Below are 140957 nucleotides of genomic sequence, written 5' to 3'. Positions count from 1 at the left end.
TTGGAGGAATTTTATAAGAATTTCATAGGATAGGATTTCTGTAGGAAAAATTCCTTTAGTGCCTTTTGGTTTGTAGGAATAGAATCCTATTTCTATGGAGGAATTCTTCGACATCCATCCACCATTGTAGCGTCTATATCTCGCATTAAGAGAGACATGTGTTTTCTAGGAGAGGAAATGGGAGAAGTAGGGATCGATATCTCGTCTCCAGGCAGATCACGGGAGATGCTAGCCACTCTGCCCAGGTCCCTCTCATGGTAAGTTGTAGGGGCGCGTCGTACTTGAGGCTATTCGAGCCGGTTTTTTCTTCTTCCTTCTTATTTTCTTTTGTTTCTATTTTTTTCTTCTCCATTTTTTCATTCTTTCTTGCATTTTGTTTCTTTTTCTTCATTTTCATGTTTCTTTTGTTTATTTTACTTCTTTTTTTGGTTCTCTTTGTTCTTTTGGATATTATTTTACCTTTTTGTGCATGCCAACAATATTTTTCTAATACACATCTAACATTCTTTCAATACAAATTAAACATTTTTATAATACATGGTCAACATTTTTCTATACATATTTTTAACATTTTTCAAATACAAGATTAACATTTTTCTAATACATAGTCAATATTTTTCTATATATTTTAAACATTTTCTAAATGCTTGATTAATAGTTTTCAAATAAAAAGATTAAAAAAATTGAATACCTGGTCAACATTTTTTCTTTACACATTCAACATTTTCCAAGCGCTTGATTAACATTTTTCAAACACGTGTTCAACATTTTTTAAATGCTTGGCTAAATTTTTTATATACATGATAAAAAAATTCATCATTTTTTAATACATGGTCAACATTTTTTCTATACACATTTAACATTTTTCAAATGCTTGTTCAATATTTTTTCAAATGCTTGATTAACATTTTATATACATGATAAAAAAATTCATCATTTTTAAAACATGGTTAACATTTTTTCTATACACATTTAACAGTCCCCAAATGCTTGATTAACATTTTTTAAACACTTGTTCAACATTTTTTGAAAATGTTTGATTAACAATTTTATATACATGATCAAAAAAATTCATCATTTTTTAAATACTTATTCAATATTTTTAAATAGTTGTTCAACATTTTTCAAATGTGTTTTGTAGAGTGTTTTTTGTAATATATAGAATATTTTAAAGTATAAAGAAAAGTACAAAAATAAAGCAAAACACGAGAACAGAAAACTGAAAAAAAAACAAGTAAAGAAGTAGTGGCCTGCCGCGTGTGTGGGCTGGACCATCTTGCTCCCCCTTCAGCGAGTCGGAAGCTGGACTCGCTGAAGGCGAGATATAGGGGTGCCCATCCACCATGCCGCCACTGCTAGCGTAATCACGCTGCACGCGCGCATGACGCATCCATCCACCGCGCCGCTGGACGTCGTCACCCTGCCACATTATCGTCGTCCTCTTCCAGACAACGTCGTCCTCGCATTGCCATGCATCGTCGGAGAACACCTGAGTCCCGTTGACGATGTGGCGACACCGACCATGCCAAGCACTGAAGCACACACGCACACCACCGTGCGCACTCTCCGAAGCCACCTATGTCGATCTCCCATGCTGCTTGTCCTCAGGGTGTGTGTCTGCGCCAGCGACTAGGACCACCCGGGTAGTGCTTTTCCTCCTCCACAAGCTCGACCACATCCAAGAGCTTTCTCCCAAACATCCCGACGCTCCGGTGCTCCAACTCCTTGACCATGTTCCCGATGCCTCCTGGCACTGACCAGCGCCGCCGGGGCCGGCGAGCCAGCCGACCGGCCCGGGCCAAAGGGCTTCAATCCTTCTTTTGCCATTTATCTGTTGGGGAACGTTGCATGAGAAACAAAAAATTTCCTACGCTGACCAAGATTCAATCTAGGAGATGACCATCTTTGAGAGGAGAGATTGGATCTACATACCCTTGTAGATCGCTAAGCGGAAGCGTTAAGAAACGCGGTTGATGTAGTCGAACGTCTTCGCGATCCAATCACGATCCGTCCCGCGAACTCTGACCCAAGTGCCGAACGGATGACACCTCCGCGTTCAACACACGTATGGCTTGATGACACCTTCACCTCCTCGATCCAGCGAGCGATGGTGAAGTAGTAGCTCGAGTCCTCCGGCAGCACGACGGCGTGGTGGCGGTGGTGGTGGAGAAATCTCAGCAGAGCTTCGCTAAGCACTACGGAGAGAAGATGGGCTACGAGGGAGAGGAAGGGCAGGGCCGTCGCATAGATTGGGTGCGGCTGCCCTCCCTCTCCTCATCCATATATAGGGGGAAGGGGAGAGGGGGGCGCCCCTAGGGGATCCCATCTAGGGCCGGCGGCCACTAGAGGGAAACCCTAGATGGGTTTTCCCCCTTAGGAGACTTGGCCCCCAAGCCAAAGGGGTGGGAACCCTAGGGTGGCGCCCCCACCTCCTCTGGCAACGTGGGAAGGGGTGAGGGAGCCGCACAACCCCTTAGTGGGCTGGTTTGCCCCCTCCCCTTGGCCCATGAGGTGCCCCAACACTTGCCGGGCCCCCCGAAACCCCTTTCGGTCATGCTGGTCATCACCCGGTACCCCCGGAACAATTCCGGACTCCAATACCCTTCGTCCAATATATCAATCTTCACCTCCGGACCATTCCAGAGTTCCTCGTCACGTCCGGGATCTCATCCGAGACTCCGAACAACCTTCGGTAACCACCATAATGACTCAACTATACTTATATCGTCACCAAACGTTAAGTGTGTAGACCCTGCGGGTTCGAGAACTATGCAGACATGACCGAGACACCTCTACGTTCAATAACCAATAGCGGGACCTGGATGCCCTTATTGGTTCCTACATATTCTACGAAGATCTTATCGGTCGAACCTCAATGTCAAGGATTCTGCTAATCCCATATGCAGTTCCCTTTGTCCATCGGTATGTTACTTGCCCGAGATTCGATCGTCGGTATCTCCATACCTAGTTCAATCTCGTTACCGGCAAGTCTCTTTACTCGTTCCGTAATACAAGATCCCGTGGCTAACTCATTAGTCACATTGCTTGCAAGCTTACTGTGATATTGTATTACTGAGTGGGCCCTGAGATACCTCTCCGTCATACGGAGTGACAAATCCCAGTCTTGATCCATGCCAACTCAACGGACACCCTCGGAGATACCTGTAGAGCACCTTTATAGTCACCCAGTTACGTTGCGACGTTTGGTACACACAAGGTATTCCTCCGGTGTCAGTGAGTTGCATGATGTCATGGTCATAGGAACATATACTTGACATGCAAAAAATGATAGCAGTAAACTTGATATGATCATATGCTACGTTTATAGTTTGGGTCTTGTCCATCACATCATTCTCCTAATGATGTGATCCCATTATCAAATGACAACTCATGTCTATGGCTAGGAAACCATAGCCATCTTTGATCAACAAGCTAGTCTAGTAGAGGCTCACTAGGGACACGTTGTTGTCTATGTATCCACACATGTACCTGAGTTTCCGATCAATATAATTCTAACATGGATAATAAACGATTATCATGAACAAGGAAATATGATAATAACTAATTTATTATTGCCTCTAGGGCATATTTCCAACAGTCTCCCACTTGCACCAGAGTCAATAATCTAGTTCACATCGCCATATGATTAACACTCATAGTTCACATCGCCATGTGACTAACACCCAAAGAGTTTACTAGAGTCAATAATCTAGTTCACATCACCATGTGATTAACACTCAATGAGTTCTGGGGTTTGATCATGTTATGCTTGTGAGAGATGTTTTAGTCAACGGGTCTGGAACATTCAGATCTGCATGTACTTCGCAAATCTCTATGTCATATTGTAGATGCTGCTACCACGCTCCACTTGGAGCTATTCCAAATGGTTGCTCCACTATACGTGTCCGGTTTGCTACTCAGAGTCATCCGGATAGGTGTTAAAGCTTGCATCGACGTAACCCTTTATGTCGAACTCTTTATCACCTCCATAACCGAGAAACATTTCCTTATTCCTCTAAGGATAATTTTGACCGTTGTCCAGTGATCCACTCTTGAATCACTCTTGTACCCCCTTGCCAGACATGTGGCGAGGCACACATCAGGTGCGGTACACAACATGGCATATCATATAGAGCCTATGGCTAAGGCATAGGGGACGACCTTCGTCCTTTCTCTTTCTTCTGTCGTGGTCGAGCTTTGAGTCTTACTCAACTTCACACCTTACAACTCAGGCAAGAACCCCTTCTTGGACTGATCCATTTTGAACTCCTTCAAAATCATGTCAAGGTATGTGCTCTGTGAAAGTCTTATCAGGCGTCTTGATCTATCTCAATAGATCTTGATGCCCAATATGTAAGCAGCTTTATCCAGGTCTTCCTTTGAAAAACTCCTTTCAAACAACCCTTTATGCTTTCCAGAAATTCTACATCATTTCTGATCAACAATATGTCAACCACATATACTTATCAGAAATGTTGTAGTGCTCCCACTCACTTTCTTGTAAATACAAGTTTCTTGCAAACTTTGTATAAACCCAAAAGCTTTGATCACCTCATCAAAGCGTATGTTCCAACTCCAAGATGCTTGCTCTAGTCCATAGAAGGATCGCTGGAGCTTGCATACCTTTTAGCATCCTTGGGATCGACAAAACCTTCTGGTTGTATCACATACAACCTTTCTTCACGGAAACCGTCAGGGAAACTTTGTTTCGACATCCATCTGCCAGATTTCATAAATGAAAGCAACTGCTAACATAATTCCAACAGACTTTAGCATCGCTATGAGTGAGTGAACGATTGAGGATGTCGCCTAGAGGCGGGTGAATAGGCGCTTTAAAGTAATTACGATTTAGGCTTGAACAAATGCGGAATAAACCTAGCGGTTAATTTGTCAAGCACAAAACCTACAACAACTAGGCTCACCTATGTGCACCAACAACTTATGCTAAGCAAGATAAACTACTAGGTGATAGCAAGATATATGACAAGAAACAATATGGCTATCACAAAGTAAAGTGCATAAGTAAAGGGCTCGGGTAAGACATAACCGAGGCACACGGAGACGACGATGTATCCCGAAGTTCACACCCTTGCGGATGCTAATCTCCATTTGGAGCGGTGTGGAGGCACAATGCTCCCCAAGAAGCCACTAGGGCCACTGTAATCTCCTCATGCCCTCGCACAATGCAAGATGCCGTGATTCCACTAAGGGACCCTTGAGGGGGGTCACCGAACCCGTACAAATGGCAACCCTTGGGGCCGGTCACTGAACTCGTACACTTTGGCAAACCTTGGGGGCGGTCACCGGTACCCTTCAAATTGCTCGGGGCGATCTCCACAACCTAATTGGAGACCCCGGCGCTTGCCCGGAGCTTTACACCACAATGATTGAGTTCCGAACACCACCAACCGTCTAGGGCGCCCAAGCACCCAAGAGGAACAAGCTCAAGGGTACCAAGCACCCAAGAGTAATAAGCTTCTCAACTTGTAACTTCCACGTATCACCGTGGAGAACTCAAACCGATGAACCAAATGCAATGGCAAGGGCACACGGAGTGCCCAAGTCCTTCTCTCCCAAATCCCACCAAAGCAACTAATGCTAGGGAGGAAAATGGGAGGAAGAACAAGAAGGAGAACACCAAGAACTCCAAGATCTAGATCCAAGGGGTTCCCCTCACATAGAGGAGAAAGTGATTGGTGGAAATGTGGATCTAGATCTCCTATCTCCTTTCCCCCCAAAACTAGCATGAATCCATGGAGGGATTGAGAGACAGCAAGCTCGAAGAAGGTCAACAATGGGGGGAAAACACGAGCTCAAAGGATGGGGAACCATTGGAGAAGAAGACCCCCTTAAATAGGTCCCCACGAATCTGCCCGTTATGTGCAAAAAACTGTAGGACCGGTACAACCGGTGCACGAACCGGTACAACCGGTCAAAGCAGAGGAAAAACCAACCTGTAGGAAAAATCCCTAAGCGGTACAACAGCCCGGGGAACCGGTAGTACCGGTTAAACTGATCTAACCGGTAGAACCGGTCAACAACCGCCCAAGAACCGCTCCAAAACAGAAACTAGTCCGGTGGTAGAGCGGTACATGGCCGGTACAACCTTCGGACCAATTCTGGAGCGATACAACCGCTCCAAACACCGGTTTTACCGGTCAACCGGTACAACCTCTCTATGTAAAACAGGTAAGATCAAAACAGCCACAACTTTCGCATACGAGCTCCGAATTCGACGAAATCAAGTTTGCTGGAAAGCTAAAGACAAGAGCAAACACAATCTTGATAGAAATATCAAGAAATAGAAATTGAGAAAATACCCAAAATAAAATGGTGAGAACCCTTTCTCAAATAAGACCCGTAAAAACTCCAATACTGAAAACACAAAAGAAGATGCATATGAAATCGGTTTTCGATGAACTCGAGCTTGTCATCAAGATAACCATAAGATCCAAATCTCACAAGGCGAAGAACCAAACAATAACCAAGAGAGATGATGCAAGGATGCAATGGTTTGAGCTCTCGACGAGCGATACGATCAAGCTACTCACAAGAGAGCCCCCCTTGATAGTACGACAATCGATCCTACAACCCGGTCTCCCAACTACCACTATGAGACCGGTAAAATAGAAAACCTATCAAGGGCAAACCTTTGCCTTGCACATATTCCACTTGAGCTAGATGATGACGATCTTGACTTCCTCAAGTTGGACCACCTTTCTTGATTGTGTTGGCTCGATGAAGACTAGTTGATTGCTCCCTCATACTCCACTATGGGTGAGCCACTCTTCGGCATGTCTTCACAATTCCATTGACACCACAATGGACGGCAAGCTTCAAGCTTGATTGCTCCCCCATACTCCATTATGGATGAGCCACTCTTCGTGTTGCTCCACTTGAACTTGCACACGACAATCTTGATGACGATCACCACTTGATGTCATCCTCTCCATGGGTTGTATGATATCTTCCTCTTGACGCAAACCCATGGACACATACCTAACCCCACATAGAACTCTCACATAGACCATGGGTTAGTACACAGAGCGTAATGGACAATGCTTACCATACCATGGGATCACTTGATCCCTCTCGGTACATCTTCTACGCTTTGTGAGTTGATCAACTTGATTCACTCTTGACTTAGTCTTGATCAACCTTGGACCTTTCCAACTATCTTCAGTTGGATGATGCCTTGAAGGTAAGCATGAATGATCACACAATCTTCTTCTTCAAGACATGCTTGCAATAAGCTCAACTCTCACATTACCAATATTTGGACAATTCCTTAATAGCACCTTGGTCAACACATAAACTCCTTGAAACCAACACATGGACATCAAGAAAAGCCTATGGATAAATCCTTCAAATATAACTCAATGCAACCATTAGTCCATAGAGAATGTCATCAATTACCAAAACCACACATGGGGGCACCGCATGTCCTTTCAATCTCCCCCATTTTGGTAATTGATGACAAACACTTTCAAGAGAGTTTATATAAGGAATTATGCATCACTATGCAATGCAACAACCAATGATGCATGAGTATGAGATGCAAATGCTTAGGAACAAAACCAAAGCAAGAAGAAACTCTGTAAACTTTGCCACAAAACTCTCTGAAACTTCTCCCCCATTGGCATCGATTGCCAAAATGGGCGAAAAGCTTAAAAGGCCAATATAAAAAGTGTTCCTCCATAAATTGTGTTTTTCTCAACAAGAGAGTGGAAAGCCATACACATACCCAAAGGTAAATACTTGGAGGAACACAAACTATATTGAGGAACAAAGATTGCTAAAGAATGATATGCCACAAAGACATAACAAAGAGAGAAACAAGCAAACAAGCAATCAAAAGATACCAATTGAACCAACTACACCAATGATCCTACGAGCCATATGAATAAAAGATATTATGATGTGAGCAAAGGAGTGTTCTATAAAAACTAGAGAAGCTCCCCATGATTTGTGCACAGATAGAATATTTGTGTTTGAATAGAACGGGCACAAAATAGGATCATCACTCCCCCAAAATCAATAGAAACTCACAACAAGTGCAAAAGAGCAAATAAGAAACTAAGCCTAGCACTTGCAACAAGCACAAGGTTGAGAGAGCAACGGAGTGTTCTAAAGATGCTAGTGAAGCTCCCCATGATTTGTGCACTACTTAGAATATTTGCATTAGGATACCAAGTGCACAAAATAGGATCATTACTCCCCCAAAATCAGTAGAAACTGACAACAAGTGCAAGTGGGCTAAGAAAAGAGACAAGGCATAGCTCTTGCAACAAGCACATGGTTGAGCAACATGTAAAAGAGGCAACTTATGAATGGGCTCAACCAAAAGGATGTGTGTGAGACATGGCAAAGCACTTGATAAGACTAATATATGATGAGCATTAAGCATCAACATAGTCTTAAAGAATGAGAAACAAGGTGCAAGACATGTCCTTCCCACACACACACACCATGCAAATGGGTTCACAAGCTTACTAAAATGCAAATTAAGAACTAATGATTGTGACAACCCATGGTGAAGATAGAAAATGAAAGCCTCATCAAGACGAGGGATACCAATTAATATGGCAAAGGCCTCGTCAAGACAAGCATGAGGAAAAAGATCTTCACCACAAAAGAGTGCATCAAGATGCAATGAGATAAGACCCGCACTCAAGATAAATCCTTTCACGAAACCACCAAGGAAAAAGGTGGACGTGACGGAATATGGATATCAACTAGAGATGTAACTTTACTCAAGTGTATAAGATTCTAGGTAGATCAAAATCATGATGATATCAATCCACAAAGAAGGATGTACACACGAAATAGTTACAAAAAGGAAAGAACAAGATATCCACAAGGAAGTCATAAATATACCAATAAGATATTTGCTTGGATGCATAGCACATGGCTAGATATGGTCTTATTGTATATAAATGAACTCCTACCACACATCCATAAAAGACATCACAACTAGCAACAAGAGATCATCGTTGGAATGCTTTGAGAAAGGAAACAAGTATCACAAGATATGAAATGAATATCATGCCAAGATGCAACCTACACAAGGTTGAATGCACGAGACGAAAGCATGAATAGATACTTGTTACCTAGATAGCATTGTAAGTATGTCAAATATACCAATTGAAGGTATTAGATAGTAGTTCATTGAACATCCTATCTTGACTCCAATAAGCACATGGTGACAACACCTTCCTTGTGAGTGAGCCGAGCATCCAATGCATCTCCATTTGTTCCTAGAACAACATCACAAACAAAATGGTACCCAAACTCATTGGGACCAAAGAGTTAGAAACACCAATACATAGGACAAACTCCACATAAATATGTGCACATAGATATGAAAATAAATATCATGCACATCTCATCCAATTTGAGACTTGGTGGAGTTCCCCCTATATATTGGGTCAAAGAAAGAAAGCATGCCAAATAAAATACATGAAGTAAATATGCATGCTCGAAACTTTCAAGGACCGAAACCAAATGAAAAAGAAATACCACGAGAAAATAGGATACCAGCTGGATAAATCATCATTTGGAAGATATCATTAAAAGATACATCAAGGAATGAGATATCCATTGATACACACAAAAAGAAAGATATCAAACTCCCAAAAGAGAGAATGGTTCCAAACAAACCAAGCCCTCTACAAAGTTTCATGATGGCACAAAGTACCAAAAAGTAGTGGCTTGCCTACCACCAACACACACTTGATAAAGATCATAAGATGAGTGTTCTATAGAAAATAGGATAGCTCCCCCAAGAGTAGTGCATTATAGAGAATTTGCATTTGAATACAAAATGCACAAGGTGGGATCACCACTTTCACTATATCTAGAAAACACTAGACAATATCAAGAAATTAACAAGATCCACAAGTGGTATGGAAGACAACGGGAGTTGACCCAATCCTTGGCAAGAGATAAGGAAAATAAAAGCAAAAGCCAATGTAAAGATGATCAATAATTTCTACCACACATAAGGGAGTACCAATTGTCAAGACAAGAGGTATTTGGAAATAATTCCCGGTGGTAGATAGCAAGGATATCCAACATCATCTTCACGCCAAACACAAACAAATTGCAACTTGTAGAGCTAACATGCCACCTAGGAACAAGATAATTTACAATATCAATTCTAGGTGACAATATCTCAAATGTACACATTTTCTAGACTAGTAATATACATAGCATATTACTCCCCCGTAATGTGATACCAATTAAAGATAAACAAGAGGCAAAGAAAAGGATCCAACAAGAGATAATTAAAGGACTATTTAGAATTTGAATTTCGCATGAGAAGACATACCACATAGCGACTAGATAATCTTGAAATATCAAAACTAGATGGTATTCCTCATGTACACACATTTATAAGATTGTGAGGTGCACAAAGCACATCACTCCCCCAAAATGGGATGTTCCGTTAATCTCTCACAAGAGCCAAAATGATACAAACAAGATGCAAAAGGCTCAACACAACTCTCGCATGTACATGATGTGCAAACCAACATAGACATACTTGATTACTCAAGACAAGCAAATTGGAAGCACAACATATACAAACACATGCAAGGTACAAAACCAAAGCATGCAATAGGGGAAAATAACTTTCAATGTAAACAATTTAAGTACAAGTTACCGCAAGGAGGCACATTGGATATAAGATAGAAACTTGATAACCCAATTGACCTGGCTTGAGACAATATGAATGATGAATATCCCTTAATTCTTCATGATGTAACCAAGTCTCCAATGCCCTCCTACAACACCTATTGATCAAGTTTGAGCTAGTTTGTCCCCAACCAAGTTGGGTCCTAAGAGGTTAGTCACAATAGGCTTGGCTACCCAAATGGTTCTTTTCTTGACACCACTTTGAGTACCAACAAATTTGGCAAACACATTTCCAACCTTATCCTTCCCAAGAGAATATATATCATCAATTAGAATAGGGTTGGATAAGGTAACATTCGTGCATGAAGAAGCGACATGACCTTTCTCACGACATAGGTAGCAACGTCTACTCTTCACTTTCTTCTCACTTGATTTCTCAACTTGAGAAGCATTAGCTTGAGTCTTCTTGGGAAGAGGCATTTCTTCAACCTGAGGTTGAGCATGAGAATGAACTTTTGGCCACTTCCCTTGTTGCTTGTCACTAATGGCCTTCTTCTTCAATGGACAAGATCTAACATGATGCCCTTCAGTTTTGCACTTGAAGCAAATAATCTTGGCCGAATTCTTGACTTGTTTTTGACCCTTCTTGTTGTTCATCCTGGACTTGTTCTTCTTATTGGAGTTGAATCCAAGTCCACCTTTGTCATTGGGGGATTTTTGCACACTCAAGATATTGTTGAGTATGGATTTCCCTTTATGACACTTTTCCAAGTCTTTCTTCAAAGAAGTGACTTGGGCCTTGAGCTCTTTGATTTCCTCTACATAGTTAGTCTCGACACAAGTACTAGAGGAAGTATAAGCTTCATCGTTAGAGCAACAAGGCAAGGAAAGCAATTCATCACAAGATGTACCAACATTGTGAGTAGATGAATTACAAGGACTAGTACATGGCAATATAGCATTTTGACTTGTAGTAGTGCTAGTATCCACATGAGGCTTACTATATGTTACCTTAGTAGTCATAGCCTCATTAGCTAACTTTAGCAAATTATTGGATACTAGAATATCATCATGAGAGCTAGAAAGCTTTTCATGACTTTCTTCCAATTTCTCATAATTGCTAGATAGCAACGCAAGTTGAGCCCTTAGCTCAACATTCTCCTTCAAAATGGATGCTTCACAAGAAATAGAGTTAGTAGCACAAGCATCATCATTAACAACAAGGGGAGAAGGCAACTTGGCAAGCTCTTTTAAATATGAAGCTTCAAGTTGAGCATGAGACTCGGTGAGTTTGATGAGCTCACCCTTGATGACCCTTGAGCCATTTTCGAGGTGCTCAAAATCCTCAAGGAGTTTAGCATGCGCAACTTCAAGCTTATCATTTTTACTTTTGAAATCATTGGCCACCTCAAGGGCTCTATCATGGGATTCCCTTATTCTAGATAATTCTAGTGCAAAGGTCTCCTCAAGAGATTCCTTAGTGGTTTGTTCAAGTTCAAGAGCTTGAGAGAGGTCGGCGATCTCATTAGCGTAATCACGCTGATGACCTTCCATTTTATCAATGGTGACCTCATGCTCATCAAGATGGGATTCCAACTCCTCAATGTATTTCTTGCCCTCAATGGCAATAGACATGATTTCCATGAAGTTGGAACGAGCAATTTTATTTTTATGAAGAGCTTTGAAAATAATTTCCCCCTTAATTTTTAAGGAAGAAACATTATCATTCTCTTCATCATTATCCTCATCATCATCATCATCCTTATCATCATCAACATCATCATCACAAGATATATCGGGATTCGAAGTAGGAGATACCTTCGAAGCCTTAGCCATATGGCAAAAAGCAATAGATGATGTAGGATCCCTTGAAGCATCATACAAGACCACATCTTGTTCCATGGAGTGTTGAGTTTCCTCTACATTGTTAGCACAACAACTCGAGGAAATAGAAGCATTTTTATCATGGCAACAAGACATAGCAAGCATATCATCACACGATTTAGTCAAGCAATTTCTACATGATATGCAAGGACTATCAACACTAGCATATGAACCATCTAGAGTGCTCGAAGTGTTAAGGTCCAAAGAAGGACCATTGCAATATGATAGTGATGAAGGATCATCAAGAACAAGCACACTATCATCATTGCAGTGACCAACACTACTCACCATAGCATTACCTTGTGGCAATCCACATGTAGGTGAAGTAGAAGAGGTTGAGAAGGCAACACGGCCGGAGGTGGAGGGAGAATAATCATCCCCACAAATCTTGGACACACCATATTTACCTTGAAGCTTTGTCCACAACTCATGAGCATCCCGACACAGCATGAGTTGAAATATAACTACATTGCTCAAAGCATCAAAAAGCAATTAGAAGCTTGAGCATCGAGATAAGAGTTTTTCTCATCCTCTAAGGATAATCTTTGGAGATCCTTCGGAGGAGAAAAACCCATATCTACAATTCGCTCTAAATTAGGGTCCATGACCCTAAAGAGATTAAGCATGCGAATACCCCAAACATCAAAATTTGTGCCATCAAAACTAAGAGTGTCATAGAATCCTAATCCCCTAGTCGACATCTTTACTCTCTAGGCGGTTAAGCCTATCAAAGAGAGACGAGGCTCTGATACCAATTGAAAGATCGAGGATGTCGCCTAGAGGGGCGGTGAATAGGCGCTTTAAAGTAATTACGGTTTAGGCTTGAACAAATGCGGAATAAACCTAGCGGTTAATTTGTCAAGTACAAAACCTACAACAACTAGGCTCACCTATGTGCACCAACAACTTATGCTAAGCAAGATAAACTACTAGGTGATAACAAGATATATGACAAGAAACAATATGGCTATCACAAAGTAAAGTGCACAAGTAAAGGGCTCGGGTAAGAGATAACCGAGGCACGCGGAGACGATGATGTATCCCGAAGTTCACACCCTTGCGGATGCTAATCTCCGTTTGGAGCGGTGTGGAGGCACAATGCTCCCCAAGAAGCCACTAGGGCCACCTTAATCTCCTCACGCCCTCGCACAATGCAAGATGTCGTGATTCCACTAAGGGACCCTTGAGGGCGGTCACCGAACCCGTACAAATGGCAACCCTTGGGGGCGGTCACCGAACCCGTACACTTTGGCAACCCTTGGGGGTGGTCACCGGTACCCGTCAAATTGCTCGGGGCGATCTCCACAACCTAATTGGAGACCCCTACGCTTGCCCGGAGCTTTACACCATAATGATTGAGCTCCGAACACCACCAACCGTCTAGGGCGCCCAAGCAGCCAAGAGGAACAAGCTCAAGGGTACCAAGCACCCAAGAGTAATAAGCTTCTCAACTTGTAACTTCCACGTATCACCGCGGAGAACTCAAACCGATGCACCAAATGCAATGGCAAGGGCACACGGAGTGCCCAAGTCCTTCTCTCCCAAATCCCACCAAAGCAACTAATGCTAGGGAGGAAAATGAGAGGAAGAACAAGAAGGAGAACACCAAGAACTCCAAGATCTAGATCCAAGGGGTTCCCCTCACATAGAGGAGAAAGTGATTGGTGGAAATGTGGATCTAGATCTCCTCTCTCCTTTCCCCCAAGAACTAGCAAGAATCCATGGAGGGATTGAGAGATAGCAAGCTCGAAGAAGGTCAACAATGGGGGGAGAACACGAGCTCAAAGGATGGGGAACCATTGGGGAAGAAGACCCCCTTAAATAGGTCCCCACGAATCTGCCTGTTATGTGCAGAAAACTGTAAGACCGGTACAACCGGTGCACGAACCGGTACAAACGGTCAAAGCAGAGAAAAAACCAACCTGTAGGAAAAAGCCCTAAGCGGTACAACAGCCCGGGGAACCGATAGTACCGGTTAAACTGAACTAACCGGTACAACCGGTCAACAACCGCCCAAGAACCGCTCCAAAACAGAAACTAGTCCGGTAGTAGAGCGGTACATGGCCGGTACAACCTTCGGACCAATTCTGGAGCGGTACAAACGCTCCAAACACCAGTGCAACCTCTCTATGGGGCGGTACAACCTCTCTATGTAAAACAGGTAAGATCAAAACAGCCACAACTTTCGCATACGAGCTCCGAATTCGACGAAATCAAGTTTGTTGGAAAGCTAAAGATAAGAGCAAACACAATCTTGATAGAAATATCAAGAAATAGCAATTGAGAAAATACCCAAAATAAAATGGTGAGAACCCTTTCTCAAATAAGACAGGTAAAAACTCCAATACTGATAACACAAAAGAAGATGCATATGAAATCGGTTTTCGATGTACTCGAGCTTGTCATCAAGATAACCATAAGCTCCAAATATCACAAGGAGAAGAACCAAACAAGAACCAAGAGAGATGATGCAAGGATGCAATGGTTTGAGCTCTCGATGAACGATACGATCCAGCTACTCACTAGAGAGCCCCCCTTGATAGTACGGCAATCGATCCTACAACTCGGTCTCCCAACTACCACTATGAGACCGGTAAAATAGAAAACCTATCAAGGGCAAACCTTTGCCTTGCACATAGTCCACTTGAGCTAGATGATGACGATCTTGACTTCCTCAAGTTGGACCACCTTTCTTGATTGTGTTGGCTCGATGAAGACTAGTTGATTTCTCCCCCATACTCCACTATGGGTGAGCCACTCTTCGGCATATCTTCACAATTCCATTGAAACCACAATGGACGACAAGCTTCAAGCTTGATTGCTCCCCCATACCCCATTACGGGTGAGCCACTCTTCGTGTTGCTCCACTTGAACTTGCACACGGCAATCTTGATGATGATCACCACTTGATTTCATCCTCTCCATGGGTTGTATGATATCTTCCTCTTGACGCAAGCCCATGGACACATACCTAACCCCACATAGAACTCTCACATAGACCATGGGTTAGTACACAGAGCGTAATGGACAATGCTTACCATACCATGGGATCACTTGACCCCTCTCGGTACATCTTCTACGCTTTGTGAGTTGATCAACTTGATTCACTCTTGACTTAGTCTTGATCAACCTTGGACCCTTCCAACTATCTTCATTTGGATGATGCCTTGAAGGTAAGCATGAATGATCACACAATCTTCTTCTTCAAGACATGCTTGCAATAAGCTCAACTCTCACATTACCAATCTTTGGATAATTCCTTAATAGCACCTTGGTCAACACATAAACTCCTTGAAACCAACACATGGACATCAAGAAAAGCCTATGGACAAATCCTTCAAATATAACCCAATGCAACCATTAGTCCATAGAGAATGTCATCAATTACCAAAACCACACATGGGGGCACCGCATGTCCTTTCAGTGAGAAAGTCTCATCATAGTCAACTCCTTGAACTTGTCGGAAACTTCTTTGCAACAAGCCGAGCTTCATAAATGGCGACATTACCATCAGTGTCTGTCTTCTTCAATGGCTTGCCGATCATCGGGCAAGTCCACCAAAGTCCATACTTTGTTCTCATACATGGATCCTATCTTGGATTTCATGGCTCCTAGCCATTTGTTGGAATCCGGGTCGACCATCGTTTCTCCATAGCTCGTAGGTTCACCATTGTCCAACAACATGACCTCCAAGACAGGGTTACCGTACCACTCAGAAGCTGTATGTACCCTTGTCGACCTACGAGGTTCGACAGTAACTTGATCCGAAGCTTCATGATCATCATCATTAGCTTCCTCTTCAACTGAAGTAGGTGCCACAGAAACATCTTTCTGTGTTGCGCTACTCTCTGGTTGAAGTAAAGGTTCAACAACCTCATCAAGTTCTATCTTCCTCCCACTCAATTCTTTCGAGAGAAACTCTTTCTCTAGAAAGGACCCATTCTTAGTGACAAACACTTTGTCCTCGGATCTGAGATAGAAGGCATACCCAACCGTCTCTTTTGGGTATCCTATGAAGACGCATTTTTTCGCTTTGGGTTCGAGCTTTTCCGGCTGAAGCCTTTTGACATAAGCATCGCAGCCCCAAACCTTAAGAAACGACAACTTGGGTTTCTTGACAAACCACGGTTCATACGGTGTCGTCTCCACAGACTTAGATGGTGCCCTATTTAAAGTGAATGTAGTTGTCTCTAATGCATAACCCCAAAACAATAGTGGTACATCGGCAAGAGACATCATAGAACGCACCATATCCAATAAGGTACGATTACGACGTTCAGACACATCGTTACGTTGTGGTGTTCCAGGTGGCATCAACTGTGAAACAATTCCACATTGTCTTAAGTGATTGCCAAACTCATAACTCATATATTCTCCCCTTCGATCGGATCGTAGGAATTTAATCTTCTTGTTACGATGATTCTCAACTTCACTCTAAAATTGCTTGAACTTTTCAAACGTTTCAGACCTATGCTTCATTGAGTAAACATACCCATATCTACTCAAATCATCGGTGAAGGTGAGGAAACAACGATATCCACCGCGCGCGTCAACACTCATCGGACCACACACATCAGCATGTATGATTTCCAACAAGTCACTTGCCCATTCCATTGTTCCGGAAAATGGGGTTTTAGTCATCTTACCCATGAGGCATGGTTCGCATGTGTCAAGTGATTCAAATAAAGTGACTCCAAAAGTCCATCAGCATGGAGTTTCTTCATGCGTTTTAGACCAATATGACCTAAGCGGCAGTTCCACAAGAAAGTGGTATCATTATCAACTCTACATCTTTTGACATCAATGTTATGAACAGGTGTATCACTACGATCGAGATTCAATAAACCATTCACATTGGATGCATGACCATAGAAGGTATTATTCATGTAAACAGAATAATCATTATTCTTCGACTTAAATGAACAACTGTATTGCAATAAACACGATCCAATCATGTTCATGCTCAATGCAGACACCAAATAACATTTATCTAGGTTCAACACTAATCTCGAAGGTAGAGGGAGCGTGCGATGGTGATCACATCAAACCTTGGAAACACTTCCAACACACATCGTCACCTCGCCCTTAGCTAGTCTCCGTTTATTCCGCAGCTTTTGTTTCAAGTTACCAACATTATCAAATGAACCGGTATCTAATACCCAGGTGCTACTAGGAGTACTAGTAACGTACACATGAATAACACGTATATCAAATAAACTTTTGTTGAAGTTGCCAACCTTCTTATCTACCAAGTATTGGGGGCAGTTCCGCTACCAGTGACCATTCCCCTTACAATAGAAGCACTTAATCTCGGGTTTGGGTTCAACCTTGGGTTTCTTCACTGGAGCGGCAACTGGCTTACCTTTCATGAAGTTCCCTTATTTCCCTTTACCTTCTTGAAACCAGTGGTCTTGTTAACCATCAACACTTGATGCTCCTTCTTGATTTCTACCTCCACGGCCTACCGTGAACAGCTCTGGGACCATCTCCATCCCTTGCATGTTATAGTTCATCACGAAGTTCTAGTAGCTTGGTGATAGTGTCTGGAGAACTCTGTCAATCACTATCTTATTGATAACCCACAAGTATAGGGGATCACAAAAGTTTTCGAGGGTAGAGTATTCAACCCAAATTTATTGATTCAACACAAGGGGAGCCAAAGAATATTCTCAAGTATTACCAGTTGAGTTGTCAATTCAACCACACCTGAAAGACTTAATATCTGCAGCAAAGTATTTAGTAGCAAAGTAATATGGAAGTAACGGTAACGGTGGCAAAAGTAACAGTAGCAGTTTTGTAGCAATCATAATAGTGGCAACGGAAAAGTAACTAAGCAAAGATCAATATGTGAAAAGCTCGTAGGCAATGGATCAGTGATGGATAATTATGTCGGATGCGATTCCTCATGCAATAGTTATAACATAGGGTGACACAGAACTAGCTCCAGTTCATCAATGTAATGTAGGCATGTATTCCAAATATAGTCATACATGCTTATGGAAAAGAACTTGCATGACATCTTTTGTCCTACCCTCCCGTGGCAGCGGGGTCCTATTGGAAACTAAGGGATATTAAGGCCTCCTTTTAATAGAGTACCGGACCAAAGCATTAACACTTAGTGAATACATGAACTCCTCAAACTACGGTCATCACCGGGAGTGGTCCCGATTGTTGTCACTTCGGGGTTACCGGATCATAACACATAGTAGGTGATTATTGACTTGCAAGATAGGATCAAGAACTCACATATATTCATGAAAACATAATAGGTTCAGATCTGAAATCATGGCACTCGGGCCCTAGTGACAAGCATTAAGCATGGCAAAGTCATAGCAACATCAATCTTAGAACATAATGGATACTAGGGATCAAACCCTAACAAAACTAATTCGATTACATGGTAAATCTCATCCAACCCATCACCGTTCAGCAAGCCTACGATGGGATTACTCACGCACGGCGGTGAGCATCATGAAATTGGTGATGGAGGATGGTTGATGATGACGACGGCGACGGACTCCCCTCTCCGGAGCCCCGAACGGACTCCAGATCAGCCCTCCCAAAAGAGATTAGGGCTTGGCGGCGGCTCCGTATCATAAAACGCGATGAATCTTTCTCTCTGATTTTTTTTCTCCCCAAACGCGAATATATGGAGTTGGAGTTGAGGTCGGTGGAGCACCAGGGGGCCCACGAGGCAGGGGGCGCGCCCAGGGGGCATGCGCGCCCCCACCCTCGTGGACAGGGTGTGGGCCCCCTAGTCTTGATTCTTTTGCCAGTATTTTTTATAAATTCCAAAAATATTCTCCGTGAAGTTTCAGGTCATTCTGAGAACTTTTATTTCTGCACAAAAATAACACCATGGCAATTCTGCTGAAAACAACGTCAGTCCGGGTTAGTTCCATTCAAATCATGCAAGGTTGAGTCCAAAACAAGGGCAAAAGTGTTTGGAAAAGTAGATACGACAGAGACGTATCAACTCCCCCAAGCTTAAACCTTTGCTTGTCCTCAAGCAATTCAGTTGACAAACTGAAAGTGATAAAGAAAAACTTTTACAAACTCTGTTTGCTCTTGTTGGTGTAAATATGTAAAGCCAGCATTCAGGTTTTCAGCAAAGATTATGAACTAACCATATTCACAATAACACTTAGGTCTCATATTTACTCATACCAATGACATAATCAACTAGCGAGCAATAATAATATATCTCGGATGACAACACTTTCTCAAAACAATCATAATATAATATGACAAGATGGTATCTCGCTAGCCCTTTCTGAAACCGCAAAACATAAATGCAGAGCACCTCTGAAGATCAAGGACTAACTAAACATTGTAATTCATGGTAAAAGAGATCCAGTCACAGTCATACCCAATATAAATTAATAGTAATGGATGCAAATGACAGCGGTGCTCTCTAACTGGTGCTTTTTAATAAGAGGGTGATGACTCAACATAAAAGTAAATAGATAGGCCCTTCGCAGAGGGAAGCAGGGATTTGTAGAGGTGCCAGAGCTCGATTTTTGAAATAGAGATAAATAATATTTTGAGCGGCATACTTTCATTGTCAACATAACAACCAAGAGATCTCGACATCTTCCATGCTACACACATTATAGGCGGTTCCCAAACAGAATGGTAAAGTTTATACTCCCCCACCACCAACAAGCACACTCCATGGCTGGTCCGAAACAACGGGTACCGTCCATACCAACAACAGTCCTGGGGGAGTTTTGTTTGCAATTATTTTGATTTAAGCATGGGACTGGGCATCCTGGTTGCCGGCCATTTTCTCGTGAATGATGAGCGGAGTCCACTCATTGTGAGAATAACCCACCTAGCATGGAAGATATAGATAGCCCTAGTTGGTACATGCGTTATTCGAGCATACAAAACAGAATTTCATTTGAAGGTTTAGAGTTTGGCACATACAAATTTACTTGGAACGGTAGGTAAATACCGCATATAGGAAGGTATAGTGGACTCATATGGAATAACTTTGGGGTTTATGGAAGTGGACGCACAAGCAGTATTCCCGCTTAGTACAAGTGAAGGCTAGAAAGAGACTGGGAAGCGACCAACTAGAGAGCGACAACAGTCATGAACATGCATTAAAATTAATCAACACTGAGTGCAAGCATGATTAGGATATAATTCACCATGAACATAAATATCATGGAGGCTATGTTGATTTTGTTTCAACTACATGCGTGAACATGTGCCAAGTCAAGTCACTCGAATCGTTCAAAGGAGGATACCACCCTATCATACCACATCACAACCATTTTAATAGCATGTTGGCACGCAAGGTAAACCATTATAAACTCCTAGCTAATTAAGCATGGCATAAGCAACTATAATCTCTAATTGTCATTGCAAACATGTTTCATTCATAATAGGCTGAATCAGGAATGATGAACTAATCATATTTACAAAAACAAGATAGGTCGAGTTAATACCAGCTTCTCTCATCTCAATCAGTCCATCATATATCGTCATTATTGCCTTTCACTCGCACGACCGAACGGTGTGGATAATAATAGTGCACGTGCATTGGACTAAGCTGGAATATGCAAGCATTTAATACAGAGGAGAAGACAAGGTAATATGGGCTCTTGGTTAAATCAACAATAATGTATATGAGAGCCACTCAACATTTTCATTATGGTCTTCTCCTCTCGACCCCCAAAGAAAAGAAATAAAACTATTTACACGGGAAAGCTCCCAACAAGCAAAAGAAGAACGAGAAATCTTTTTGGGTTTTCTTTTAATTACTACTACTACAAGCATGGAAGGTAAACTAGCTAAAGGCTACAACTATTTTTTTTTGTTTTTCTTAAGGTTTTTCAAACACACAAGAAAAAGACTTAGAAAAGAAAATAAAGTAGCATGGATACAATGAAAAAGTATGAGCACCGACAACTGGCATGAGTGTGTGAACATGAATGTAATGTCGGTGAGAATACGTACTCCCCCAAGCTTAGGCTTTTGGCCTAAGTTGGTCTATGCCCATGGATCAAAGCTACTCTCTCTGGTGCACTGAGGAGGGTCCTCAGGGTGCCACTGGTTAGTGATCTCCTCCGGATCCCACTGATAAACAGACTGCCGATAAGGGCCAAGTGGTGGCTCCGGCTCAGCCTCGGGAGCAGGTGTCGTGCTCAAGTATGCATGAATGGCCTCCGGCAAAATGAGGTACTTGCCTGAAAATATGTTAAACAAAGAGGGCGCAGGCAAAGTAATAACCTCACAATAATTTTTATCGAATATCAAATTATACTTAAGCAGTTTCTTCTTATTTTTAACAATAAAATCATGTGCTACCATACTCTTATAATCTGGAAATACGGGGGCAGCAACTTTTCTTCTTTCTCATAATGCCTAATAGGTATGTTAAAGTGTGCAGCAAGGCGCGAGGCAAAGATGCCACCGAGAATGGGGCCCTTTGTACGGTTCAGACTCAACCGTTTAGCAATAATAGCGCCTAAACTGAAAGTTGTATCACAAAACAAAGCATGGCGCAAAATAACAATGTCAGGAGCACTAAGATTTCCACTGTTTCCGCGACCAATTAAACATCTACTAGCAAATATTGCAAAGTAACGTAGGACAGGAAAATGTATGCTAGTAATTCTTGCATCGGAAACTTTCCTCGTTTCCCCTACAACTATCATATCAATAAACCCTTCCACATCATTACGACGTGGCTCCTCTACGCTGCCTTCAAAAGGCAACTTGCAAACCGCACAAAAATCATAAAGTGACATCTCCTTAAACTCATCATATAAATAAAAATCCACTGAAGGTGGTGATCTCCTAGCATGGAAATGAAAATTTTGCACAAAAATATTAGTGAGTAGGAGATACTGTTCGCGCTGGTCGTGGAGGAAGTCGGTGAGGCCTGCATTCTAAGCCAAATAATAAAAATCATCATGAATCCCGACTGCCTTAACTCCTCACAAGGCCATTCACATGGCCGAACCTCCGCAGTACAAGGAAGATTATATTTGGGCATCTTATTTTCTTCACTTTGCTTATCCTTCGAGCTTCGGCAAGAAGAGCCCCTCAGGAACCTCTTCATCATTTTCTTTCTCTGAAAAATTTCTGAAATTTTTAGTGACTCAAAATAAAGGTGAACCAAACTCAACAAGATTGATAGCAACTACTCCCACAAGTGCCTAGAGACTATATCATGCATTAGAACTACTTGGGACCATATAAATTTGACATGCAAGCTCAAGAACAGGGTCACCTTAGCAGCAAAAATTTGCAATGAATAAAGCACTTGAACAAAAACTAATTGGACCATTGGAGGAGTCACATACCGAAGAACAATCCCCCAAAACAGTTTTGTGAATGAAGCTTTGAGCAAGGAGATCGAAAATCGCAGCAAGACAAGCTAGAACACGAGTTTGAGTTGTGTGGTGATTTTTTCTGAAGGAAGACGAAGTGTGTGGGTGCTGGAATAAGTGGAGGGGGCCACGTGGGGCCCACGAGGTAGGGGGCGCGCCCTGGACCCTCGTGGCCAGGTGGTGGCTCCCTCTGCTATGTTCTCGGTGCCAGATATTCTTAAATATTCCAGAAAAAAATCATATTTCAATTTTGGGACATTTGGAGAACTTTTATTTTCGGGGTATTTTTATTGCAAGGATAATTCAGAAAAGAGACAGAAAATACTATTTTTGCTCTATTTAATCTAAGTAACAGAAAGTAAAAGGAGGGTACAGAGAGTTGTGCTTTCTAACTTCATCCATCTCATGCTCATCAAAAGGAATCCACTAACAAGGTTGATCAAGTCTTGTTAACAAACTCATTCCGAATCGCATGAAACCGGAGAATTTTCGAATAGCACTAAGTTACCTCAACAGGGATATGCATGTCCCCAACAATAATAATATCATATTTCTTCTTGACAGTAGGAAGAGGAAATTCAAAACCTCCAATAGTGATAGTTGGAATTTTTCCAATAGAATTTATACTGTGGACTTGAGGTTGTTTCCTCGGGAAGTGTACCGTATGCTCATTACCATTAACATGAAAAGTGACATTGCCTTTGTTGCAATCAATAACAGCCCCTGCAGTATTCAAAAAGGGTCTACCAAGGATAATTAACATACTATCGTCCTCGGGAATATCAAGAATAACAAAGTCCGCTATGATAGTAACGTTTGCAACCACAACAGGCACATCCTCACAAATACCGACGGGTATAGCAGTTGATTTATCGGCCATTTGCAAAGATATTTCAGTACGTGTCAACTTATTCAAATCAGGTCTACGATATAAAGAGAGAGGCATAACACTAACACCGGCTCCAAGATCACATAAAGCAGTTCTAACATAGTTTCTTTTAATGGAGCATGGTATAGTTGGTACTCCTGGATCTCCTAGTTTCTTAGGTATTCCACCTTTAAAAGTATAATTAGCAAGCATGGTGGAAATTTCAGCTTCCGGTATCTTTCTTTTATTAGTAACAATATCTTTCATATACTTAGCATAAGGATTCATTTTAAGCATATCAGTCAAAGCATATGCAAAAAGATAGGTCTAATCATTTCAGCAAAGCGCTCAAAATCCTCATCATCCTTTTTCTTGGATGGTTTAGGAGGAAAAGGCATGGGTTTCTGAACCCATGGTTCTCTTTCTTTACCGTGCTTCCTAGCAACAAAGTCCTTTGTTATCATAACGTTGATTCTTTGATTGTGGGTTATCAAGATCAACAGCAGGTTCAATCTCTACATCATTATTATCGCTAGGTTGAGCATCAATATGAACATCATCCTTAACATTATCACTAGGTTCATGTTCATTACCAGATTGTGTTTCAGCATCAGAGATAGAAATATCATTGGGATTCTCAGGTGTGTCAACAACAGGTTCACTAGAAGCATGCAAAGTCCTATCATTTTTCTTTTTCTTCCTCTTAGAAGGACTAGGCACATCAACATTAGTTATCTGAGAATCTTGCTGAATTCTCTTAGGGTGGCCCTCAGGATACAAAGGTTCCTGAGTCATTTTACCCCCTCTAGTCATAACTCTAACAGGATTATCATTTTTCTTATTATTTAATTCATTGAGCAAATCATTTTGAGCTTTAAGCACTTGTTCTACTTGAGTGGTAACCATAGAAGCATGTTTACTAATGAGTTTAAGTTCACCTTTAACTCTAGACATATAATCACTCAAGTGTTCAATCATATAAGCATTGCGTTTCAATTGTCTACCAACATAAGCATTGAAGTTTTCTTGTTTAACAATAAAATTATCAAACTCATCCAAGCATTGGCTAGCAGACTTATAACGAGGAATATCACCTTCATCAAATCTATAGAGAGAATTTACCTTTACTACCTGTGTCGGGTTAACAAGACCATGTATTTCTTCAATATGTGGTAAATTCTTAACATCTTCAGCTTTAATACCTTTTTCTTTCATAGATTTCTTTGCCTCTTGCATATCTTCAGGACTGAGAAATAGAATACCCCTTTTCTTCGGGGTTGGCTTAGTAGTTGGTTCAGGAAGTGTCCAATTGTTTTCATTAGTCAACATATTATTCAATAACAATTCAGCTTGATCAACAGTTCTTTCCCTGAAAACACAACCAGCACAACTATCCAGGTGGTCTCTAGAAGCATTGGTTAGTCCATTATAAAAGATATCAAGTATTTCATTTTTCTTAAGAGGATGATCAGGCAAAGCATTGAGTAATTGGAGAAGCCTCCCCCAAGCTTGTGGGAGACTCTCTTCTTCAATTTGCACAAAATTGTATATTTCCCTTAAGGCAGCTTGTTTCTTGTGAGCGGGGAAATATTTAGCAGAGAAGTAATAAATCATATCCTGGGGACTACGCACACAACCAGGATCAAGAGAATTAAACCATGTTTTAGCATCACCCTTTAGTGAGAACGGAAATAGCTTAAGGATATAGTAGTAACAATTTTTTTCCTCATGAGTGAATAGGGTGGCTATATCATTCAGTTTAGTAAGATGTGCCACAACAGTTTTAGATTCATAGCCATAAAAAGGATTAGATTCAACCAAAGTAATTATCTCAGGATCGACAGAGAAATCATAATCCTTATCAGTAATGCAGATAGGTGAAGTAGCAAAAGCAGGGTCATATTTCATTCTAGCATTCAAAGACTTTTCTTTCAGCTTAGCTAATAATTTCTTAGGATCAGATCTATCATTGCAATCAAGAAAATCTCTAGCAGTTTCTTCATCCATAACATAACCCTCAGGCACAACAGGCAATTCATATCTAGGGGGAGAATCTTCATCATCACTTTCATCAATATTATCAGGTTCAATAATTTCATTCTCTCTAACCCTAGCAAGTTGTTCATCAAGAAATTCACCTAGTGGCACAATATTATCAAGCATAGAAGTAGTTTCATCATAAGTATCACGCATAGCAGAAGTGGCATCATCAATAACATGCGACATATCAGAATTAATAGCAGAAGCAGGTTTAGGTGTCGCAAGTTTACTCAAAACAGAAGGAGAATCAAGTGCAGAGCTAGATGGCAGTTCCTTACCTCCCCTCGTAGTTGAGGGATAAATTTTGGTTTTCTCGTCTTTCAAGTTCCTCATAGTGATCAGCAGATATAAATCCCAAGTGACTAAAAGAATAGATCTATGCTCCCCAGCAACGGCGCCAGAAAATAGTCTTGATAACCCACAAGTATAGGGGATCGCAACAGTTTTCGAGGGTAGAGTATTCAACCCAAATTTATTGATTCGACACAAGGGGAGCCTAAGAATATTCTCAAGTATTAGAAGTTGAGTTGTCAATTCAACCACACCTGAAAGACTTAATATCTGCAGCAAAGTATTTAGTAGCAAAGTAATATGGAAGTAACGGTAATGGTGGCAAAAGTAACAGTAGCAGTTTTGTAGCAATCGTAACAGTGGCAATGGAAAAGTAACTAAGCAAAGATCAATATGGGAAAAGCTCGTAAGCAATGGATCAGTGATGGATAATTATGTCGGATGCGATTCCTCATGCAATAGTTATAACATAGGGTGACACAGAACTAGCTCCAATTCATTAATATAATGTATTCTGAATATAGTCATACGTGCTTATGGAAAAGAACTTGCATGACATCTTTTGTCCTACCCTCCCGTGGCAGCGGGGTCCTATTGGAAACTAAGGGATATTAAGGCCTCCTTTTAATGGAGTACCGGACCAAAGCATTAACACTTAGTGAATACATGAAGGGAAACGCTTGCTGCCGGCTGACGGCTAAGGTTTCGGCCGGTCACTTGGACGCGCGACGCACTGACCTGTGGCCCAGGCATTTATTACTCTCCCCTTTTTGGCCCTATCTTCTTCCTCATGCGACCTCGTCCACTCATTTTTCTCTAGCAAGCTGCACAATCACCACTTTTCCTCCTCCTCCTCTCTGTGTAGGGTGCATCTACAGAGCTGCGGCCGGAGCGCGCGGTGCTGCCATCGGCCACGGCCATGCTACAACGGTGGCGAGCTTCGTGGCTAGGGATCACATACTGGGGGACCGGCTAGTGATGCTTGCTGCTAGTCACCAGCGACGCGACGCCCGGTGGTACAACCGTGTACAGCAGGGAGCTGGAACCATGTACACTGGGAGCTGGAACCGGCTATGCGGGGCACTGCATCGGTGCCTACAGGATGAGGCAACACGGTGTTGGCCATGCGACAATCATGTACGCCGAGAGCTGGAACAGGCAAACGTGGGAGCTGCATCGGGCGTACAGGATGCTACCACCGGCGATGAAGACTACTGCAACCATTCATGATGGTGCCCCGACCCATGACGGCGGCGACGTTGTTTTTGCTGCATCCGTCGTTGTTTTTTGTGATGATCGGCGTTGACGTTTGCTGCAACGACGCCCCGACCCACGACGGCGGTGACGACGTTTTGCTGCATCCGTCGTCGTTTTTGCTACCACCGACGTGATGTTTTGCTGCAACCATTCATGACGACGCCCTGAGCCGCGACGGCGGCGAGGCCATTTTTGTTGCATCCATCGTCGTTTTTTTTGCTACAGAATCCACCGATGAATTCAAAAGATGGAACCGATGAATAAAAACAGACAGGCGGCGGAGATGTTAAAACCACCGATACGGGTGTTACAACCATTGACAAAAAAAGCTTCAGGCCTAGATCGAAAAAGCTTCATTCATCGACAGCGGAAGCTTCAACCAGCCACTGCCAAACTGATAAAGCTGCAGCTGTTGCTTAAAAAGCTTCAACCATAGGTGAAAATGCTTCAACCGGAAGATATACAAAGTTTCAATCGGGCATTGCAAAACCAAAGGAGTTGCAACTGTTTACAGAACAAGCTTCAATAGTTAATGAAAAAAGCTTCAATCGGGACGGTGGAAAGCTTCAACTTGTGAAAAATGCTTCAACCGGCATGGAAATAGCTTCATCCGGTGTGAGAAAAAACTTCAACTGAACGCGCCAATGGTCTAAGCGGCGACGTTGAGAGCTACGGCCGGCAGCACGCCGATGTAGTGACGGATGTGCTACGATGGCGGCTGCTAGGTCCTGCAACGACAAGGTGTTGGCCTGCTACAAGACGGCGGCGTTTTTCTACGGGGTGACTAGTTCCTGCTGGACTAGCAAGGGCGGATCTGCGAACGGCGACCACTGGCGACGAGGGTGCCCGACCACTATGACACCATGGGGAATGCTGCAACCTTTCTACGACAAGATGCAACCGTCCCACGATGGAGCTGCAACTGATGACGCGGCGTCCGCGACCAGTGATACGGAAAGCTGCGACCGCGGTGAGGAAAGCTGCAACTGAGGCCAAAGAAAGCTACAACGTGCATCCAAAAAAGCTACAATCGGCGATAGAAAAAGCTTCGACCGGAGATGGCAGGGTTGACCATGGTGCAAGTGGTGACGCCGAAGGAGCTGCGCGGTGGTGCATGGTGCTGCTGGAACGGCCGTGTGGCGTGCTACTACTGCGGCGACTAGGTGCTACAACGAGCGACGACTCCTACGACACGCAATGCTCGAAGTTGTGAGACCATGGGATGGCTGGTTGGACGCCACCGACACCTATGCCGTGACGTACGAGTGACCATGGCTGGAGGCGTTGGACCGGTGACGCACACAAGGGCCGGCGTCCAGCGTTGAGTGCGGGAGGAGTAAACGATCTCCTTATTTTCTGGTGTCAAGTACGGCAACACATGGAGTATGGAGTAATAACGGTTTGTGGATTTATTAATATAGTATAAGCAAGGAAAAAGGACGACCGGCCCACATGACGTACGATCGGACAGATTACATTAGTTTGATCGAACGGTCATTAGCTGACCGGCGCGCGCTTCCGCCGGTCCGCCGGCGCCTAGCATCGGCCACTCCTCAAACTACGGTCATCACCGGGAGTGGTCCCGATTGTTGTCACTTTGGGGTTACCGGATCATAACACATATTAGGTGACTATTGACTTGCAAGATAGGATCAAGAACTCACATATATTCATGAAAACATAATAGGTTTAGATCTGAAATCATGGCACTCGGGCCCTAGTGACAAGCATTAAGCATGGCAAAGTCATAGCAACATCAATCTTAGAACATAATGGATACTAGGGATCAAACCCTAACAAAACTAACTCGATTACATGGTAAATCTCATCCAACCCATCACCGTCCAGCAAGCCTACGATGGGATTACTCACGCACGGCGGTGAGCATCATGAAATTGGTGATGGAGGATGGTTGATGATGACGACGGCGACGAATTCCCCTCTCCGGAGCCCCGAACGGACTCCAGATCAGCCCTCCCAAAAGAGATTAGGGCTTGGTGGCGGCTCCGTATCATAAAACACGATGAATCCTTCTCTCTGATTTTTTTCTCTCCGAACGCAAATATATGGAGTTGGAGTTGAGGTCGGTGGAGCACCAGGGGACCCACGAGGCAGGGGCGCGCCCAGGGGGGCAGGCGCGCCTCCCACCCTCGTGGACAGGGTGTGCGCCCCTGGTCTTGATTCTTTCGCCAGTATTTTTTATAAATTCCAAAAATATTCTCCGTGAAGTTTCAGGTCATTCCGAGAACTTTTATTTCTGCACAAAATTAACACCATGGCAATTCTGCTGAAAACAGCGTCAGTCTGGGTTAGTTCCATTCAAATCATGCAAGTTAGAGTCCAAAACAAGGGCAAAAGTGTTTGGAAAAGTAGATACGATGGAGACGTATCACTTATCTGGAAGATTAACTCCCACTTGATTCAAGCGATTGTAGCACCCAGACATTCTGAGCACATGCTCACTGGCTGAGCTATTCTCCTCCATCTTGTAGGCAAAGAACTTGTCAGGGGTCTCATACCTCTCAACACGGGCTTGAGCCTGAAATACCATTTTCAGCTCTTGGAACATCTCATATGTTCCATGACGTTCAAAAACGTCTTTGGAGCCCTGAATCTAAGCCGTAAAGCATGGCGCACTAAACTATCAAGTAGTCATCTAAACGTGTCTGCCAGATGTTCACAACATCCACAGATGACGCTAGAGGGGTTGGCACACCGAGCGGTGCATCAAGAACATAAGCCTTCTATGCAGCAGTGAGGACAATCCTCAGACTACGGCCCTAGACCGCATAATTGCTTACAATATCTTTCAACTTAGTCTTTCTCTAGGAACGTATTAAAATAGGGAGCTATAGCGCGAGCTATTGATCTACAACATAATTTGCAAAGACAAATTAGACTATGTTCATGATAATGAGTTCAACTAATCATAATACTTAAGAACTCCCACTCAAATCGACATCCCTCTGGTCGTCCTAGTGTAACATGATCCAAATTCACCAACCCAAGTCTGATCATCACGTGAGATGAGGTGGTTTCAATGGTGAACATCTCCATGTTGATCATATCTACTATATGACTCATGTTCGACCTTTCGGTCTCTTGTGTTCCGGGGCCATGTCTGTACATGCTAGGATCGTCAAGTTTAACCCAAGTGTTCCGCATGTGCAAAACTGGCTTGCACCCATTGTATGCGAACGTAGAGTCTATCACACCCGATCATCACGTGGTGCTTCGAAACAACGAACTTTCGCAACGGTGCACACTTGGGGAGAACACAATTTTATCTTGAAATTTTAGTGAGGGATTACCTTATAATGCTATCGTCGTCCTAACCAAAATAAGATGCATAAAAGGATTAATATCACATGCAAATCATAAGTGACATGATATGGCCATCAACTTGTGCTTTTGATCTCCATCTCCAAAGCGCCGGCATGATCTCCATCGTCACCGGCATGACACCATGATCTCCATCATCGTGTCGCCATCGGGGTTGTCACGCCAACCATGCTTCTACTACTATTACTACCGCTTAGCGATAAAGTAAAGCATTACATAGCGCTTAATGATTGACACGCAGGTCATACAATAATTAAAGACAACCCTATGGCTCTTGCCGGTTGCCGTATGCATCGACATGCAAGTCGGTATAAACTATTACAAACATGATCATCTCATACATCAAATATATTTCATCATGTCTTTGGCCATATCATATCACAACATACCCTGCAAAAACAAGTTAGACGTCCTCTAATTGTTGTTGCATGTTTTACGTGGCTGCTATGGATATCTAGCAAGAACGATTCTTACCTACGCAAAGCCACAACGGTGATATGCAAGTTGCTATTTAACCTTCTACAAGGACCGCCTTTGTCGAATCCGATTCAACTAAGGTGGGAGAGACACACACCCGCCAGCCATCTTTATGCAACAAAGTCACATGTCTGTCGATGGAACCGGTCTCATGTACGTGGACATGTAAGGTTGGTCCGGGTCGCTTCATCCCACAATACCGCCGAATCAAGAAAAGACCAAGGAAGGAAGCAATCTGAATATCAACGCCCACAAACTCCTTTGTGTTCTACTCATGATGTCATCTACGCATAGACCTAGCTCATGATGCCACTGTTGGGAACGTTGCATGGGAAACAAAAATTTTCCTACGCTCACCAAGATCCAATCTAGGAGATGACCATCTATGAGAGGAGAGATTGGATCTACATACCCTTGTAGATCGCTAAGCGGAAGCGTTAAGAAACGCGGTTGATGTAGTCAAACGTCTTCGCGATCCAATCACGATCCGTCCCGCGAACTCCGATCCAAGTGCCGAACGGACGACACCTCCGCGTTCAACACACGTACGGCTTGATGACACCTTCACCTCCTCGATCCAGCGAGCGATGGTGAAGTAGTAGCTCGGGTCCTCCGGCAGCACGATGGCGTGGTGGCGGTGGTGGTGGAGAAATCTCAGCAGAGCTTCGCTAAGCACTACGGAGAGAAGATGGGTTACGAGGGAGAGGAAGGGCAGCGCCGTGGCATAGATTGGGTGCGGCTGCCCTCCCTCTCCTCATCTATATATAGGTTGAAGGGAGAGAGGGGGACGCCCCTAGGGGATCCCATCTAGGGCCGGCGGCCACTAGAGGGAAACCCTAGATGGGTTTTCCCCCTTAGGAGACTTGGCCCCCAAGCCAAAGGGGTGGGAACCCTAGGGTGGCGCCCCCACCTCCTCTGGCAATGTGGGAAGGGGTGAGGGGGCGCACAACCCCTTAGTGGGCTGGTTTGCCCCCTCCCCTTGGCCCATGAGGCCCCCCAACACTTACCGCCCCCCCCCCCCCCGAAACCCCTTTCGGTCATGCTGGTCATCACCCGGTACCCCCGGAACAATTCCGGACTCCAATACCCTTCATCCAATATATCAATCTTCACCTCCTGACCATTCCGGAGTTCCTCGTCACGTCCGAAATCTCATCCGGGACTCCGAACAACCTTCAGTAACCACCATAATGACTCAACTATACTTATATCGTCACCAAACATTAAGTGTGTAGACCCTGCGGGTTCGAGAACTATGCAAACATGACCGAGACACCTCTACGGTCAATAACCAATAGCGGGACCTGGATGCCCATATTGGTTCCTACATATTCTACGAAGATCTTATCGGTCGAACCTCAATGTCAAGGATTCTGCTAATCCCGTATGCAGTTCCCTTTGTCCATCGGTATGTTACTTGCCCGAGATTCGATCGTCGGTATCTCCATACCTAGTTCAATCTCGTTACCGGCAAGTCTCTTTACTCGTTCCGTAATACAAGATCCCGTGGCTAACTCATTAGTCACATTGCTTGCAAGGTTACTGTGATGTTGTATTACCAAGTGGGCCCTGGGATACCTCTCCGTCATACGGAGTGACAAATCTCAGTCTTGATCCATGCCAACTCAACGGACACCCTCGGAAATACCTGTAGAGCACCTTTATAGTCACCCAGTTACGTTGCGACGTTTGGTACACACAAGGTATTCCCCCGGTGTCAGTGAGTTGCATGATCTCATGGTCATAGGAACATATACTTGACATGCAGAAAACGATAGTAGTAAACTTGATACGATCATATGCTACGTTTATAGTTTGGGTCTTGTCCATCACATCATTCTACTAATGATGTGATCCCGTTATCAAATGACAACTCATGTCTATGGCTAGGAAACCATAGCCGTCTTTGAACAACAAGCTGGTCTAGTAGAGGCTCACTAGGGACACGTTGTTGTCTATGTATCCACACATATATCTGAGTTTCCGATCAATACAATTCTAGCATGGATAATAAACAATTATCATGAACAAGAAAATATGATAATAATTAATTTATTATTGCCTTTAGGGCATATTTCCAACATTATCATCTGCAGATAAATCTCACCATTGAAAAAGTGAAATGTTAGTGCCCTGTGTTTTCTTCTGATGAAGCAACATCTGCTCTGTAGTAACACCTACAATGATGATTTGTCTCTTCAGATTTCACTGCTTCCTTTGCCACTTATCAATTATCATCTGTATATTCTTGGATCCTACACTGATGAACAAGGACAAATAAATAAAAAGAAGTCTCAGACCTAGCAATCGTAATAACCCCAAACCATCATGGGACCCTATAAGATTTAAATGATGCCTTGGTTTGGAATGTTGCACCTGTTCGGCTCACCAGCTCATTTATTAGCTGAGGCGAAAGGGACTCGTGAGCGTCGTTAACCTATTTGTGAGTATGCAATATGGTTAAGATGAAAGAGCATGTTTCTGTATGAAGTAACGTTACAAGTTTGAAACGTTGAATAGGGTCCGATCAGAGTGGGGCATATATTTGCAACATTAATTCACTCACAAGGAACAAACCATGTGTACCAGCATTCTGATATATATAAGCACAAGATGACCTTCAGCGTGGCAAAACCGCAAAAGTTCAGCAGAATTCTGATGGTCTCTGCTCCTAATTCCTGAGTGAATATGTTCAAAGATTACAGTAGACATCACGCTTTCTAAAAACACCTTGGTAAATAGACAGTGATGCTAACAGTGATCCTTTAGAAGTTCATCCATTTAGGCAGTGATGCTAACAGCCATCCTTTTAAGAAGTCATTCATTTATTTGTGTTATTTTCCATTTGTGTCACTCAGGATGGTGCTTCATCTTGTTTCAACCATTTGTACTTTCTCATGCAAAAAAACAATTTGTAGTTTCTCAGGTACAATGGGAGGCGCAAAACTTTTTGAATCACTGTCCTCCGGTGATTAATTGTTTGCGAGCAGCTTACTAGCCGTGCCAAATATAGGGGCTATATCAACAGGCACCTGAAAATGAACATACATAATAAGTAAAACTCCATTCAGCTAAACATATGAACATAACAGATGAACACCATTCAGCAAGTAGATTATTAAGAATTTGCATTTGCTATTGAAAACATTACAACTTGAGTAGTACCTGCATGTGTTCGATTTTCTCCAATGCCACACGCAACGGCTGCGTCAAGGTTGCACGGGACTGAAGGAGAGACTGCGCGGCAGGCTTGTCGCCCTTTGCCTGTATCGTCATGATCTCTCTGCCAAGGCTTTCAACAGCTTCCTCGACCTTTGAGGACACAGAATATAGTGAGGAGCAATAACAAATGAATAAATGATGATAAGTCCAAATGAGAACTATGAATAAATAATGAATATATATCCTGTTTTAATGAAATTTACCTTTGTAAAGTCAATTGAGAATTTTCCGTCAGAATGCAAGATAAAAGCTCCTTTGTCATACAACCAGTTAAACTGCAATGCCTGTCCCTTCCTACATTCACAGAATAACAGTTAGATTATCATCCGAGCTCAAGGAACCATGAGAACTATGCTTGCTAAGTTTTCTGTAGTTTGCTAGGGCCTCGGAGGGAAGATACACACTTACCCATGAGCTTCTTCCAGTCCAAAGCGAATCGACCGGAAGCATCCAGCCAGGAAAGAAACATACATAGATTTTGATAGACTCTTAGGAAGTAACCCCTGACATAACAGAAGCAAACGAGAAATTATGTGATCCATTTCAAGTATTATATGATTGCATACAAAGGATAGGAAAGGAATATGCATCCCCAATATCCCCTACAGAAATAAGAAGATTTGTCTAGCTTGGGCCCCAGAACACTGGGCTGTAACACAAGTGCCATGATACCCTGATAACTGATGAAGTAACTGACCTTGTTTATAAGAAAATTCAGCGCCCACAGACCAACTATATCAGCTTTTGCCTCCTCCAATGCTGAATGACATTCTTGAAGTTCCTGTACATTTATCAAAAAAGAAAGGAGAGTCAACAAGTGGCATCAGATAGGATATATCACCCTTTTCTTTTTCTGTCATAGCACCTAATCGAGCAAGTCTTTATCTACATTGCTACTTGCACACGTACCATTCTAACTGTGGACTTTTTACCACCAGGAAGGGTTATGGAATGAGGTCCAATTCCATGGCAGCACTCATGGCAAACGATATGTGTATAATAAGGCTCAAAATCAACATATTCTTTCTGCTCCTCTCTGATGCAGGCATTGGCTATAGGCTTCAAGATATTCTTGAACCTGAATGATAAATAAAATTTGAATTGCCAATGTTAGCATGAACTCCCTTTTTGCTTGACACAAGTGTAAACTATATAACATCAGCTAAGATGAATAAAAAAATCAGTGAAGGCATACTTGGCTTCTGAAATGTTCTTAAGCATAACCATTGAAGTTCCTCGCTCATTCACAATCCGCTCATCATTTGGCAAATTGAAAGCTATAGTTTGAGGACCTTTCACATCCTGATACAGAAGCACTTGTTTAGTTCACATGAAACTGTTGGCCAAGTATATGAAAAATGTGGATAAACAATTCATTTGCAATAACATTAACAAGTTCTTGACCTTTTTCAGCCTACCAATTGCCTGAAGTAGCCCGGATGAAAATAAATATACTTCTACCACAAGAGAGAGAAAATACTAAATCTCCCAAGAAATTTCGACACAACAATAACTATCAATCTACCACAAAAAGGACGGAAATACTAAAGATCTCCCTATAACAGTATGGTGCAATGGTTGCTGACATTAACACGTTAAAATACTTGGATGACAACCATGCCACTGAGACAGTAGTCAGAAAAGCATGGAGTCTAAACGAATCCAAAGCAAACAAATGGTATTTTTTCATGAAATCCTAGTGCTTCCTCACTCATTAAATCTTACGGTGTTAAAGAACAAAGAAGAATTGTTTAATTCTCCCAGAGATTTAAGGGCATAAGGTTCTTATCAGCTTTTCATCTATCACCAAGCAGAATGAGAAGACAAGCCTAATTTTACTTGTCTACAAATGTCCGGATGCTTTGGCAATAATGAGTTCACACCAACTGAATTGCAAGGAAAAACTAGGACAGTCATGAGATTTATTTTTTACCAAACATTGATTGAACTAGGCTTTTTGTCTACGAGAAGCAAGAGCATGTGAAAAGTAACATCAACATAGAAACATACCCCAGAGTTGTAAAGAAGATTCATCACGCGAATTGGAGCAGCAGATACATTGTCTGATTTGTAAATATTGTCCAATGGAAGATTTTTCTCCAAATCCTGAACCCAAATCAAAGTTGGTGTAAATGAAAGCTTAATATTTCCATGAAAAATCAATCAGAATTACCTCGAGTTGATCACCAAAGAGTTTAACTTGAGAAGTTGCAACGTCGTCCCGCACCCCAACAAATGCTTCAAAGGTTGCCTTCGAAATAGTAGAATTATTAGTACTAGTATAACAAATGAAATATTTTATTGAACTCTAGGTCTAGGCACAGTATGTAGATGAACAGACCTAATTCAACATTTCCCCTCTTTTGTACATGTGCTTATTTTTTTTGTTATGCAATGAGTCGTTGTATTGGCCACAGTGGGGCAAACATTACATGGAGGGAAATATACAGTAAAATCCCATAGAATAGGAAATGCAATCTACTCTAACTGGACAGCGTGACCACTTTGCCATATAAATTCTAATATTGCCTTGTGGTGATGGCTGGTGCCTAGTTGATTTTGAACTAAAACCACAACAAGAATTATTGAACGGAGGGAGTACTTCTACTAAAATCCAAGTGGTTAGGCCAAATAACATTAGCAGTCTCAGCATGAGTGCATAATTAAATAGAAGAACAGATAATCACAACCCATAGAGAATACACGTAAATTACATTACATTTGAATACATGGCAATTAGTCCATTAGTCAACAATATTGCTGACTTGCTGTACATTAATGAAGAACATGCTTTAGCAAATTTGCCTAGATGGTAGCCTAAATAAGAAAATAAAATTGAGTATGGAGAAAGTTGGCAAGATGTGGTGTCTGAAGCTAATATTAGTGTAGCCAGTGTTAATCTGCTAGCATCAGTTGCACAAACTTGAAGAGTGTCCAAAAGAAGACACATGACAAGAACTTCAAACTTCGAGCTTTAAAAAAAAAACTTCAAACTTGTGTCTGGTGTTTAGTGCACCTTCATTGCTAGACTCACCAATAGACAAAAGTGATGCAAGAACAGGTGGGACAAGGATCCTAAAATACCTTATAACTAAACAGACCATCTTCATATGTCTCATATGGGCCAATGGTGACATCTATGTTGGAGTCCTGGAAACATGACAAGAATGCCAAATATAGAGGTAGCATCAACTAATATTGATATAAATAAAAATAGAAAAGAAATTTTAATGCTAAAAATAACAAGTATATCCCATTTTCTCTAACAAAGTTAACAGCTATAATCACTCAAATAATGTATTTAAAGAGAAATGAATGAACTAATAAAACTGAGAATGAGGATACTAACCAACTCCATCCAAGCTATGTCAGATTCATAATAATCATTTGAAAGGAAAGCATTTGCCTTGGTTCTGAGCAAATTCTTCAGGCTACAACAAGATACAGCGAACACTGCTTCACAGAAATGAACTAAACCTTTCACAAACTGAAAGATGTTAGGTTACTAGCTTACCTTGGACAATCAGAACAATCTGATGCTTTAATAAGAAGCTCGGTAGCTTTCTCAAGGGATGCTTTATACTCCTTGGAATATGGAACAATAAAAAGATCATCTGAAGTATTGGTTTGATTTGGTCCATCTGACTCTACTACTGATGTAGTCAATAAAGCATCAGGCCGTTTTATGACAGTAAAGAATCCAGTTGCATCTTTTTGTTCCTTATCAGTTAGTCCACTTTTCCATAAATCAAACTCCTACAGCCACATTAAGAATGTGGAAACCGGTCCAATATTAGTTAGAAAGAACACATTTGATGTACAATTATCATAAGCAGAAATTGCACTGAAGTTTTATTATACACTCGAAAGATTCTCTACTGGATATTTTAAGCACTGATAAGTGACTAAATATGACGGTACCATTTTGTTCATGTCAGCAGGATAGAAGTTCGCGCCACGAGGCTTATCTAGAGGGAATGCTGCACGATACTCAAGCCCCTTCCATCCTGAAATTGGCTTGGTGGCATCTGTGAGCAATTTCACAGCCGAATCGGCAGTGGATAGAAAAGCCTTATTTTCATCAAGGCAGGACCTGTTTGAGAAATATCAAAACGGTAAACAAATATCAGCATGCTAAGAAATATAAAATAGTTATAAAGAAATCTAATTAGAAAGTTAAAAAGAATGTGAAGGATAAGAAATGCATGAAATTAGATGACTGTTTAATAGCAGAACCTGGTGTCAACAAAAGAAGAAGAAACCGGACGAGACCAACATGAGTAACTAAGATCTCTCTATGCATTTTAGTTTTAGGTTGCACTTTCTCATTTATATCCACAGCTGATAAAATCACAACTCAGGCAAAAAGCATGTGGGCATATGCTGCATTTACTATCACCATTTTTTTTGCAGAAATTTGCTATCTACACTGCAAGACTTTAAGTTGCTGTAGTGCATGTTGACATTGCAAAAAACTTGTGAAAAATTATCTCATGGGTGAAATGCAGTAACACTGACACGCCATGGGAACCTCTCAAAAAGGGGGTGGCACTGGTACTAACATACATTCAGAAATGATTGATGGCAAATAAACCCAAGTCCCCTGCTTTAACTCTCACAATGCATATCTTCCATTCCAGTTATGCACCTATCTCAGAGTCTAACTTATAACAAGAAATTGTTCAATTGTGTATATAGCCACAAGGAAGGAATGAGAAAAGTAAAGACAAAAATATATAGTTGATGATAGCAACTTCCAAAGATGAAATTTTCAGTGAACATGCTAGTAAATTCCAATCAATGAAGAGAAGCTTGATTAGAGAATAACATATTACCATGGACTTTTATTAATAGAGTAATATGCCCACTTCAGACTATCAAGGGAGGAGGAATCAGCGTGTGCTCTTAGCCAGTCTCTTAGCATTGTGTTGCTATTCCATACCTACTCAAGAAGAAAAGTAGCAAGAAGTTGCAGAATTAAATTACGCAAGAACTATACAGTGCAAAACTAGTGAGCATGTTATGAATCATAACTATACATGAGACATCTAACCAATATGAAATAGAACTAATATCTGAACAGTATATTATGCAAGAACTAACCTGCTCATAAAATATTTCATCAATAACCATTGATGCTTTAAGAATATATCCCAAGGCTTCTTTGTCTCCTTCAGATAGAGTAGTCAACTGTCAAAATGAAAGTATCCATAACAAATGTTAATCAAATCAATGGCCAAAAGGTACATGCTGACATATAGACTCACTTACCTCTGGTTCCAAATGGATGGGAGCATAACGACTAATTTGCTTTTGTAAGGTTAAGCTGCGAGACTCCGTGTTATCTTTGTACCTAAAGAAGGCATGAAAGGTTTAAGAAAAAATATTTAAGAGAAATGTAATGCAACAGGGTTCACCAAAGAATTAGGATCTATTGAACTGAATTACTTCAAAGTGGCAATTGGCAATAGATGGAAGACAAAGAAATCATTCTTTCAAGTTCTAAATCCAGCGATTAGTTAGCAAGGAGCACATACTGCTTGAAACATATAGTGCTTTGGGCTTGTCTGACCAAGTGGGGAGATCTTGGTTAGAGTGGTCACATAGGATAGCTCCATTACATGACTTCTTTGGGAAAGGCCTCACTCAGGAGATGTTAGAGTGCCATTTAGGTTCCTCAAATTTCCCTTCAAGTTAGAACAGTAGCTTTCCCTACGATGTAAACAATATTACATCACATTTTTTACTTAAGGCAGACCATAAATTTTAAGAACCTAGGCTTGACGTAACGACAATACCAAGATTCCAAATCCACGATTCCAGCTTCTTGGTGTTAAAAGCTAAACCTGGAAGGCAAATGGGTCCTGGTATGGATTTAAGTGTCATGAACACCAAACTGATTATTGGTTAATCGGATGCTGTTGATAATAGTAAAGTTCATAAGGATTGCACCTACGTTGCATTTTAATTTTTACATAAAAGAATAGGATTATCCCATAGAAGGATGAGGCCCCATATTTGGTCAGAATAATATATACAAAAAAAAGAGCTGACTGCTTTAGTGCTTACCTTTCCTCAATAATACTGAACAGTTGGCCGTATTGCCCATTCACATCATAAGGTACATATTCTCCGCTTTCTGCTGCAAGGCAGCTCTTGTACTCGTCACGGTGCATATACCTAACTGCGGATACTTCACTTTCCTGCATATTAAATATTTAGAGTCAGTTTTGAAAATGAAAACCTGTGCAAGCAGTGAAACAAGGATAAAGAATAACAAATAATTCATCATTGGACATACCTAAAGGTTTTTCCATGAATTTTTTAGAAACCGTTTATTATACTGTAGCGTCATTAGTTGCATTAAACTTTTTTCTTACAAACTAAACAGCAGAGTACATACTTTCTTCTAATGCATAAGTTTTTGATCTTGCCAACAACGAGCATAATAAAACGTAAGTGAAAAGGCCACTACTGAATTCTCACTTGGAGAGTGAAGGCCTCGAGTGGAATTGGAGTTAAAGTCGTCACAAGGTAAACATCATTGTACTCATTGTTGGTGTAAGTCCCATTGTTGATAACGCTGCAGCAAAGAGTCTAAGATTAGCATCTCTTTTCTAAGGTATCTAAGGTGCAGATGATGATGCTGTGAGATTTATGTGAACAAAAATCAATATGAAGAAACACAGGTTAGCATCTCTTAGGTTACTGGTGCTTAAACTGGTAACAGATCCAATACAGTTATTATCACAATATGCCCTACCATCTTAAACTGATGAGCATGCTATCTCACATAGGCAGCAAGAAGGTAACAAACAGCAACGTATATCTACTGACCATTCCTGAAGAAAAACGAAGATGAGCTCAAAAGCATCGACTGGAAGCTTGATGCCTAGTTCTTCTTGGAGCTCCCTCCTGTTGTTAATCCATGGCAGATACTAGAAAAGATTAGAACCCGTGATTTTAATAAAGAAGTTGCCTAGCCTAGTAGCCTAGCATATAACAGCACTGCATATTACTTGACCAGCAAATTTAAGCAACTCAGTGACCGCAACGTGTAATAACAAATATGAAAACTACGAGTAACATCACAAACGCTGTGTAACAACATAGAACATCATTTGATTTGACAACCACTGACCCCATAAGTTATACCTAGCTTCTAAAATAAAGTTGTAACAGCAATATAATCCCTCCTGGTGATTGCTGTCAGTAAGTACAAATTAGAACCCATCATCAGCAACTTAGCGTAGCACAGAGTCACGCTACAGAGTAATCGGCAGGCAATTCAGTGATTGACCTCACGGCGTAATTGACAGGCAATATTGCAAACACTGTGTGACAACAATATGGAAAGCATGCGCAACCACACATCCCATAAGTTTGACTATATCAGCGACAGCAGTAAAGATTCCTCGTGCAGCGGTCATCCGAGTCCGCTCCAGCAAGTAACAGGAGCGCGGGGCCAGCGAGCTCACTCACCGCGCGGAGGAGAGGGAGGAGTCCCCGGCGGAGATGTGGCCGGCGCTGGAGATGTCCCACTGGCCGGGCCACGAGTCCTTGCAGTCGGCGCGGTGCTGCAGCAGCAGCTCCCCGGTGCTCTCGCAGTAGATCCACACGTGCACCGCGCGGTGGTAGTCCCCGTCCCGGTGCACCTCCGACCTGCGGGGAAGAAGACGAGCAACGTCAGGCTCACGGGAGCGGCGATCCGGCGGAGGTGGGGGTAGGGGGGCCTGGGATCGGAGGCGTGCCTGGGCTTGGAGACGCCCGTCTTGTCGCCGGCGGCGGTGAGCACGTCGAGGCACTCCTCCGGCGCCGGGGCGGCCATGGAGGGGCTGAGGCGGCGGCGGTGGCGTGTGGAAGCAGGCTGGGAAGCTTCAGAGGATTCTTTTTTTTTTTGGTGGACTGTACTATCGATGATAGGTCGGGATGTTTGTGCCAGTTTCAAACGCCGGCACGAGTTGAGGACGGATAGCGACGGGAGGAGCAAAGGGCTTCCGAATCGAGCTGTGGGAGATGCTGCTTGGCTGGCTGGTGAGGCTTCTCTGCTTTTCCAAGCAGAGGATACGATGCTCCTCCGGTCGTGTCGGACCAGACGATGATGGCCTCCGTGTACGTGCAACGTGTGCTACACGGTTTTTTCATCGTGTTTGATTTGGTTTGGTATATACATTATCCAAGAAACTAAACTTTCTGAACTTTGATCAACCTTTTCCTTCTTCGTCGACGATCACCTCTCCTCCCGCTCCGGTGATCGTACGGGGTGAGGGCAAGCGGAGATGAAGCTTGATTGGAGGGATTTGGATTTAGATTGGAGAGGAGATGATTTTGACGCTGCTTGAAAGCGAGAGCGGTCTTAATTGTCGCGAGAGAAGGACTTGTGCCTCCCCCGACAGGAAAAGAGTGGCCCGATAGTGGTGCCAGTGCGTTAGGGTGGTGCAGCAAACAAGTAGGATAGAGGGAATAACTATTTGGCCAGTGCCGAAGGAAGGCAAACACAATGAGATCAAATAGAGAAGGTGAGTCAGGCATAAAAGTATAGAGTGAGAAATGATGGAAGGAAGAGAGTAAAAAAAATGATGAAGGTCAAAAACCCCATGATAATGATGCACAAGGTTAAGACAGTGGCACATGGGGTGGCGGTGAGGCTCGGGTGCTAGAAAAAAGAATTATGTGATGCATAACTATCTTTTTGCCCGAAGAAGCACATTTGCTTTAGACCAAAATGGCCAATATCATTGGTAACTATATGCAGCTTTATAAAATTTAGGCTATCTCCTCAGAAGGACTATGTGGTGCATCCTTCGTCCTTTTAATTGATAGTTTCGACCAACATTTGTGGATAAGTATTGTGAGTTTTCTATGGCAAACATGACAACAACCTATCAACGGGGGATAAAAAGTGACAAGGCGTGCAAAGAAACAAGAGTGACATAACACAATGAACGAGGAGTCTCAGGGTAAGTGAGATCCTTGCAAAATGAAGCGAGGTAGATTGCCTCTCACTCTTTGTTCTCGTGGTTCATTCCATCGCTAATTTCGAACACATCGGCATCACTTTTAATGACAGTAACATCGATACATCTATTGTATCAAGTACACGTCATTTTTGTCTCGGTAGTACATAAAACCACGTGTAATGTTGTCCACATATCATATATTCTAAAAAATCATGATGTCCGCTTATCTCGAACGAATAGGTAATATTTGAATGCACCAGCATAGCGCTTTGCCTCGGGTTACACAGAAAATGCCCAAAAAATACATAAAAAAGGATGATTATGGAATGTCGAAACAACCCTGCTGCAGAACCACCATAATCCAACATCGGTTTGCGTCATCTAAGAAAGAAGATACGGCTGGGGATTTTTCATGATCACAGAAGCCACCAAACTTTGTACAGTTTTCAAAAACCGACTCGGTGAAATTCATCAAAAAACGAGAGCTGCAAGTCTGCACGCCAAAAACTGCCCGACCGGTGCCTGGCTCGGACACCCTGGATCGTACAACCACAACCGAGCCGTAGCCACACCCGACGGTGCAAGGTGGAGACGTGCACGGGCTGGTCACGCCTCCGCAACAAGCGAAGTCCATCCTACTCGGTCGCCTGCCACCTCTCCCAAGGCTTTCCCCGTTCCCCTGATCCCCTCTCCCACGCCCCCTCTCGTCCCCATCCTCTCCTCCCGCGCATCGCCGCCGCACCATGGCCTCCCCCGGCCCGAACCACCGCCGCCAGCCAAGGCCACCGTCCCCTGTCCACACCAATTCCCCTCCCCTCCATCCCAGACCTCTTCGCACCGTCTCTCTGTTCTCCCTGTTCACAGGCGGTTCGGCCGTCGCCAGATCTGCGCCCAGGCCGGACGAACGACGGCCGGCCGACGCCCCCCGGCGCAGGATCTTCGTAAAGGTGACGCCTTTATGCACCAAATCGCTCACTTCCTCTAGTTTTCATCGCCATAGATCTCTCCCCAGACGATTTGACTGTGGATCTGCGAATTACTCGGTCGTTTTTGCTTCGATCCGGGGTCTCCATGTCTGATTTGACCTCAAAGATTGGATTTTTATCGGCAGAGGGTTGGGATTTGCCTGATTATCGCTTCCCCCATGGGTAGTTCGTTCTAGGATGCGTTGGATCTAACTGCGGTGCTGCCTCTTTCTGGCCAATTTTCAACTACCTGTGCCTTTTTCTGTCTGATGATGCTACCAATTGGATGACTTTCTTTTCTGTGGATCAAAATCATGTGGTGAGCAGATCTAGCTGATTGTTTTCCGTGTGTTCAATTTGCAGAACCGGGAAGTGGATTTCGTGATGGAGACTGGTGCCAGGAATAGATGCATACATGAAATCTATATATAAATACACGGAGAGTAGTGCCAGGGATCATGAGGAACCAAGATGTTTTTCAGCTGATAATGTATTAAGTGATTTTCTTCAGGTATCGTTAGTATGTCTATGTTGTTGTTTCTTCACCTTCTCTTAACCTGTGCGTGATAACATGCTCAGCAGTTTCAAGATGGTAGATCATATTCTGATCATGATTTCTTCTACCAGTTTATAATTCAATGTTTAGAAAAGCGTGAAGCCTAAGCGAAGCGGAAAGAGCAATGGGCGCTTAAGCGTTCTAAAATAATAGCCGATAGTCTGGCTATTTTTGAATAGCATCCTGCAGGTAAGTAGGACACCATAGCACATAGGGAGCTGAAATATATAGCATATATAAGATGCAGTTGGCGTAGGTTTGCATCATACCAAATAGCATCAGGCTCACACAGCAATCGAAGTGACAGCGAAAATGCAGTCCAGTTGAAATAGACATAGCTTAATAGAGATCATGTGGCCAAAATTTGGCCAGAATTTTGAGGAAATAGTTCCCAAACTGATCCTAATGTTAATTTAATAAGATAAATGGCATATTGCCGTTATTGCACAAGCGGCAAAGCAGAAGTAGTTCAAAAACAGCCACATTCTGGTTTTTCTTTAAAAAACTTCATCTACGCCCTAGTTTCTGCGTGAGGTGTTTTACCATTGCTCAGCACTTAAGACTACAATTAAAAATGATTTCTTGAACACTGTTATAAATAGGCACCAGTAAACCTAAGAGATGCTAGCTCGTGTTTCATGATGATAAATAGGTAACAGTATCATCATCTGCATCTTATATACCCTAGAAAATGATATTGTCTTATCGTTCGACTCTATTTCTGCATCATTATCAACAATGGGACGTGCACCAACAACGAGTATGGTTATGGTTTTTATGCTCGTTGTCGTCTAAATTGAGAACAACCTATGTACTGTGTACTTAGGCGCCACTGATTTTTTACATGCAAGCAAAATTTGTAAGTGGGTGAATATCGAGTTACAATCAGGCAACTATAGAAAGGTCTTATTCAAGGGTGGTAGCTCTTTTGGGAAGCGCTTTCGTTGCCAAATGCTAAGCTTTCTTGGTTTCCTGTCCTTACGAGGTTAGCCACGATATCTCCATGTCCAAGTTAAGAGACTTGGGCGCATAGCAAGCCTAATCATACTAGCTTTGGTTAAAACCCTACAAAAAAATGCAACACCATTTCTATTCCATGGCAAAGTTACAGCAATAGAGAAACTTCAGAAAACATATAAGGGATTGACTTTTCTTAGCTTGTTATATATTCCCTCCGTTTGAAAATAAGCGTCATGGTTTTAGTTCAATTTGAACCATGACACTTTGGAACGGAGGGAGTATGTGGTTTTGCACTGTGCTAATGCTAGCCTCTGCTTGGAACTTTCTGCTAATAAGGGAGTCAGAAAAGTAAATTTGCATAGCAAGCAGACAGAGAACTTAGCTGACTGGTGTTTTATCTTGTTCTGTTACTTATATAGCCTACTAGTGAAGAGGCTTCCCTCTGTAATGTGTACCGCTGATGCTTCATTGTCTTTGTTAATCTGATAAGATGACTTCCATCATGTCGAAGCAGACATAACGGACGTGCTCTCGTGATACAATCTTAATTTATTGTGCTAGGTTATGCATTATCAGCACTGCCTCTAGTATACTTTTGTGCAATTTTGTCCTGTAATAGAATATATATGCCACTATTATATTCACCAATATTTTTTCTCGGTCTTTAATCTCTAAGCGAGATTTCTATTTTGCTGGCTTTATCCTGATTTTTTTCTCACTTATCTGGTAAATGGAGCAGAAGGACTTGTGGTCGGAGTTGTTTCATCATTACAAGAAATTGGAAGTTAAACCACGTTTTTTAAAGAATCTTTTCTAGAAGACAAGTACCCAGCAGAATTCCCTTGCAAATATAGTAAGAAGACAGTGCATTCATTTGAAGTATAAAATCAGTTGCTGTTGATATTTTGCAATTCAAGTGTTATATTTTTGTCAGTTTTTTTAGTTAATCCTATTCTCTATAGTACTAACAATTTTTTTGCAGGCTATGGTCCATTTCAGAAAATAGAAGGTGTTGAAGTATGCCTCTTTGGCATGTATGATTTGGTGCAGAATGTGCAGGACCCAAACCAACTTTAGGGTTATCTGTCATATATTGATTCTGTCAGATTCTCTAGACCTGGCGTAAAAATAGTGTCCAGGGAGGCCTTGCAGACATGTCTCTATCATGAAATTCTGGTAATCCACTATTCTAGTTGGTTCTTTTTTTCCTAATTTCTAGAAAGCTTTGGTATGCCAATCAGAGTGTAATTGGTTTCCTAAGTCCACCATGTATGCAAACTTCAGTTTCATTATTTTGGAATACCTTTTGCTCTTAGTATAACATTACTTTTATATACTCATACAGATCAGTTATCTTCAGTATTGTAAGCAGCGGGTATTCACTAGCTGTTACATTTGGGCTTTCCCACCTTTGAAGGGTGAAAGATTACTGCAGCTCGCTTGCCATATTTGAGGAGATTATTTGCCAGGAGCTGCAGAAGATACGATCAACAAGCTTTTCCTCGAAGATGATAGAAAGTAAAGAAGACCATCACAAAAAGAGCTTTGAGAGCTCAGTGGTAATGCTTCCGAGGACACCTGATGCTAAAGATATACGAGTAGTTTCATGGTACTTCTTTATGCACCAAACATGCCTCAGTTCAGTCGTGCCACATGTTATTCTTAGTAGTCTAGTTGCAGAAGATACTGTTTGTTATATGATTACTATGCCGCCTCTTGGAAACTTGATTTAGTATGCTTTTCAAGTGCTTGTCCATACTTTCAGTACGCAAGTATGATTAAGGAACAATGGGACCTACCATCCTTATACTGCTATATATTTTCTGCAGTAAAAATTCATACTAGTTGATTGAGTTTATTTTCTAAACCATTCAGAATGTCAATGAAGAATGAATATCTGACAAAACACGGATGGTCTGAAGAGGCAAGGACGCTATGAACCATGATCTTGATGGGAGGTTCAAGGAGTCCACAGGTAATATCATTTTCTTATTGCTTTCTGATACTGAACAGTATGCTTAGTTTGGTGTTCTAGTGGATATCATTCAGTGTAACTTAAAGCATCTTTATAGGCATAGCAGCAAATTCTTCGAGAATTGAAAAAAGTCCCAATTGAAATCTTCACATAACAATAAATTCAGTTAGCATATATCAAAACAATTGTCCATGGATAGAATACTGCACCGATGAATAGAATAGCTGAATAGTAGAACAGCTGAGCAGAGTAGTAGAACAGCCAAGTAAAATTGTGCACTGTTCTATGCCGGCACTGATGACTTGTACTTGTCAAATACTGAGAAGAGTAGAATAGCTGAACAGTAGAACAGCTGGATAGCTGTTTATTGAGATTTTCATTACTGTACTAGAATCTACTTGAAGAGTTCAATTGTTTTACTTGCACTGATTACTTTTTTTTTTGCACCAGGGGCGCTCTCTTTCTTGCCTTGGGCGTTCTTCCTGTTGTCTCGGCGCGCCCTCTTTGCAGCTCGATTAGCTTTCATCTGTGCCGCCTCCTGCTGGCGGTTCTTATCCTCAAGAAGCTGCGCTGCCTTCTCGGCGGCATGCACTCGGTCATGGTTTTGAACCACCGAGAGGATAAACAGTCCTTTCAGGTCATGCTTCGAGCAATTTATAGGGTGTACCGCCATCTGAACCTGTCAATTCAATTGTAGTGATTAATATAATATAAAAAATGAACATGACAGTTTATTTGGGTATTGTGGTATGAACATAATTTTTTTTTCTGCCTCAGATCTGTTATGATTCCTAGATTGAACTGGGCAAGAACAAGAAGGTGGTGGTCCATGAAGATTGGACTCAAAGAAATGTTGGTGACCAACATGTAATGGAGAGCCGTGGAGGGAGTTAAAAGTGAAGAATTTGGGAGTTGCCCCAGGTAAAAACATTGAAACTATCCCCAATAAAGTAGAAGCACCTACTATTCTTAATAGTGTGCATGATAAGTTAGTTAACATTGCTGTTGGTTTGGGTTTTAATTTAGGAAAAGACTCTAGAGATTGGAGAAAATGTTCAACATCTAAAATCCTTAGAGGTTGCTAGAGTTGTTATGTTTAATGCCAGTAATGACTAATGATAAAAATAGAACTCCCTCCGTGCGGAGTTACTTGTCGCTCAAATGGATGTATCTAGCGCTATTTTAATGTTTGATGATACATCCATTTGAGTACATGTAATTCCGGACGGAGGGAGTATTATTAAAAAAGAGAACAAAGTATATAATTACATAAAGATACTTTGTGAGGAGATATAGAAGCAAAAGTAAAGATACAATACAAGGCACTTAATTGTTTTAAATGGCTGGACTTTTTTGGAATGCCAGGGGACTAGGTGGCCCGGTGAAATCTAATTTTTATATATAGTGCTATTAATGAACATAAATTGAGGTTTGTTGGTGTACAAGAAACTAATAAACAACATTTTACTTTGTCCTTGTTAGAAAATAATTAGTGGCCATCACTCTTTTAATTTTGACTATGTACCCTCTGTGGGTCAAGCACTTGGTTTATTGCTGGGAGTTGATAATGACCATTATATTATTTGGATACTGAAAAAGGCGCATTTCATATTAGATTTTTTGTTCAGAATAGACGTACTGGGGATAAGATGCATATTGTAAATGTTTATGGAGCCCCTCACAATAATCAGAAAGAACCTTTTCTTGTACAGTTAGTACATATATTTGTTTTAATAATTTTCCTATTATCATTGGTGGGGATTTTAATATCATTAGAAAGAGGAGTGAATCAAATAGGTATAAAGCCTTTGAATAAATGGTCACACTTGTTTAATGCTATTATAGAGCATTGGGAATTGAGAGATTTGAGCTAGCTGGGAGATGTTTTACCTGGTCCAACAATCAGGAGAATCCTGTGTGAGAAATTTCCTATGTCTTTAACTTGAGTTTATGCCCACTCCTGTTTCTTAGTGCTTTGCCTAGAGTGCTGTCAGACCATTTCCCTTTGCTCCTGGACTTGGGTCTAAATCAGCCAAAAATAGTACTCCCTCCGATCCATGAATTATTTATGGATCGGAGGGAGCAAGACCTTTTAAATTTGAGTTGCGTTGGTTTTTAATAGAGGATTTAGATGCTGTAGTTTTGAATGTTTCATGTGACGTCTATTGTGGTAGAAACTTGCAAGACCAGTGGCAATATAGAGCTAGAAGGCCAAGGAAAAAACTTGAAAGGATGTAACTTAAATTAAATGTGGTTTTATGAAAAACAGAAAGTTTGTCTAACTCAATGCATTGATGAGGTTGATAAAGAAAGTGAATTAATAGGGCTGCGTAGAGATAAATATTTAGCTAGAAAAGATCTAGAGGAACAAATACAGAAAATCAACGAAGAAGATGAAACTAAATGGCTGCAGAGGTCCAAAGAAGAGGAGTTGCTAGTGGGAGCTGCTTACCTTATATTTTATGTCTAAAGCTAGTAGTAGAAAAAGTAAGAATAAAATTGTATCCTTTAGGAATAGTAGTAATGAGATGGTTCAGGGGGATAAAGCTTTACTTTTATTTCCTACAGATTTTATAATTGCTTTACTGCAGGGATGCTAAACATCAAGTTGGATATTGACATGCCCAGTGTGTTAGATGATCCTGATAGGAAAATGCTACTCCCTCTGATCCAACAAAAGTGTCATGGTTTTAGTTCAAATTTGAACTAAAACCACGAAATTTGAACTAAACCACGACACTTATTTTGGATAGGATGGAGTGCCAGATATTATTATTTTTAGGGTATTTGTTTTTGACATGAAACACAATAAGGCCCCTGGACCAGACGGTCTGCCAATAGAGTTATGCTAGAAATATAGGCATGAGTTCGAAATGATTTACTAGCTTTATGAACTGATTTCTACAATGGAAAGTTTGATCTGGTCATCGTGGAAAGGCGGGAATTCTGCTCTTAATCGTGTTTACCCGCATGAACCTACTACTTTTTTTTGTTCCAAATTGCTTATTGGATATCCAATTGGTCAGGGATGCAGAAAAACAGAGGATGGCTTCTACTGGCGGCTGCTCATTAAAATTGCCACAAGTTTCTTTGATGAAAGAGGAGGATGGGAACTAATGACATGCAGAATTGGAACTGGAATTGTGAACTAATGCTCGTTGGAGTAACTAATCTGCTGAATGTTGCCAGGCTGCATTATATTTGGATCTACTGTTTTGGTAGATGTGATTTCGTTGTGTGTTGCATGCCACATGTTGCTGGGGACTCATGTTGGATGACCCTGGGGTATAGATTTTTTGGCACAGGTGCCGCTGTTCAGTGTTCTGTTCTCTTTTTTTTTTTTGCTTTCGGAACCTCTTATATGTGTCCTGAGCAATTGTCTTGTCGTTTTTGTTCTTATCAATATGAATAAAATCGTTATTTCCGAAAAGAATTGATTCTAGATCGGATCTGTTTTCTAAACTGAAATCAATTTGCAAACCCTAGACTGGATCTCATGTTCCAAAACCCCAGACCGGATCTCATGTTCCAAACCCTAGACCAGATCCGATCTTCCAAACCCTAGACCGGATCCGATCTTCCAAACCCTAGACCGGATCCGATCTTCCAACTCTAGATCCTATTTGACGCCAGACCGGAATCAAAACCTAGATCGGATTTCTCATTCCAAACCCTAGATCGGATCTCGAACCCTTGGATTGGATTGATACAGCACGAAACATGTATTCCACCCCAAATTGGGGTGACCTGACGAGGGACGAATCGGCGGGAGAGGTGGAGCGGAACCTGCTCGGGTTCTGGCGGGGGATCTCGGGCGCTCCGGTGGCGTCTGGCTCTGAGATCTCGGGCGCTCCGGTGGGGTTGTGCTCCGTGGACGGAGGCGTGTCCTGCTCCGCGAATGTCGGTGAGATCGATCTGACGTGGCTGGTGACGATGGATGACGGGTTATTTATTTATATAGTTGGGATTAGAGTTGGCCCGGTTTCCGGCGGCGAGGGGATAGTTAGGAAGCGCCTAAGGGCTGTTTGGTTTGCTTGCCACGCCTAAGGGTAATTGCAACGCACAGCCCCAAATCGTACGACCGTGTCCGTTTGAGGGTAAACGACAAAACAAGCGGCCCAATGCGCGGGAACAAATAGATTAACGTCCGTTTTCAGTTCGCTTTCAACCCATTTTCGGCTTAACTTTGGGCCGCGGTCAAACGGGCACACGTGGACGGACACGACGTGTGCCCCTGTCCTCTCATGGCCCGCCCATCGGGCCACACGCGCCTCTTTTTCTATTCCCCTTCCCCACTCTAGCTGCACCCTCGCCCCACTCCCGTCTCGTCCCTAGCCGCCATCGCCGTCATTTTTCTCGGTCGTGTCGCCGTCCAGCACGGCCGCTCGCCCCTACCCTTGTCGCAGCCCCGTTTTCTCGACACCCCGAGCTGTCCAACCCGGGCCGCCTGATTTCAGCGCATCCGGCGGCCGGATTTGGAGTGGATCCGGCCGGATTTGAGCCCACCTGGCTGCCGAAGGCCTCGCCATGCCAGGTACCGGACCGCACAGCCCCGTAACGCCCCCAAGCCACATGCAGGTATTGACTCCGCCTTTAGTCGCTCGGATCTACCCCATCGCCAGTTCACCGGCAAACACATCAACGGCCGTTGTCCGGGCTCGGTGCTAGCCCAAAGGCTCATCGGCGCACCGTTGTCGCTCGTAAAGTGCGACGACTGTCCACGGAAGGTCGTGCGCCGCGTGTCTACAACACCGGAACATCCCGGATAGGTGTTCGTCAAGTGCAAAAATGATGGAGTATGTGCTAGTTTAGCTTCGGTTGTGCTCCCGGATTCGGTGCATTTTGCTTATACTCAAATTTATACTGTGTAGGAAGGATGCAACTTTTGGTATGGGAAGAAGAATACATCATCTATTGATAAAACAAAATTTGATAGATGTCCGTGCACTTGTTGCTAGAATAGAGAAGCAACGTCTACTTCTTTAGACTCGAAGAAGAAAGAAGCATGCAAGATCGAGAATCCGCAGATCAACAATGAAGGCATCGAGAAGATACTAATCCAGCTTGCGGGAGCAGCTATGGAACTTGGATATCTTTTAAAATGTCTTCTTGTGGTTCTTGTTTTCTTTTCTTTCTATTCTAGTCAAGATTTGGTGAATGTACTCCAATGTATAAAAAAAATCGCTGATGAAAATAATAAGAAATGCGGCAAAAAAATGTATGCGGTCGAGTGTTGGGCGCACGGCCGGCATATCCAAAAATACGGGTGGACGCCGCCCCATTGCCACTCCAAACATATGAAATCCGGACAGAACGGACGTCCGTTTGGGGTCGTGCGTTGGAGTTGCCCTAAGCTTGGTCGTGCCACAACATTTTAGGGATTGATTGCTCCTCGTCACATTTGCGGTTTGTCACACTTTTTATCATATTTTTTTAGCTACATGGTCCACATGTTATAGGCTCATTTTCTGGTCAAATCTTGTCACATTTGTTATGGTCATTTTGTAGGCCACACTTTTCGTGGCAGCCACACTTTGCCTAAGCTTTATTTGTGGCAGAATTAGTCATGAACCAAACATGTCCCCCCGCAAAAATAAAAATAAAAAAAAATGAACCAAACATGTCCAAAGTTTCATGCTGTGATGGGTGTACGATTTGATGTGGACGAAGCTAACTTTTGATTTTATTAAACTATAAGGGCATCTCTAACATTACCCTCAACACAGATATAAAATTTGTCCGCGGACTAGTTCAGATTCGTCCGTGGACACGAATATGGAAGCTGACCATCCAACCTTGTTCCCTAAACACGCGGCCTATTTTTCTGAAGCAACACCCAAAATAATTATAAAAATATTATAATTCATCCATATATATATATTACATCCGAGACAATGGGATTTTCAACAAGTTTTTTGAATTCGTCGATTCCATATTTAACGATACCCGAGCCAGAATCCGCGCATGTTGTCTCACTCCGTGTGCCCCTTGAACTTCATTTAACAATGTATGAACATAAATGGTCTATCCTCGGTCCTGTGGTACACACCACAATGCATCCGGGCTATCCAACATGATGATTATCAAGTTGCAGTATTGAGTGAATCAACGAATTGACCAACACATAGAGCAATAAGAAGCAAAACACCATCTCAATCGTTGATGAGCTTGATGGCCACCTTCTCTTCACCTGTGCAATCGAATCGGAGAACTTCATGATGAAATTAGAGATGGTGTACCATCAATGGGCTAGCGACTTCATATTACATTCACGGATCACGTGCAAGTCGCAGGGCGCGAAATGCTTTTGCTCATCAAACGAAGCATGCACGTTTTGCCAAAAGGTCGCCCCCTTGCCTCATGACTACAAAGCCTACATATGTCCAAAAGGGGGAGTGGAAGAGAAGTGTCCAAAAGGGGGATTTGAGTGGGTCTTGAGTGTCGGAGTTTTTCGTGGCGGAGGTCCAGATGCTGGGAATTCGAACAAGCGGACACGTCCATGGACAAATAGACATCGGATGACAAATTATGGCCGAACAATTCGGTTTGAACATAGGCACACGTTTCGAGGGATGGCGTTGGAGATTCCCTAAGTGTGTTTATTGGACAACCATCTGGTTTCGTCCTCTCCATCTCAACCGGCGAATTCGAGACAAGTCCCCGGAAGACCATCTCGATGAGGATGCGTTGCCATCAGCCAAGCGCCGCCTCCGTAAGGACCTAATCCTACCCTTATCTACTAGTCGGAGCCTATTGTCACTGGCTGTCGGAGCACCATATTGGCGGAGATCGAAGGGATGAGGAAAAAAAAAATCTGATTACAATTTTCGATGATAATAACAGAAAAAATACCTAGTTCTCTTGCAAACATTGAAGGACATACATCCATCGTGTCTCGGAATTTTGATTCCAAATCTGATATGTATCTCAAGAAACAAATATTAAAATGTGGCACTGGACAATTATGTGTAACAACTGTAAACATACTCATGATCAAGCTAACCACACAATCTTGTTCATCAAAATAATAAGATAACCGCACAATCTTGTTGATCAAAATAATCAAGATAACCACACAATCTTATTCAATTGGTCCCGGATGATGTGCGGAAACCAACCAAAACGGTGGGCGCGATAGCTCCGACGTGGTGCTTTCGCACTCGTGCACTACCTCCTTGTTTGATCCAATGTCATACATGTGTAAACGTTTGTCGAAAGGGCTCAACCAATACAAGGTGTTGGGACGCAATCTGAACTTGTTGGCCGGACACCACGCTGCGCTCGAGCTCATAATACTCGCAAGTATTGCCCGACCGCCGATGTTGCTCACCCTGACACTTCTTGATCTGGCAAAACCCATCTTGTACACGGCAACATCGATGATTGTGTGCATATCGAAGTCCGAAAAGAAGATAGACACCATGTGAAGCTTGCCATCAAGGTCCAAGAGAAAGTAATACGAATGCACAGAGTCTTCATCGCTCGGAGGGAAGGTAAGTTTGATCCCCTTCGTTTTCACAGTGCTCAACGTCGGCTCCGGCGAGAACTCGAGCACACCGTACTTGCTATGGTGGATTGGGTAGTAAAACTTGCCATCGTACGGTGTCAGGCCCAAGATGTGCCCCTTTTGCCAGCACCGGAATTCTTTGATCACCACCAACTTGCCCCCAAGATCATACTCGTGCCGTACCCACGTCGGCGCCGTCGAACCGACGTGGCAGTACCAGAGGACGCTTTCTTCTGGCTCGGTCAGGACCACAGTGCAGCCGTCCGGGCCGGTGGGATCGCCGGACAGCACGCAGTCGGAGCCCATTGCCGGAGCTTGTGCCAGCGACGGCAGCGCGACCCGGCCGTGCTCGGGGTCCCGCGGGTCCCACAGGAAGGTTGCTGAGGTGTCCGGGTCGCGGGCGAGCACCCAGCCATGGGCGCTGACCCAGTTCTGCTTGGTTAGGAGCACGTCGATCTCACACGGGCGTTGTGCGCCGTCGGCGGCGCCGTACAGCATCGTCGGCCGCTTGTCGCCGTACTCGAAGACGAGGCACGGTAGCGACGAGTTCGCCATGAGATTGGCCGATTGCCGCGCGCGCTTCGCAAAGACCTGGCGGCTGATTGATATCTCTCGATCGATGAGCCGTTGCCTTAAATAGGTGCCCGCCGGCCTGAGCCCAGGCGAGTCCGAGTCGGTTTCACGTACTGACGTGGCGTAGCACCTGGGTTCGATTCTAAATCAAAACCAAGAGCAAGCTGTACGTAGTCGTGGTCACCGCGACCGGACCGATGCACGCTTACCTAAACACATATCTTTTCTTTTTTGCTGGAAAAATATACTCGTACAGTATATCATCTTTGGTTACATGCACATATTCTGTTTAGAGTTTCAGATTACGAGCGAACCAGCCTGTGGTTGGATGATTAGATAGACTGTGGTATCCCCAGCTCACCAGGGTTCAAGTCCTGGTGCTCGCATTATTCCTGGATTTATTTCAGGATTTCCGGCGATGCGCTTTCAGTGGGAGGAGACGTTCCCGTCGACGACGAGGCGCCTACGGTGACTTCGTAAATTTCAAAATGACATGCCGGCTCGGTCTCTCAGAGGTGCTCATAGGGGTAGGGTGTGCGTGTGTGCGTTCATAGGGGTGAGCGTATGTGCGTATGTATGAGCGCTTAAGTCTGTACTGATGTTCAAAAAAGTTTCAGATTACGAAAAACCAAATGTATATGTACATATATGTTAAACATACCTGGATCTGCGAACCAACCTGTGGTTGGATGGTTAGGAGGACAATGGTATCCCCAGCCCAGCAGGGTTCAAATCATGGTGTTCACATTTATCCTTGCAGGATTTCTGGCGCAAGTCATGGTGCCTTCATAAAATCTCAAGATATTATGTCGGCCCGGTCTCTCGGAGGTGTGCGTGTGTCCGTTCATTGGGGGTGAGTGTATACGCGCATAGATGAGTGCTTGCGTCTGTACTGTAATCAATTTTTTTGCTGGATTCTAAAAAAAAGACACACGAATTTCTTTGTTAATAATATTTATTTGTGTTGCGCAAAGAAAACAATGTTGGGGCAGCCCAGTCATACCCCTTCGATCGTAGGGGGGCACCCAGTCGCACCTAGGTTTTCTGTGCCTCCCGTTGGTGCCGGCGCGGTCTGCCTTGTCTCCTGTGGCCTTAGGGTCATGCCGTCATGGAGGCGCGGTGGATCCCGGCAGGCGGGAGCGCTCCGTTGTTGATTTTTTTGGTAGTTTTGTTAGGACTTATATTCTGCTCGGAGAGCTGAGGGGGGAACATGTCTTTGGATATGGAACAAGATTCTTCCTACCTAGCCCCCATATTGGTGGTGCTTCTAACATCGTCGGAGGGCATGTAGAGGTTTGTCTCATGATGGATCTTGCAAGATTCGGTTTGTGTTTGTCTTCGGTGGATCCACGTGGATCTAGTCTTCGCTCTTCAGTGTTCGTGTGTGATGTAGGGTGGAACCCTAGATGGCCGATCTTTCATGAAAGGAGCAGATCCTAATGAGGAACACGAAGAACACGAGGGGAAACACGAGGGAAAACATGAGAGAATCACTCAAACCAACAAGAACAATCACACATGTGCTAGATCCTCATAACACAAAGAGAGATACACGATCCGAATCCAACAAAGGACGATACATAGGGTAACCGGTTCTTCTCCGTGAGGAGTTCTTGAAGGGGGGTCTTCTCCGCGAGGAGGTCTTGAATCCAACGTGGATCTTCTCCGAAGAGGGGCCGCGGTCTCTCTCGAGGAGTAGATCCGTATGGATGAGCAAAGCTCTATCTCAAATATGAGCTAAACCAATGCTAACCCTAACTAGGAGGAGGTGGGGGTGTATATATAGTCTAGGGCCACGAAGGGGTAAGTGGGAGAGAGTATACATGGGCTCTCGGCCCGCATCTGCGTAGGGGCGCCGGATGTCCGGGCTGGGGGCCGGATGTCCGGCGGCTCGTGAGGAGCCGGATGTCCGGGCCTCTGGCGGGATGTCCGCGCTAGACTTGCCCGCTCCTGTGCTCTCTGGATAGGCGGGGCCGGATGTCCGGGCGAAGGGGCCGAATGTCCTGGGCTTCAGGGGGAGCCGGATGTCCGGGGTGATGGCCGGATGTCCGGGCTGCGCTGGTCCTTTGCGGTGCTCTCTGGATAGCCGATGCCGGATTTCCAGGGCAGGGGCCGGATGTCCGGCCGGGGCCGGATGTTTTGGGGACATGTCCGGATGTCCGGCTGCTGTAGCAGCTGGCTCTTCTTCCTTCTCCTTCCTTCGCTCCCGTGCACATTTGGCCTTGGTCCTTGGGCTCTCCATGGTGTCCTCGGGTGTATCTGAGTATGCACAAGGTCCGCGCTTGAAGTAGCGTCCATGTCTTACATGCGGAAAGGGAAGATTCGGAAAGGAGCGAGTTCACCTTAGATCCAATGGCGTATGCTCGAGGTCTCAACATGTGGGCACATGGGGCTTGGGGAGTAGTCGTAGTGTACCTGGGGGTGATCATAGGATGCTCCACATCATCTCCCCTCCCTTGGGAAAGACCCGACCTCGGATCGAAAACCTCATCACCATGGAAACGGTTGTCGTGCACGGACTTGTAGTTGGACGAAGTGGAAGACGTGGCGCAATCCAAGTACTCCAAGGTGTCTCCGGAATGATACACATGCAAAAAGAGCAAACACAAACGTCACTTAGAAATACAATGGTTAGCGCACACAAGGTGTCCATGAAATAAGCATGAGTTCATCCGATAAGATTGATCATGGCATGGTGCATGAAGCTTAGCCAAATGATATAGAATGATATGTAAGGCAATCATGGAAGCAAATTCATTTGTCGTGAACACAAAGTTGTTGTGAATGTGATCAATGCAACCATTGTACAAAATGATGTCATAATGGGACGGTGTATCAAAAGCATGAACATGGTAATTGGTGCTCAATGTGAGTGTGTGATCATGCATTTGATGGTGGGCAATGTGATCATTATGTATGAAGATGCCATCAAGAAAGATCACAACAAATTTGCTAAGAAAGTGCACAAGCTCATATATCATGGATGACATCGAAATACAAGATGCTACAAGGCAATCATAATGTGAGTCAATCCATGCATAAGATGCAAATTTGTTATGGGTGGTGTTGTACCATAGCTCAATGTCGTGGTAGAAGTGTTGGTCCGGTGGTGCATCCACTAAGTCCGAGCGCTCCTCAACTTGAATGTCCAAAGGGTCCATCTCCAATGCCGGTGCTCCATCCAATAGATGTATCATGTAGACAAGAAGAAGGAGACAACAATAAAAGAATGACCCATCCGATATGCGTATTTGAGGATGGCTCAAAAGGAATGAGTTCACCTTATGAATGTTCCCGAAGATGTTGGAGTTGCACATCATGTATGCCTTCACATAACCAATATGTCTCATGACGGTAATGCGTTGTGAATCCTTCAAAACGAAAGAACATGACAAACACTCGAAAAAACAAATGAGGTTAGCGGAAATGCAAAACCTATCATTCGTGTGGTGAAATACCCAACAAGTGTCCTCATCATTCTTATCATAAGAAAGGACAAGATGTGGCATGGTATGAAAGCATATGATGCAACTACAACCAAAGACATTAGGCTCAAGTAAACAAGCAAGCTTCACAAGTAATATGTTCAAGTCTCCAAGATCGATAAGCATAGCATGGGTGAACTCATTACAATGGCATATGAGAGGTGCAACTAATGGAGACAAGAGACAATGATCAAGATATATCACGTGAGAGGCATGAATATATATGTCATCAACCCAAGAAAGCGAGTAAGAATGGAAAATGGGTGATGCGACAAAGCAAACAATCATAGTGATCAAGTCAAGCAAGCTAGTAGTGCAAAGATGCAACGTACTAGAAGAAATCATGGCAATCATGTCATGTGTGCAAATAGTGAGCATATATAATGCACATGACATATCACAAGCATGAAAGCAAGATATGAGTAATGTATCATCATTGTATTGGCGAGAGGCCATATGTAAATAGCAATGGGACATCATGACTCTCCCAACACAAGAATCAACAATAGCATGTGGCACATGGTAAACATGGCAATAGCAACAAGTATCTCCACCAAGCATGCAAATACACATAGAAGTAGTATAATGGTGAATCATATGTAAGTGCAAGCAAGGGTCACAATTGCATGTCAAAGGCATAGAAACAAGCATAGCATGCAAAGTGAACACAATATAATGGGCATAAGGTGACAAGTGATATATAGCCCATAGTCGTGTGAGAGCCAAGTAGAAGAGATGCGCGTAGTCGTTGCGCGAAGGGAACGGTGGTAAGGATAGTCCACGGGATCCCAAGTCACCGTTGCTCTCAAGAGCTCGTTTCGTCAACTCTTGGGATTGAGAGGTTGACGAGTATACGTGAGTACCTACACAAAACAAAGGCAAAGGGAAAATTGTGTGTGCATGGTATATGTACACATCATCCATCATCATGCATACGCGCATGTGTTGGTTAGCACAAAATAGCCAATGCTCAAATAAATGAGATGCGTGATATAGAAACATGTCATCCATCATGATAGGTTTCTTTTTATGTATGACATAATGGAGACTCAAATTGTGTAAAGCATCACGAGAAATATGTAGAGCATTATTATTCATGGAATGCATATGGTGCACGCAATTATGGGAATCATGCAAAGTATGGAATGCATCAAAATCTCCTAATATGTATGAGGAAACTATGTGGGTCTCCTCATGAGCATTAGTGGAAACATCACATGGAGAATATTGACAGCATCCAAAACAATGCATATTCGAAGCAATGTGTTCATGGCATGGCATAGTAGATGAATTGCGCAAATCATGTAAAGGAAGCATCGCAATATCATCACATGAAAAACAAAAGCAAATGACCATCATCTCGTCATCTATGCCATAAGTGCAAATGGGATTTATTTTAATGGGGCATGCATAGTTACTATGTTGAGATTGAAATGATGCAATATGGGAGATCTCACTCATAGCATATGACAAGTTTAATGGGTTGTTGAACATGATGTGACCAAAAGAATTTTCACATGATATCCTATGGAGCATAGCATCACAACTAGGCAACTCAACATGTTCATCATCATATTCATAATAAATGGGTAATTCATGACATGAGGATTTCACACTAGCATGAAGCATGGGTGGATCAACATCATGCAAGCAATCATTGTCAATGTAGTTCACTAGTGGGACAAGAGAAATACCATCACCTATGTTACCTTTGGAGCGTCGCTCATGTGTTGTAGGTGAGGTTGCAACTTGATGGTACCATGTGGGGGGTGCATCTTCTTCCACCATGGCCATCGTCGTCTCCATTGGAGGTACGGACTCGTCGAGGATTGGCATGTCGTCATGTAGGAGACCTAGCACCAAAAGGGAAAACACACTCAGAGTAGAGGTAAGTCATTAGAAATCATAGTGGCCTCACATGTTGTGTCAACTACCTCACTCACTAAGTGTTGTGGCTCACTCTCTCTCTCAAGGATGCTCTCACTCATATGGTTGGTGGAGTCACTCAAATGGCTCTCAACCTCACGTAGGATGTGCGGCATGCTCTCATGTGTGGGGCTAGTGGTGGTCACACTCATCCTCTCATGGGAAATGCACTCAATGTCACATATGGTGGAGTCACTCATATCACTCATGGTGGGGTGGCTCTCCTCACATGGGAATTGGGGCATCTCGTCATATGTGGGTGTCGGAGAGATGTCGGTGCAAATGTCTCCATGCTCAACTCCTATCGCCGCCTTGGTTGAAGGGATAGTCCCATGCTCAACCTCCTCGTCCATAACGCCTCCAAAGATGAATGCCGTAGGATGTGGCAAAACATCACTCTCCTCCGAGACCGAAGAAAAAGTCTCATGCGTGCTTACGTAGCTTGACTCGGAGTATGAGTCCAATATGGGCGCCATCTTCATGTTGTTAAAGAGGTTCGTGCTCGTCGCCGTGGTCGAAGGGGATGGCCCTAGCTCGACCTTCTTGTCACCGTCTTGTTGTTGGAGGCCCATATGATGTGGCACCTCGTAGCCCGTCTCCATGACCAAAGGGAATTTCCCTCGACCATCTTTCTTGAGGGGCTTCCGAAGATGGAAGTGTCGCCCTCGCTTGTATGTGGTCGCCTTGTTGTTGAAGATGTTGATGTAGGCGAACTTGTGGGAAGTAGGCGAAGATGCCGTACGTCCAAAGGCGAAGATGCCTTGATAGCACTTGGCGAAGATGCCGAAGTGGTGGTGGTAGTAGCCGTAGCGTCCTCTTGGTGGTGCTTGTTTCGCGGTCTTCTCTTGTGCTCATGAAGTTTGGTCGTAGCTTGATGTAGAGCTTGTTGGGACTTGTAGGTTTGCGCGTGTCGAGCATCTTCATGATGATGGTGTCGTTGTCGTACTTGAGCTCGTAGTAGATGTCGTTCGTCGTCGTCGTGCACATGATGCTTGGAGGTGACTTGCCCTTCATGACGATGTGGATCACGAATTTGATGGTGGTCGCCATGTGTCGGTGTACAAAAGAAGGGGCACACCCTTGTACCCCTTTACCTGTGCACGGGCAGTTGGAGCCGCGCCCACGGCCACACCAAGCAGAGCAGGGGAGGTGAACCAAGGAAAAACCGAAGCCCAAGACAGCCAGAGCAACGCCAAGACCAAGAACGCAAAGAAGCAGAGGGGCGGAGCAGTTTCCCCTGGCAAGACCCTTGCCGGGGACTGCCTCAGCCGCCCCGGCAAGACCCTTGCCGGGGCAGCGCGCCCAAACACCAACAGGGCGAGCCACCCTTGAGCCCACGTCCCCAACACCGTCAGCCACGTGGGGCCAGGGCTCGGGAGGCACCTCTATGGTGGCATGCAGATCTTTGTGAAGACATATTCAAGATCAGATGAGGATTAGAAGACAATGATCCTCGGCAAGATCCTTGCCGAGGAGAGCCACGAGACCCCCGGCAAGATTCTTGCTGGGGACGACAGCGCGCCACGGCAAGACCCTTGCCGGGCCCCCTGGCAAGGCTCTCGCCGAAGACGCCAGCAGGGCCACTGCCAGGCCCGCACCAGCCAAGCCTCCACCGCTGTTCACATGCAGCTGCCAGCCCAAACCAGCTGGGCAGGCACCTGCATGGCAACATGAAGCTTCCAGGCCAACTCAACAGGCGCCTGCATGGCGGCATGCAGATCTTCATGAAGACCCTACCACCGTGCCACCTCAGCTGCCTGCCTGCCTACATGGTGCCGCACGCATCGCTAGCCAGGGCGCGTGTTGAAGCGAGGAGGAGCGGCGACGGACGGGACGGGCCTCGCCTCCGTCCCCGATAAAGCTAGGGGACACCTTAGCGGCGCATTAAATGCGGCTTGTCCTGTAATACGAGCGATAAGCTCGCAATACTGTACGCCTTTCCACCTCCTGTATGCCACTGTGGCAGCCCCTTTCACCTATAAAAGGAGGCCCATGGCGTACTGGAGGAGGACTCGGCTCTTCAAACCACGCACTCACCATAGCTAGTTTGAGAGCTCAAGAACTCTCTGAAATACACCCACCAAAGCAGGACTAGGATTTTACGCATCCTCACGGCCCGAACCTGGGTAAACGATCCTAGTGCTGACTACTGATCCTGCTCTTCTTGCAACCCTACGCCCCGGCAACCGTAGTAGGGATTCTTGTGATCCCATAGGTGTCGTTCCACACCGACATCTTTGGCGCGCCAGGTAGGGGGCGCGATTGTGAGAATCGGGTCTAGTAGCTAGCCTAGCATTTCTTCATCGCCATGGCTCCCAAGAAGAAGACGGCCACGACGATTGGCTCGTCGGGGGCCGAAAGGCCCGTACCACTATGGGCGAGCAGCGGCCCGGTCGCGGACAGGACCCGGGCCGCGGTCCGCGAGCACCAGCATCACCCTGGCGGTCAGAGCCTGGCGAGCGGCGTCGTTCGCACGCCCGACGACCGGCCGCACGTCGCCAGATCCAAAGATGGAGCTGCCCCCCCCGCAGGCGGCGCGGGGCCCTCCAGGGGTGTCGTTGTGCCACCTCCGGGCGGCGCAACGACCTCCAAGACACCCACGCCGGCGACCATTGCGCGCTCTTCCCATGGTGTGCGCGACGAACAGCGTCACCACGCCAGCGACCCTGGGCACCGCCGTGGGAAGAGCCCTGGGCGTTGTTCGCGAGATGAAGGAGTTCAGCATGCCCGCTGAAGTGCTGGCGAAAATGGCGCGCAGCCGCTGGGTCATGGTGGAGCTCCTTCTAACATGATTAGAAGTCGAAGCACGCCACGGTCCACGCAGCTATCGCCGCCACCCACGCCAGCGGAAGATTTGGCGCGCGCGCAGCTGCTCCTCGACTTCCCTCCTGCTGCAGAGAAGCTCGACGAGTGGAGGGCCACCATCCGGAGCCTCATCGCCGTCGCCAATAAAGACGATCCGCGACCGGCGGAGCCCTCGGGTCGGCGCTCCACCGAGCCACCACATGCTGGCGTTGGGAGGACCGGGGGAGCTGCGGCCACGATGCACTCTCCTCCTCCTCGCCAGCCGCCGCAGGCGTCTGCCCGTCGTGACGACGCTTGTGATAACATCTCTATAGCGTCGTCCGACCCGCGGACCCACCGCGACCAGTGCCAAGTTCTTCGAGAACGAGCTCACGAAGATGCTCGGACCACTATTGAGCACCGGCGTGATACACGCCACCAGTCGGACAAGTGGGTGGGACCCGCTATGGACCACCCAGCACTGGGGGGCTCCGGTGGCCTACCTTACGAGGTGGGCTGCCCGGCCTTTACCCGTGAGCTGCGGCAGTTCCAGTGGCCGTCCCACCGCACGTTCAAGCTCGACATCGGCGAGAAGTACACTGGCAAGACCCATCCGTCCGAGTTCCTCAGCATCTACACCATCGCGATGCAGGTAGCCGGAGCTCGCGACGACAAGGTGCTTGCCAATTAATTCCCGCTGGCGCTGAAGCCCAATGTTATGTCTTGGTTGATGCACTTGCCGGCGGATTCAATTTCTTCTTGGTCGGATCTGTGCCATGAGTTCGTTGGCGCCTTCATAGGAGGCCACCAAGCTGATGGCCAGGCCAGTGATTTGCATATCATTCCCCAGAAGGAAGGGGAAACCCTGCGCAAGTACATCCAGAGGTTCAGCCGGGTGCAGTACAACATCCCTGACGTTCATCCCGCCGCTGTGATCAGCGCGTTCCACCAGAACGTGCGCAATCGTAAGATGCGCGAAGAGCTGGCGATGACCAAGGTTAAGGATGTGGCCGAGCTCTACGTTCTGGCCGATAAATGCGCCCGGGCTGAAGAGGGAAGGAAGTACCCCGGCGAAGACGCCGGTGCGGAAACCGACTCTACCGACGAAGACGTCGCCACCTCGACGAAGAAGGGCCGGCGTTGCAACAGAAAACGCAAGGGCAAGGCCGTACTTGCCGTCGAGGGGTCTGACGACACCGGCGCTGCCAAGAAGGTCAAGGCAGACGGCCCCGGCAAGGAGATTGCCGGGTGCGCCGCCTGCCGGGCCTTAGCAGCTGCCGACAAGCCAGGGGCTCCGGCAAGCAGTACTGCAAGATCCACCGCACCAAGGGCCACGACCTCCAGAACTGCCGACAAGTCGAGCTGCTTGCTGAAAAGCAAAAGGCCGAGTATGAAAGGCGGGACAAGGAGAAAGGTCAGGACGGTGCTGAGGGATCCATCAAGAAGCGTGGCGGCCAAGGAAGCCGCCCCGACAAGGATTACAAGAGCCCATTGATGGAGGCCTACGTAGATGAGGTGAGAAAGCTGGAGGAGCCCTTTGACGGCATCCAGGCGGAGCACGTCCCCCGAGCGGAGAAAGACATCGCCGATTACCTGTCAAAGCGTGCTGCATTCAAGCTACCTGTGGAGCCGGGTACCTTTTTGCTCCGTTTGACTCAGCCATCCGTCGAACCATCAACAGAGCAGAACAAGCGGAGGAAATCAGGTCCCGGCAAGTACCTTCCTGCCGAGCCCCCTGGGACGGCCGACAAGGATGTTGCCGTGCACACTGAGCCTGCCCAAGAGCAGTTGGCTCCGGCAGGGCGTCAAGCCCTGGCCGTAGAGACAGCCGCTCCCATGGCGGAAGAGATGCCTTTGGTCCTTGCTGTCGAGCCCCAGGCTCCGGCATGGGCGCAACATACCGTCCAATTCCTCCAAACAGGGGAGCTTCCTGAGGAGCAGGAAGAAGCGGAGAAAGTAGCCCGTCGGTCCGCCCTGTACCAGTTCGTCGATGACGTCCTGTACAGGAGGAGGCCGAACGGTGTGAAATTGAAGTGCATCCCCCGGGAGGAAGGACTGGAGCTGTTGGCGGAGACACATGGAGGCATATGTGGCTCCCACATAGGGTCGAGGGCCCTTGCCGGCAAGGCGTTCCTGCAAGGTTTCTTCTGGCCCACCGCCCTCCAGGATGCGACGGCACTAGTAACCAAGTGTGAAGCGTGCCAGTTCCATTCAAAGAAGCTTCATCAACCAGCTCAAGCCCTTCAAACAATCCATCTCTCCTGGCCATTCTCGGTCTGGGGGCTTGATATACTGGGCCCTTTCCCCCACGCTGCCGGGGCTTTGAGTACTTGTACGTTGCAATCGACAAGTTCACAAAGTGGCCGAAAGTGGAAGCAGTGAGAAAGGTGACTGCTCAGTCAGCCATCAAGTTCTTCAAGGGACTGGTCTGCCGTTTTGGTGTGCCAAACAGAGTCATCACCGACAACGGCACGCAGTTCACAAGCCACACCTTCATGCAATACATTCAAGACCTTGGTAGCAAGGTCTGTTTTGCTTCCGTGGCACACCCACGGAGCAACGGCCAAGCGGAGAGAGCAAATGCTGAAGTGTTGCGAGGCCTGAGAACTAAGACCTTTGACAAGCTGCACAAGAGTGGAAGGCGTTGGATTGATGAGTTGCCAGCGGTTCTTTGGCCGATCAGGACGACGCCAAATCGAGCCACCGGTCAGACACCCTTTGCCCTAGTATATGGGGCGGAGGCAGTTCTCCCCACGGAACTCATATACGGGTCACCTCGAGTGCTCGCTTATGATGAGCTTGAGCAAGAGCAGTTGCGGCAAGATGACGCAATGCTCCTTGAGAAAGATTGTCTTCGGGCGGCTGTGAGAGCAGCATGCTACCAGCAAGCCTTGCGCCGCTACCATAGCTGCAAGGTTCATGCCCGAAGCTTTGAGGAAGGCGACCTTGTTCTTCGGCGCGTTCAGTCGGCCAAGAATTCCAACAAGTTGACGCCAAAGTGGGAAGGCCCTTATCGGGTAATACGAGTCACCAGGCCCGGTGCAGTCCGCCTGGAGACCGAAGATGCTGTCCCAGTGAGCAACTCCTGGAACATCGAGCATCTTCGCAAGTTCTACCCATAAGGCGCGGCTTGCCGGGCCTCCCGGCAAGCCACCTTTTGTACAAGCTTTGCCGGCAAGGCATGTAACCCTTTGTACAAAGCCAGGCGCAGACCCTGAGCATAAATAAATGAAGCGCTGGCGCCCTAAGTTATAGCATGCATGCTAGGTCGAGTATCTTCCTTGGTTAGGGTTGATAGTGCTTAGCGGTGACTAACCCCTAGCCTAGAGGTCGAGTGCGCGTCTATCTGTTTCTTTTCTGTCCTCCTTTGGTTCGCAGGGCACATGAGCACTTCTGCTGAGCTACTTGGAAGAAAGGAAATGGACCGGCGTCCCGACCCCGGCAAACCAGAGTTGCCGGGGGCTGCAAGCACAAGGATCCAACCGCGGCAAGACAAGGTTGCCGGGGGCTGCAGATCCAGATAAGTCTTTCATCCACTATCATGCATTTCAGAACGGAACTGGGATATGTGAAACCTCGTTTTATTTCCAGGCCACCGTGCTCCCCTTTTCTATGCCCAAGGATTATTTCCTGGGCCCGGATTTGGTTGTAGTCACGGTGGCAAGGAAGTAGAACGAGGAGCCTAAGCCCGCTTCATCCCTGCCTCCGCCAAGGGCGCGAGAATGGTCGAGCGAAGTGGGGGGACGGCAAGGCCTGTTGCCGGGCGAAAAACGTTTATCTTAAATTGTAACAAGGATTCGCTCCTTGTCGCGGGGTCTACCCACGAACGAAAAACCCGGCAAAAATCCCTTTTTCATTAAAAACATCCTACACAGGTACAGTCCGTATGGAATGAAAAACATGAACAAGGGGGATTACAAGCTTTAAATTTAACAAGGCCCGAAGGCTTACAAATTAAAAAAGAGATGAGATGCCCGTGATCCCTTTCTTGTCCCTCTCCTCAGGAGGCTGGTCAAGGAGGCGAAAGGGCAAAAGGGGTGCCCAGGCAAGCTACGAGCAGCATAAAGCACCAAGAGAACACCTCGGTGGCCGCCCACGGGTGGGCCGGTGATGACAGTGCCGGGAAAGGAGCTGGAAGACGAGGCGGCAGGACCGGCAATACGCGATGAAGGCGTCGGTGCCCGCGTACTTCGAGTTGACGACCTTGCCGCCCGCCCTCTTCCTCTTCTGTAGCCTCCCGACGCCAGCCGCCCAAGGAGACGACCCCGAGAAGTTCAAGGAGCTGGCCCCACCCCCGGCAAAACTCTCCCGGAGGAGCGGCCAGGTGCAGATGTTGCTGCTGCTGCACCCGCCCAGGCGCGAGGCGTCCGACGCCTAGTCAGACTCGTCCCCGTCATCTGCCCCGCTGTCCTCCTCATCACTTTCGCTCGAGGAAGAGCTTCCATCGTCAGAATCTCCGTCGGAGGAGCTCTCCACGCAGCACTTCAGGCGAGTCCCGAAGTCTCTGAAGACCTTGACGGAGAGCAGGCCGTCCTCCATTAATTTGAAGTAGAGGACGAGCCCCGCCGTCAGGCTGTGGATGCGAGCGAACGTCTTCCATCCACGACAGAGGTACATGACCCGAGGAGCCGGGAAGTCGACGTCGACCCGCGTGCCCCCATTCCCACAGCCCCTCATGTGCAATCTGAGGGATTGGGGCGGGTCACACTCGATCTCCCGAGCAAACGGGGCGGGAAGACGAAGACGGCGATGCGGAGGCCGGCGCAGCCTGATGAAGAACTCGTGGGGCTGGTCTCCAACATGGCCTTCCATCGGAAAAGGCATCGTTGGCGGGGGCGAAGCCGGCGCGCCGCCCCGTCCTCCTCTTCCCTGAGCACTACGACCTCTGCCCCGGCCTCGTCCACGGCCTCGCCCCCTCCCCCTTCCCCTCGCGGCCGGCTCCACCACCGCGGGCTCAAGAGGGGGAGGGACGCGCTGTCGAGCGGCGACCCTCGCCGCCACCGACGAAGGACCAGGATTCCCTTTCTCCATGGCGAGTGAAAGGAAGGAGCGGAAGCAGGAGGAGATAGATGACAGAAGAGTGCGGGATGCCATTCCCCCTTCCCCCTCCTTATAAAGGGGCGGGGTCGGGGCTCGGCCGCCCCGCTCGGCCAATCCAGCCACCAGAGGCGCAGGGAATCGAGACCGACCCGCTGCCCCAACCATCGACGGCCCGGTTTCCCGCCTCCACCGCTTGCCACCCCAAGCGCATGGAGGACGCGTGGCAAACGTGCAGAATCGAGGGGACGGGTGAAGCGACCTCTCCCCACCCCGTGATCGTGGGGTGTGGACGCCTTGAAGACCGCAACCCATCCCCGCGCAGTAAATAAGCCGCACCTCCATGCCTCCCTCTTTTCATGGGGAAGACGCGAGCTGCCCATTTACCGCGACGTGACGCATGCGTGCGGAAACCGCCCCACGCATGCCGCCCACATCACGCGCACCCCTCCACGTCGCGCATTCAACACAGGCCGTGAGAAGCACGGCGCGCGAAAAGTTTTACCGCGGTAAAAACCGCCCCGCCTGCCCGCGCACTGTTTTGGGCCTGGCCCAATAACGTGTCGCGCTTATGTGTGGCCCAGGCCCGGGGGCTCCTGTCGGTGTACAAAAGAAGGGGCGCACCTTTGTACCCCTTTACCTGTGCACGGGCAGTCGGAGCCGCGCCCACGGCCACACCAAGCAGAGCAGGGGAGGTGAACCAAGGCAAAACCGAAGCCCAAGACAGCCAGAGCAACGCCAAGACCAAGAACGCAAAGAAGCAGAGGGGCGGAGCAGTTCCCCCAGTAAGACCCTTGCCGGGGACTGCCTCAGCCGCCCCGGCAAGACCCTTGCCGGGGCAACGCGCCCAAACACCAATAGGGCGAGCCCCCTTGAGCCCACGTCCCCAACACCGTCAGCCACGTGGGGCCAGGGCTTGGGAGGCACCTCTGTGGTGGCATGCAGATCTTTGTGAAGACATATTTAAGATCAGATGAGGATTAGAAGACAACGATCCTCGGCAAGATCCTTGCCGAGGAGAGCCACGAGACCCCCGGCAAGATTCTTGCCGGGGACGACAGCGCGCCACGGCAAGACCCTTGCCGGGCCCCCCGGCAAGGCTCTCGCCGAAGACGCCAGCAGGGCCACTGCCAGGCCCACACCAGCCAAGCCTCCACCGCCGTTCGCGTGCAGCTGCCATCCCAAACCAGCTGGGCAGGCACCTGCGTGGCAACATGCAGCTTCCAGACCAACTCAACAGGCGCCTGCGTGGCGGCATGCAGATCTTCGTGAAGACCCTACCACCGCGCCACCTCAGCTGCCTGCCTGCCTACATGGCGCCGCACGCATCGCTGGCCAGGGCGCGTGTCGAAGCGAGGAGGAGCGGCGACGGACGGGACGGGCCTCGCCCCCTGCTACCTCTTGAGCACTGCGTTGGTTTTCCCTTGAAGAGGAAAGGGTGATGTAGCAAAGTAGCGTAAGTATTTCCCTCAGTTTTTGAGAACCAAGGTATCAATCCAGTAGTAGGCCACGCACGAGTCCCTCGCACCTACACAAACAAATAAATCCTCGCAACCACCCTACACGGTCACTTACGAGAGTGAGATCTGATAGATATGATAAGATAATATTTTTGGTATTTTTATGATAAAGATGCAAAGTAAAGAATGTAAAATAAAAACGGCACTAGAAATAGCTTGTTGTCAGGAGATTAATATGATGGAAAATAGATCCGGGGGCCATAGGTTTCACTAGTGGCTTCTCTCAAGAGCATAAGTATTTACGGTGGGTGAACAAATTACTGTTGAGCAATTGACAGAACTGAGCATAGTTATGAGAATATCTAGGTATGATCACCTATATAGGCATCACGTCCAAGACAAGTAGACCGACTCCTGCCTGCATCTACTACTATTACTCCACACATCGACCGCTATCCAGCATGCATCTAGAGTATTAAGTTCATAAGAACAGAGTAACGCTTTAAGCAAGATGACATGATGTAGAGGGATAAACTCATGCAATATGATATAAACCCCATCTTGTTATCCTCGATGGCAACAATACAATACGTGCCTTGCTGCCCCTACTGTCACTGGGAAAGGACACCGCAAGATTGAACCCAAAGCTAAGCACTTCTCCCATTGCAAGAAAGATCAATCTAGTAGGCCAAACCAAACTGATAATTCGAAGAGACTTGCAAAGATAACCAATCATACATAAAAGAATTCAGAAGATTCAAATATTGTTCATAGATAAACTTGATCATAAACCCACAATTCATCGGTCTCAACAAACATGCCGCAAAAGAAGATTACATCGAATAGATCTCCACGAGAGAGGGGGAGAACATTGCATTGAGATCCAAAAAGAGAGAAGAAGCCATCTAGCTAATAACTATGGACCCGAAGGTCTGAAGTAAACTACTCACACATCATCGGAGAGGCTATGGTGTTGATGTAGAAGCCCTCCGTGATCGATGCCCCCTCCGGCGGAGCTCCGGAACAGGCCCCAAGATGGGATCTCATGGGTACAGAAGGTTGCGGCGGTGGAATTAGGTTTTTGGCTCCGTATCTGGTAGTTTGGGGGTACGTAGGTATATATAGGAGGAAGGAGTACGTCGGTGGAGCAACGTGGGGCCCACGAGGGTGGAGGGCGCGCCCGGGGGGTAGGCGCCCCCCTACCTCGTGGCTTCCTGGTAGCTTTCTTGACGTAGGGTCCAAGTCCTCTGGATCATGTTCGTTCCGAAAATCACGTTCCCGAAGGTTTCATTCCGTTTGGACTCCGTTTGATATTCTTTTTCTGCGAAACTCTGAAATAGGCAAGAACATCAATTCTGGGCTGGGCCTCCGGTTAATAGGTTAGTCCCAAAAATAATATAGAAGTGTATAATAAAGCCCAATAATGTCCAAAACAGAAGATAATATAGCATGGAGCAATCAAAAATTATAGATACGTTGGAGACGTATCACCCCCGTCCCCGATAAAGCTAGGGGACACCTCAGCGGCGCATTAAATGCGGCTTGTCCTGTAATACGAGCGATAAGCTCATAGTACTGTACGCCTTTCCACCTCCTGTATGCCACTGTGGCAGCCCCTTTCACCTATAAAAGGAGGCCCATGGCGTACTGGAGGAGGATTCGGCTCTTTCGAACCACGCACTCACCATAGCTAGTTCGAGAGCTCAAGAACTCTCTGAAATACACCCACCAAAGCAGGACTAGGGTTTTACACATCCTCGTGGCCCGAACCTGGGTAAACGATCCTAGTGCTGACTACTGATCCTGCTCTTCTTGCAACCCTGCGCCCCGGCAACCGTAGTAGGGATTCTTGTGATCCCATAGGTGTCGTTCCACACCGACACCATGGAGATGTGGACGTGGACGAATTGCGCTTGCATTGCTTGGGCGCTCTGAAGATGAACGGCTTGAACGTCGCCGCCTTGAGGATGATGAAGGGGAAGAATGGTTCATCAACAAGGTCCGAATCTCCTTCATCCTTGCATCTTCCTCCTCCTTTTGTGCAGAAAACTTATTGTCGAGGTAGTCTCTAGTACGTAGCTTGGAGTGTCGCATGTCGATGGCGAGGTTGTCAATGCGCTCTCGCAATCTTGATTGAGCGCCTTGCATTTGTCGTTGTAGATCGAAGATTGACGATTTGGTGATGTAGTTGTTCGCGCCATCGTTGTTGTGGAAGACCGGAGATGAAATGCCTTGCCTATCCATCACAAGACTCGAGGAAATATGAGTGGGAGAAAGAGAAGAACTATACCAAATGTACCTTGACCGATGTTGAAAATGGATCAATGATCACCCAATAATGTAACAAGGAAATAGCACAATTGGTACCGATCTTGTCAATTTCTCACACCTACACAAATAAGGCTTATGATGGAGCTCGGTGAGGATAGTGGCACAAAAATTTGATGCAAAATGTTAGCAAGAGTCAATAATGTTGAAAGAGATTCACAAATTCGCAAGTGAAACAAGTAGACCAATAGCAATATGTGGCACACGGAAACACACACACGGATAGATAAATGGGGTCGTGCAACCAAGGAATGAGCTCAGAATGTGGAATCCATGGAAAATGCTCTTGTTGCACAACTCTAGAGAGACTCTAGCACGATTGCTCAATAGGCGGATACGACACTTGTGCACAACCTATAGGAGACAAAAATGTAACAACTTCTATCCCAATTATGCTATGTATATATGGTTCCCGATGTTCCTCTCAAGATGATCCAAGATGATCTTATATGCAATGTGGTATGATGCTATGGCTATTGCTTACAAGCTTCTTTGCTCTCTTTTTCTTTGCTTAAAAGTTTTTTTATATGGCCACTATGCGAAATGCACAAACCAAGATAGCAATTGTATATATGCGGGAACAAACTTGTGGCACAAGGGATGATATATGATACCAATATGAGATGGTATGTATGTAATGGAAGGTGCACCAAGCTGTTGATCAACGTCTCTTCCGCGACAGATGACCAGGTGCCTCCCCCGACTCCTATCCATCAGCTTCAGTTTGTTGGCACTACTCTTTATGGGATTCCACCTGAGGATCTAAGCTCCCAGAAGCTCCTAGAGGGCGATCAAGGGGAGGAAGACCAGCAGCTGCACTAGGTGAGATGTCGCAGAATAAGCAAGGGAACGTTCTTTGCTGGAACATGCGCGGGATCAACTCTGAAACGAAGCAGTTGGCGATTCGTAATGCTATCGATCTTAGTGGGTGTTCAGTGGTTTGTTTACAAGAGACTAAGCGCGCCTCTTTTGATGCTTCGTTTGTTAAGCAGTTCTGTCCAAAAAATTTTGATATGTTCGAATTTGTGCCTTCTGTTGGGAATTCTGATGGTCTTATTACTGTGTGGATGAGCTCGGTTTTCACTGGTGTTCCAATTTTCTCTGAATCCTTTGCGCTCGGCGTCAGGCTCACTTCAACGCAGTCTAACGATTCGTGGACGTTAGTTAATATTTATGGACCATGTGTCGATCCTAATAGGACGATTTTTACCACTTGGTTGTTTGACCTTGATATCCCTAACAGTGAAGATTGGCTCATTCTCGGCGATTTTAATTTTATTCGTGCGCCGGACAACCGTAACAGAGGAGGGGGAGACGCAAACGATATGTTACTCTTTAATGAGTTCATCCACCGGCAATCCCTGGTTGAGTTACCAATCAAGGGGCGTTCGTTCACCTGGAGTAACATGCAATCGGATCCGTTGCTTGAGCAACTCGATTGGCACTTTACCTCCGTTAATTGGGCCGCGAAGTACCCCAACACTGTTGTTATGCCTCTGGGTAAACCCACATCCGATCACGTCCCTTGTTATGTCAGCATACAATCCAAAATACCCAAGTCCAAAATCTTTCATTTTGAAGATTACTGGATCAAACAACCTGGGTTTTTTGATGTGGTTCAACGGTCGTGGGCCAAACGCTGCTATGCCCCAAACGCAGCCGCGGTGCTGTGCAAGAAGCTTAAAACTCTGCGCTATGATCTCAAGCAATGGAGCAGGAAAATCTCCAAGCTTTCGATGCTCATCGATAATTGTAACAAGACCCTCTTAGAGATTGACGGCCTAGAGGAGAGGAGAAGATTGTCTGCCCCTGAGACCAACTTCAGAGTTATCCTGAAACAACATCTTCTTTATCTGTTGGACTGCCAGAAAGCTTATTGGAAGAAGCGCTGCACGGTCAGATACTTCAAATTTGGAGACGGCAACACGAAATTCTTTCACAGAGTGGCCACTGAACGGTACCGTAGAAATAGTATCGCATCTCTCAGACTACCTGACAACTCGATCATTCATGATCACGTGGGCAAGGAGGCTGTGCTCTTTCAGGCGTTTAAGGAAAGACTAGGGTGTTCCAACCAGACCAACATGAAATTTGACTTGCCTCGGATCATCAAAAGGGTAGAAGGACTTCAAGCTCTGTCTGCTCCCTTCACCCACGAGGAAATTGACAAGGTGGTCAAAGAGATGCTGGCCGACCGTGCCCCAGGCCCGGATGGTTTTAGTGGTAGTTTCATCAAGTCGTGCTGGCAGATCATTAAGGATGATTTCTATCGGCTTTGCTCTGAGTTTCATGCAGGTACTTTGGATCTTGAGAGCCTGAACACGGGATTTATCACTCTTATCCCTAAAATCCAATCGCCAAAAACAGCTAATGATTATCGACCAATTACTCTGTTGAACTGTTGCCTCAAGATCCTGACCAAGCTCCTCGCTAACCGTTTACAACGAGTCATGCTCAAGATTATCCATCGAAATCAATATGGGTTTCTGAAAGGCCGATCAATCCAAGACTGTGTTGCTTGGGCGTACGAATTCATTCATCAGTGTCAAGCCTCGGGGCGTGAGATCGCGATCTTGAAGCTGGATTTCGCTAAAGCTTTTGACACGATCGAACATGCCCCGATGATGGAGATTATGAAGTGCATGGGATTTGATGATCGGTGGCTTGGTTGGATCAAATGCTTGTTTTCGACGGCCAAGTCTTCGGTTCTACTCAATGGAACCCCAGGCAGGCAATTCTTCTGTTTGTGTGGCGTGCGGCAAGGAGACCCACTGTCTCCTCTTATTTTTGTGCTCGCAGCCGATCTATTGCAAGCTGCCATCAACGACGCTTACAGAGCAGGGGATCTCCAGCTGCCCATGCCTGCCCGAGAGGGTGATTACCCTGTGATCCAGTGCGCCGACGACACAATCCTTGTGATGCCCGCTGAGGAGACCCAAGCCAAAACCATCAAATCCATCCTACAAGACTACGCGTCGTCAGTGGGGTTGCGAATTAATTTCCAAAAATCAACTCTTATTACAGTCAACACCGCCGCAGACACCACCTCGCGTCTGGCGCAGGTTTTTGGATGCTCCATCGGGGCCATGCCGTTTACATATCTAGGGTTGCCCATGGGAACGGCCAGGCCGACGGTCACAGACCTCATGCCACTGGTATCGTCTGTTGAGCGCAAACTCTCTACGGCAGCCTCTCTGCTTGACCTTGGTTCGAAGCTCACCCTGGTGAACTCGGTGATTACCTCTCTTGCGATCTATGCGATGTGTTCCATCTGACTCCTGCCGAAAATACTGGATCATCTGGATAAACTGCGGCAATATTGTCTCTGGGCAAAGAACACGAATGATGGCTTGAAAGCAGTCTCCATGGCAGCCTGGGATTTAGTTTGCAGGCCCAAGCACAAAGGCGGACTCGGGGTGCTTGATTTGAAGATCCAAAACCAGGGCCTGCTGCTTAAGCAACTGCACAAATTTTATAACCATAGGGACATTCCGCGGGTTGATCTTGTTTGGAACACATACTATGACGGCTTAGTCCCGCATGCCTCGGGTCCCTGTGGGTCGTTCTGGTGGAAGGATGTCATGAACCTGGCGCCTACCTACAGAGCTGTCACTTCGGTCGAGGTGGGAGATGGGGGCTCAACCTTGTTTTGGAAAGATGCCTGGCATGGTGATACATTGGCTGATAGTCACCCCCGTCTCTTCTCCTTCGCTAAACATGAAGACATATCTGTCAAAATGCTCCTGACGTCGCCTACACTCGGACAAAACTTCTACTTGCCACTTTCGGTTCAGGCTAGAGATGAGCTTGATGTTCTGCAAACCTCCTTGGCTTTGTTGGAGCTCACGGAGGTGAATGATGCCTGGCATACGGTTTGGGGATCGGACGAGCTCGCCTCCAGTAAATTCTATCTGCACTGTTTTCGGGACATGGAAGCGGATGATGTGTTTAAATGGATCTGGAAAGCAAAATGCACCAACAAATGGAAGGTCTTTGCGTGGCTGCTTCTTGCGGATAGGCTGAACACCCGGGGGCTGCTCAAGAGGAAACACATGAAGCTGAGAGATGATAACTATGCATGCCTGCTATGCCACCACCCACCCGAGGAAACTGTGGAACATCTGTTCTTCCATTGTGAATTCAGCAAAGCATGTTGGGGGAAGCTGGGGATCGCATGGCCAATACATGGCAACCGGGTACAACTTCTACATGCAGCTAAGAATACGTGGATCGGGCCAATGTTCATGGATGTCTTTATCGTAGCCTCTTGGAGCATATGGAAGGAACGTAACAATATGCTGTTTAGAAGTGTGGCGCCGACCATTGATGGGTGGAGCCAGAGATTCAAAGGGGACTTTGGCATGATGAGACACAGGATCAAAGAGGCCTTAGTGCCCTTTGTTGACCAGATTGTTGCTCTGCTCTAGCTTTACAACCTTATACCTTTGATGTATAGGGATACTCTAACTCCTCCTGTCTCTATGTAATCTATTCCCCATGTAATCTGGTGTCTTGAGATGTAATACCAAGTCAATGGGGGGTTGCCCTCACTGTCCCAAGCTTTCAAAAAAATGATTACTAATGTGCTCCAGTAACGTTGCCGGCAATACTCAAATGGCTAGTCTCGATAGGCAAGTGACGCAAAATGGGCTAGGAGTTATCAATGCAATTGCAAGGGAATATACAATGGTGTCGTCGAGGTTACCGCTTGCTTACGGTTGGGGGGGTCAAAATGATGAAGTGGTCAATGTCGATGACGACCTCGAGGCGATGATGAGTGGCGGTGTTCTTGATGTAGAACCGTTCCTAGTTAGCTGAAACACCTTAGGAAACGGAAAAACCACGAACTCAAAATCTCAAAGGCAAATGTCAAAATGGTGTAACGGGAATGCAGTGGTGGTTGCGGAAGTATTGGTGGAAACCCGGTCAAAATGGGTTAAGGTCGAAGGGTATGATGGGCTATACACAGTGTCGGAGTTGGAAGCACGGTCCCTAAGTAGCCGAAACACCTTAGGAGACACAACTCACAACACAAACAAAATTGGGTTAAGTTGGGGTGGCAGAAGTGTATGGTGGACAAGCCTATGCGAAAGTTATTGTAGTGGTTGATGAAGAAGCAACCATCCTAAGTAGCCTAAACACCTTAGGAGACTTGAATCACAACTCAAACAACCACAAATGGAATGGGGAACAAAATGGGTTAGGTTGCGGAAGTCGGTGGTGGTTATGCGGATGATATGGTGGAAGCCCTAGGCAAAGATGCCAAAGTTCCAAAAATTCGATGGAGTCAAATGGTGATGGTAGTATTTTTGTGGGATGGGGGATGTCAATAGCTTCAAAACGAGCTAAAGAACGTCAAAATCGGACTCCGGATGAATTAGTTATGGTCAAAACGGTGAAATGGGAAAGGCTGAAGTTACAGGGGCCGGACATCCGGGGCTTGGGCCGGATTTCCGGGACCTGATGTCCAGTACCGTGCGCGAAAATGCGCTCCAGGAGCCGGATGTCCGGGCTAATGGCCGGATGTCCGGGTTCACGGGTCGGATGTCCGGGCTCCAAATCTGAGGATGAACTCGAGGAACTCGATTTTGGGGGCGGAAATTGATGATTTCGGGGGGCAAAATTGCGGAGATTTCGTGGATGGAAAGTGGGGAAACTTGGGGGAAAGATAGATCCACTAGTAACACAATGAATCCACGGATCAAAATCAACAAAACATCATCACACCAACAAATCATAAAAAAATTGGGGCTATTTTTGTGGGGAATTTTCGAATTAGGGACAAAATCAACAAAACAAGGCTAGAAAACAAAGAGGGGAGGCTCCGAAATCGTGATCAACGTGGCTCATGATACCAAGATAATGTAGGGTGGAACCCTAGATGGCCGATCTTTCACTAAAGGAGCAGATCCCAACGAGGAACACGAAGAACACGAGGGGAAACACGAGGGAAAACACGAGAGAATCACTCAAACCAACAAGAACAATCACACATGTGCTAGATCCTCATAACACAAAGAGAGATACACGGTCCGAATCCAACAAAGGATGATACATAGGGTAACCGGTTCTTCTCCGTGAGGAGGTCTTGAAGGGGGGTCTTCTACGCGAGGAGGTCTTGAATCCAACGTGGATCTTCTCCGAAGAGGGGCCGCGGTCTCTCTCGAGGAGTAGATCCGTATGGATGAGCAAAGATCTATTTCAAATATGAGCTAAACCAATGCTAACCCTAACTAGGAGGAGGTGGGGGTGTATATATAGTCTAGGGCCACGAAGGGGTAAGTGGGAGAGAGTTTACATGGGCTCTCGGCCCGCATCTGCGTAGGGGCGCCGGATGTCCGGGCTGGGGGCCGGATGTCCGGTGGCTCATGAGGAGCCGGATCTCCGGGCCTCTGGCCGGATGTCCGGGCTAGACTTGCCCGCTTGTGTGCTCTCTGGATAGGCGGAGCCGGATGTCCGGGGCTTCGGGAGGAGCCGGATGTCCGGGGTGATGGCCGGATGTCCGGGCTGCGCTGGTCCTTTGCGGTGCTCTCTGGATAGCCGATGCCGGATTTCCGGTGCAGGGGCCGGATGTCAGTCCGGGGCCGGATGTTCGGGACATGTCCGGATGTCCGGCTGCTGTAGCAGCTGGCTCTTCTTCCTTCTCCTTCCTTCGCTCCCGCGCACACTTGGCCTTGGTCCTTGGGCTCTCCATGGTCTCCTTGGGTGTACCTGAGTATGCACAAGGTCCGCGCTTGAAGTAGTGTCCATGTCTTACATGCGGAAAGGGAAGATTCGGAAAGGAGCGAGTTCACCTTAGGTCCAATGGCGTATGCTCGAGGTCTCAACATGTGGGAACTTGGGGCTTGGGGAGTAGTCGTAGTGTAGAGGGGGATGATCATAGGATGCTCCGCATCAGTGTGTCTATAGGTCGGTGGTCGGATCCTTCGATCTACGATTTTCTTCATCGTCAGTGGTTGTTGTTCTGGTGCGTTGGTCCTGTAGGGCCTTATTGTTGGGAAACGTAGCATGCAATTTCAAAAAAAAATCCTACGCTCATGCAAGATCTATCTAGGAGATGCATAGCAACGAGAGGGGAAGAGTGTGTCTACGTACCCTCGTAGACCGAAAGCGGAAGCGTTTGACAACGCGGTTGATCACTACAAAAAAAATACACTTCCGTGATGATACGTGTTTGTCACAGTAGGTCGCGTTTTTTGTCATGCATGTACATCCATGACAAATTTATGACAGAATCAAGATAGTCATACCTGTGCTGTCGTAGAAGTGTTCCATGAGATTACCAAAATTATCATCATGGAAGTGTCCACTTCCATGACGATAAATCGCGCGTCACAGAAGTGCTTTCGTCAAGGGTGACCGACACGTGGCATCCACCGTAACGGAACGCCGTTAAGCTATCTGGTCGGGTTTTGGATCCGATAACCCATTAACAACCCCGACCAATGGGGATTTTCCACGTGTAAAATCATCATTGGCTAGAGGAAACACGTGTCGGCTCATCGTTGGGACAGATGTCATCCACTCACTTGACAGAAGGCGCCTATGATACGTCGACACGTGGCACGACCCAACAGTGGCCCATTCCTATGAAAAGGCCGGTCCGTTTGACTTGGTCAAAAGATGGCGGGCCGGCCCATGGAAAGCCTGTTAATGGCCTGTTCGCATAGAGCCCATTTATAGCCCGCTAACCCAAGGCCCGTTACGCCCTATCCGAATTAGGCCAAGTAGCGTCATCTGGGCCATCCAATATGATTCCAGCCCATTTTCACTTCTGGCCCATGTATAGCCCATGACGTCTTTCGGCCGATATGACGCCCTTTGTAACTCTTGGCCCATTAGCGGCCCGTGCTGAAACTGTCCCGTAATGACAGTGTATTACTTTACACCCATTAACGGCCCGTGGTGAAACTGGCCCGTAATGAACAGTGTATCACTTTATACCCATTAACGACCCGTTATTCCGTTGGGCCGTTTCCAGCCCAAGTTAACTTTCGGCCTTCTGAGGGCCCATTTATTCTTGGGCTCATTTGCAGCATTCGGTTACTTACAGCCCGTTACTGTCATTTTCTGCTTGTGGGCCAAATTCAGCCCGTCGTTACAGTCGGCCCGTTTGTGGACCGTTAGTCTGTTGGGCCATTTTCATAGCATCACCAAATACGGCCTATTAACAATGGCCCCTTATGGTCGGCCCATGAACGGACGATTCCAACTCTAGCCCGTTTACGGCCATAATGCGGTCTGTTTGGCCCATGTTTGGCCAATCGATCATACGGCCTGTATAAGGCCCATTGATGATACGGCCCGCAGAAGGCCCATTGTTTCTATGGCCCATAGAAGGCCCATTGTTTCTACGGCCCGTAGAAGGCCCACTGTTTCTACGGCCAGTAGGAGGCCCAGTGTCACTATAGTAAATATTAGCCCATGGTTATTGTGGCCTAGTTTTAAAAAACAGGTTATTGCAGCCACTAGCTAACCGCGGAAAAAGAACTGTAATGACTACAAGCAAACAAATAAACAAGACAACAAGGAAATAAATAAGCAAGCAACTAACGCTAGGCTATCACGGCTATTACACATATTACATCCACTGGGCATCAAAGTTCGCCACCAGTGCAAATATAGGGAACAAAGCAGCATATCATATACACTGGTTGTCAAAGTTGGCGACCAGCGCAAATAAACGCCGCAGCAAAACAAATCCAGAACTGAAACCACTTCAGAAGATCTCAAGAAACAATATCCTGTGTACCCATAATGCTGGCAAGATGCTTAGCAAGCTTATTAACTTTCTCTTGTTTGGCGCTTAAATCCTCCAGCGCTTGCTGTTGCACCAGAAAATATGCATCTGAATTATGCAGGGACTTCCTCAGTCCTTCAGCTTCCTGTCGCAGCACATCTGATAGATGTCTTTCAACTTGAAGTTGAGACTCAAGAAGACGAACTGATTCAGGCAGCGAGTTCGAAGAGCTTGTGCCAGCAGTAGTGGCCAGTAACTCGAACACTACATCAAGACAGGACTTTTGGGTTCCATCACTGTCGTCAAGATAGTTTTTATCAGCTTTCTTGGAGACCAACAGGGATGTCTCACTATCTTGAACCTTATCTGCATTACTTCCTTTACCATTGGATAACGCGGTACTGTTCTCCAATATTTTGTCCGCATTCTAAAAGAGAAACAAGCAGACACATCACATGTTTACCATGTTGTATAGGAAACTCATTTTGGTAAATGAGTTCAGTAGTAAAGTGGACAGGATAACAGCATGAAACAAACATATATCTATGTACCATGGTCACTTTATGGTCTATATCATTCTAGTTTTTGTTGCCAAATCAAGATAGAGACACAGTTCAAATAATATTTGTTCAAGACAAAGCAGAATAGACAGAATATAAGTGTGGGTAACTATAGAGCAATAACAACACTTGTAATGTGCATGACATGAGAACATAACTGTTTATTCAATTGAAACTGAAATCAACATAGAGCAGGTTACAACAGAAAACCAGTTAAAGAAACAGGTTTAAAACATACCTGTTGCGCCATTGGAGTTTCAATTCCATCCTTCAAATTTGAAAATAGTTGGCATGAGTAAATACAGTAATGCAAGAGCAAAGGAGTATGAACCATAGCTACAGAACCTGACCTGAGAACAAATCTTCTTCTCCTTTAAGCGTTGAGTTGGGATTCGGAGTGGTGGTCCTCGTGCTTTGGGCACTGTAGTACCCTTACTAACTGCTCGTGTTTGGGTGCTCTGTGGTGCAGACGGTGTTGTGTCAACTGGAACTGGGTTACTATCTGCCGGGGTTGGGGTTAGAAGGGGTGTAGCTGGTTCTCTGTCCAACTGGGCAGGGGTACAATCTGCGAGAGTCTGGGTTATGTGTGGTGGATCTGGTCCTTGGGCAAGTACAATCGTGGTTCTATCTGCATCAACTGGTAGCACTATCTTTTCTGAAGACCGTGTTGTTACTCCCTTAGATACTGCCATCACGCTCTCCAATTCAAATGGCTGATAAACAAGAAAAGTAATTGAAAGTATAGACATTGTATGATAGACAGGTGCAATGGATAGTGGGGAATAAAAGAGGGCATGAAATAATTCATATTTATGTTGTCTAACCAAACAGGATAGCATGACACAATTTCACATATATGATGGCTAACTAAACAGGATAGCATGACACAATTTCACATTATGATGGCTAACTAAAAAAGATGGAAAGACATAGTTCAAAATATGAGACTATGTAAACAGGATGACATGACATAACTATATAATGTGTTTATTAAATAGGTTGGCATGCCATAATTCACATACATTCACGGATAGAATGCCATAATTCAAAATATGATGACTGTAAACACTAAACAGGATGAGATGATATAACTATATGATGTCTTTATTAAATGGGTTGCCATGCCATAATTCAGATAGATGATGTGTATGTACTATGTAAACATGATGGCATGATATAATTCAAATATATGATTTATATAGTAAGCAAGTAAGCAGATGGCAATCCATATATGATGTAAAAACTAAGCAATGCAAGACAACATGCATGACATGGGTAATATAACCCTGCCAAGTTTGAGCATAGACCTCAGGGGGGAAATAGGACTGGTCATCAGTCTCTGAATCCTCCTCTGAGGAGCTCTCTGTAACCAGCAAGATGTCTGCTTCAGCAGGTAGCATTGTCTGCTCTGAATACCTTGTTTTCACTCCAGATACTTCCATCACCGCTTCAAATGGCTGATGCACAGGAAGAGTAGTTGAATATACAAACGTTGTCGGCAAATGGAACACGTAATACAAAAAAAATGATAGCATGATATAATTCACATACATGATGATTGGCTAAACAGCATGGCATTGCATATTCACATATATAATGCCTTTGCAACAAGATAGCATTGTATAATTCACATATATAATGTCTTGCAACAAGATGGCAATGCATAATTCACATATATGGTAATTAGACACTGAACAGGTGGCATTCACACAAAGCATGTCTAAACTAATCAAATGACATAGCAATGCGAGACACCATACGCACGATATGAGCAACATAACCCTGCCAAGTTAGAGCATACACCTCGGGGGGGGGGGATAGGACTGGTCATCTGTCTCTGAATCCTCCTCTGAGGAGCTATCCGTAACCAGCGAGATATGTGCTTCGTCAGATAGCATAGTCTGCTCTGAAGACCTTGTTTTCACTCCAGAATTTGCCATCACCGTGTCAAATGGCTGATGCACACGAAGAGCAGTTGAATGTACTAACATTGTTGACAAATGTAATATGTAACGAAAAAAAGGATGGCCTGATATAATTTACATATAAGATGACTGGCTAAGCAGGATGGCATTGCAAAATTCACATATATGATGCCTGGCTAAACAAGATGGCGTTGCATAATTCACATAAATGATGAATAAACTAAACAGATGGCATTCGCACAAAGGATGTCTAAAATAAGCAGATGACATATTTGATGTATAAAGTAAGCAATGCAAGACACCATATGCATGATATAACCAACATCAGCATGCCAAGTTAGAGCGAAGACCTCAAGGGGTAAATAGGAGTTGTCTTCTCCTTCTGAATTCCCCTCAGAACAGATATCTTCCTCTCGATTACAATCCGAAATGCGTGGAGGGGGGCTGCCTTTGCGCCTACCATGGAGCGACGTCTGCATGAAATTTTATTGCCACGCAAGGCTCGTCTCTTTTGCTCTACATGTTCAGTTCCATTGTTTACAATAACTGTCATACATAGGAATAAAACATAGTGAGATTATGTAAGGAGTGCATGCAGAAATCCAGAGTGATGGTAGCAACCTGTGGATAGACCCAAAACCAATAATAGCAGGCAGATAATGGCTTCAGTTAAAAAATACAGATAATGGCTTCTTTACTGTTTGTTTCCCACCCAACATGAAACTCATAGTAGACACCGGAGATTAACCAGATAGTAGATAGATACTATTCATAGCGGCCCCGATATGTACCCCACAACCATTTTAAAACTCAAGTTTGACCATTAGTTTGGAGCTGACTCAGAGTCTAATCGGTGAACATGACGATAAAGTAGCATGTAATATTAAGCGATGCATAACGTAAGCAGACACGAAAGAGTGCGACCTCTCTTGCGGACCCGTGTAGTCCTCGAGGTCATCTGCTCGGTTGATGATGGTAATGCAGTTTCCATGGCTGCCAGCGGCGGGGAAGAAGATCTGAGGCGGCGAAAGACAGTCTGGAGGCCGAATCCCTGCTGTGCTGGACCCTTCTGTCGTTGGAGCAGCTGAGCTGGGGTGGACGACGGCGCAGCAGGAGCGGGACAAACCACACAAGGTTTTCTTTGACAACTATCTGTAAGAGAAGTAATTCTGTAAGGGCTCATTTGAATTGGAGGATTCCAACAATGCAGGGATAGGAAATAGACATGAATAGGATAGGAATGCACGTGCAAAACAGAGAATTTAAAAACACATGATTTTTGCCAATCTGGGTGTTTGATTCACAACAATTGGAAGATCACAGGATGCAAAGAAGCATGGTGAGATTAAGTCAAACCACAAGAAAATGTACGGTTATAATGCTATTATGCTACTATCTCTTAGTCTTGTGCTTCATGAATAGGAATTTGAAAAGGAGGACAAGTGAAAATTAAAATTACTATGTTTTTTCTTTCAAGGAGACACTAAAGGAACAAATCCGTGTGCTCAGTGGACAATATATATAACATGTAGAGTAAAAAAGAGATGCAACAAGTGTACAACCTCTTTGGCGAAGCCATGTCGATCTCAGCGTGATTGGGTTGGCCGGTGAGGATGCTCCGGCTGACTTTGCTGTCGGAGGAGGGGAAGAAGATCTTAGGCGTCTGGAGATGGAGCCCGAGGTACTGCTCCGCTGTGATGGAGGGTTTCGTCGTTGCAGCAGCTCCGGTGAGTTGTACGACACCGAGGCTGAAGCAGGACAAGAGAGACAACGAACAACGTTAACCTGAGTGGAATTCTAATAGCATATCCAATACATGACGTAAAATACATAACCACAAAGTGCTAGATGTAAAATACATCAGCCGCTCATCTCTGAACTTAACTGTCGAAACTGAACTTAACTGTCGAAACTGAACTTAACTGTCGAAACTGAATTTTGCTGTCGAAACTGAATTTTGCTGTCGAAACTGAACGCACTAGCAAGGTGAGGCTACACGTCGGTCGACTGACTTTTTCATCTCTGGTCAGTTGATTTTGCAGCCGTTGGATACGAAATCAAGGGCCTGCGGTTCATCTTCAACCTCCACCCCCCTGAGCCGCCAGCCATCACCGGCCAAACAGCAGCCCCCCGCCGCCTGCGGCCGGCGGTGCGCCGCCCCGCCCTCCCCGAAAACACTCCCCACCGCCGGTCCGCCGCCGCCTCAGCCATCCCTCTAGGCCCCCCCGTGCCGAGCTTTTTCTCCGGCGATCCCCACGCCACCGCCCCGCCAACGCCCCGCCACCGCCGGCGACCACCGCCCCCATCCTGAACCCTAAGTTAGATAGTCGGGTACCTCTCCGGCGAGCCCCCCTCCCCGCAGCGGCTGGTTCTTCCTTCACCCCGGTGAGCCCCCCCCCCTGAAAATCGACTGACCCAAAAGTCGATTCAGTCGACTGAAGTGTAGCTAAATCAGAGCAACATCGCAAGCAAGAGCAAGAGCGAGAGCAGCAGCGCGAGCAAGAGCAATAGCAAGAGCAGACCAGGCAGGGGACCGAGAGCAAGAGCAGAGCAGCAGTGCGAGCGAGAGCTAAAGCAGCAGCAGCTCCTACTGATGTGGACGTCGCCGCCGAGGGAGCGACGCCGTGGAGGAAGTGGCCGGCGATGCCGCCGTGGATGGAGCCGCGCCATGTCGGCTCGGGACCGAGCGTCGACAGCACCGTGAGATCGAATCAAGAAGAAAATGCGGCAATTAGTGTACAACCTCTTTGGTGGCGCCGATTAGGCCGCAGCTTCATCCGAGGAAACCGTGATGATAATGCTCTTCCGGTGGTGCAGGTAAAGACGGCGGTGTGGGAATGGAGGTGGCGCGAAAGACGAGGGGAACGTCGGGGCAGCTCCTTGGATGTGGAGGACGGGGTGGCTGAACCGGCGGGACGATGAGATCGACGACGGATCCTCATCCGGTACGGTGGATGAGGGACGTCGAGGTGTTGCTGTGGACGACGTCGTCGGGGAAGAGGCTCCGGCTGGGTGGCGGACGGAGCAGGGTGTGGGGTTTCGTCGCGGGTTTTCGTGGCCTCGGTGTACGGATGGGTTGGCGGATGGGATGGCAGTGGGGAACCATGGCTTAGAGACGCGCTTGTCCGAAATGTGGGGTAAGTTACGAAAGTACCCCCACCGATTTGAGGCGGTTCTTTCGGTTCAGGGGTACCACGGGCATTTCGCGTGTCCGGATTTCACAGGAGGTGGGAGTTTTCGCGCGCGTTGTAATTTCAGAATAGCAAGGTGCGGGTTGAGATGAAGGGAGTTGTCGGAGCACAACGAGACAAAGATATATCTTAAATATTTCAGGCTAACAAGGTGCGGGTTGAAATTTCCGGACAAGCCTAACGTGTACTGTACCAAATCAATGCGCACTACAAATGTCATTCAAAACTTTGAATTCATGTTATGTTCAATTAAAATATTTCGCTACGTGTATAATGCATGCAACCTACTACTCAAATGAACGTTTTAGTGCATTCCAAACGTATATACTACCGCTTCAATATGAACTAAATTTGAATTCGTTTCTCTATTTGAATAAGATATACAGTAATGATTGTTGTGAAGTCAAAGCATTTGAATTCGTTTCTCTGTTTTAATAAGATCTACAATCATCATTATTGTCAAGTTAAACCATCGTTTGTGTATTATCTTCACAGCACACCACATGATTAGTCTCGAGTTACATATGAACTATGTGTACTATATGAACTTGAACTAGATTTTTTGAATCCACTTTATTTTGATTTCAAATCACATTACATTTCTAGCTCTAGCTAGATCTTCATAATCTAAACCATGTCTCATATGTATAATGTGTTTATCACATTATGTATGGTGCCCCGCCCCCTACGCCTACAAGTATTTAGATGTGAGTTGCAAACACCACACATTACCACAAATTCAAATAAAATGTGAGAATGTTCGATATATAGTATTGTTTAGATTGTTCGATATTTAGTTGTAAGCTGCAAACGCCACACATTATCACAAATTCAAATAAAATGTGAGATTGTTTGATGTATAGTATGGTTTAGATTGTTCGGCATTTAGCTGTGAGTTGCAAACTCCATGCATTATCACATTATGGTATAACATGTGCACAGCACGTGTATCACCGCTATATTCATGCATGCAATGTTTAAAACACTATGATCTCCTATTCAAATATATGAATCCGCTTTCATATCAAATTATGATCTTTGTTAGTCTCTTACACCCACACAATCCTCTACCCTTTGTAGCTACCACTAACTTTCTCTCGTGCATGCACACGCCCTCCTCGCCCTCCCCCTCCCTCGGCATTCTATCCACCGGGCACATTCATATTTTTCTTTAGGTCGTTCTCCCAGAGTCTCCACAACTCCTTTCCGACACACACCGATCGATAAACCTCTCCAGCGATGCCTGCCTACAACATACACACACACCTTCAATCTCCTCCTTTATGTGTCCTTGCCTCGTGTCACTCATACGGTCAGACACACGTGTAAACTCTCGCCCCTCTTTTCATCGATCTCACAACCGCACACTCCTCCCCCTATCTAGCTAGTAGTTGGGCCTCTCGCACCACCTCCTAGCTCCATTCTCTCTGTTTATCCGTCTCGCTGGGCCTTATTTGCCTCTAACAAATGGACGTACACCGACCGATCTCTCGCTATACATATAGCTAGCTAGGTCCTTATAACTCGTTTTTACCCACACGTCAATTGATCTACCTCATTAGTTGTGTCTCTCCCTTCCTCCGACAAACAACAATTGATCTATCGATCTAGTTAGGTTTGCTTACCAAACACATGGTTCCCCTTCATCATCCACGGATGCGTCCCGACAGATCTATCACGCACAGGCACACACAGAAACACATCCCCACTCTTATTGATAACATTGCAGTTCCACCCTCAGTTTGTCTAGTAGGCCTCTCCCACCATCTTCGAGAAGCAACTCCTCACCCATCCAACACCCTACCCCTCTCCCTCCCTCTCCCTCCCTCTCTCTCTCCTCTCTCTTTCTGTCCCATCATATTTCTCGTCCTTCAGTTATGTATGGATGTCGACCGATCTCCCTCAAGACATAGCTGGGTCTCTCCTTCTCAACACATATACGAGTCATTCTACCTCTATAGTTAGGCCTCTGCCTACCCCTCCCCCCCCACACACACCGATACATCGAGCGCTCTAGTCATGTCTCCCTGCCACACACAAACTTGACATGTGCCCTCTAACGTTCCGGTAGGCCAGTCGCCCTATATCTTTGAATTGCACACACACACACACAATTTCGATGGCTCTCTTCATCGATCTCGCACCCACCCACTTGATCCTCTCTTCGACTCTATCGATAGCTATGACCGCTCCCTCTCTTCTCGTGGATTGCCCGACCCTCTATGTATGATATGGATAGGCCTCCATTTCACACACATTGCATGCAAAATTTTGTTTGAGATGTCATCGACACATATTCCCACAAGTAATTCACGAAATCAACCCCCCACCCCACCCCCACCCCAAAACAAAAAACACTCACGAACGCGGTTTGTATCTCTCACACACACCCACGTAGGTGGGGGACGTGCACGAAGAGAAGAGGTGCATGCACGGCGAACGTACTCCCGTCTCTTTCCCAACCACACCCGCGCGGGTACACGGTGGAGCTCATTTCTGTACGAAAAAGGCAGCCCACGTGGTAATTTGGCATGTGTACTGGTTGTCCACTTGGTGGAGGGAGGATCGTCTACCACGGGTGAACAAACAAATTGCGACTTGACGTGTTATGTTAAAAAAAGAGGCAAACCATGTGGGGCCTACCTTAGAGGCAAGGCTCTATACACTGGAGTACTTTTGATGTGTCCCGTCAACTTGCAGAACAAGGAGAAGCTTGCTTAGTACGCCGTCTCCCCCGCCCACGGGCGTGGTGGCTCGCAGGATGAGGTGAAGCTTGCTCCGCCTTACGCCCGCTCCCTCGCCCATGCGCGCGGTGGCTCGCAGGACGAGGAGAAAAATTTACTACTCCCTCTGTTTACTCCTCGTCCCTACTACCTTGGTTATAGAGATTATATCATATTGTTTGGAATATATATGTCCTTTAGTAGATTTCAATATGAACTACTAGTACATACTCCAAACACTGATGTATATAGACGTATTTTAGAGTGTAGAATCACTCATTTTGCTCCGTATGTAGCACTCTCCCTCGCCCACGTGGTGACGTGCAGCAATTCATTCGGTCTCATATAGCCAGAACGATATATACTGCAGTACCATTATTGCTCGACTTCCCGAAGAGGCGAAGAGCCAATCGTAAGGTTAATATTTTGGAGATGCCAAGCGCAAGGTTATAGGAGAACGAGTAGTAGGTGCCGCGTCATTTATAAATAAAGTTTTTTTTCTTCAGTGGCACGTACGCAATATGATAGGTTCATATGGAGAGAAAAGGAAACCGCTCCACTATATACATAGTCAGGACGGGCTAGCCTACACGGTTGCTTGCTGGGGTTGCTCTCTTCACACTCTCTCGCACAAAACGACTGTGGCCACATCTCTAACATCCCGGCGGATCACGTCCGCTTGGGGAAGGGGTGGATGCTTAGTGTAGATGCGGTGGCCGTCGCCGACGGCGAAAACCCACTGTCGGCACGTCCCGATCAGGGGTCCCCGCCGTTCTCTCTCACAAAGCCGGTGAGGTTGCCTTCGTCCCTTGCTCACTGCCGCGACGTGGGCAGTTGCCGCCTCCCGCCGCCCTCCTCAAGGTTGAGCTACGTCCCTCAGGTACAACTCCCTTTACAGCCGGCTTGCACCACTGCTCCAGCTGCCCACATCACTCCCTGTGGATATTTCTCTACTTCTTTGCCCCGCACATACCTCTACTGGCTTCTACGTACTGTATTTGTGATGAGTTTATGTCTCATCAACTAGTCCCAGTAATCTTATTCTAATCACGCTTCTTCAATTTCTTTGCCACAGGGATGCTCATCTCGATTTTGGTGAAACTGCACAAAATGATCCGATGGTCAAAAGGTTGCAAACTTCATTTATTAGGAAACTCGAACGTTGCCAGCAAATTGAAGCCTGGTCAGGGTTCACGGTTCAAGGGCTAGGGACTGCATGGATCATTTCTTTCTTTAGCTGCCTCTGTTCCAAAATAAGTGTCAACTTTAGTAGTATTACAACTTTGTACTAAAGTTTGCACAAAGTTGAGACACTTATTTTGGAACGGAGGGAGTACATATTTAATATGATCTGTCAATCATTGAGATGCAATAGCATGCATGTTAGTCTCCTTTGTATTTGATGAAATGTTGCAACGGGCAACCTTGGACGCAAGATACATGTAACAGAAGCTGGAAGCTTCATAGCATTGTACAAATTTATCTCGCTGATAAATTACAGTACGTACTATACTAGTACTTCCTCCGTTCCTAAATATAAGTCTTTGTAGAGATTTCACCATGAACCACATGCGGATGTATATAGATGCATTTTAAGTGTAGATTCATTAATTTTGTTCCGTATGTAGTGGAATCTCTACAAAGACTTATCTACTAGTAATAGCTAGCCCCCACTACTAGGAATTCTCTATCCTCTCCTTGAGCCACATCATCAAAATTGATGTAGCCGTTAGAAGAAGTAAATCAGTCCATAATAGCCGTCTGATCTAGACGTTGAGAGGCTCCGCACTAAGCCACATGCAAGCATGCAGAAATACCGTGGCACATGCATGTGAGTGGGTTTTAAATCACATCAACATGTCTGCATGCAAGCATGCACCGGTAGCATGCATGTAAGTGAGCTTTTAAGTCCCATTAACATGTCAAAAAGAAAAATATAATCCCATTATGCAGTAGGAGTTGGCTGATCTTTTTTCCTTACGTGGGATGATCTAAATGATGATGGGAGTTTATTTAGTTTGGCTACCACATTTGTCATGCGGTTATAGAGTTTTTTTAGTTCTATGAAATCGATAATTTGCACAGAGAGATATACCGTTGTTCCGCGGCAACGCGCGGGGACTCATCTTGTAATATTTAGGAACGGAGGGAGTACTATGTAAAGAGTTAGGTGTCGCACGGTGATAGTGTGAGGTGGGCCATGTAATCACTGAGCCTGCGTGTTTTCACTGCTCTTGCACGCCTCCGCTGTAAGAATGGAGAAAATTGTAATCTAGTAGTAGTACCTCCTTTCGCCGAAAGCATGGGACATCCAGCAGTCCTACCACCTCAGTAATAAAGACCAATGAGCCGTCAAATCACATAGACCCAGCAGTAAGTTGGACGGACGAAGCAACCATCACTCTTGCGCCAGTGAGAGGTCGCGTCCGCTCTGCCCGGGCATGAATGCGGCACCGATTCTTTGGAGCGGCGCTGACCGTTTCGGGCGGGAAGTGCGCACGGGCGATGGAGGGGCTTTGGGTAGGCCAGGCTGGTCAGGAGCGGGCGTGGCAGCTGTCCGCATGTCCCTACCGGACACGCCCGGAAATGAGAGGATGCACCGACTCTCGCGGCTAAAATCGTACACTACACAACATCTCTCTGTAGGAGTAGGTCGATCTGTCGCTCTCTCTAACACACACATGCTGTTAAACACACACACACGCACACGCACGCACCTTGGTCCCGTTGCACCTTCTAACGTGACTTATTACACCTAGACGGAGGGAGTAGTAAGTATACGAGATACAGTGGCACACTGACTTAAGTCGAATACAAGTGCCCAAATTTGTGTGCATGTTATAATAAGGATTCACTTAAAATAGTACGTGAGCGAACAGAGGGATCAATTGGACAGTGTTCCCGAGCAGTAGCGAGATGTGTGAGGTAAGATACACCGCTGGCGCTTTTAATTTTTCTTATTAATTTGTTTGTTTCACCCTCTGACTGGTGGGACCCAATGTACTACGTGGAGAGAGGTAAGGTGACTAAGGCTGCATTATTTCTGCACCACTGTGGATAGTCTTACCACCAAAGCCACATGACACGATTATGATTGAAATCCCAATGACTCCCACACACACAAAAAAACATGACATGCTTGTCACATGAATGCAGGAATGTATAAAAGGTTATTTCCCTCTCGTTGAACATAACGGGAGGGTTGTGTAGCTGGTTAGCCTGTTCGCTCATCAAACTTGAGGTCTCGGGTTCGATAACTACACTTGAGCATAATTTGTGCCAGGAGGATTCTTTGACTGGTCAAAATGTTTTCTAGGGTTTGCACGCTTCACACTCTCTCTCCAGTATATATATACACGCTGCAGCCTCAGCGCTTGTAGTTGCTCTCTTCACACTCTCTCGCCCTCTCCCGCTGGAGCCTCAGCGCTTGTAGTTGCTCTCTTCACACTCTCTCGCCCTCTCCAGATCTAAACAAGACTTCGTTGGCCTCTCTCTCCCCTCACTGCTGCTCAAAGAGTCGGCAGGATCCGTCCGCCGGGAAGGGAAGGAGGCTTAACGCTGTCGCCGTCGGCGAGGGACTACCGACGCAGCTGTTCACTTCCCACCCAGCGGCGGCGCGGGAGGGCCTCCGACCCCTTCTTCTTCGCCGCCGTCCCGTCACCCACCGAACCACGCCCCAAGAACCTTAAGGTATAATTTACTTACTCCACATGCATTGCTCTAGCTGCATGTATACCATGAATCTAGGACGTGGTTCAAAGAGGAAAGGAGTGGGGGAAAGTAGTGGGAAAAGTTGTATATAGCATGAATCTAGGACGTGGTTCAAAGAGGAAATGAAGGGGGAAAGTTGTATAGCATGAATCTAGGACGTGGTTCAAAGAGGAGAGGAATGGGGGAAAGTAGTGGGAAAAGTTGTATCGCATAAATCTAGGACGTGGTTCAAAGAGGAAAGGAAGGGGCGAAAGTACTAGTTCAAAAAGGAAAGGAAGGGACAAGGTTGTAGAGTTTGAGCAGGACTAGATTTGCTGCGCTCACATAGGGAAAGGTGTCTAAAGATAACAAAACTGGGACCAACACAAATATGCTCCTTGGTTGTTTGTTCTTTGTTGCAATAGACTGTGCATGACCACAGTACATCGGTAGATGCACATGGTGCTGGTGCGTCAACTGTCCCGTGCAACTCATTAGCTGTTGTTAATCTAAGGCCATGTTTGGTTAAAAACTCCCTAGTCCCTACCTGCTTGGTTCCAGGGACTAAACATGGACTAGAGGTTATTAAATGACATGCTAAAAGACCATGTTACCCCTAGTAATGAACTAACAGAGACAAGGTGCGATGCGTGGCAGGGGCAACTGTTGGAAAAAGTCCCAAAAAGACTCCCTCGGGGTCTTCTTTCTTTAGTCCCAAATGCCCACTTTTAGTCCCTAAAAGTCCCTCCTGTTTGGTTTAGATGGGACTGACACGGAGTTTTTTTAGTCCCTACACCAAAATGTCCCTGTAAACAAACACCCTCTAATAATGCCGCTGGAAAATTGATGCAATGCCACAGTTAAAAGCAAATTACATGTTTAACGAATTTTATTGTTAATATAATCTCTATGTTAATATTAATCAATGGCGCCGTCTGAGAAATGCTACTGTCTTGCTTTCTTTCCCATTTAGATAAGGTAGATGCTTCTTTTTGTTGGCTTCTGTGTCATCCACCGTTATTGACCACTAATTGTTTCCTTTGCACCTCTGTGTAAACAGGGTTATCTACTTCACCTCGTTTCCATTGTGAGCTTTTGTTGCGCTACACAAAACACTTTTGTTTTAAGAGTGTTTTGTGCAGTTCAACCAAAATGTCACACCGACAACGTTGCTTGATTGCTTGATCTTAGTGGAACTGCACAAGAGGAGATCTTACTTCCTATCCGTTAAGGCGAATTTGGTTCAGATCTTCTTCTTGTGAGTTGTTTGAATTCCGCATCATGAGAGGTCAGTACTAGCCTTCTTTCACATGATTCTGCAGTGTGCTTTCATATGTTGTGCAACTTGTACGATAATGTTGCTTGATTTTAGTGAACTGCACAAATGGAGACAAGACTTCCAATCTGTATGTGCACCGTAATATCCCATTGAGGTAAGATAAGGATATTTCACAACTGCTGGCCTGTATTTTGCCACTTTCATCAGAAAATTAAGTTTAGTACTATACTTGTGCTCCCTAATTGACATGCCAAATCTTATATTGAAGGCGAAGCTTGTCTGTTATTGAACCAAGTGATGAAGGGGAAGAACAAGCGGAAGAAAAACAAAAAACAACTCCCGGTGCTGTAATGAAGCACTGGAACTGTGATGACACAAGTAATGATATAGTTTTGCATCTTAATTTATTGCTATGGCTGGAACGAGCAATTGTTTTGCCACTGATTTGATGCCACTCTTAATGTAATATGTAATTATCTCTACTTGTGCAAACAGGGATCTTCTTTGAAGATACCATATATTTTAGTGGAACTGCACAAGAAGATGTTGGAAACATTAAACTAATCGAGGAGTATATAGTAAGCATGGCCACCACCGTAGATAGCAATAGATGGTTCCAGAGAAGTGCTTCATCTGTATGCTCTACACAATAAGCCTCCTGACAAAGGTTGGTACTCGCCCACTGATTTCATCCATATGATTGAGCTTTGTCATCTCTATTGGTGTTGTGCTACTGTTTAGATACTGTCATGAAAAAGTGGTATTGTCCTTGAGAAGTGCTTCATCTGTGTTGTTTTAAATATTTCCTTTCCTTTTTTTCGAGCAAACAGGGTTGCTAGCATTTAGTAGTCCTCTTGTCTTTGCACAACAGGATCATCTTCCTCTGAAGAAGAATATGGAGTACGTGAAGTGACTAGTTCCGATTATGCCAGGATGAAGAAGCCCTGTCTATCTTCTCATCAGAAGGAGCAGTTGAAGGATGGTTACATTACTCCCCACAAGACCAAACTAACTTCAGCTCAGAAGGACTGACAAATCTCCATTTTTTTGCTGTGATGCGCGAGTACATTGTTGTTCTAGGATTCTTTCTGGCGAGTTCCATTTTTCTAAAGGTGTGCTCTACATGGACCATGTATGTGCCTGTTGAAACTGTCAATTCATAGTATGGTTTGCTTTATACTAATCACTTTTTTGTATTTGTGCAAACAGGGGTGCTCAGCTTGATTTCAATGGGAACTGCACAAAATGTTCATGAATACATCGAATCATTCATTTCCACCACAAGAAAGGAGGTGCCGATAAGTTCAAGGCGTTGCAACATATAAGGGCGAAATCATACAAGCTACGCGTGAATTTGGTTGATTTTGGTGGAACTGCAGAAAAAGAACAGCTGGTTTATTTAGCACGAGGTGCCATGTCAATGTCCGAACTGATGGCAAACCTTGCCCATTCCACAATCGTAGGCATTTGATATTTTGGAATGGGACAACCTTGTCAAATTTTGCTCATTGATTTTAGCAAGACATGCGTTTGATATTTTCGAATGGGACGCCCTTTGCTGTCAGCAGCGTCGATCAATTTTTTATTTATTGTTTAGTTGTGAAGTAAATATTGCCTCTGACATGTGAGTCGCTGAGATGCATAATCATCGATTGTTGTGAATGTTCTCTATGAATTGCCAGGCCTGTGTGTTTGATTGCAATGTACAAAAACACTAAAAAGCTGCTCAAACTCTTTGTACTCCTTCTGTTCCTTTTTACTTCGCACATTGTGAAAGTGCATACTTTTTTGTATAAGATTGGTCAAAGTAGAGATACTTTGACTCCAGACAAAACTTGTATGCACGACTAGAAAGGACCGGAGGGAGTACATGTGAAACTGCTGCAAACGAGATGATCACCCTGGGAATAATGCTAGTACATATTGTTTTGCATGTTCATCCAATGCCAGTGATACAGGATATGAACTAATCAAAATAAATTCATTCATACACGGTCGGATTTCATATAAACATGCCGGATTTCATTACATTTCATACATTCTTCAACTAAAAAGGGGTGCGCCGGAGGTATAATTAATTAACCGAAGCTACCCACCTGTGTCCCGCTGAGCCGAACAGAAGCTTCAGTGACTTAACTGCAGGTGCAGTTGCGTAACTGACATGTGGCATGTTGGGCCCACGTGTCAGTCAGCCAACTGCACCAGCAGTTAAGTGGAAGCAGCGTTCTTCTCCAGCGCAGCTCTCCGACTCCACGTCGCCGCCAAGAAGCTAACCGGCTGTCAATGGTCAACCCGCCTAGCTTGGCTTCAACCGGAGGGTAGCAGGGGTGGCCTTACTTGGACCCGAGCGGCGGCGACCTACCGTGTTCTACTCTTCCTCGTTTTCTGTGTGGCGCGGCCTCGTTGGCAGCGGGGCGGGGCCTCGGCGGAGCCGGCGATGTCCTCTGTCTCGTTGCCGGCAGGCGGCGCCTCAGCGGAGCGGTGAAAATCCCCCCCCCCCCCACGTTGCCGGCAGGGTGGGGCCTCGGCTGAGTCGGCGATGTCCTCTGCCTCGTTGTTGGCGGGGCGGGGCCTCGGCGGAGCCAGCGGTGTCCTCTGCCTCGTTGTTGGCGCCGCGGGGCCTCGGCGGAGCAGGGCCTCGTCGACGCCAGTGGAGCGGGGACTCGTCGGAGCCGGCATTGTCCTCTGCCTCGTCCTCGGTCTCGCCAAACAGCGCCTCGCCCGCTTCATCGCCCTCTTTGCTAGCCTCTTTGTAGGCGGACGCAGCCTTCGCCACCCGCATGCGGTACCGCCAGCGCTCGAGGCGGCCCTTGCGGGCGAAGCGGTATGAGTCGAGCAGCGCCTCCTGCTCCGCCCGCTCCGCGGCGATCTGCTCCTCCGCCTGCAGGTGCTCCTGGAGGAGATGGTGGTTGTAGGCGGCGTCGGCCTGCGCCTCCCGAAACTGCTCCTCACGCATCTGCCTCACCCTGTCCATATATTGGGCACGGGCCTCGCCGATGGTCATGGTGCAATGCACCGGCAAGGATGGCGCGGAGGAGGGGATTGGCGCCGGATCGTCGACTACCATGTTCTCCATTGGGACGTTGTCGTCCTCCGGCTGCCTGCCGGCCAGCCGGTCGGCAGCAATGGCTGCCATCTCCTTGTGGTCCATCGTCCGCCCGTCCCAAAGAGCGCTGGAGCGCGAGGAAGCCATGGTGGGCAGTAGTGGTGTGGACAGGAGAAAGGGAACGGATGCGGATGACTGCGGCTATGGCCGACGCAGCAGTTTATATAGCAATGGTGGGCGGGCGGAGGGACGGACGTGTGGCGCCGGAGTAGCCGCCTCGGCAACCGCGTATCATTAATGTGGGCGGCAGATGGACGGACGGATGACACTTGTGTCGTTTGAAGGCGGAGCAATCGCCTGCACCGGGAAGCGGGGCGGGCAGCGTTGACTGTTTCGGGCGGAAAGCGCGCTCGGGCGAGGAGATGACTTTACTTGGAGAGGATGACAATGGGGACCCACCAGGTCCATAGCCTCACGTACGCAAGTGCCTCCTTATTATATATATATATATAACTATAATTTATTTTGCTTCCTCCTGGTTTCCTGACATCACGGTCCCACACCATTGTCAACCTATGTAGTAGTCAATAAACGAGAAAATTGCACAAGAAGCGGCCGACAGCTGGGACCAAGCAACTCGAGCAGTATTTGTGTTTTTGAGGTGTGAGCACTGCAGAGTTTTTCGATGTTTAGCCCAGATATTAATTTTTCTCCTCTGAACAACAACGAAAACATCGCTGCAGGTATTAACTGGGCGGGCTGTGGCCCGTCTAGCCCAGGCGAGATATCCAGCCCAGATATTAATTTTTTTCAAGCTGAAAATGGCTAGCCCAGCTATACTGTTTTAGGAATACCCAGGAAAGGTCAAGTTGTTATTCTCCACCCCGCTGGGCTGCAAATCGTTCCTAGGAGGGATGCATTAGGCTTAACAAGAAAATAGGCTTTAAGAAATAATAAATGGGGTGTAATTATAAAAACTAGGCAGTAACTATAAAAAATGCACCAAACACGTGATTACTTTATAAAATATTATTTTTGGATATTGAAAATTTTAATTTCATTAATTGTTGCGAGTGCAATGTTTCGTTGGATTTTTACGTAATATAAATTTATATTGAAATTGTATTTAATCTGACTAGAAATTTCAGGATAAAAATATTTCGGATCCCATCAAAATGTGGGAAATTTTATTGGATTCTGTTTTGAACGGTTGGTTGAAATGGGCTGTACTTTTAACAAACTGTAAATGGGCTATAGTAAATTCCATTAGAATTCAAAAATGGGCTACACATTCTTACAAATCTCAAATGGGCTATAAGTTCTCTGCCACACACTTCTGGCCTTACTAAGTTGACGCGTCCCCTAAAAAAACAGAGTTGACGCGTATGCAAGGCTTTCTCAACTTATAGTCAACACACGGTTCTAGCAGCAGTGGCCATTGGATGTCCATCCAACGGATGCTGTGCTTCTTCTTCAATCTCGGATATTCTAGCTTCACTAGCCCAAAAAATGATTCCTCCCCCTGACATCTGGGGCGCACCGTTTCGGAAGCTGACCTGTGGGCCTACTAAGTTGACGTACCAAGGGCTTTGTCAACTTAGTCAATATAAACGATTCTAGCTGCAGTGACCGTACGATGTCCATCCAACAGCCGTCGTGCTTCTTCAACCTCTGGTCTTCTTGCTCCAGCCGCCCAAAGCAGCGCCGGTCGTGCCGCCTGCTCCTGCCTCCCGTGGCCGGTTGTGCTGCCGCGGAGGCCTCACCGCCCCCTACTACTCCCACCGCTGGCCAGGTCATCCCTCCACTCACCCACACCCCCTGTTATTCTGCGGCGACGGCAGCGCAGCCGAACCAGTGAACCCTCGTACTCCTCTCCGCGTGTGCATCCACTGCCGCGTCTTCCCCGGCTCCGCATCGTCCCCTTCCTAGGCCTTGTCGTCCACCGCCCTGGTGCTCTCGGCGCGGCGTGGTCAACATGGTCAAGGAACGACTTCCATCGGATGTGGACTGTATGTGGAGAGGCTGACAGTTGGGTCCACGGCAGCCGCAAGGAAGTGCCTCCTTATTATGCGCAAAATAATTATTCCTCCACCTGACAGCGGGGACCCACCGGACGGGCCACCGTATTTCGCGAAAAAAATGATTCGCCCCCTGACTGCTGGGACCCACGAGCTACATCTTCGCACGCAAGGAAGTGCGTCCAGGAAAAAAATGATTCGCCCCCCGGACTGCTGGGACCCACCAGCTACATCTTCGCACACAAGGAAGCGCGTCCGAAAAAAACGATCCGCCCCCCGACTGTTGGGACCCACCAGCTACACCTTCGCACGCAAGGAAGTGCGTCCGGGCAAAAAAAATGATTCGCCCCCCTGACTGCTGGGACCTAGCAGCTACACCTTCGCACGCAAGGAAGTGCGTCCAGGCAAAAAAAACAAAACGATTCGCCCCCTGACTGCTGGGACCCACCAGCTACATCTTCGCAGGCAAGGAAGTGCCTGACAGTCGGGACCCACCTGGTCGAAGCGTACATAGCGTTGTCATTCTGGTCGCGAACGTGTACGTACATACTGGTCAATGTAGAGGCGCGCACGTGTCGTAGTAGAGGCGCGCACGTAGCATGTACACGTACGTACAACGGCCAGGGTGCAAGAAAGAAAATACGGCCACGTATGTGTACATACGGGCAGGGTTTCGAACGCCTACTCGCGCATACGTACGGCCAGGGCTCGTGTACATGGCTGGGTCGGAACGGAGAAACAGCGTCGTCGTCGTGTTCATGGGGAGGCAACGGAATGCGTCGTGTTCATGGGGAGGCAACGGAATGCGTCGAGTTCATGGGGAGGCAACGGAATGCGTCGTGTTCATGGGGAGGCAACGGAGTGCGTCGTGTTCATCGGGAGGCAACGGAACGCGTGGGAGCCAACCGGCTGGGTCGGAACGGAATGCGTGGCCGTGTTCATCGGGAGGGCTTGGACGGAACAGGCGATGGAAACGAGGCCTGGCGTACCGCAGAACGGAGGAAACGGACCTCCTACGTTCGGAACGGGGTCCTGTTGATCGGGAGGGGTGTGGCGTACCGCAAAACGGAGGAAACGGACCTCCTACAGTCGAAACGGGGGTCCTGTTGACCGGGAGGGGTGTGGCGTACCGCAAAACGGACGAAACGGACCTCCTACGGTCGAAACGGGGGTCCTGTTGATTGGGAGGGGTGTGGCGTACCACAAAACGGACGAAACGGACCTCCTACGGTCGAAACGGGGGTCCTGTTGATCGGGAGGGGTGTGGCGTACCGCAAAACGGACGAAATGGACCTCCTACGGTCGAAACGGGGGTCCTGTTCATCGGGAGGGGTGTGGCGTACCGCAAAACGGGATTCCACGGGATACTGTTCATCTCCACCGTCGACCTCCTCCAGCCTCCACGGGCTACCGTCGACCTCCTCCAGCCTCCACGGGCTCCTGTTCATCCAGCCTCCACCGCACGCTACTCCACCGGCTACTGTTCAACCACCCCTCCACGGGCACCCCTCCACCGTCTACTGTTCATCCAGCCCTCCACACCACGGGGTCCTGTTCAACCACCCCTCCACGGGCACCCCTCCACCGTCTACTGTTCATCCAGCCCTCCACCACACCACGGGGTCCTGTTCATCCAGAGGCAACGCCACTGCTCACTGTTCATCCACCCCCCCGGCAACGCTCACTGTTCATCCAATCGATCGGCTTCAGTTAGCAGCAGTAGCGAAGGAATCGCTCGATCGGGTTTAGTTAACAGCCATCGATCGATCGCTCGGGTTCAGTAACGCGTAGCCTGCAGTGCAATCGCTCAGGTTCAGTTAGAGCCCAACGCCTCGCTCGGGTTCAGTTAGAGCCAACGCCTCGCACACACGCGCGTACGTGTACGAGAGAAACGCGCATCGCTCGGCCCCCGACCTCCCACCGTAACCGGGAACTCCCCGAAATTTTCCTCCCCCTCGCTTCTACCATGGTTTTTTCCGTCATGGACGGCCCAAAGAATGTCATGCAGCTGCGTCTCCGGCCCGCCCAGGACGAAAAGCCCATTTTCTGTCATGATTTTTTGTCATAGAAGTAGGAGCCCACCACATCTATGATGATACCGGGTTTTGTCACAATTATCGTCATATAAGTGTCATATGTATGACAGAAAAAATTCGTTCGGCCCAAAATGTCATGGATATGTCTTTTTTTGTAGTGGACGTAGCCGAACTTCTTCTAGATCCGACCGATCAAGCACTGAACGTACGACACCTCCGAGTTCTTCACACGTTCAGCTCGATGACGTCCCTCGTCCTCTTGATCCAGCAAAGGTGTCGAAGAAGAAGATGAGTTCCGTTAGCACGACGGCGTGGCGACGGTGATGGTGACGTGATCCGCACAGGACTTCGCGTAAGCACTACGAAGATATGACCGGAGGCATAAACTGTGAAGGGGGGCGCCGCACACAGCTAACAATTGTTGGTGTGTCTTCTAGGCGCCCCCTCCCACGTATATATAGGTGGGAGGGGAGGGGAGCAGCCATGGGGCACCCCAAGTAGGAGGAATCCTACTTGGGGTCCTATCCCAATTCGCCCCCTCCTTATTTCACCGGAGGGGAAAAGGGAAGAGGGAAGGGAGGAAGGAAAGGGGGGGGCGAACCCCCTCTTCCTTCTCCAATTCGGCCTCCTGCCTAAAGGGGGAGCACACTAGCCCACAAGGGGTGGCGCGCTCCCCTCTTATGGCCCATAAGGCCCATTATTCCCCCCCGGGGGGGGGGTCCGCTAACCCCCTTGTACTCCGATAAATACCCGATACTACCCAGAACACTTTCGGTGTCCGAATACTATCATCCTATATATCAATCTTTACCTCTCGACCATTTCGAGACTCCTCGTCATGTCCGTGATCTCATCCAGGACTCCGGACAATATTCGGTCACCAAATCACATAACTCATATAATACTAAATCGTCATCGAACGTTAAGCGTGCGGACCCTACGGGTTCGAGAACTATGTAGACATGACCGAGACACCTCTTCGGTCAGTAACCAATAGCGGAACCTGGATGCTCATATTGGTTCCGACATATTCTATGAAGATCTTTATCGGTCGAACCGTTATGACAACATACGTTATTCCCTTTGTCACCGGTATGTTTACTTGCCGAAGATTAATCGTCGGTATCTTCATACCTAGTTCAATCTTGCTACCGGTAAGTCTCTTTACTCGTTCCATAAAACATCATCCCGCAACTAACTCATTAGTCACTTTGCTTGCAAGGCTTCTTATGATATGTATTACTGAGAGGGCCCAGAGATACCTCTCCGATACTCGAAGTGACAAATCCTAATCTCGATCTATGCCAACCCAACAAACACCTTCAGAGATACCTGTAGAGCATCTTTATAATCACCCAGTTACGTTGTGATGTTTGATAGCACATAAGGTATTCCTCCGGTGTCCGGGAGTTGCATAATCTCATAGTCGAAGGAATATGTATTTGACATGAAGAAAGCAATAGCAATAAAACTGAACGATCAATATGCTAAGCTAACGGATGGATCATGTCCATCACATCATTCTCCTAATGATGTGCTCCCATTTATCAAATGACAACACATGTCTATGGTTAGGAAACTTAACCATCTTTGATTAACGAGCTAGTCTAGTTGAGGCTTACTAGGGACACGGTGTTTTGTCTATGTATCCACACATGTATCAAGTTTCCAGTTAATACAATTCTAGCCTGAATAATAAACATTTATCATGATATAAGGAAATATAAAATAACAACTTTATTATTGCCTCTAGGGCATATTTCCTTCAGTCTTCCACTTGCACTAGAGTCAATAATCTAGATTACATTGTAATGATTCTAACACCCATGGAGTCTTGGTGATGATCATGTTTTGCTCGTGGAAGAGGCTTAGTCAACGGGTCTACCACATTCAGATCCGTATGTATTTTGCAAATCTCTATGTCTCCCCCTTGACTAGATCACAGATGGAGTTGAAGCGTCTCTTGATGTGTTTGGTTCTTTTGTGAAATCTGAATTTCTTTGCTAAGGCAATTGCTCCAGTATTGTCACAAACGATTTTCATTGGACCCGATGCACTAGGTATTACACCTAGATCGGATATGAACTCCTTCATCCAGACTCCTTCACTTGCTGCTTCCGAAGCAGCTATGTACTCCACTTCACACGTAGATCCCGCCACGACGCTCTGCTTGGAACTGCACCAACTGACAGCTCCACCATTCAAAATAAATACATATCTGGTTTGTGACTTAGAGTCATCCAGATAAATGTCAAATCTAGCATCGACGTAACCATTTACGACGAGGTCTTTGTCACCTCCATAAACGAGAAACATATCCTTAGTCCTTTTCAGGTACTTTAGGATGTTCTTGACCGCTGTCCAGTGATCCACTCCTGGATTACTTTGGTACCTCCCTGCTAAACTTATAGCAAGGCACACATCAGGTCTGGTACACAACATAGCATACATGATAGAACCTATGGCTGAGGCATAGGGAATGACTTTCATTTTCTCTCTATCTTCTGAAGTGGTCGGGCATTGAGTCTGACTCAACTTAACACCTTGTAACACAGGCAAGAACCCTTTCTTTGACTGATCCATTTTGAACTTCTTCAAAAATTTATCAAGGTATGTGCTTTGTGAAAGTCCTATTAAGCGGCTTGATCTATCTTTGTAGATCTTCATGCCCAATATATAAGCAGCTTCGCCGAGGTCTTTCATTGAAAAACTTCTATTAAAGTATCCTTTTATGCTATCCAGAAATTCTATATCATTTCCAATCAACAATATGTCATCCACATATAATATTAGAAATGCTACAGAGCTCCCACTCACTTTCTTGTAAATACACGCTTCTCCAAAAGTTTGTATAAAACCATATGCTTTGATTACCTCATCAAAGCATATATTCCAACTCCGAGATGCTTGCACCAGTCCATAGATGGATCACTGGAGCTTGCACACTTTGCTAGCACCTTTAGGATCGACAAAACCTTCTGGTTGTATCATATACAATTCTTCTTTAAGAAATCCATTAAGGAATGTAGTTTTGACGTCTATTTGACAGATTACATAATCATAAAATGCGGCAATTGCTAACATGATTCGGACAGACTTAAGCATCGCTACGGGTGAGAAAGTATCATCGTAGTCAACTCCTTGAACTTGTCGAAAACCTTTCGCAAAAAGTCGAGCTTTGTAGACAGTAACATTACCATCAGCGTCAGTCTTCTTCTTGAAGATCCATTTGTTCTCTATGGCTCGCCGATCATCGGGCAAGTCCACCAAAGTCCACACTTTGTTCTCATACATGGATCCTATCTCAATTTCATGGCCTCAAGCCATTTATCAAAATCTGGGCTCATCATAGCTTCTTCATAGTTCGTAGGTTCGTCATGGTCTAGTAACATGGCTTCCAGAACAGGATTACCGTACCACTCTGGTGCAGATCGTGCTCTGGTTGACCTACAAGGTTCAGTAGCAACTTGATCTGAAGTTTCATGATCATTATCATTTACTTCCTCTCTAGTTGGTGTAGGCATCACAGGAACGGATTTATCTGATGAGCTACTTTCCAATTCGAGAGAAGGTACAATTACCTCATCAAGTTCTCCTTTCCTCCCACTCACTTCTTTCGAGAGATACTCCTTCTCTAGAAAGGTTCCATTCTTGGCAATAAAAATCTTGCCTTCGTATCTGTGGTAGAAGGCGTACCCAATTGTTTCCTTAGGGTATCCTATGAAGACGCACTTCTCCGATTGGGGTTCAAGCTTAACAGGCTGAAGCCTTTTGACATAAGTGTCACAACCCCAAACTTTAAGAAACGACAGCTTAGGTTTCTTGCCAAACCATAGTTCATACGGTGTTGTCTCGACGGATTTAGACAGTGCCCTATTTAACGTGAATGCAGCTGTCTCTAATGCATAACCCCAAAACGATAGTGGTAAATCGGTAAGAGACATCATAGATCGCACCATATCTAATAAAGTACGGTTACGACGTTCGGACACACCATTACATTGTGGTGTTCCAGGTGGCGTGAGTTGTGAAACTATTTCACATTGTTTTAAATGAAGGCCAAACTCATAACTCAAATATTCGCCTCCGTGATCAGATCGTAGAAACTTTATTTTCTTGTTACGATGATTCTCCACTTCACACTGAAATTCTTTGAACTTTTCAAATGTTTCAGACTTGTGTTTCATCAAGTAGATATACCCATATCTGCTCAAATCGTCTGTGAAGGTCAAAAAATAATGATACCCGCCGCGAGCTTCAACACTCATCGGACCGCATACATTGGTATGTATTATTTCCAATAAGTCACTAGCTCGCTCCATTCTTCCAGAGAACGGAGTTTTAGTCATCTTGCCCTTGAGGCATGGTTCGCAAGTATCAAATGATTCATAATCAAGTGATTACAAAAGTCCATCTGCATGCAGTTTCTTCATGCGTTTTACACCAATATGACCTAAACGGCAGTGCCACAAATATGTTGCACTATTATTGTCAACTTTGCATCTTTTGGCGTCAATATTATGAATGTGTGTATCACCACAATCAAGATTCAACAAAAATAGACCACTCTTCAAGGGTGCATGACCATAAAAGATATTACTCATATAAATAAAACAACAATTATTCTCTGATTTAAATGAATAACCGTCTCGCATTAAACAAGATCCAGATATAATGTTCATGCTCAACGCTGGGACCAAATAACAATTATTCAGGTCTAAAACTAATCTCGAAGGTAATTGTAGAGGTAGCGTGCCGATAGCGATCACATCGACCTTGGAACCATTCCCGACGCGCATCATCACCTCGTCCTTAGCCAATCTTCATTTAATCTGTAGCCCCTGTTTCGAGTTAGAAAATGAGCAACTGAACCAGTATCGAATACCCAGGCGCTACTACAAGCATTAGTAAGGTACACATCAATAACATGTATATCAAATATACCTTTGTTCACTTTGCCATCTTTCTTATCTGCCAAATACTTGGGATAGTTCCGCTTACAATGACCATTCCCTTTGCAGTAGAAGCACTCAGTCTCAGGCTTGGGTCCAGATTTGGGCTTCTTCCCAGGAGTGGCAACTTGCTTGCCATTCTTCTTGAAGTTCCCCTTCTTTCCCTTGCCCTTTTTCTTGAAACTAGTGGTCTTGTTAACCATCTACACTTGATGCTCCTTCTTGATTTCTACCTCCGCAGCTTTGAGCATTGGGAAGAGCTCGGAAATTGTCTTATCCATCCCATGCATATTATAGTTCATCGCGAAGCCTTTATAGCTTGGTGGCAGTGATTGAAGAATTCGGTTAATAACACTATCATCTGGAATATTAACTCCCAGCTGAGTCAAGTGATCATGATATACAGACATTCTGAGTATGTGTTCACTGACAGAACTGTTCTCCTCCATCTTGCTACTATAGAACTTGTTGGAGACTTCATATCTCTCAACTCGGGTATTTGCTTGAAATATTAACTTCAACTCCTGGAACATCTCATATGGTCCATGACATTCAAAACTTCTTTGAAGTCCCGATTCTAAGCCGTAAAGCATGGCACACTGAACTATCGAGTAGTCATCAACACGCGACTGGCAGGCATTCACAATGTCCGCAGTTGTTGGAGGGGGTGGCACACCTAGCGGTGCATCAAGGACATAATTCTTCTGTGCAGCAATGAGGATAATCCTCAAGTTATGGACCCAGTCCGTGTAGTTGCTACCATCACCTTTCAACTTAGCTTTCTCTAGGAACGCATTAAAATTCAAGGGAACGGTGGCACGGGCCATTGATCTACAACATAGATATGCAAAAACTATCAGGACTAAGTTCATGATAAATTAAGTTCAATTAATCAAATTACTTAAGAACTCCCACTTAGATAGACATCCCTCAAGTCATCTAAATGATACGTGATCCAAATCAACTAAACCTTGTCCGATCATCACGTGAGATGGAGTAGTCATCAATGGTGAACATCTCTATGTTGATCATATCTACTATATGGTTCACGTTCGACCTTTCTCTCTCCAGTGTTCCGAGGCCATGTCTGTACATGCCAGGCTCATTAAGTTTAACCTGAGTATCCGCATGTGCAAAACTGTCTTGCACCCATTGTATGTGAACGTAGAGTCTATCGCACCCGATCATCACGTGGTGTCTCAACACGACGAACTGTCGCAACGGTGCATACTCAGGGAGAACACTTATACCTTGAAATTTTTGTTAAGGGATCATCTTAATGCTACCGCCGTACTAAGCAAAATAAGATGCATAAAAGATAAACATCACATGCAATCAAAATATGTGACATGACATGGCCATCATTATCTTGTGCTTTTGATCTCCATCTCCAAAGCATCGCCATGATCTCCATCGTCACCGGCTCGACACTTGATCTCCATCATAGTGTCGTGGTCGTCTCGCCAACTATTGCTTCTACAACTATCGCTAACGCATGGTGATAAAGTAAAGCAATTACATGGCGTTAGCATTTCATACAATAAAGAGACAACCATAAGGCTCCTGCCGGTTGCCGATAACTTTTACAAAACATGATCATCTCATACAATAACGTATATCACATCATGTCTTGACCATATCACAACACAACATGCCCTACCAAAACAAGTTAGACGTCCTCTACTTTGTTGTTGCAGGTTTTACGTGGCTGCTACGGGCTTCTAGCAAGAACCGTTCTTACCTACGCACAAAACCACAACGGTGTTTCATCAAGTTTGCTGTTTTAACCTTCTTCAGGGATTGTCGGTGTCAAAACCGGCGGATCTCGGGTAGGGGGTCCCGAATTGTGAGTCTAAGGTCGATGGTAACAGGAGACAGGGGACACGATGTTTACCCAGGTTCGGGCCCTCTCTATGGAGGTAATACCCTATTTCCTGCTTGATTGATCTTGATGAATATGAGTATTACAAGAGTTGATCTACCACGAGATCGTAATGGCTAAACCCTAGAAGCCTAGCCTGTATGATTATGATTGTCCCTATGGACTAAACCCTCCGGTTTATATAGACACCGGAGGGGACTAGGGTTGTACAAAGTCGGTTACAGAGAAAAGGAATCTTCATATCCGAATGCCAAGGAGAGTCCCATCCGGACACGGGTGAGAGTCTTCGGTGTTGTATCTTCACAGCCCATCAGTCCGCCCATGTCCAACAGGCCGGACGCCCGAGGACCCCTTAGTCCAGGACTCCCTCAGTAGCCCCCGAACCAGGCTTTCAATGACGATGTGTCCGGCACGCAGATTGTCTTCGGCATTGCAAGGCGGGTTCCTCCTACGATGACTTCAAAGAGCTGTATTCGGCCTTCCATTTAATGTCGTACCCATCGGCTTCTGTGCATCCATGGCTTCAGCTCCCACGTGTCGAGTGAATACGAGAGGACAGGGTATTTTTTGCACATAACACCCCGACCATGTTAGGGAAGCGCCTATTTAAAGAGATTGGATCTTCAGATCCGTCCCACACCACGCGGACAATCCTCAGAGCTCGCTGGGAGGAACCACTCCAACATGGCTAGCGCTCCCAGTTCTTCCTCCCGTCCCCACGGCTCCAAAAAAGGCGATTGGGAGAGATGTTTCGTATCCCACGGTCAGCTGGTGAAGCTGCAAACACAGGGATTTCTTCCCCCCACGGATCTAGTCCCCGTTCGAGCAGGATTGACTTCCTTCAACGGCGGGGCTCAGGCTGAGAATTTCCCCAATCCATCCAGGGGGAACGAGTATGCTTTGTCCCCTACTTGCTAAGAGGCGTCGGATTTCCAATCCACCCGTTCCTCCGAGGACTTCTGGAGTATTATGGCCTCCAACTGCACAATTTCACTCCTGCCTCCATCCTGCACATCGCGGGTTATGTTGCTCTTTGTGAGCTATTCCTAGGCTGCGAGGCCCATTTTGAATTATGGAGGAAATTATTATGTCTCGTCCCTCGTAACCAAGAGGGATCAATATTCGAAGTGGGTGGAGCCGAGGTATGGCGCATCGCCGGGGCCGGATACCTGTCCGGCACGCCGAAGAAGGCGTCCGAAGAGTGGCCTTCCGAGTGGTTTTATATTGAGGACGTCGCCCTTCCTGACCCAGTCCAAATGGGTCTTCCTGAATTTTCAAGCGCTCCGTTGAAGAAACGCCACAGCTGGCACCCTCGGAGCCACGAGGAGGAAGATAGCGCGGAAGTCCGTCAATTGATGGGCAAGATAAAGACGCTCGCCCAGTCCGGACTATCAATAGTCGAGGTAATGGCGACTTCCATAGTGCGGGGGGGTTCAACCACTCCAATACAGAGGGCTTCCCATGTGGCACTATAATGGGGAAGATGACGCCTCCTGCTGCGGCCGGAAGGGTCCGGACACCCCCGCCGCTTTGGCCAAAATATTGGCCGAGCTGTACAAAGGAGAGAAAGAGGAATTTACTCGTATAAAACGTCGAGATGGCTTTTCCATGTACAATCCTCCTAGTTGGGTGAGTTCTAATTCCACCATTTCTCCCTGATTCGCTTTTAATGGTCATTAACCCATCCATTTGTAACAGGAATGGCGGAAGATTACCAAGGGGATTTATAGCCCCGCTCCACAGCCAGAGGATCACAACCGGGACCTTGACCCCGGATTCGAAGAGGATCCGGACATATTTGTAGAGCATGAGGATGGAGTATTCTACCAGACAAGCTATGACGGCACAAAAGTGGCCATCATCGCCGACTATCCGGGCCTCCTTCCTGCCTCGCATGTAAGTAATCAAGAGACACCTTCTCCGAAAGAGCTTCCTCAATACGCCTCACCCACCGCACTATTTCGTGCTCCAAAGGGGAGGCGCCCGACGCCTCAACGTGCACCAGAGGCATCTCCTAGGAGAGCGGCACCCGCGCCGAGCAAATCTTCAAAGAGGAAGGCAAACAATAACACGACAGAGCCTTCAACAAAGAGGTATGGTTTTTGATCATGCCTCCTGGCAGTCACATCAAACTGTGACATTATCCGCTGCGTTTTATCAGGAAAAGGGTTCGCCGGACTATGTCCGGGGATCTTACCGGCCGCGCTTCCACAAGTCAGGTTCCCGACCCTGCTTTAGAGGTGAGGGCTGATACGGGAGTGACGCCGGACTGTCCTTCGGCAGAGGAGTCAGATGATGTATCCGTCACTAACTCTGAAGTGGAAAGCGCCATGAATCATCGACGCCAGCGGGCTGCTCTTCGCGACCCCGGCTTTACAAAGGAGGCATTCAACACCTTCAGCTCGGCTGATGCATACATCCGAGCTGCTCGAGACGGGCTTACCAGAGCCACATAACAGCATTTGAAAGATATGCGGGTAAGTATACATTTGTACAATTCTGATAATTATATACCAGTAGCCCCCGAGACTTGAAGCACTTGATACAACCGATTTAAGGATCATTGTATAACCAGGTGCTCACGGAGAAGAATAGCCTGCTGTCTCAAGAGCTGGAAAAGTGCCGGACCCAGCTAGCTGTGGCAACTGCCGAACTGGAGAAATCCAAGGAGGCACCGCCTGGTAATGTTTCCCTCCACCGAGGAAAATATAGTTATATACCAAGAATATTAATGCTTTTTGCATTCCCCATGGCAGGATCGTTGGATCAACTGAATGAGGCCCTGAAAGTCACGCAAGCGGGTGAACAAGAGGCCAAGAGGCAAATGGCCGCGGGCGATCGTGTGCTGACACGGGTCAGGGACGAGAAAAATAAGCTGCGGGATTCCAACACCCTGTTGGGCGAAGAACTAAAAGATGTGCGAGTCCAGCTGGCCGACTCCGTGAAGGAGAATAAGAGACTACGAGGCAGCATATTCAGTATGTTATTCAAACTTGCCTCCCTATAATTCGGTGAGGACAGGAACTGACAGATTTATGTCTGCAGGTATGCTGACTGGCCGTCCCGAAGAGGAAATGTCCGGATCTCAAAGCGACCTGCTACAAGAGCTGTCCCAAATGCACGAGCGAGTTCGGCAAGCAATGCGAAGTGTTGCCAAGGCTTTATGGCCATCCGCCTCCCCTCCAGGAAGTATGGCGGAGCTCGTGGAGCTATTCAAAGGAGCACGGCGGCGTATTCGATTATGGAAGATATCAGCCTGCCGAGAAGGTGCGCGAGAGGCCTGGGCCATGGTGAATACACGGTACACCAAGCTTGATCCGAATCATATGGCCCGGGTCGGGCCTAAAGGGTCAGATGGAAAATAAATTTCAGTTAGTTTGGTATATGACCAAGTAAGGGTAACCGCCAAATATTCCCAACAGGATTGTAAGCTAGACAGCCTGTTAGACGACATAGAGGAAGTAGTTTTTGAGTCTAAGTGACAATGTACTTCCATTGACATAATTTTCCCTAGCCGGATTGTAAAACGATTGTCATGGCAGACCTTTTTGCTTCGACCTCTGGACCCGAAGGTGCGGAGTGTTTCCGAATACCAAAGCGGCAATATAGACCGGGGTATGCGTGGAAACCAGGCGTAGGGGTCATAGTTGCTTAAACAGACAAATTGTATCCGGCTAGCTATGTTATATTACATTGTAATTGTAAGAAACATCTTCCAGAGAGAATAGTTCCGTTAAGGGTTCCTTTCCCTGGGTGAACACGCGTTAAGTGTGCATGGCCGAACTGTGATTGAAAAAATCGCAGTGTACGTGACGTCCTGGGGTTCATAGTGTAATGAGTGTAACACATCTTTAGTCCGCCGACCGAATATTCCCTTAAGAATGCTAGCTTTCGGCTTCACCTAGTCTGAGGTACACGTCCGGATGACCCGGCAGTAACAATCGCAGAGGTGCTCCCTTTATGCCCTAGCTGAACAAACGGGAACGTAGGGCATAAGCACAGGAGCCAGGCAACCCAGCTTGGCCAAAACTTAAGTTATAACGATGCATATAATGGCGAAGAAAAGGTACATATGCGGAAGAGGACACATATGTGTTGAGCTTGATGCTCGTAAAATTATAATAAGCTTCTGTAAAAAAAAGCCCCCAGGTATTATGAGCGTGTACATTTTAAGGATATGCGCATCATAGGTGTGCGGTGTAGCCGTACGATAGCTTAAAGCTAGGAGAAAAGTTAAAGAGAGGAAAGAAAAAAATGGAAACAAAGGGAGAAGACGAACAAAGAGTCCGGCACTAGGCGTAGAATCTTCGGAGTCTGGCGGCGTTCCACGGGTTCGGCTCTAAGCGGTTGTCCGATGCATCACGCAGGCGGTACGCTCCTCCAGTGAGAACTTTGTCTATGATGAAGGGACCCTCCCACTTGGGCTTGAGTTTGTCCTTTTTCTTCTCTGGTAAGCGTAGAACAAGTTCGCCAACGTTATAAGTCTTGGCCCGCACTTCTCTACTTTGATATCTACGAGCCTGTTGTTGATACAATGCGGAACGGGCTTTTGCGACGTCTTGCTCCTCCTCCAGGGCATCTAAGCTGTCCTGCCGATCAAGTTCGGCCTCTCTCTCTCTTAGTACATGCGCACTCTAGGTGAGTCATGAATAATGTCGCAGGGCAACACAGCCTCTGCGCCGTACACCATGAAGAAAGGTGTATATCCGGTAGTGCGATTGGGCGTGGTCCGCAGCCCCCAGAGTACGGAGTCGAGCTCCTCAACCCAGTGCTTGTCTGATTCTTTCAACGACCGCACTAGTCTGGGCTTAATGCCGCTCATAATAAGACCATTCGCTCGTTCGACTTGCCCATTTGTTTGTGGGTGGTAGACCGAGGCGTAATCGAGCTTAATGCCCAATTTAGCACACCAGGATTTCACTTCATCGGCTGTGAAATTGGAGCCGTTATCGGTGATGATACTATGTGGGACACCGTAACGGTGTACGACACCGGATATAAAGTCTATCACTGGTCCGGATTCGGCCATTTTACTGGTTTGGCCTCTATCCACTTAGTGAACTTATCTACCATGACCAGTAGATATTTTTTTCTTATGGCTTCCTCCTTTAAGGGGTCCGGCCATATCAAGCCCCCAGACCGCAAAAGGCCAAGTGATGGGGATTGTTTGTAGAGCGGTGGGTGGCATATGGCTTTGGTTGGTGAAAAGCTGGCATCCGCCGCAACGTTGGACAAGGTCCTGTGCATCTGCTCGGGCCGTCGGCCAATAGAAACCTGTACGGAAGGCCTTACTTACAAGGGCCCGAGCCGCGGCGTGGTGACCTCCGAGACCGGCATGAATTTCAGCCAAGAGCTGCCGTCCCTCTTCTTCGGAGATACATCTTTGAAGTACTCCGGTAGCGCTTTTCTTGTAGAGCTCTCCGCCATGAACCTTGTAGGCTTTCGAGCGTCGGACAATGCAGCGAGCCTCATTCTGATCCTCGAGGAGCTCTCGCCTATTAAGGTAGGCCAAGAAGGGTTCGGTCCATGGGGCAATGACTGCCATGATAAGATGGGCCGATGGTGTTATTTCGGTGGCTAAGCCCCCGATGATATCGGTATTGTGTTCGGAATCTGGGGGTATAATCGGGTCTGGAGTAGTGTTGCCGCTCTCCCCTTGCCACACCACGGATGGCTTGAAGAGCCTTTCCGTAAATATGTTAGGCGGGACGGGGTCGCGCTTGGCGCCGATGCGGGCGAGGACATCCGCCGCTTGATTACTTTCTCAGGCCACATGATGAAACTCGAGCCCCTCGAACCGAGCTGACATTTTGAGAACGGCGTTATGATAGGCCGCCATCTTCGGATCTTTGGCGTCGAAGTATCCATTTATTTGGGATATTGCGAGGTTTGAATCCCCGCGCACCTCCAGGCGTTGTATGCCCATGGAGACCGCCATCCGAAGACCATGCAGTAAGGCCTCGTATTCGGCTGCATTGTTGGAGTCTGTGTATAATATTTGGAGTACGTACTGAACTGTTTCTCCAGTGGGGGACGTTAAGACAATGCCCGGTCCTAAGCCCGCCAGTATTTTGGAACCATCAAAGTGCATGACCCAGTTGGAATATGTGTCGTACTCTTTAGGGAGTTCGGCCTCTGTCCATTCAGCGACGAAGTCGGCCAGTACTTGGGATTTGATGGCCCGGCGCGGTTTATAGGTTATGTCGAATGGAAGGAGCTCAATGGCCCACTTTGCGATCCGGCCCTTGGCATCACGGTTGTTTATTATGTCATTGGGTGGTACTTCGGAAGCCACCGTGATTGAGCACTCTTGAAAGTAGTGTCGTAGCTTCTGGGATGCCATGAAGACCGTGTATGCTATCTTTTGGTAATGAGGGTACCGGGATTTGCATGGTGTGAGGACAGTGGATACGTAGTATACCGGTTTGTGAAGTGGGAATTTGTGTCCGTCCTCTTCTCGCTCGACAACGAGCACCGCGCTCAGCACCTGGTGTGTTGCCGAGATGTATAATAACTTGGGTTCGCCGATGTTCGGCGTGGCCAGGATTGGATTGCTCGCTAAAAGAGCCTTTATCTCTTCAAGTCCGGCCGTTGCCGCATCCGTCCACTCGAAGTGGAAGGTGCATCGGAGAAGGCGATAAAGCGGCAATGCTTTTTCTCCTAGTCTAGAGATAAAGCGGCTTAAAGCTGCCACACATCCGGCTAGTTTTTGGACCTGTTTAAGGTCTGTTGGTGTAGCCAATTGTGACAAAGCTCAGATTTTGGCTGGATTTGCCTCGATTCCTCTATTGGAGACGATGAAGCCCAGCAGTTTTCCGGCGGGAACGCCGAAAACACATTTTTCCGGGTTGAGCTTAATGTCATATGTGCGGAGGTTGTCGAATGTAAGACGCAGATCGTCTATCAATGACTCGACGTGCCTTGTTTTGATGACGACGTCGTCCACGTATGCTTCAACTGTCTTGCCGATCTATTTTTCCAGGCATGTTTGGATCATGCGTTGATAGGTGGCGCTGGCGTTTTTAAGCCCGAAGGGCATAGTGTTGAAGCAAAATGGCCCATATGGGGTAATGAATGCCGTTGCGGCTTGGTCGGACTCCTTCATTTTGATTTGATGGTATCCGGAGTATGCGTCGAGGAAGCACAGCGAGTCGTGTACTGCAGTGGCATCAATAATCTGTTCGATGCGAGGGAGGGGAAGGGATCCTTGGGGCAGGCCTTGTTGAGGTCTTTGAAATCGACGCATAGGCGCCAGGATTTATCCTTCTTTGGTACCATCACCAGGTTTGCTAGCCAGTCCGGGTGTTTTATTTCTCTGATGAATCCGGCCTCGAGTAGCTTGGCTAGCTCCTCCCCCATAGCTTGCCGTTTGGGTTCAGAAAAGTGTCGAAGTGTTTGCTTGACCGGTTTATATCCCTTCAATATGTTGAGGTTGTGTTCGGCCAACCTTCGTGGGATTCCTGGCATGTCAGAAGGGTGCCAGGCGAATATGTCCCAGTTCTCGCGCAGGAACTCTCATAGCGCGGCGTCGACTGTTGGGTCCAGCTATGCCCTGATGGATGCTGTCTTCTTGGGGTCCGTCGGGTGGACTTGAAATTTGACTATTTCATCTGCTGGTTTAAAGGAGGTGGATTTGGGTCGTTTGTCCAGGATTACGTCATCCCTGTCCACAGTGGAGCGCAGCACGGTTAATTCTTCGACCGCGAGGGCCTCAGACAGTGCCTCGAGGGCCAGGGATGCGGTTTTGTTTTTGGCGCGGAGTGCTATGTCCGGATCACTGGCAAGAGTGATGATACCGTTGGGCCTAGACATTTTGAGCTTCATGTACCCGTAATGAGGTATAGCTTGGAAGCGTGTAAATGCATCTCGCCCCAATAGGGCGTGATATCCGCTGTTGACAGGGGCCACTTGGAAGGTTATCTCTTCGGACCGATAATTCTCCGGCGTGCCGAATACCACGTCAAGTGTGATTTTTCCCGCACATTGCGCCTCCCGACTGGGAATGATTCCTCGGAAGGTCATGCTGCTTTGCTCGATGCAGCTCCTGTCTATTTCCATTTTGATGAGTGTATCCTCGTAGATGAGGTTTAGTCCGCTGCCGCCGTCCATGAGTACTTTAGTGGGCCGAAAACCGTCCACAATTGGATTGAGGACTAGGGCGGCTGGTGCCCGGACTGTCCGGAATCTTGGTTCGTCGCTGGCATTGAAAGTTATGGCCGTGTCGTTCCAAGGGTTTATTGCTGCGACTTCGCAGACTTCGGCGAGGTCGTGGAAGGCCCTTTTGCGCTGGTTGTTTTAAGCGAAGGTCTCGAAGACTGTCAATACGCTGAGGCCGTCATCCTTCGGGGGGTGTTGCTCTGGGGTATTTTTGGTGAGGATATCCTCGCCGCTCTTGGCCACTTGCCGGAGTATCCAACATGCTCTAAGGCTATGGGTTGGTATGGTATCCGGCGTTGTGTGTATTTTGCATGGCCTATCGAGCCATCCCTCCAGAACGGTTCCGCGCCCTGCAATGGGCTTAGATTTCTTTACTATTGGGTCGGGCGCCCCGCGAGGGTGCGTCCTTTTTGCCCGGACGAGGGGTTGAGTGGAAGCCGGTGGTTCCCAGCGAGCTGCCTGAGTTTTCCAAGCGCTTTCCATTGCGCAGTACTTTTGTACTATGGTTGCCAAGTCAGCGAAGTGTGATACGCGACGGCGGTTGATGGCGTTGAGAATTCCTTCGTCCGTGCAACTATTGCAGAATGCTGAGATCTCGTCTTCGTCGCAGCAATCTTTAACCTTGTCTTTGATAAGGAGGAATCTTGCCCAAAAGTGATGGACTGTTTCCTGAGACTGCTGTGGTAGGTACATGAGATCGCGTATATCTGGGTGGGTGGGTGGCTTTAAATCCAAACCCTGGCCCGATTTGGTATCCGGAGCTTGAGAGATTTCCGAGCTTAATAGTTCGGGCTCCGAGATATCAACCGATTTTTCAGGTCTACTATCCGATTCTAGGTTCGGAGGGCAGGCCTTGTTGCTCCGCGGACAGGTATCCAGCTCTTCGAGCCCGGAAATCCGAACATAGTTCATCCTCAATATAGAGGAAGAGTCATCATTTTGCTCCTCAACTATCGCTATCTGATGGGTGATCAGTGGAGATTTGATTTCTCTCTGATCGGGTTTAAGCCCAATCCGATCGTAGTCTGTAGCGATCCCCAAGGCGGCGATGCGATCGAGGAGTTCATTCAAAGACGACAACTCCGTCGGATCCATCTGTTTGGAGTATTGGGAGTCAACACGGAGGCGATTTTCGATGACCCGAGAAGTCATCGTCGGCTTAACGGCCGAGCGGGCGGTCATGGTAAAGCCGCCCAGCCGGAGGGTTTGGCCTGAGGCCAGGGCTCCTCCGGAGGTGATACTGTCCTTGATAACCACGCGAGCCATCAATCCTGTCTTCGACGTCACAATGGAACTCTCAATGAAAGCACCAATATCGGTGTCAAAACCGGCGGATCTTGGGTAGGGGGTCCCGAACTATGCGTCTAAGGTCGATGGTAACTAGAGACAGGGGACGCGATGTTTACCCAGGTTCGGGCCCTCTCTATGGAGGTAATACCCTACTTCCTGCTTGATTGATCTTGATGAATATGAGTATTACAAGAGTTGATCTACCACGAGAGCGTAATGGCTAAACCCTAGAAGCCTAGCTTGTATGATTATGATTGTCCCTATGGACTAAACCCTCCGGTTTATATAGACACCGGAGGGGACTAGGGTTGTACAAAGTCGGTTATAGAGAAAAGGAATCTTCATATCCGAATACCAAGCTTGCCTTCCATGCCAAGGAGAGTCCCATCCGGACACGGGTGAGAGTCTTCGGTCTTGTATCTTCACAGCCCATCAGTCCGGCCCATGTCCAACAGGCCGGACGCCCGAGGACCCCTTAGTCTAGGACTCCCTCAAGGACCGTCCCCAGTCAAATTTGATTCAACTAAAGTAGGAGAAACAGACACCCGCCAGCCACCTTTATGCAAAACTTAGTTGCATGTCTGTCAGTGGAATCGGTCTCATGAACGTGGTCATGTAAGGTTGGTCCGGGCCGCTTCATCCAACAATACCGTCGAATCAAAATAAGACGTTGGTGGTAAGCAGTATGACTATCACCGCCCACAATTCTTTGTGTTGTACTCGTGCATATCATCTACGCATAGACCTGGCTCGGATGCCACTGTTGGGAAACGTAGCATGCAATTTCAAAAAAATTCCTACGCTCACGCAAGATCTATCTAGGAGATGCATATCAACGAGAGGGGGAGAGTGTGTCTACGTACCCTCGTAGACCGAAAGTGGAAGCATTTGACAACGCGGTTGATGTAGTCGAACTTCTTCTAGATCCGACCGATCAAGCACCGAACGTACTGCACCTCCGAGTTCTGCGCATGTTCAGCTCGATGATGTCCATCGTCCTCTTGATCCAGCAAAGGTGTCGAGGAAGAAGATGAGTTCCGTCAGCACTACGGCGTGGTGACGGTGATGGTGAAGTGATCCGCGCAGGGCTTCGCCTAAGCACTACGAAGATATGCCCGGAGGCGTAAATTGTGGAGGGGGGCATCGCACATGGCTAACAATTGTTGGTGTGTCTTCTAGGCGCCCCCTCCCCACGTATATATAGGTGGGAGGGGGAGGGGAGCAGCCATGGGGTGCCCCAAGTAGGAGGAATCCTACTTGGGGTCCTATCCCAATTCGCCCCCCCTTCCTTATTTCATCGGAGGGGGAAAGGGAAGAGGGAAGGGAGGAAGGAAAGGGGGGAGGGGCCGAACCCCCTCTTCCTTCTCCAATTCGGCCTCCTGCCTAAGGGGGGGCGCGCCACCCCTTGTAGGCTGGTGTGCTCCCCTCTTATGGCCCATAGGGCCCATTATTCCCCCCGGGGATTCCGGTAACCCCCCGGTACTCTGATAAATACCCGGTAATCCTGCTTGCAAGGCTTCTTATGATATGTATTACCGAGAGGGCCCAGAGATACCTCTCCGATACTCGGAGTGACAAATCCTAATCTCAATCTATGCCAACCCAACAAACACCTTCGGAGATACCTGTAGAGCATCTTTATAATCACCCAGTTACATTGTGACGTTTGATATCACACAAGGTATTCCTCTGGTGTCCGGGAGTTGCATAATCTCATAGTCAAAGAAATATGTATTTGACATGAAGAAAGCAATAGCAATAAAACTGATCAATCAATATGCTAAGCTAACGGATGGGTCACGTCCATCACATCATTCTCCTAATGATGTGATCCCGTTTATCAAATGACAACACATGTCTATGGTTAGGAAACTTAACCATCTTTGATTAACGAGCTAGTCTAGTAGAGGCTTACTAGAGACACGGTGTTTTGTCTATGTATCCGCACATGTATCAAGTTTCTAGTTAATACAATTCTAGCATGAATAATAAACATTTATCATGATATAAGGAAATATAAAATAACAACTTTATTATTGCCTCTAGGGCATATTTCCTTCACTTAGCACGACGACTTTCCGACTGTCTACTACAACAAGGTTTGCAATGCTCCGGTGAGGGAGGGGTGATGACCGTGGTGCGCCTTCGGCTCGCTCCAGTGCTTGTAGTCGTTACTAGGTGGTCTACGGACTTGAATGTATTTTTTTACTTTTGGGGTTTTTTGTACTACCTTGACAGTTATGAATAGATTAAACGTATTTCATGCAAAAAAAACAATGTTGGATCTTTAGCATGCTCAGCTGATCGGTGATGATAGCTCATCACTTTAACAAATCGGTGATGAGGAATCAGTGCTAAAATAGTCTCTAGTACTGAACTTGGGGTGAAATGAGCATAGCTCATATGGCTAGGATCCTTGTGATAGAACCAACCCATGAAAGCTCAAGTCAAAGACTTGATATTGGTGATCACATTTCATGCATTTATTTTTGGCCTTCCGGCGATGTGTGTTCGGTGGGAGGAGACATTCCCGTCGACTACAATGGCGTCTGTGATATTTTCTTCATCTCAAGATGATGTGCCAGCTCAGTCTCTCGAAGATGCTCATACGGGTAAAGTGTGCGTGTATGCGTTTATAGAGGTGAGTGTATGTGCATATGTATGAGTGTATGTGTTTACTAAACTTGGGTGACAACACTATTGCCATCATTGCTGACAAGATCCCTTCAAGCACGACCACCTTTCTACATTCTTCCGTGGCTACCTTCAGATTGTAATATCAGTAATCATTATTTGTTAAGAGAGCACCTGTTATAGGTTGGCTCTTACATGATAGCCCACCAGGGTTGTACATGAGAAAATAGAGACCCGGTGCAGAATCCAAATATGAGCCCACCAGGGTCCTTTCCTATTTTTTCATATAATAACCTGACTCATACTTCTTAGTTCTAGAATACATTGTAGATGTAAAACTAGGAGACAAATATCAAGAACTACAAATAAAAAGGAATGAAGAAACTATCAATTATATAGATAGAAAGGAACAAAGCAACCTTTGAATAATTTGAGAATCAAGATTATGGGGCAGCGTTGCATGTCGCTCTCGCTCTAGCTGCTCCTGTTGATGAACCATCGTTTGGCGATCAAGAACTCGAAAACCTCCAAATGTAGTACATGCTCCAATTGATGCTCTCTTTTTTTTTGGGGGGGGGGGGGGGATCACTGCCTTTTTATTAACTAAGTTGCCTCAGCCGCAATAATGTCACGAATACAAATTGGAGCAATTGAAAACCAAGTCTTACAAAACTTAGTAAGGCGTCCATCCCTAACTAGACTATGTGTCACACGATTCGCGGAACGCCTAGCCCAACTCATACGGTTCTCTTGGGTGAGAGACACGTACGGAGGTCTAGCTAGTTTCGTCGAAGAAAACGCCTATTTGAACCCCAGATTGTGTGTCTCTAGGATAGTCCACCAAGCTCCAATTAATGTTGATGGGCCACAGGGCCGGCAATGGGCGGCGAAGGAGGTGAAGAGAAACCTTGGTCTGCAGGCTAAGATTTCTGAAGAAGAACACCAAATAAATAGATGGGGAACTGGGAGTACTTTTGGGAAAACACCGAATAAAAAGGAATGAACCAACTCCCCAGATATGGACAAAGCACCACATAACTCTTGATGCCATGCAGGAGAAGAAGATGCAGGTCCCCTTCTTTGGGAACTACAAAGAGGGAACAACCTGTTCTCGTGTCCGTGTCCGTTGATCACCTTCATCCCAGATGGGAGGCGATCTCGCATCAATTGCCAAACAAATTTTTTTATCGTCAAGGGTAGAGGCGCTTTCTAGAGCGGTGAGGCCCAAGCAATAAATGGTCCTCGACATAGGACATGATAGGCCGAGCCGACCGAGATGACTCCCGAAGGGCCAAACACCAGGATGTAATCGAGATGATCCGCGAGCATCGGCGGGAGGGCAGCCCGCAACCTGGCCCACTCTGTGGTCTCCAAATGTGAAAATGACCGCCGTAACAAGATGTTCCAAGGGCCATTGTGGGTAGCCGTGGTCCGTGGAGACCAACACAATCAAATCCGAGCAGATATCAAACAAATTTTGAAAACCTCATACATAATGGGGCTCCATCCACCCATGGGTCAAGCCAGAAAAGGGTCCCCTGTCCGTTGCCAATGGAGAAGGATACCTCAGGCAGATCTCCTGCTTGATCCGCTGGAGGGACCTCCAAAACTAGAGATTCGAGCATGCTAGCCCCATGTATTGTCTGAATATTTGAACATAACTGTGGATTATAAGGAACCATAGATGGAGCCGAGATATGGGTTTAGAAGGACTATTGGCGGAGCTAAGAAATATTTTATAAGAACCATCGAGTCGAGAAAGCTTGGTTCGTGGTGGGCGTTGGTTGGGTTAAATGATAACACTGTGGGCCTCAGCTAATAGGTGATGAAAAATTACAATGATAGCACTTATGTCAGCCACAACAATATGACCACACCCCTGCACACAACCAGCACATAGTATCGGGTTAAATGTATGAAAAAAATGTGTTATTTTAGAACACATTCGTGATACATGTAACCAAATTAGGAATTTCATAAGATATAAAGGAAAATGTACATACCAACGTGTACAGTCAACGGGAAGCTCGTGCAAACTACTACAAAGAGGTGAGGGGGCATTGAATTGATCAAACTACAATTTGATCTCAAGCATTACAAATGTCACAACATTATTACATATAAACAAACTTTTTATTTCATCATCAGTCATATATAAAAGCTTGAAGCATTATAATATTCATGGAGTATAATTGCATTTTTTTTCATATAAACAAACCTTTTATTTCATTTCATCATCAGCTATATGTAAAAGCGGTGAAGAAATACTTTAGTGCATGATTTTGTGACAATAGAGCCAATAATGTGATCTGATCTTTTCGCCTTGCTTGGTTCTCCTTCACAGCTCTCCGTTGGTGTCGGAGCTGCGTTGTCTTGTCGCGGTGGGTGAGGTATGGCGTTGATCTTCATGTGTCTCCACACAGCCTATTCAGTGTGGGTTGGTTCGATGATCGTGTATGGCGAAGTCGGAGTCGTTTCTCAGAGTTTGGGATGGCGATGACGCCTCTAGGGGAGAAGTGATGCGATGACGTTGTTGTGCTGTCTCGATGAGCCCCTCTTTGGCGTGACGTGTGTGGGTATCTTGTGTGTGCCGATCAGCGATTTGTGATGGTTTTCGCCTGGTTTTTCATCAATTAACTGAGCAACTCTCTTTGGCTTGATTAATGGATGAAGCAAATCTTTTGCTTCCGTTTAAAAAAAAATCATGGATGATGTGTAGGTATCAGCCAAAATGGCTGCCTCGATAGTTTTGCGACATCTTCACATACCCGCAATTCCTCGGTGCTTGTTTCGATGTCATACACGTGCAAGCATTTGTCGTATCGGCTCATCCAATACACGCTGTTAGGCAGCAACCCGAACTTGCTAGCAGAACACCATCCCACGGCATGGTTGCTTGCACTAGCAAGTATTGCCCGATCACCGATGTTGTCCACCTTAGCACATCTGGACCCGGCAAAATCCATCTTGTAGACGGCGATGTCCGCGACCTCGTTAGTGTCTAGACCCGCAAAGAAGATGCACAGCGCGTGGAGCTCGCCGTCCAGGTCAAAGAGAAAGTGGTTCCAATGCACGCACACTTCCCCGCTCGGAGGTAAGGTGAGCTTGACCCCCTTGGTCGTCACGGTGCTGAAGACCGGCTCCGGTGAGAACTCGAGCACACCGCACTCATCCTTGTCTGATACCGGGTAGTAAAATTTGCCACCGCACGCCACGAGCCCGGATATGTGCTCCTTAATCCACTCCCGGTATTCTCCGAGCACGGCCCACCTGCCTCCAAGATCATACTCATGCCTGACCCACTCCGCTGTAGTCGAACCGGCGTGGCAGTACCAGATGACAGTGCTCTCGCATGGCTCGGCCAGGACCACCGTGCAGCCCCCGGGGCCGGCGGGATCACCGGACAACGCACATTCCGAACCCAACGGCGGAGCTTGCGCCAACGACGGCAGCTGGACCCGGCCGTGCTCCGGGTCCTGCGGGTCCCACAGAAAGGTGGCGGAGGTGTCAGGGTCCCAGGCGAGCACCCAGCCCTGCGCGGTGGCCCAGTTCCGCTTGGTTAGCAGCGGGCCGATCTCGCACGGCCGGAACTCGCCGTCGGAGGCCCCGTACAGCTTCATCGGCCGCTTGTCGCCGTAGTTGAGGACGAGGCACGGCAGGGACGTCGCCATGGCGCGATTTTGGCTGAGAGATTCCACTCGGTTCGATCGCTGCGTAAGGGTCGCAAGGTGTGGGGGCTGGCTCGATGACCGGTCGATGCGGTGCCCGTTGCCCTACATATAGTCGTGCGCACGGCGCCCAGTTCGAGTCGGCTTCACATACCGACGTGGCCTAGTACTTGGGTACGAGTCGGAATCGGAATCAAAACCAAGCAGCGGCTCACGTGGTCACCGCGAAGCACGCGTATATATACATATAAAATATACAGTGTATCATTATCCTTTTTTTTAACCTTAAAGTGTATCATTATTGGCTACATCAACATATTCCGTTTAGAGCTTAAGATTACGAATGTATATCTACATCTTAAACATACCTGGAGTTCTTTATTACAGTAGTATACATTTTAATTTGCACTGCACAAAGAAAAGATATATGTTTTTTTCACAGGCAACAAAGAAAACAATGGTCTTTTTTGCGGGCAACAAAGAAAACAATGTTGGCCCTATAATTGCGGATAATACATTTCACTATTATTTTGGGACAAAATCCACATACATATGTGGATGTGTCCTACTCCTACATACCTCCACAATTTCTTGAACAATATTTTTATTAGCACGCAACACAAAGAAAAAGGCGTGATCCACTATAGCAAATAGTGCATGCATTATAGATCCATATTGTGTTTTGTTAAGGAGAAGGGATTTTTGGAATCCATCCCATCTGTTTTCTAAAACCTTGACCAATGATATTCTATTTGTTGCCCACTACCATTTTTGCAATACCTTATATTTATCAAAATAAAGCCATGGCCCACCCATATATAAGTTTCACTTATGGAACCTTGTCGTCGTATTTGAAATGAAAACGGTATCTTATATTTTATCAAATTCTACCCATATAATCCGTCGTATTTCAATTTCATCTATTGTACTTGGGAAATTTACATAAGTTGCAAATATTACATCCTTCCAACATACATATACCTCGATGTAGTAGACGCCAGAAATAATTTGGGCACATGTGGACCGAAGTTCATATGTACATAACCATTTTTGTTTATCTTGCAAACAAAAATATTTGTTCTTAAAACGTTATGTGTACCTGTGAAAACAAAATCAGAGTTTCTCTTGAAGCACCAACAATGTTTTCCAAAAAAATAAGAACCGCTATACATGGGGTGGGGAGGTTTTCCCGTGTTGGTACTTTAAGAGTAAGATGAGTTGTAAGCCTGTCTGCATTGCACTTCTGTATATGTGGAGGAGTGATACAAAGAAAAAAATCAAAAGGGTGGGCTCACGTAAGAGCTAACCTGTAACACATGCTCTATCGATGAATAATGCTTCGCCAATACTACGATCTGAAGGTGGCCGCGGGAGAATGTAGAGAGGTGGTGATGTCCGAAGGGATCTCGTTAGTGGTCATGGTAACATAGTGGTTTTACCCAAGTTTAGGCCAACCGGCTGTCTTCGTGAACGATTTAGTCCACACACGAAACACAACTGACTTGTCGTTTGCACAATTAAGGATTGAGTGAGTTGGTGCACCCCTTTACTTTCATTGTTCTTTCAGTTTTTTCAACCATCCAATCAAACACACAACCGCCACTGTTTTTAGCTTTTGCAGTGATTAGTAGAAAATTTCCATGCACCGAGTCCTTCAATTTCTTGGTGGGTTTAGTACTTATTGAAAATATCTACAATTGATCCCCTACACTTGCGAGTTATCACCATGGGGAAAGATGATCTCAAGTTTGCTCACCGGTCTGTCCCACAAGTTAGTCATTTGGAAATCTTGTTTGGTTGGAGGAATATGGACAAGCGGAATGGGATTTAGATGTTACAAGACACAAAGTCACTTGTTTGGTTGGAGGTACATTCGTCAGAAACAATGCGTCTGATAACTCGCCACCAGAAGACTCACAGCTTTGGGACGACGTTTAAGTTCCATACTAAAATACATACAAACATACATAGAGATAAAAATTTTTTTTCATATTTCATGCAATTGTCAAAATATAGTTGAAGGGGAACTTTTGTTGCAAATACCATTTCAATTTAATATAAGCCAAACTTTCTGTCATTTACATTACGAGTTTATAACCAAGAGATATTAAAAATTAGCAAAATTATTATGTTGTGAGTTAAGTGATAAAAAAATATTATTGTAAGAATATAATATGGTGAATGTAAAATAAATAATTATAAATTTTAGTAGAAATGTAATGTCAACATTCAACTGAGAGATCAAAATTGAATTGTTTACGCAATCCCAAATTTTTAACAAGAGTCATTTCACAGAACAAAATTCTCGTAATAGCATAATGCGGGAATTACCCATGTAAACAAAATAAATAACTAATTCTCGACCTTAACAAATCATGCAGAGAGCGAACTGATGCAACAGAGAGATCAGACACTTAAACTAATACCCGTACTCTTGATCTAAACGAATCATGCTGAGAGAATCAATTCAGTCGACGAAGATAGTAAGGAATCGATCTAGCGGGTCGGGCGCTTAAACTACTACATGCATTGACTGAATCAAAGGGGGTCGCGGAACACTACCTCTGATACCCGAACGGATCCACTCTCTTAAACTAAACATGCATTGATCGTGGAGCCCTACCTCCGATGGAGACGAAAAAGGAGGAGGTAGGTGGAGGTCGCAAATACCAGAGGAGGTGGGTGGAAGTCGCCTTTGCTACGTAAACATGTTGCTCTTGCTATGGACTTTCTTGGGAACTAGAAAAAGACCAAGGAGAAAGGAGGGTGTGTAATTTTCTTACGGTTCCTTTTCTTAAACTTAGTAGTATAAACACATATGCTCACAAACGCATGTAGTTTTTTTAAGTATACAAACGCAAACGCTTAAAAATACAAGCACATCCAAGACACCGACCCAACAACTCTTGAGATTGACAATCATCACAAGTGCCTCATAGTCTGCAAAAACATCGTTTCCAGTTGTTGTTACTCGGAGCATTTGAATGCAAATAAGCATGTAAATCCTTAGTATTAGACACATTGGCCTAACCTGTTCAAAAATGAGAAAACCGGAATCCTCAACTATAATAAAATTATAAACCGACCTTGAAATTATACACCAAGTCGGCTGGTCCCTTAAAAATAAATAAGTTGGAACCATTGAACTATATAATGAAAATTCAACATCAAGTACTACTCAACATGTCGCAATATAGTTCGTCGGCCCGTCTCTTTTATTTCATGGTCAAATAAATACTTAATTTATTTTATCACAATAAAGCTAGGAAATTGATATGATTTGTTCATTGATGAACGGGAACCAACCATACAAGGATAAATAAACCCTTGAACATATCTTTATACAATAAACTGGCCTGTTCAAAAATAAGGGAAAGCTGAAATCCACCTCGGGTATTGAGAACTAGATAGGGGGTGCGGCTTGCCGCGCGTTGCCCGCCGAACGGCGGGCCAAAGGATAGGACTTTGAGATGTTAATGGAGACGACTTTAGCATCTTGTAAACATATATCATAACGATAATTGTTTAGAGTTAATAAAATTTGGAGGTAAAATGCATGAGATGTTATCGGAATTACTCTATTTGGCATACATAGAGAGATGATACGAGTTTTCTGCTCTATGAGCTAAAGTTCTGCAGTAGAGACACGAATCAGAATGTACATCAGGAATTGGGTAATCGGGTTATTGCGGAAAAGAAGGCAACATTGTCATCTAGAAACATGTTTATACCTGATTAGCAATGCACTTAACATGATTCATAGGACAAGATAGTGTTCACAATCTCCTAAATAAACAGGTGCACTCGTCAAAGTAATTTGCTAATCCCAGCATATGGAACACGAATACAAAATAAAACGAGCTGAACAACACAGGGGAGCAAATAGATGGAACACTTGTAAATCAGATTCTGAAGTACAGTCCTGGTATTGATTAAGTTTAAAGGAGAGTGTAAAAATCGCCCATATATTTACAAAGGAAATAACCTTGGCATGAATTACTTGCTAGCCTCTAAATACGGATATCGCCATGACTGAAACTGAAATAAAAGGGCTAAAAGCGCTTCGCAGGGTATGGCATGTCTAGCCATTCGACTCCCATTTCACTCCGGGGCACCGAGTCTAGGGCATGCATGTATACATCGATCTCATACCCTGCAGTCCTGCACACATGCAACAGACAAGGACTCAGCACAGAATATTATACAGACTTAAACCAAGAAATGAGACTGCAATAAGCGAATCTGAATCATTCAAACCTGACAAAAATACAGCTTCTAGCCAAGTAGCCTGATAGTCCGGATGGACAGAAACATGATTGTGATAGCTGCCATTGTTGCCCATAAGCAACCAAGTGATGTGGCGGTAAGTGCCTACGAGCCGAAGCTCAAGCACGGGAATCGCTCGTACAGGCATACTAATAAGAAACCGTCCATTTACAGCAACGTTAACAAAAAGTCTTGGGTCTCCAAAAGATGCCTCGCCTACTGAAAGAGCACGAAGACCAACAGGGAACCACTCATGAGAATGTGTGGTGGTAACAAAGACCACAAGAAGGTCCAGAAGAATTTGGAAAAAAGAAAGCCCTATGATTACCCAGGCGATGTTTCTACTTATATCTGCCCCGCTTGCTCGGATTGCTTCGAGCATCGACAGGGACAGATGGTTGGGGCCTGAAAATGGCACACTGGATTGAGTATCTTGCAATGCGAGCAAAATACTTGGGTATAAGTAAAGAAATGGCGAGCACCTTTTTGCATCGGAGGTCTGATCAGGCAACGGTAAGTTATCTTTCTCCATGGAACTGCCAAGCTGTGGTGAATTGTCCTTTTCAGCGACAGACTCATTAACTGATCAGTCTGTTTCAATGGCATGTGAGAAGAAACACGCATAAATAAGCATAGAAGGAAGGAGACGTTTGAAAATACAGATGATCTGGAAGTTACCAAGCTCTCTTTGTCTGTGTCAACAAACTGCTTTGTCTTTAAAAAGAACGCACTGAGATTTTGCACTAACATACTGAACAGCTTCAGAGATTCCAGTAATCACTCCAATGACATCTAAGCAAGCAAAGAAGAGTTATTATAAAATCACCACCAAACAAACAAGAGAAAAGATGATTAGTCACAAAATCACTTGTAAAGCGTTCAGGCATATCTGTAGGCCTAGGGAGCTGAGCTGTTAGAGTCAATGCATACGTACAGAAGGGGAACTCTGCTTCCATTCCAGTTCTCTCCACAAGTTCAGTGCGCTTTGTAAACTTAATCATTAAATGACCTTCCACTGGTCTAAAAACATACTTCCACAGGAATACCAGGAACTTCTGAAACTCCACGGTGTACAGAACTGCAAAGCAAAGCAAAACAACAGCAAATGAGATAGAAAAACAGAAAGCCTTAAACATCAGTCAGAAATTTCAAGCTGTAATTGCATGGAAAGGGTAAATAAAATGGTACCAGCGTTTATAGGACCATAGGCATGGCCTGACTGGATTTCATCTAGATATTCGTTAAGCTTCACCTTAGTAATCTCAAGCCACATTGGACTACATGTAAAAATAGTAAAAGTATCAGGGGCCTCATCCACTCGACAAATTGTAAGACCATCCTGAAAGTTCTCCTGGTAGTAACGCCGACCAATGGTATGGCTGGACGGCACAATCGTTTTCATCAGCAAAAGAGAACCAATAAGATGATGGACCTGACCACAAATTTTGAAGATATTAACCCCCGCGTGCCTTCCAGCGAACGAATGACGTCGCCACAATAGACGTAAATGCAAACGTCCAACTGTGATGCCGTATCTTTGTCAGGAATTGCTTGGAAACACGGTCACCATGACAGGATAATAAACGACTCAATAAAGCAGGAGGGTTTCTGAAAGGTTTAACAATGACTTTTCCACCTTTGCAACAAAGGTTATAAACAATTTTACGTAGCACCCATGAAGAATATGGATTGGCCCTCTCCTCAAACCAAAAAGAAGCCTTGCAGTGAGGGCACTGGTACTCAGGAGGACCATAGTAAGATATGTCCTTATAGGAAACTACAGAAAACACAATACTCAAGGAGGCCGTCATGACAGGAAAAGGAAAAAACAAAACTAACATCAACCTAATAGTTAGTACCTTTGCGATTGTCAACTACCTCGACAGGAAAACCAGTCCAATCAGTTGGCAAGTCCCCTTCAAACCGAAGATCTACATGCATGTTGTTATGAGAAACAACAACCAAAACAAAGATACTAAGGACGGAAAGACAGGAACCCCGACCAAGAAGACCAGTACATGTAACACCATGGCAACGAAGGCCCCTAAGTAATTTACGCCTCTTCCGATTTCTAGCCGACATGGCAGGAGTGAGCACTGGGAACCAGGCATCCCCTAGAAAACGACAGAACCGACACAAATGAACAGATGCAAGCCAAAAAAATCCTAAGGAAATGACCATATAGACAACATACCCTTTCTCTTACGAATACCACAAACACCAACAACAGGAGCATGCAAAACACTCCGACGGCGAGCCATCATCAACAATGAGCACACATATATGCAAATACTGCATATTAAGACGAAAGCGAAGTAAAGACAGCACAGGTAAATGCAAAAAAGTATCAAACATGAGCACAAGAGACAGTAGAGCCAATTAAATGAAATAATAATGATTCATGCATACAAAGAGCTGTTTATTACAAGCATACCCAAGGGAACAATATAATGACCAGACATAGTCTATCTAAGACACTCCTAGACGGGCTTTAGAACCCAGACACTGAATTGACCAGCTGTGAATACAATAATTGTAATTGAACACTTGTATTTATACCAGCGACATCAACCTGCCCGCCTGCATGTACCAGAGGCCAGGCAGGCTGGGCAAGCGCACCTGCAAGCACCAGAACCGACTGCGCAACACCTTTATACGCTAACATGCTATCGTAATTGTAATCTGCAACAACAGACCCATATATCCCTTGTAAAAATTGGTTTGACACCGCACCACGTCATCCCTAGTAAGAACATCAATCTCCACCCCTCCAAGCAAACAACCATCGGATGCCACCTCTCGAACATAAGAATGAAACGGCAATCGACAATAGCCCGCAACAGCCTCAAGCAGAGGCACACAGGAAGAACTGATAATAAACATGCCTGTAATAATTAATTATTAAGGAGCAACCGGAAAAATACCAACACAGACCATACAAAGGGAAGAACACAGAAGCCTATGAAATAAATAGTAATAAACACAACTAAATAGCAAGCAATAGGAAACATAGCAAGGCACGACTTACCCTATGAACCGAGCAGCAGCTCCACCAGTAAGTAGTTTCCAACAACAAAGTGGAACCCAAGAACTCAGTTGTAACTGAAACAAGCTGCCAAACAGAAAGTAAGGACCATGAAAGAAAGCAAGGCAAATTAATAAACAGAGAAACCATATGTAGAAGCAATGAAGTCTGTAATTGAGAAGTGCAGATAATCCCTAAAGCAGAGAACTAACATAACATAATAGCTGAAGGTGGCAAGCAAAAACAAGCAGACCAGATGAGCATAGCAAGCGTGAAACGCATTCAGGAGTAGTTCGTCAACATGCAAAGACACAGAATGAAAGCCTAAAGCATGGACACCAGATAACCGAATCTCACAGCAAGAAGCTAACAGCAGACACCCCCTATCAGAAGGCACCCTCATTAGCAGAACTGTAAACACATCAAGCACACAATCTCAAATTCTCTTTGTAACCAACCATGCCAAGTTGCCAACCATCATGGACAACATCTTAACAGCCCGGCGGAGCTCAAATCCAACACTCTCTTCCTAACCAAACATCCACCCCTTAAGACAAGGCAAACATCCAGCACTGAGACCATTATAACAAGCAGAGGGATACCCAACCATAATAACTTAGGCAGACCAAATCAATCAACAGAGGCCAATTAACAGACCAAACCCTTTATTTTTTCACACGTCACCTGACAAAGAATAATGTCACCAAACCAGTCCAAAAGGCGCATACCCTGGTACATCGACCTCTTCTGAAAATCTCACTACAATCATAGAGAGAGAATCCCGGCCCTAGATCCAGACAACTAAGAAAAAAACACCTGTCACGCACAAGCAAACAAAGGAGGCACAATTGAGAACTACTAAAATCTAACCAGAGGACACCACCATTCGTCTCCATCAACATAAAGAGACAAATGTGAACTACCAAAATCCAACAAGAAGAAACCAAACAAATTCACTGATTTGTCACCGTCCACACCCATATGATCGACGGACACACCATACCGAGCAATACACACAGACAAACAAGAAACATAAAAACAGAGATAAGGAAAACGAGAGGTCGACCTGTAGTTTCCTGATGAAAACGCGAAGACCAGCATAGATCGACCAGCGGCACAGCAAATCTAGGCCAAGTGAGGAGGAGAACAATGGACCTGCAAGTAATAGACACCCAAGATCCAAAACTGGTCAGCCATGACAATTCGAACACAGAAAAAGAGGAAAGAACCGAGAGGAGAACCACCTTAACTGACGTCACCCCAGCGCGCCGCCATCGGAGCCCCTCGGCAACCAACCCAGCGACGACTCATGGACCAGGGAGGAGGACTACAGAGAGGATTGAGCAACGAAACGAAAGGAGGAGGGGAGGAGAAGAGGCAGGCGACGACGCAGGATAAGGGAGACGACCCACGCCCTACGCCGTCGTACAACTCCGGGCCACGCGAGGTCCGGGTGCCTCTCCCCATGCACGGGCAGCGCGCCTCGACCCCGACACCGGATCCGGCACCGCCATGGGCCGCTCGACGGGGCAGGGGCTGGAACTGGACGGCGGCGGGGCAGGGAGGTGCGGGCGGGGCTAGGGTTTGGAGGGAGGGAGAGAGGCGAGGCGGCAGGGAGAGGAGAGGGGCGCGGCACGAGTGCGGGTCTACGGGGAGAGCGACGACCAGGCGCTCACACCTGCCGCTATGGGATATTTTCCCAGTCATGCGAAATGACAGAAATGCCCCCGGCAGGGCACCGGAATTGCACGCGGTGGCACGCGTTTTTTACTACTATTCATTATAGCAGTGTCTCCTCTCGATCCGGCGGCCCAGATCGTCCGGAGGCTCGATCCGACGGACGGAATCGCATCAGAAAATGAGATGGACGGCCAGATGTCGCTGAGCTCTGAGAACGCTCATGTTCTCCCAACTAACATAGTTCTGGATGTCACAATAGTTGCATAGTCCATCTTATTTTTACTTCGCCAACCACTAATACTTTACTGGTTTCATTAAAATAAAGTTGGCAAAGTGATATGATCTGTTCATGGACGATTTACGGGAACCAACCAATACGGCAGGCGCAATAGCTCCGTGGCACCTTCGCACTCCTGCACCACCTCCTTGTTTGATCCAATGTTGTACATGTGTAAGCATTTGTCGTGAGGGCTCATCCAATACAAGGTGTTGGGACGCAACCTAAACTTGTTGGCCGGACACCACGATGCACGACTCGAGCCCGCAAGTATTGCCCGACCGCCAATGTCGTTCACCTTGACACACCTTGATCTACCAAAACCCATCTTATAGATGGCAACATCATTGACAGTGCGCAAATCGAAGCCCGCAAAGAAGATCCACACCGTGTGAAGCTTGCCGTCCAGGTCCAGGAGAAAGCTTTCATAATGCACACGTCCATCCCCGCTTGGATGATAGGTAAGTTCGACCCCCTTCGTCTTCACGGTGCTCCACGTCGGCTCCGGTGAGAACTCGAGCACGCCGTACTTGGTACTGTTGATTATATAGTAAAACTTTCCACCGTGCGGCGTCAGACCGTAGGCGTGCTCTTTTATCCACTCCCGGTACTCGCCGAGCACCACCAACTTGCCTCCAAGATCGTACTCGTACCTTACCCACTCCGGCGTCGCCGAACCGACGTGGCAATACCATAGGACGGTGCTTTCATATGGCTCGGCCAGGACCACCGTGCAGCCGCCGGGAGCCGTGGGATCGCCTGACAGTGTGCAGCCGGAGCCCTCGGGCGGAGCTTGCACCATCGACGGCAACGCGACCCGGCCGTGCTCCGGATCCTGCGGGTCCCAGAGGAAGGTGGCGGAGGTGTCAGGGTCCCAGGCCAGCACCCAGCCCTGCGCGGTGACCCAGTTCCGCTTGGCTAGCAGCGGGCCGATCCCGCACGGTCGCTACTCGCCGTCGGAGGCCCCGTACAGCATCATCGGCCGCTTGTCGCCGTAGTTGAGGACGAGACATGGCAGCGGCGACATCGCCATGACGATTGCGATATTCCTCTCGCGCGCGTCGCGAGGTGTGGTAGCTTATGATGATCTTTCGGTGACCGGGCCGGGCGATGCCGCGGAGTATGCTAGTATAGGACGATGTATTGTGGTGCAATCCGGAGCCGTGTTTGGGTCCGGTTCGTGTGGCGCTCGGTCTCTCTCTCTCTCTCCCTCGTCCCCGCCCGCTGGATACTTGGGTTCGATTCTGGATCAGCATCAGCTGTACGTGGTCAAGGCAAACCGAGTAACCGACCGAAGCACGTGTAAATCTGAATATATATCATCATTGGCTACATCCACACACTTTAAGTCTAAGATTAAAAAACAAACGGAAACACTAACGCACGTGTGGGCGTTTGCATCTCGCCCACACGCATGGATCAACGTCGGTTTGAGTTTACACGAATCATGACATGTTTTTGCTGCCACGTAGGATTGGGCTCGTGTGTGGGCATTCATCCGGTCCCCCACACGTCCGCTTTCACACGCGGAGATGCTGGTGTGTGGGCGTTTAGCAGTTCGCCCGCACGCCAGTTTTCAACGCACGCAGAGGGGCTGGTGTGTGGGCGTTTATCAGTTCGCCACACACCCGTCTTCTCTCCTACACCCAAAGCTATTAGTTGCCACGTGTTTTGCAGGATACATGGCAACTGCCCTAGTATGCTTGTAAGTAGATGGCAACTCTCTCTTTACCCGAAAATGTTATTTTGCCATGTCTTTTTGTAGTGCGACATGGCAACTGCCTAGTGTTTAGTAGATGGCAACTCTTAAATATACCACCGTGCTCACACGCCCGTCTCCTCTCCCACACCCAAAGCTGTCAGTTGCGATGTGTTTTGCATGGTACATGGCAACTGCCCCTAGTGTGCTTGTAAGCAGATGGCAACTCTCTTTTTACCCGAACATGTTTTTTTGCCATGTCTTTTGTGGTGCTACATGGCAACTGCCTAATGTTAGTAGGCGACAACTCCTAAAATTTCAAATCATGACAACTGTAGTAGACCAGACCACACATGGCAACAGCTGCAGTTGTCCAAAAATGGCATCTGGCACCTGAGATGGCAACTGCAGTTGAGCAACCATGGCAACTGTAGTTGTCCGACATGGCAACTGTAGTTCAGCAACATGGCAACTGCAGTTAAACGAACATGAAAGAGGGTCCGGACCATGGCAACTACGGGGACGCTTGGTGACTGTCACGCGGGGCGTGCGGGACCATGAGGTAGGAGGCCTGATGTACGGGCATGTGGGCGTTATCTATTTTGCCCACACGCAGGCGTGTGGGAGGGACCGCGAGGCAAAAAAAAAGCGTGTGGCCACTACTTGTTTTGCCCACACGTAGGCGTGTGGGCTGTTTCTCTTAGACACCACACGAAACGTGTGACCAAACCCCTTAACGCCCACATGTTTGGGTGTTATCGGCGTCCAAAACAAATGTGTACATGTATATGTTAGTCCCCGCAAAGACACTTAAATGTTAAACATACCTGATTTTTTTGCGGGATAAACATACCTGATTTCTATTAATAAATATTCAAATTGTGTGTTTCACGGAAGAAAAATTGTTGGATCTATAATAGCAAATAGTACATCCATCATAGAGTGTTTTGTCTTTTTTTTAGCCCTGAAATAAATATGGGCAACGCTACGCGTCGGCCGGCGGATAATTAGAAAAGATCCACCGGCTCGCTGACGTAACGTTTAGCATGTCCGATCTAGGAGTACTCCGAAAGCAGCCATCTCTTTGGAGGGGCGTCGTAGACGGCCCTCCGCAACAACTAGCTTGTTGCAATCATTCGAGCATGTACTTCTTTAGTTTTTGCAACAGAGGTCTTGTTGCAGAATTTTTTCGCAACAAAGGTCTTGTTGCATTTTTTTTTACAATAGGGGTCTTGTTGCAGAAATTTTTCACAACAAAGGTCTTGTTGCATAATTTATTTATTTATTTTTTGTAATAAAGGTCTTGTTGCAGAAATTTTTCGTAACAAAGGTCTTGTTGCAGAAATTTTAAATATCGACTGCAAAAATCCTTTTGCAATAAGGGTCATGTTGCATAATTTTTTGCAACAGAGTTCATGTTGGAGAACTTTTTTGCAAATAGAGACCATGACATGAAGGAGATGGTTCTGATGGCAGGAAGAGCCACGGCCGAGCAGGGCGTTGCTGCGACAGCTTGAGGTGGTCACGGGCATGGCCGAGGTTGGCGTTGCTGCAGGAGCTTGAGATGGTGGGGCGAGCGTTGCTGAAGGAGATGATGATGGCTGAGGCGGGTGTTTCTGCGCATGAGAAAAGGTTGAGGAAGAGATAAGATTAGGGAGAGAAACGTGGGTAGTCCAGTAGGCCACGTGTCGCGCAACCAGGACGGCGGACACGAGTGTGATAATCCGCCGGTTGATGTTAATCATTTCCCAATAAATATACTTCTTCATGAAATTCTACGGTTATGCATTTATACTTGAGAAAAAATTCAGATTTTTTTAAAATATTTTTTTGTATAGTGTGAACAAATTCAGAACTTTTTTCCCAAACTTAAATATTCTTTTTTAGAAAAAAAAACTAACGGACTATTTAGCTCTTTTTAGCGTTGACATTAAGGTGGATCGATCTATCTTTGCAACCTTTACAGTGTAATCTTTGTCAAGGTACAAACCAAAGGATATGAGAGACTCGAATATTTTCATAATACTTTGATTTGGAAATCCCACTCCTGTGTTCCCAAGTCTGCTTTTTAGACATCGATTACAAAAATTCTTCCTTTTATGCTCGACTCTTGTCGACTTTCAATTGCTAATGACAACACTTGCATCTGGACAAGGCCTTGGTGCAAGGATTGATAGAATATTCATGATCATTTAAAGCCTAATCTAAAGAGCCATGTCCTAGCATAATTAGCGACCTTTGACAGCTCAGTTCCAAACTTTGGGATGCAGATACGATTAGCACTTTCTTTGATGAGTCTTTTAAGAATGATATTCTAAATGTTCCTGTTATCAGTGCTTATTTTAACGATACTATTTGTTGGACTCACACACCTAATACATACTATACTACCAAGAGTGCATACAAAACCGTCATGCAGGACACACAAGCTACTTCCACTAGGCGAGGCTCACTTATTACGGATCAAGAAATTGTCATTCTAACAACAGATACATTGCTCCTATAGTCAAAACCTTTGAATGGAGACTCATTAGAAGGGCTTCTACTTCAGGCTGAAGAGCATCCAGCTATTCTACCCATATTAAAAAAAAGAATGTTGTAGGTGCGGTCATATAGAAAATGATTCACATTTGTTCTTTCATTGCAACTTTGTGAGATCGATTTGGTTTCAAAATTGATGTTTTCGATCCTAAGGACTCACACACCTACCCGGGCTAGAGCTTACATCAAAATTTCACCAAGAACTAATCTGCTGTGCTTTTACATCCTGCATGTATTTTACCTTATGTAGATGCAACATTCAACCCTGTTGTTGCGACAAACAAAGCTTCATTTGGAGTGTTCCTAAAAAGATGAGCATACTAGTCACTCAATATTCGTCTAGTCGGCAACCTCGAATGTGCAATAGGTTTTGCAGGTGGAAGCTATGGGCTTACTTCTTGTTGCTTTAGTTGTTAAGGCTTTGAACTGGAAATCGATTTTCGTCTTCTCTGATGCAGGATTCTAGTCGATGCCGCTAAAGCAAGGATTTGTTTGGAAACCCAATACATTGGAGGAACCGCCCTCTTCTAGTTGTTCTTTCCTATGCAGTAAAGCCTCCGGATGTAATTTCAAAATGGCCTTTGAAGTCATCTCCTTTCCCTTGGGGAAACTCCTCTCTGTATACTTTTTAGATTGCTAAATAATAAAGTCAAGCCATCTAGAGGGCTTAAGTTTGCCAAAAAAAAGTAGCTGATCACATCAAGTACAAATGAAGGAGGTACAGTTCGTATGGAGAGTTGGAGACTTCTTTCTATTTATTTTCTTTCTCAAAGCAACATACAATAATCCAAGGATGAGTCCCTCGAGGGAAGTCTTTTCGTTTCTAGAAGAAAAATCATGTTCAAAAGTCTTAGAGAATCTTGGAGAAAAATAACCACATGCACATATGGACATACCTTACATACATGTCAAATTTATGTATGAAATATTCTTATTAGTGCGCTACATAAAGCAAACTAGCTTATGGTCTTCAATTTTATCAGAATGTAGCTTATATTTATCAGAATCTACCAATAAACCATCATATCTAAATTTCATCTATATCTCAGCTTAATCCAAGTTGCAAACATGACAACCTCCCAACATGCATATATCTCGATGTAGTATATGCACGAATAATATTTTGGGCACAAATGCCCGACTTAAGATTTACATTTCCATTTTGTTTATCTGAAAAACAAAAAACAAAAAATCTTGAAACTTTACTTATACTTAATAGTTTGCCAACACGTGATTTCTAATTGTTTTTAGTAACCGATCTCCATTAAGTTGAAGATTTGTTTGGGTTTTCTGTGAGCACCCTCAAGACTCAAGAGATGTACTTAGTAAAAGGAAACATTCACATATTAAATTTAATAGCATCGTTATTACCAAAGAGAGTTGTGAAGGTTCATCTGCACTGGTTCCTTAAGAGCAAGTATAAAAAGGGGTTATGAGCCTACTTACATGACACTTTTACCTATTTAGGAGAGAGAGAGAGAGAGAGAGAGAGAGAGAGAGAGAGAGAGAGAGAGAGAGAGAGGAAACAAAATGAAAGAAGCAGGATCTAATGCAAAACTAAATTTCTTGATGTGCTTCAAGGCCAAAAAAGAGTATATGGGTGATTCATAATGATAGCCCTTGACGACATGACACCAATATATAGCGGTTGATGCTATTATTATCCATGCTCTAACACTCCACCTCTTCACTCTATTTAGTTGCTTGAATGACTTGTCCACTAGTGAACGATGTACATCCGGTGACCATGAAGTGCTTGATTGTTCATATGCTCATTCTAGACATTTCATTTCTGCTCTCTATTTGCTCAGTCTTCAAAGAGAAAATCCACCTTTTGACCTTTAGGATCAATGGAGAAATGACAACGGGCCGAGTACCATGGCGGCCCTTCTCAATAACAAGGGGAATGGTGATCCAGTGGCGAGCCCTTTTTATACTTTGTTGGTTGACGATGACCGCAAATCATGTAAAGAAGTGTGTTTTGCTTGAACATGTACTTCTGCAGTAGCAGATATTCTACTATGCTAAGATCATCCGCGTCCCTAACAGTCATAAATTAGGTTTTCTCTCTCTCTCTCTCTATTTGTTGTGTCGTAAATCCTTTTACCACATCTTTTAACGCGACTTGTAGTACCTACAAATTTTGTCGATTAAAGTAAAAGGTTTGATATCATAATCTAACCAGAAGTGATTTATCTAGATTAGCGATGGTGTTAGAGCTTTTAACCTTAGCATCTACCTTTACATCCTTTATCACATATGTAAACAAACTAATATATCCCATTTTTAGTTTTTTTAACTAAGGTCACTCCAAATGCTTTGCCCTTAGCACAATATTATAGGTAAAACACGAAGGTGGCACTGTATTTAAAGAAGAGAGTGTATAGTTGTATGTTACGGGAGATACGACTCTTAGCTTGTTTTCCTATGCAGTGTAACTAATGAGTAATGTCTTGATCTGATGTGGCTTACCTCCCATTTTTTCGCTTGTTCCGTTATCCCCACAACTAGGCCACATGGTTGAGATGCAAATATGACCCCCAAAGCCAATTCAATGGATATACTATATCGATCTTAGACTATATCATATGCATTAAGTGTGCGCTAGGTATATAACGCTTCGAATGCATTGTATCTTATTGTTGAATTTAAAATGGCTTTAATTTAATGTGTTTTGTGAGAGAAAGATCATGAGTTGTTTTGGCTTTGATGCTAAGAACTATATCTATATTAAGATATGGTTACTCTATTTTTTTCATTAAATAGGATGTCACATCATAGGTGTCACGAGTCATGACTA

At 45.9% G+C, this 140957-nt stretch overlaps 2 protein-coding genes and 1 long non-coding RNA gene across 4 annotated transcripts; 2 read left to right on the top strand and 1 right to left on the bottom strand.

Annotated features, from left to right (window-relative positions):
* Positions 1 to 33657: 33657 nt before the first annotated feature.
* LOC109784795 (nudix hydrolase 3) lies at positions 33658 to 42380 on the bottom strand. The gene is made up of 21 exons (XM_040393786.2): positions 42114 to 42380; positions 41845 to 42024; positions 41200 to 41277; positions 40849 to 40945; positions 40432 to 40565; positions 39634 to 39715; positions 39466 to 39552; positions 39198 to 39304; positions 38284 to 38455; positions 37877 to 38118; positions 37712 to 37793; positions 37447 to 37512; positions 36536 to 36613; positions 36373 to 36468; positions 35558 to 35664; positions 35272 to 35440; positions 35060 to 35143; positions 34771 to 34865; positions 34566 to 34656; positions 34306 to 34452; positions 33658 to 34172 (listed from the first exon to the last, which is right to left on the bottom strand). Exons 1-21 carry the CDS (start codon positions 42188 to 42190, stop codon positions 34113 to 34115), a joined length of 2331 nt encoding a protein of 776 aa, XP_040249720.2. The 5' UTR covers positions 42191 to 42380; the 3' UTR covers positions 33658 to 34112.
* Positions 42381 to 43855: 1475 nt separating this feature from the next.
* On the top strand, positions 43856 to 51211 carry LOC141026297 (uncharacterized). 2 transcript variants are annotated; one of them, XR_012188192.1, is made up of 9 exons: positions 43856 to 44269; positions 44651 to 44798; positions 46543 to 46656; positions 46786 to 46979; positions 47149 to 47412; positions 47679 to 47778; positions 48229 to 48415; positions 48556 to 48699; positions 50805 to 51211. It is a non-coding gene; the product is annotated as an uncharacterized lncRNA (long non-coding RNA). The 2 variants fall into 2 exon arrangements; XR_012188191.1 differs by having other exon boundaries at positions 43885 to 44269; positions 47149 to 47362.
* Positions 51212 to 73705: 22494 nt separating this feature from the next.
* LOC141026193 (uncharacterized) lies at positions 73706 to 111927 on the top strand. Its single transcript, XM_073502184.1, has 6 exons — positions 73706 to 74037; positions 74122 to 74174; positions 74460 to 76033; positions 76673 to 77074; positions 111496 to 111601; positions 111677 to 111927. The coding sequence occupies exons 1-6, from the start codon at positions 73706 to 73708 to the stop codon at positions 111925 to 111927; spliced, it is 2718 nt and encodes a 905-aa protein (XP_073358285.1).
* Positions 111928 to 140957: the final 29030 nt, after the last annotated feature.

This window comes from Aegilops tauschii, chromosome 6 (genome assembly GCF_002575655.3).
Source record: "Aegilops tauschii subsp. strangulata cultivar AL8/78 chromosome 6, Aet v6.0, whole genome shotgun sequence".
Classification (NCBI taxonomy): Eukaryota; Viridiplantae; Streptophyta; class Magnoliopsida; order Poales; family Poaceae; genus Aegilops; species Aegilops tauschii.
This window is presented reverse-complemented; position numbering and strand designations above follow the sequence as displayed.

Bases quoted from the DNA above. Each gene is read 5' to 3' on its own strand.
- LOC109784795 (XM_040393786.2), bottom strand. From the start codon at position 42,190: ATGGCCGCCCCGGCGCCGGAGGAGTGCCTCGACGTGCTCACCGCCGCC. The intron at 37,513-37,711 runs GTTAGTATCCTC...TCATGTTTCCAG, and splicing joins ACATAGCTTGGATGGAGTTG to GACTCCAACATAGATGTCAC. The intron at 34,453-34,565 runs GTAAATTTCATT...GTGTCCTCAAAG, and splicing joins TCTCAATTGACTTTACAAAG to GTCGAGGAAGCTGTTGAAAG.
- LOC141026193 (XM_073502184.1), top strand. From the start codon at position 73,706: ATGTCGCAGAATAAGCAAGGGAACGTTCTTTGCTGGAACATGCGCGGG. The intron at 76,034-76,672 runs GTATCGTCTGTT...CTTTCGGTTCAG, and splicing joins TCACAGACCTCATGCCACTG to GCTAGAGATGAGCTTGATGT. The intron at 77,075-111,495 runs GTACAACTTCTA...TTGTATAACCAG, and splicing joins GGCCAATACATGGCAACCGG to GTGCTCACGGAGAAGAATAG.